The 144,179-nt window shown below is 40.2% G+C and overlaps 2 protein-coding genes and 2 long non-coding RNA genes across 53 annotated transcripts in view; 1 reads left to right on the top strand and 3 right to left on the bottom strand.

Moving 5' to 3' along the window:
- LOC308191503 overlaps window positions 1-2,336 on the top strand; it is an 11,673-nt gene extending 9,337 nt beyond the window's left edge. The window contains exon 2 of the long non-coding RNA XR_013948072.1: window positions 2,245-2,336. This is a non-coding gene — a long non-coding RNA (uncharacterized lncRNA). The remainder of the gene's footprint in view (window positions 1-2,244) is intronic.
- A 10,094-nt stretch (window positions 2,337-12,430) lies between these two features.
- On the bottom strand, window positions 12,431-22,563 carry LOC308191501. Its single transcript, XR_013948070.1, has 2 exons — window positions 18,692-22,563; window positions 12,431-12,854 (listed from the first exon to the last, which is right to left on the bottom strand). It is a non-coding gene; the product is annotated as an uncharacterized lncRNA (long non-coding RNA).
- A 39,259-nt stretch (window positions 22,564-61,822) lies between these two features.
- LOC308191498 (uncharacterized protein) lies at window positions 61,823-133,111 on the bottom strand. 14 transcript variants are annotated; one of them, XR_013948060.1, is made up of 7 exons: window positions 110,190-110,693; window positions 90,774-90,895; window positions 90,247-90,366; window positions 82,719-82,939; window positions 78,223-82,178; window positions 64,374-64,471; window positions 61,823-62,823 (listed from the first exon to the last, which is right to left on the bottom strand). XR_013948060.1 is itself a non-coding variant. In XM_080583952.1 (5 exons), the coding sequence occupies exons 1-4, from the start codon at window positions 117,768-117,770 to the stop codon at window positions 82,733-82,735; spliced, it is 477 nt and encodes a 158-aa protein (XP_080440078.1). In that variant the 5' UTR covers window positions 117,771-117,789; the 3' UTR covers window positions 80,864-82,178; window positions 82,719-82,732. The 14 variants fall into 14 exon arrangements, 1 of the variants encoding a protein (XP_080440078.1); XR_013948056.1 differs by lacking the exon at window positions 110,190-110,693 and adding an exon at window positions 111,370-111,492 and having other exon boundaries at window positions 90,247-90,895; XR_013948057.1 differs by having other exon boundaries at window positions 90,247-90,895.
- A 4,267-nt stretch (window positions 133,112-137,378) lies between these two features.
- The window catches only part of NRXN1 (neurexin 1), a 725,132-nt gene continuing 718,331 nt past the window's right edge, over window positions 137,379-144,179 (bottom strand). For all 37 annotated transcript variants that reach the window (XM_080583915.1, XM_080583904.1, XM_080583905.1 and 34 more), the window contains one exon: window positions 137,379-140,733. In XM_080583915.1, coding sequence (XP_080440041.1) covers window positions 140,426-140,733 — 308 coding nt within the window. In that variant the 3' untranslated portion in view covers window positions 137,379-140,425. The remainder of the gene's footprint in view (window positions 140,734-144,179) is intronic.

Genomic DNA, 144,179 nt, shown 5'->3' with positions numbered 1-144,179 from the left:
CATAAGTTCTGTAGACCAATATTGGAATCTAAATTGAAAACCAAACACTGAAATTAAAACTAAAAAGGCAAGTTTTTCCAAGAGCTTATTCTATCACGAATGATAAAGTCCTTCCTGATTATTTTTTGTTGTTAATGTTCTGTGACAAAACCAGACCAGTTTTCTACAGATAGCCACTGCTGGCAGAATTTATTTGACATTGCTCAACATAAAGGCAGTCTCCTACTCAGCCTACAGAAGAACTGCACTTCTGTGTAAGAAAAAAAATCCTGTCTAACTTAATACCTTGTGTACAGCTGCAGACATAAATGGATGTTTAAGAAAGAGTAAGAGCAAGACTTCAATATATCAATATATGATGCTCCCCTGTAATACTCTCTCAGCCTTCCACTTGGGGGACTTCATAACTGGATGATGCTCTCTAATATTTAGCAGCTCCACGACTGGGTCCAATTTCACTGAAAACTTCCTATTGTTGTTCTAGTACTGCAAAGGTAACAGGAGGAAGGCCAGTATAAACTGTGTTTCATCATAGGAAACTGACAGATAGAATTAAGTGCCAAAAGTGCCATAGCTGTCTTTTTTTCTTTAACATAGTTGCTTTTAAAAACAGGACCATAAAATAATTAAAAGTGGAAAAAATGAACAACGAATACCTTCTTCAGTACTTTTGGGGGAGAAAGATTGGCGTTCTTGTTTTCTTTTTAACACTTTACAAAAAAAAATATTGAAATGGTGATGAGAAAAAAACCAAAACAAACGAAAACACCAACACACTAGAATAAACTGAATTATAGAATCAGATGACTATTGAAGACAACCTATAATGTGGAACAATAGCTGTTAAAAATACCCTATTTTTTCAGTTCTCCTACTTGTCCAGCTTAACCAATAATCTGACATATAGCATCCAACTCTTCACCAGAGTTTAAATAAATCTGCTAGATGAAAATTCTGTTAATTTTATAAAATGCTAGCTCAAGCAGCAGTAGTCACATCTTTTGCCCTGGGTGTAAATATTGCACTCTGGGCATGGCTTTGCAGTTGAACTACATTTGGCCTATTCTAGTCTGGAGAGATTCTTCTTTCCTCAAAAGCCTTACTATTCAGAGTTGTGTGACCATGTCTGCCTTGCTAGATGAGAGAGAAAGAACCTGTTAATGTAGTTTGTTCAGTGATCTAGTTAAATGCCTGTCAGTGGTACTTCAGTATGCATTCAACTAGATCACTGAGCAAACTAGGTAAGAAGAGGCTGTCTCTCTCCTGAAAGGTATTGCTGATCCAAGAGTGACAAGAGAACAATACCTTACGTAAAGTGAGTATAAATATCTGATTAGTGCCGACATTGTGAAGGCAAGAGGACATCAAAATTTGGCAAGAAGAGCTTTGTCATTAAGTAATTCAACCACTGAATCACAAAATGATATCTGCATGGACTTCCTGCCTTTACTTCTCACACTTCAATACACTACAAACAACAGTGTAATTTAGAATCCTTTTCCCTGAACTATACTTTCTGATCTCACATCACAAGCGTACCAGAAGTCTTCTGTCATCTTGTAGGAAACAGTAAGAGGTTTGAGTACCACCCTTATTTAAACATTGTGAAATGTAACAGAAAAAGAGCAGTTAATCATAGAGTTAAATCACAATGAGGAGTAAGGAGAAATGAAACGTAAACACATAGCTCAGATGGAAGTCTGGAAATCATCTAAAGGAGACAGGTAGAAAGGGACAAATTCCTACTCTCTCCTTGGCTGTGATTAACATGTCTGCTTTGAAAAACAAGCTGCTCTATGCCAGCAAGACTCTGAAGACATACTTTAAACACATGTGGACGGATAGAGCCTCGGTCTTCAGTATAATCAGGACTTCACAAAAGCTGTGCCAGCATATTTTGCCACACCAGTCTGACAGTGAGTCCATGGGCCCATGTGGATCTTTATGTCTCTATTGCCATTACACGTGCCCTGCTTCCTTCTCCAAAGAGAAGGCACTTCTGCCCCTATCCTTTGATTCAGCCAGCTCTGGAAATAGACATAAGAATCAACATAAGCAGCCTGATTTTTAGATGTGTTAACAAGACACAGCTCTCAGGGTTACCATATGGAAAAATCAGGACTCTTTCTAGGTGCCTAAGTACCCAAATATAAATACTTTTTTCTTAATTACCTGACAGAAAATCACTGTTTTCAATATTATTGTTCCAACTATATTCTAAGGGATCTCTTTCCTATCTTTCAGAGAATCGACTCAATTCTGCAGTTCCAACCGCATGCTGAAGTCCCTGAAGAGCCACTTCTATATCAGATGATTCATTTTCTGCGGATGATAAGGTACAATAAATGCAGCCACCAATAAACCACACCCACTCACAATTTGGCTTATGTAATTGCTACGTTTAAGGGTTTTTCACATGAAAACATACTGGTTGTTTTCCACACAGGTGCAGACTCAGTTTCTCTGCAGGCAGAGGACTCAGAAAAATATTGTTCATTTTAGGGAATCAAATACTGTCAAGGAAAGTATTCTTCTATACTAATTGATGGTGTGGGACTTCAGTCAGAACAAAATTCTCTTCATGGTCTGTATTTAGAAGGTAGTGAAAAAATCACTGGCAGCAAGCTTAGCTTGAGGTTAAGGATAAATGCAAAATGAGTGGAAATTCCAGCATTGCCTCTCATAACTATTTTGTCACTATTTGGATTTTTACTATGACTGTAATCTCCTACAAATAAAACTGTTTACCAGAAATACATCAAGAAGACGTTATCAGAAAATCAGTCAGATGGACAGCTTCAGCTGTAGCAGTGCCTACCTATCTTAAAGGCTCAGATTTATAAGGCAGAAACATTGCTTCTGGCAGTTTTCAAGAATAGGTACAGGAGGCGGAGATTACAGAGATGAGGGTGTTGTGTTGTGGTTAAAGGTTATAAAGCTACATTTACACAGCACTGTTCAATAGCTACAAAATTAACTTGGATATTTCAGGAAAGGACAACTACAAAATCATCAGTGCAGCAGAGACAAGGGGAAAATAACTTTTCAGCAAAACTCCTGTCAAAATGGAAAATAGGCAATTTATGCAGAGGTAGCAGGAAAAAAAAGTTTCAGCTACAGAAGCTTCAGCTTAGAAGCAGGATGTGGGAGACGGGGAGAGGATGAGGGGTATGAAATTTAGCATGCTTCCCAGGCACCTGCTGCCACAGTACAATTCTTGCCTCCTAAAGCCCATGAATCAAAGGTATTGAAGATTCAAGCATTTTTCTCCTGGCAGTGGGTGGCCTAGTCCCTAAATGCAGTTGCCTTTCTGCATGAGAAACAGCTGAAACTGTCTTTATGCACACTAGATGCATGTTATTATGCAGATCATATCAGACGTGTGCTTTGGTGAGTTTTCTCCTGATGTTGTCTCCAAGCTAAGCACGTCCCATCACAAACCACCACAGGCATACCCCAAAATCAAGCGAATTTGGAGATGACTATAAATAGCCAATTTTGATTTCTTTTTTCCTCTTCCTGCTCTCCAGTTTCCATCTGCTTCAGATTTTTTCAGTACTGACCTGGAGCTCAGCTCTTTTCAGAGCAGCAGGAGAAGAGAGCTCAGCTGAAGAGATGTCAGTCCAAGTACCTACCTGATTATTCAATGTAAATAGGTTGAACCTATCAAGGTATTTTCACATATTTTAAATCAAAATCAAATGCTTGCAACGATGGACAAACTGCACAGGTCCTCGAGATCCCTTCTGAAGAGGTTCCTCAGCAGTTGCCTGTCCAGTCAGACATCCCATCCTTAGCACTGACCAAAACATCTCTAGAGGAAAAATCCCCTTATGAGGTGGGTACACAAGAACATGCAGTCACTTAAAATCTCCCTGTATGTGCCAGGGCCATGCAAGGGCCCTAAGTCAAGAGGATCATCAAGAGGCCCCAAACTGGAGGATTTATATCCTTGTGTAACTCTTCTTACTGCTAGTGGTTTTGATTTCACAGGTTTTCCCCTCGCTTCTGTAGCAGAGAAGAGGGTTTACACAAGTCCTCATCTGCATTTTTTATATTATTATATGTACTATTCTAATGCCTTCTCATTTTCATTTCTTTCTCTTCAGTAAACAGTCCAATTATACACGAGAGACTTTCTGTAACACTAAATATCCATATTGTCTGTTTTGACAGACCCTCGGTTGCTGATACAACCCTTAATCTCTAGCTCTTTTGCTAGCCTGGATTTAATCACCAGTTATACCTTTACTACTGAAAAGAGAAGACCCTCCTGAGTAAAGAGAACAGTCTTTTCACCAAAAAGCTATTGCACAAGTGTTCAGTTTTTCAGATGATTTCTTTATCATTTACTTAATAACATGAGAGAGTCAGCACGCAGGCTCCCTGTGCTCCTCCTAATGTCCACCTCTCAGCACAACAGTTCTGCAGCAAATAAGTGGAAATAGCTCATTATTTAGTAATAGCTTATTTTAGTCACGTTAGCTTTTATGCACTGATGATCTAAAATGGGTACCTATGAGTGTTGTGTCTTCATCTATATCTATACACACATGATATAAAGAAGGGTGCCTAAATCAAGATTTAGGGGACTAATTGGGGATACTTACTTTGTAAAACAGCAGTGCTAAAAAGCTGCCATTTCAATTTGTAATATGCACCAGGTTTTTTTTAGCAGCTCTCCAAGTGCAATTTACCATTATTCGTTCAAATACCTTATAACTTTGAATGAGCTCAGCACCTAAAGATACCAATTTAGACACGAAGGGGAAAAAAATAAAATGTTTTAATTTGTTGCATCTAGTCCTTGGGAACAGCAGCTGGTAGCCAAGTATTACAAGAGCTTGATTTAGATGCTGAAATAGGATCTGAGTTTTTTTGAAAATTACATATTTAGTGGTAAAATCTATCAGCATTCAGTTCAGAAGGAATTATCATCTCTGTTGGGAAGGACACATTTGTTTTACTAGATAAAGTAACAATCATTTCACTTTCTTTCTCAGCAATAAATCCCACGTTCTGTGAATTTATTTCCCCTGAAGCTCCCCTGTGCAACATATACAATGCTCAAGGGCTGAAAAATGGAGGATGTGTGGGTAATGGGCAAGACCCAGGAAAGGACAACTGTACAAAAGTTGGACCAACCAACCAGCTATATTACAAGCTGGGCCAGCAAAAAGATGCAGAGGGTGTTAGTAATTGGAGATCCCTCACGGAGGGGCACTGAAGCACCCATTTGCTATCCAGACAACCTCTCTAGAGAGGTTTTCTGCCTGCTGTGGGTCCACATTTGCGGTATCACAAAGAGGCTACCAGAAAACCCTATATAAGTCCCATGCTATTTTGTAAAATTGTTTGTACTCAACTGATGCTATCGGGATTGTATTTTAGTCATTGCTACTAAGATCTTAAGTGTATTGAGCAGTTTCCTTACTTAAGTGTATTGAGCAGTTAGGGAAACCTCATCTGTGAATGGGTCATGTATATATTGCATATACAGCAAGTAAATATTGATTTATTGGCATACTAGGTTCTTAAATAGAGTAGTTCAATTATGTGTATATTTGACTCTGATTTATCTACTACATTGTGGGAGGATTAAGGTGGCATATAGCTCATGCAATTGAAGAAAAATAACATTTGTTCCATGCTACTTCTGAAAAAAAAAAAAGCTTGTATTTTATAACCTTTGCAAATAATCAACACAATTCACTGCTGAAAATTTCTTGTCACACATTTTCTAGCAGAAAACTTTAATTATACTGAACACTAGGTTGACAATGTTCTGCCCATGCCTAATACCTGCCAGTCTCATTTTTGAGGAAATACTGTCTATCCTATTAAGTAACAGTTTCACTTCTTTAGGCTAGTGCATGATCCTTGAGGAACAAAACCACCGACGGTTACCATTTTATGGAGTTTCATATGCTATTTACTATTTCCTCTTAAAGCCATAAGCCTGAGAATATTACACGCCCACCCACACATACAAGCACATTTTTCCTTTTAATTATGTCTCTATCCCTAGAGATTATAGTTAGGCCTGAAACTGTAAACTACATGCATCCTAAAATACAAAAATCCACAACACAAGATGTGTGTAATCTTAGGATCTTTTCACATGTTTTCCATGATTTTTGAGGACAGGAGCAGGAGAAGACTTCTGGTTTGGGAACATTTCTGGTAGGCAAGGTTTACCACCTTGCAGCTTATGCAACAACTCTGACTCACTTGTTACAGCCCATCTGTCAGGTTTGTGGTGCTCTGCCTGGAGCTGCATCAACCACTGCCACCAGCAATATGGGCACATCCTGCCTCTTGGCAGCCAAGGGTGACACAGTCAGGAGAGGAAGACACCACCACAGAGGCAGAGAATGCAAGAATAATACAACGTGCAAAAAGCCACTCACTCCTGGTGACCTTGGAGTAGCATCTACATGTAGAGGAACTGGAAGAAGCCTAGAAAGGACAAGTATGTCACACAAATGCATCACAACAAGCCTTTCGAGAGTATCAATTAACATACCACCAGCGTTTCCTTAATGTATTTGCAGGCAGCATGAGCTCAGATGAATTCAAAGCTCCAAGGCTGGAAACATGGCCCACTAAAGCCACGATGTGCCACAGTGCAGACACCATTATAGCCAACATCTCAGCGTGCTTAAGTTGACATTTATTTCCTTATTTCCTAGCATAGTAAACTTCTGGTAGAATTGGCCTTTATTTTGCATTTATTGAAATGTAAAAGATATTTTTTTTCACACTTTTTTTTTTTTTTTTGGCAGCAGAACATATTTTGGAGTTGTTTTTTTTTAATTCTTTTTTTTTTTTTTTTTTTTAAACCAGAGACTTTAACAAGTTAGCAATTTTAATGAGGAGAGGAATGTTAACTACTTGAATAAATACAGACCATGAAAGAAATGAAAAATTAAACTTTTTTTTCCCCTCTTGGAAGCTGGAGATAATTTCATATCTGTGGGAGGTGCTGACTGCCCAACTGTTTGTTTAAATATGCTATTTAAAGGGTTCTTACAAATACGGTTCTCTCATAACATTCAGCATTTCCATTACCCTAGCCATCAAAGTTATTTGCATGCTGAACACAGGGCAGCTCATGCATCTTCACTCAATTCATTACAAGAGACAAGGAAAATACAAAGCAGACAAAATCATGAATGGCTCTGCAGTGTTCCTATGATGCAGAGCATGAATGGCCCGGAAGGCTGAGCTAATCATTTCTGTATTGCCACCATTTTGGACTGTCATACTCACAGTTACTGTGCAAATCCAAGGTTTTTCATTTGTTTTTCCCAGAAAAATAAACACCAACAGACTCAGCATATGATTATTGAACCTCAAGTTCTAAGCCAAAAGAAGGCTCAAAATATAAGAAAGAAGGTAAGAATACATCTGCCTTTGTAAACAAATCACAAAGGTGAATAAATGGCATCTATACTCATACTGTCAAACAAAAATTTGGACCTAAGAAAACCAATTCTTCTTCTATGCTGCTATGTTCTCACTGTATTTATTAGTATCTGGATTTTTCCTATAGATCATTTACTACCTTCATATTTTTCCCTCCCTAAAAGGTCAAAATTTAGCATGTGGAGATTTATCATTGGGGAAAAAAAAAAAAAAGAAAAAAGATCTGTTTCCCTGCCAGCCCAAAGTCACAGTCAACACAAAAGACAGACCTACATGCACACTTAGACATCAGAAAAAGACCTTCAGATTGGAAGAACAGGGATCCTAACAGAGCCATACAGAAAGGTCAAAGTTTAGAAAACAAACAAACCACACACAAAAACAAACAACAACAATACAAAAAGCAAAACCAAACACCAAAAAACAGTCCCTTGGAAACCTAATCGGTGCATTCTTTGACATCCATGTATGTTAGGGGACAGCTACAGCTTGGGGAGATATTGCACATTGGATAGGTGTGCCACACTGCATCTCCTGGCCTCAGTGGCACCTTCTGGTTCTGGTTTTAATCTTTTTATTTTAAGAATACTAGATGATACTTCCCTTCGGAAAAAAAAACACTTCCTTCGGCTGCTGCTCCAAGCCCTGGTGGCAGCGACATATTATGCATACAGAGGAGGTGCTGCCACCTACTAATGGGCTTCATCCTACTGAACAAATCAAAAGCATCAAAAGGCAACAACAAGCAACTGGGGGATGATGAAATAATAGCATCTAATTCATCCTGGTGAATTCAGGAAGTGCTAAAAGGTCACCTTGCTGCTGCTTAGCCTTGTCTGCAGTATTTCCAAGTGCAAACTCGTCAAATTAGGTCACAACCATGGCTCATGTTGTACAAGACTTTGTTATTACTAGAGCTGTGCCAGTGGCAGCCATTCTGGTTCACAAGTGTTTAGATGAGCAAGGATTTGTTTCTCACACATTCGCAACCCTAACTTTCTTTTTGAATTTGCATATGTGAGCAGACTGAGACCATTAGGTCTAACAAATTCAGCCAAAGACATCAACAAAGATTTATTCAAAACTTTACAGAACAGAACTAATTTTAGGATTTTAACAAGGTTCAGGAAGGATGAATTGTGTTTGTTTCAAGATGTGACAAGAAAATTTAAATACTCATAACTGTTTGTAAATTTAGGAAAGAGCTATAAATCTCCCTCTCATTTGTCAGTTCAGATGAGTTCCAGTTCTGGTGCTCTACTCAAATATTTGGCAGGATTATACTTCTGTGCTTTATTTCCTAATTTGACCATTATGGCAACTAATTTATTTGTATGCAATTTAATTATGTTTAGCTGTTCTGCATCCTTGGTGCTCTCCAAATATTCAATTTCCAGCTATTTAATTTTCTTTTCACTCTTCTCCTGCATTTGGATGATTGCTCTTTACATAGATTGCTGGCATGGAAATGTTGCTTAAGTTGTATCATCTGCATTCAGAGTTGTTATTTTATTTTAATGCAAGGGGGCAAATCCCAGGAGTTTGACCTTTGGTCTTCAGGTGCTACAGGCTCACATACATAAGCTGTCCCCTTTTTTAACTTCCTTCTTATATTGATTCCTGTTCCACCACCAGGTACTATTCATAGAGTGGAGACCTCCCCTGATCCTTGCAAATGAATCTTTCCTTCACTTCCTCCCAGTGGGATGGGGGGGAGGGGAAATAAATAAATAAATAAAAATAAAACTAGTGGATTGAGATAAAGACATTTTAGTAGGAAAGAAAAGGAAGTGGAAAACTATATATATATATATATATATATACAAAAAAAGTGATGTACAACACAATTGCTTACCACTAGCGAACTGATACCCTACCAGTCCCTGAGTAACGGTACCCTCATGTCCAATTCTCTCCGGTGTTATCAACATGATGCCATATGGTAAGAAATACAGCTTTGGTGAGTTTGGTTCAGCTGTTCTGGATGTGTTCCTTCCCAGCTTCTTGCATACCCCTAGCCTCCTTGATGGCAGGATGGTATGAGAAGCTGAAAGGCCTCTGACTTAGTGTAAGCACTGGTCAGCAATAACTAAAACATCAGTGTGTTATCAACATTATTTTCATCCTAGATCTGATACACAGCACCACACCAGCTACTATGAAGAAAATGAACTCTATCCCAACCAAATCCAGGACACCATGGAGAAATGCAATCTGCAAACAGGAAGCTCATTCTGCAAAAGATTTCATTTGGCAGTAAAAGGAGAGTTGTATTTCAAATACATTCACAAGATTCCCAAATAGATTTTTAGCTTTATTTGAAGCATTAAAAAGCAAACAAACATACTTTTATCTCATTTACATATCACTTAATGTGTTGTTATAATGACAAACTACAATTGCCAGATGACATATTAAAATAAAAAAGAAGAATCAACAACAAAATCTAATCATCTGCTCACCTTTGAGAAACTCTGCACATCTCTCCTCACTTTTTAATGCTTTTACCATTTTTTTTTCCCATTTGGATTCATCCTAACAGACCATGTAGTTCCCCTTACCTGTTTTCCTTCAAAACTAGGCTCTGACTCTCTCAGGTTACGTATCATTTCCCAATTTGAAAAAGCATTCAAACCCAAAAGAAAGATGAACTAAAAGTGTAGGGAGGTGTTGGGACATAGGATTCAAATTGATTCCTCAGCATGAGTTTATAGAAAGTGTTACCCTCAGAAAGAAAAACAAAGTTTATTTAATTCATTCACTGAGAAACTGCTAGGCTGCTGGTACCTGTAGTCGATTGTGGACAGAGAGAGAGAACAAGAATAAGCAGGAAGCCTTTTCTGCTGTCACCTAGAACTGCAAAGTGCAATAGGAACCTGAAATTACAAGAGGGACTGTTATTTTTTGGCAACAGAAAGATAGCGAAGTTGATGTTTCATCCTGATCCAGGGCCTCACTGGCATCTATGACATCCTGCCCTGGGTGCCTTCCACTTTGGTAGCTCACACAGCAATTTTGTGCCATAGATCTTTTACACTGATGATCTTTTACACCGATGATCTTTTACACAGGAAGCAGAACAGCTTCCATGAAATGTATTGCGTTTGTTTTCAGAAACCTCACAGAAAAACAAAGCAAGCAAACAAACAAAAAAGTAAACAGAGGAAAAGCAAAGAAAACTAACAACAACAACAAAATCAACCAAAACAAGGCCCCCAACATACAGATAGGCAAGGTCTCAAAATCAAGAAAATACCAGAACTGATTCTATCAATGCAACCTCAATTTGATCTCTTTTTATCATGATGTATATGCCATCTTTAAATGCAGGAGAAAACATTATGTATTTGTGACAGAGAATACCTAAATTTAAAACTTTTTATTTTTTTTTTAAACACTATACAAATTTTACATCTATATCCCAGAAGATGCTTGTTTTGGAACCTTGTATTTCAGCTATATGAGCAAGAAAACTAGTTACACCGACTTGAGAGTACATCCCTGAAAGGATACTCTGATTTGTTTGGTGCTGCCCTGCCCTGATATTGGCTGCGACAGAGTTTCATTTTCCTCCTAGAAAGTGGAATGGTGCTTTTCTGAATTTAGGATGAGAATAACATTGATAACACTCTGGTGTTTTAGCTGCACAGCTGTGCTTACACTAAGTCAAAGACTCTTCGTCTTCTCATGCTCCCCTGCCAGCGAGGAGGCTGGGGGTGCCCGAGGAGATGGGAAGGGACAGAACCAGGACAGCTGGCCCAAAGCAGCCAGAGGGAAATTCCATGAACAATTAATATGGGGTGGTTTGCTGAGGTGGGGGGGACTACCGCTCGGGGACAGTGTAGGCATCACTCAGTGGGTGGTGAGCAATTGCATTGTGCATCACTTGCTTTGTACTTTCTATTATTATAATTATCATCATAATTTCCCTTCCTTTTCTGTTCTATTAAACTGTCTTTTTCTCAGCCCATGAGCTTTTACTTCTCCCCACCCACCTCGATTCTCTCCCGCATCCCACTTGGGGGGGAAAGAAGGAAGGGGGAGGTCAGCAAATGGCTGTGTGGTGCTTAGCTGCCTGCCAGGTTAAATCACAACATGCTCCTCACTCCAGGTTCTGTAAACAGACCCCCAGCCAACTAAAACACCCAAATGTCAGCCAAGGACTGATTCTACTGTTCTCTTACTATTTGTTACGTGATACTCACCAACACCAACAGCCCATCCTGAATAACAGAAACATGAAGAGAACCTGCCCTAAAATACAGGCTTTTTGCCTGACACTTGAGCTGGAAAGCTGGGATGCATCAACAGACCTCTGACTTTGAAAAGGTAAATTGTGAGCAATGCAAAATGAAAAAAATTAAGTGCAAGTTACATATAATTTATGACAAAAATAGTTTGCTCCATTATTGCAGTCAGTATAAATTCAGGGCATTGCATTGCTTCCTTGCATGCATCCAGTGCAGGGAGGAATTTCTTAGTGACATCTCTAAAGAATTATTACATCAGTGCTACTGATCTTACTGTAGCTCTTTTTACTTCTCTGTCAAGAGCCCATACCCAGACATGAAACACTAGTTCTTTTATAATTAAAATGAATATATATTTTTTTTTCATCTCAGATGTAGAAGTTTGTTCACATTTACAATTGAAACTTCAGGTCTAAAAGGGACCACAAACTCAACAAAGAAACCCTTCTAAGCAGAGATCTAGATGCTACCACCCTAGGCTGTCAGTACATTTCATCTACCCTGTATGCCCATTTGTTTTTATATACACCAAACAGACACTCCTACATATCACACAATGTGGAAAGCCTGGATTTTGATGCATATACCATCAAGAGTCTGGTGGTAGCATCTGTTTCTGTCAGGAGGAGGCAGGGGCTGCTACACATTCCAAATTCTTAAGCTTACAAAATCAAATTGACACTGGCCTGTACTTAGGTATCTGGGAATAATAAAAACTTCCCGCGGTACATTTAACAGGTAATACTTATGAGTACTAATTCCACATAAAAAATAAAGTGTTTATTAAAGAAAAAACACACAATACAGGATCAATTAGAAGATATTCAGTAACAACAAGCCAGTAATAGGCAAAACAATCACCTTTGGCTCTTCAGCTATCTTTCAGAATGTCTTTGCCTGAGGTACTCAACATTTCTTTGCCTCAGTCTTCACTGCCAGTCAGGCTTCTCCCATCTCTCATTTCTCTGAACCCATAGATGAGGGCTGGGGGAGCAAAGTCCTTCCCTCTGTAAGTGAAGGGCAGGTTCAAGATCACTTGATGACACTGAACAGGTACAAGTCTATGAGGCCTGATGACATGCATCCCAGGGTCCTGAGGGAATTGGCTGATGCAGTTGCCAAGCCTCTCTCCATCATGTTTGAAAAGTCCTGGCAGTCAGGTGAAGTCCCTGGTGACTGGAAAATGGGAAATTCTATATTTCTGTGATTATCAGATCTACAAAGGTACAGCCTAACTACACCTTCCTCTTCTCTTCAGCCTTGTTAGAGACTACCTAATTTTCCAACTCAAGGGGAAACTAGGACATCCAGCATTGATTGTGCCAAAGAGGTGACTTGCCACCTCTTGATCACCACCTATGCACTGAGTTGTGGCTGTTACCCCACAGGACCACCACCACCAATGGTAACATCTTTATCCATTTTCTTGTTTCACCATTTACCATCTGCCCCTGTTCTGCAGTTTGGGCCTGGTTAGCACTACCTTTTGCTTAGACTATGAGGAATTGTATCTTGACATTAGGCAGTAGCCCATCTCTCTTATCTCTGCACCTGAGGTCAGTCTGGTATGTGTGCAGTGTTAGCAATTTGGGCAGTAGTGTTTTGGTTGGGGTATCAGTATCACTACCTTCCTAGTGGTGGATTTTGCAGTAAAAGAGTCTCTATATCAGCTCTTAGAGCAGACACTGGTAAAATGTTGAAATTTCTATGAGAAACTCTTAACAGCATCTCTTCGGTTGCCTTCTTATGCTCAGCAAGCACCTACCCAGAGGGAGGTTTCAGATGGTTATAGGACCTTTAAGCAAGATCTTACCACTCCAGGAGGAACATCCTCTGTGCCCTTGCTGTCTCTCTATCACATTTCAGCTCATTATCCACTCCTTCAACAATGAGGACCTGGAGAATCAACCTTCCTTCGAGGCATATTTAGTTGAAATTTGCCATCATTTACTCACACCATGGAAGCAACACTATTTCACTACTGCTGCTTTCAAAAATTAAGTGAATTATAAGTAATGCTAATGTAACTGAGATCAGTTCTTTTTTCTACCTCCCCCACTCCTCCATTACCCCTAATACATAATACCGAGAGCTCCTTTTCTTTAGAGTCCTTCCCACAGGCTTGCATGATTATCAGACAATGCAGAATTGTGAGAAAGAGAATTGTCTGAGACCAACGTTGGCAGGAAACAGTGTCAAATTAACCAAGTTAACGTGATAGATTGTGATAAATTGAATGATTGGGGTATTACGTGCTTGAACTATGTGGTGCTGTGTATCACAGCAAATCTATTTCCTGAAACCTCTAACTTGGCAATTTCATCCATATAAAAATGCTACTAAATATGCCTCTACTTGTCAGGCAGTTTCCTCTCCTTTTCAACAGCTATAAAACATATGGGGTTTATGCTGCTAAGAGCCTTTGTAAATCATGCTTTAATACCTATAGGTTATACTTAGCTATAGACATGCCTTCAGCTGATGTCAATTGTTGCAGCTGTCTTGGCATCAGAGCCAAGATTATTTACAGCTGCTGAGCACCTCTTCTGCCATTCTCAGCACTCACAAAGGTAGGCAAATAAGACATGGTTTTGCTTTAGCTTTAAGAGGGCTTTTAATCAGAACTCTGTCTCAAGAAAGTAAAGCCAGACAGTCGCTCAAATCTTCGTCCTTGTCTGTTTCAACTTTAGAAGAGCAGATCCTTAGCTATCGAACTGTTAACCTTGACGCTCTCCTGTTACCACTTTTGCTATGCTTTCCCATACACAAACCTAAAGAAATATCTTTGACAATAATATACATACGTATATATAAATATTTTCGAAGGTATTTACCACTTGTCTTGCCCTCTGAAAAGAGGAGAAGGCAATCACCTTTACTGGAAGCAGTTAGTACAACATCAAATCATCTCACCAGCCTCCCTGTGCAGTCCACAGAGAGCATCAAAGCACCTCTGCATTCTGATTTACCGCACCTGATGGGAGAAAGTTCAGACACCTCCTATCTCCTAAGGATGGAGGGGAATGCCTCCTGGACTGTAACCAAAACAGGACTGCAAGCCTCTTTTCTCTTCCCTCCTGTTGGGAAGAGTTCAGTATGAAGAGAGTTGCTGCAGCCAAGCATGACACTTGCAGCACAGAGCCAACCTCCTGAGCTAGGTAGCAGGCACAGGTGCAAGATTCAAGTGCTGTGGTTCACATTCCCAGCTGAAGCTAATGCTCCTTCTGGACTACAGATATGCTACAGGTGCCTTGGACTATTAGTACTTCAAAAGGTTAATCTGGACACAGGGGAGTGGATCCTTTCCTTATCATTCCCTATACACCAATTAGCAAATCATTGCCAAAAATGAATTACACAGATTCAAGATTTTTTTTTCCCATTTGTTTAATTTTATTAACAGAAAAATTGATCTTTCAAAAATATTGCTTCTACATTTTTCAGTTTTCTTGTAAGGTTTATAATTACAGCTGAGCTTGTTTCCAGAACTACTTCTTAATGCAAAGCTCTAGACAGCCCTCACAGTATCACAAGCTTTGTATTGCTGCACTGCGCAAAAACCTCTATTGTGAGGTTTATACAACTTCCACACTATAGTTTTATAAAAAGTCAACCCAATAAAATGACAGGTAAAAGAGTAAATTACATCAGAACTGCTGGTATTAAAATAACCCCAACCTTTCCTACCTGCAGGAAGCATGTAGACATCACAGTGTTAAAAATTATTTTTTAGTCAATCTAGTTATGCATCCCACACACCAGAACTTATCTGACATGAAAGAGGATAGATACAAATATAGCACATAAAGTACAGTATTAATTTTAGTACAGACAAATTATGTTAGAGACTGTCAACATCCAGTCTGGCACGACTGCTATACAGCTACAACATTTGGGGGAAAAAAAAAAAGAAGGAGGGAGTTAGCATGGTCTCATTTGTCTCCTGCAAATGGGTCATTTAAAATTAAATTGTGCTAACCCCACCCTAGGCTTTGGGGAGCCTCAGTCAAAAGATGTTATTTCTGAAGCTGCTTATGCAATATTTCAAAGTGACTTATTGTGACATTGTGTGCTCCACCTCAAGAAGTGCCACCACCTTGTGGAGCTCCTTGTGGGAGTGTAATGGGTTGTTTGGGAGATGCCTGCACCACAGCACCCACGGAGAACATCATCTCCTCCCACACAGCGCTGCTTTCAGGACGTATTTGCAGTTTAGGTGCTTCTTGGTTTTCTTTCTGTTTTAATGATTTTAAGATCTTAATAATTTCTTTCATTTAAAGAAGGAAAACAAATCAACAACAACAACAAAAGGCCAGAAAGCCCTATTTCCTATTTATTTTTAGTGCCACTTAATGTGCATCCTGCTAAGCCAACAATCATCCCAGCATGAGCTGACTAGAAGCAGCAGCAGGTAGCTGCCTGGCTAGCTAGCAGGGAACAGATTGGATAAAAACAACAAAAATATAACCAAGACTAGGCTCACAGTGTAGAGTAAACCCAAGCAGGGGATTTATTTTCACTCACTAAAATTTTAAAGACTCTAAGCTCATTTGACAGGGACCCTTGGCTCAGGTCATAAAAGCCCAGTAGACCCCCAGAGCTATTCTGGGTTCTACTACAAAGGTTGGACAAGAGTATATAACTCTGCTTCTAAATCACCCCTGCTACAAGTGCCTGACTTCTTTGCTAACATCTCCACTTGTAGCGGGTACGTTTTGGTATCACCTGGAAAGTGCAACCCACCACTGCACTAGGCTCTTGCAGGAGAAGCTTCTCCTGAACAAGGACAGGAGGGGGATTTGGCATCAAAGCCCTGTATCCTACAGAGATGCTTCCAGATGCAACTCACATATGCATGCTTGCTCAACAGCAAGTTTGCCAAGTCAACACTCAGGGCTGACATTTGGGCTTAATATCCAAAGCTCAAATGCTGCCATAAAGCCTTTTATTTTACAGATACCTGCCCAATGGGAGAGTGTACCCACAGAGGAGTCAGCTACTACCTGCACCTCATGCATCACCTTTGAAACTGAGGTCAGCTTTCTAATTCAAAGATGGGCAAATATTTATGTACTTAAAAAAAAAAGTAATATAACTTGAATGTGACATTTATTTTTACAACAGCATTTCCAAGTTTTCCCAGCAAAAGGGATCTTGTTTCAGTACACGCTTTGTCTGCTGTGTGACGGTTTGCTAGAAAACCTATACTGACAGGCCTCTGTAGTACAAACGAGGCTTCTAGTTCATTGGTACCTGCCAGCCAAAATAATATACATGCAAATGCCTTAGCACCCAAATCAAGCTGCACAGCTGTGTTTTGGATGAAGGACAGGAGAAATCTAGATTTCAGAGTCAAATTCCACTCTTAGTTTTGCTTAAAGTTTTCAGCAAGAAATCCCACCATAAAAATAATCTTTCATAAGAAAATTGTCTTCTCAGTATAATTCTCAGTATAATTAATAGACAAATTTACTGATCCTTTTCTCCCCTCCCCCCACCCCCCCCCAACTATCCTACTGAAGGCAGTTTGCAAATTTTGTAATAAATGGCAAAAAAAGTTTCAGGGGAAGGGGGAGGAAAAATAGTTTTCTTATGGTTGACAGCATCGTTTCTTTCAAAAGTATGTACTAGCAAATATTTTAAAAGTTACCATTGTACAAAGTCAAAGTTCAGAACTTAAACACAGTCGAGACAGGTCAGCAGAAGCTAATATTAACTTTTCCTTGGAACCGTTATTCCAAAAGTTATATATGTTAATGTTAAGTTGTGCAAATCCCAAATAATACCAGCTTTCTTAATTTCATTAATGAAGAAGATTATTTATTAGCAGAAAAAAAGTTAAGTAGTACTGACCCACTATGCAACCTCTTTGAGTTCAACAGGACTCCTGAACTCCTCCTGTAGGTTTACATAAGAAATCCTGTTACTGTAGTCAACCTTTCTGCACTGTGAACAATGTAGCATTTAACTGCAGTACATATATTATACTGCAACTTTATTAGAGTGCCTGGGCTGTTTTCTAGCAAAAGACTAAAAGCATCTTCTGCTATTGCAGAAAGTCTCAGCTCAGTATATTACTTCCACCTTGATAAGTTGCTCATGGTTTAGTGTGACTTCATCTCTTCCCTAGCAGCAGGGGCAGTTTAAGGCATCCCTGCTTTTTCACCCCCTCCCGCCTCTGCTTTTTATGATTCCTACATCTATGCCACTGCAGCAGGGTTGGAAGTGAACCCAGCTGTCCAGCCAGCAAGCATCATGGACTTGGCAGAAAAAAAAAATATAGAAAAAAATCAACAATTACAGCTTTTTAATCTATGGTACTGATATCACACACAGGATATCCCCTTCACCATTCAGTTATCTGTGTTGGCTGGAAATTGGGTACAGCCACAAGCCCAGGGATAAAGGAGGAGAAAAGGGGATGGTGGTAGATGACCTCTTGATGACAGATTGCTAACAAGCTGTTATTTAGACAATAACCCCACCCAAGAAAAGCACACATTTGTTCTTAATGTTACTGAAAAATGTAACTACTTTAGCTGGGGCTTTGGGGTGCACAGCTGAGGCTCCGTGCTAATAGTCTTGAAAGAGACAATGATTTCCCTACAGAGTTTATGGTCTCTACTATACAACGATGCAGTACAGACACAGAACAACTATAAAAGTGCAGACAAAGCATGAAGAAATGCTAGGACAAGTGCAGTGGCATCTCACAAATCTGAACTCCTTAACATAGGACCAGTAGAAAGCCATAAACTTGCATTTTTGTTAGAGCAAGCACACAGTCTCCAGACACACAATTAAGTATTTTCACTGTAAATTAGCACCTTGGGACAAAATGCAACAAAAGAAACCACAATTTAAAAGTGGTCTTACAAGTCACAGTAATACTTCTAGTAGCATGCAGTGGGCTTGCATTCTGCTAAGCAAATTGCTAGACACCAAATCCCAGGAAACTAAATAAGAACTTTGCATTTTAGTAAGTGGAAAATAAGGCTTGACTTTGCACCTACCTCAGAGCTGTTACAACAAACTGCAGGCACCAGGAAGTACTTGCACTGAGAAAACAGCAGCTGAGACACCTCAAAGAATTTGAAGAGCCCTGAGGTGCCTCCTGAGCAGGCCAGCAGGCAGGTGGTGGCAACCAAAACACTTCTAATTCTGGTGATACTTTCTGTAGTAAGTGGGATTAGGCTCATTACCACCTCCCACTTCTATTTGTCTTTTTAAATATCCTCCCCCTTGGGGAAAATCTATCACCTGCCTTGGCACAAGGCATGCAGTTTTCCAGGCAGGACATCCACCTTTTGGTGAAGGGACTGCTCACCTCAGTGCATCAGGAGGAAAAGGCCGAGTGAAAGGCAGATATGAGAAACCATCTCAAATCATGCACTTTCTATCTTGTCAGCAGCATAACACTCAGAATTTACACTAAAGGCAAAATATAGGAGCAAGGTAATCCACAGAGCCCTTTCAGCTTTATGCCTCAACTTTGTGCTAAAATTAGGTGACATGGTGGTAAATCTCCAGCCTCTCTTTGTCCACTCAGCAGGCAGTCTGCCCCTCAAAAACCTCAGGTTAACCACTTGGTCACCAGGAAGCTGAATAACAGCACGGATGGTACCAACCCCCATGCGTTGCAAATCTGATGACAGGATTAATAAGAGCAAGGGACACTTCTCAGTGCCAAGGCCTATGCTAGAACACAGCACACAGCCCAGCAAACTGACAGCAGGATTCACTGCAGCTGACAAACTACTGCAGCAGGACCTATTTTGCACAGCTCCAGTCACAGCATGACACCTAATGTCAAAAAGCATCTGACAACCTTCGTCAGTCAAACGAGCCAGCCTGTCTGAGAAACACGTGCCAGGCTATAGGCAAGAAAAAGGAAGACAGCTAGCTGAGTCTCTTGGATGAAGAAGCCAGAGTGCATCCCAGGATACCTGGTTCAGCACTGGCTTGGTGGAAGCCATATTTATATATTTACAACTTTACATATTAATTGGCTTGCTTGTAAAATGGAATAAATACATCACTATTGTTTTTTGAGGCCATGAACATGAGCACATTCACTTCAAAGTTTGTCAGGGCAGGCAGTTACAATAGAGGCTCTGGCTTTCTGCTGAGTCTATACAGAGATGGCACTGTACTGCTCCTAGGTTTACCCTGTATGAGGGCAACAGCAGGGGGCAATAGTTCTCTCCTTTGGCTTGGAGTAGTTGGTCAAATGGCCGTTTGATAGATATGTTGCTTGCAGGCAAAAAATTGGTCTCCAATATGCACCACATGGCTTTATTTAAGGTAGGTTGTGAGGGTAATCCATTAGAGACAAAAATCACAACATAATTAAAGTGCTCTGTTAATTTTAATTAAGCTCATCATACCAGCAAACCTGATGACTCTAAGGAAGTATTTATTGCTGGCATTCCTATGTTTTTTATTTTGGTTTTAAACAAACACAAACAACATACAAACAACAACAAAAAACAACACTCAAATTGCAAACCAACAAGCAGCTAGGTGATCCTGATGAGCTTCCCCTCAAGTTGCTGCAGTCTGCAGTGAGCTCAGTGGGAGCCTATCCCTGTAATGAATATTGGATATCATATCCAGGTGGTCATACAAGTCACCGGGGCAGCAAATTACCAGTACAGGAGCCCTACCCATCAGCACTGTCCTCTACCACAGAACCAGCTTTCACAGAAGTACGACATTTGAATTACAAACAAGGGACACAAAAGATGTGAGAGAAACTCAGAACAGGATCTGTTTTCCATTGACTAACTGCAATGCTATCCTTCAAAAAAAAAAAAAAAGTTTCCATCTTTGTACACATGCAGTTATAGGAATTACCAAAATAAGGAATATTTTCTCATGCATACACTTGTAACATAAAACAAGGAGGTGGCACCAGGTACAGAAACTTACAAAAAACGTAGATGCCATTCAAAAATATTATCAAGAGTAAGCTGAGTATATTACACTTCTGCAATAAGCTTTGCTTTCATGAAAATAAATTAGACCCAGAATTAAATTATTAGTGTTCATTTCTATTGTCTCAGATCTTTGGGAGCACATCTGAGGCAGCTTGGTTCTGATAGTCATAAGCACTGATCACCTCCAGCATGACCACAAACATTGGAAACTGCCCACTGAAATGAAGACTGATATCTCAAGGCAGTGCCAAATTGAGCAGACCAGCTACTGTTGAAAACTTAACTACTCTGATGAAAAAAAAAAAAAAAAACAAAAAAGGAAAGAAGGAAAAAAGAAACTCTGTAGTTAATCTGTTTTGCAATCAGTGAAGGATTTAGGCAGATAAGGGTGATAAAAAGGCCTCTTCCTCCTCCACTACCGTCCTCAAGAGGGATGAAATGGGCCAGTAGCAAAACCAAGAGCAGCCTTTAGGTTTTGCTATGCAGTGTGAGGAGATGTGGCTTGCTGGAATGTGGCAGCCTGCCCAGGAGCACTGCCCAGCTTGTGAGAGGCATGCAGTGGTGCTGCACCCAAAGACTCGACTTCATTCAATTACCTCTGAGCTCTGTCCCTGCCAGTTTTGGCTCAGGTTAGCTGGCTGGCCTCTGAGAGTGACTGTCCACAGACGCAGGTATGGAAAGTCCTTGTCTGGGGGAGGGTAGAGGTGCAGTGAGTTTAGCAGTGTGAGTACAAGGTGATATTCTGCCTCTTGTCTTCAGGGACAGAAAAATTGGGGCCAGCTGCAGGTATAGCCACAATCTGCAGTGAAAGGACAGTAAAGACACAACAATAATTCTCATTCAGTGATAGTAATAAAGGCCAATCATAAAAAGAGTCAAATAAAACCACTGCAAGCAGATCTCTCTGTCTCTTTTTTTTTTTCTTCTTTCTAATTTACATGCTAAGTGGGATTTGACATAAGGAAACAATTTCACACATTAGTTTCAGAGCAAAAGTTTCATTTCATCCCCTGAAGTAGAAAACTGATTGCTTAAACCACATATTTTCCGATACATGCCCCAGCTTCAGGCCAACTAAATTTTCACAGGCATCACTCCAATGTCTCAATTTTCTTTCTCACTTCTCTCACTCTCTCCTATTTTTGCCTTCAGGAATCTGCTAGTATTGCTTCTGGAATTTATCATCTGTATTTGAAGATGTATTTGTACAACTAAGGAGCCTGTTTAGATCAAGGAATTCTCAAAAGGTGATTATGGAAGATAACATTCTAACAGATATGACAGTCAATTTAGAATATATTTTATAGTCACCCCAATCCCAAGTTATGAAATGGTGTAAAGAGAAGACAAGCCCCTTTTGCTTGGCCTTTCAGATGCTCTTTGGGTTATTCCACTTCTGCATATTCTTTAGGCCAAGAACTGGGGAAGATTATAATGACTAGAATACCACCAATATCCCCAAGTCCTTCTCATCAGGGCTTCTCATCAATCCACTCACCACTCAGCCTACATTCACATTTGGGATTGCCCCAGCCCATGTACAGGACCTTGCTCTTGGCCTTGTTCAACTCTGTGAGGTTTGCATGGGCCCACCTCTCAAGCCTGTCCAGGTCCCTCTGGACGGCATCCCTTCCCTCCAGCATGTCAACCACACCACCCAGCTTGGTGTCCTCTGCAAACCCACCAAGTTACTCAGCATACCTTCTGTCCTGCAATAACGACACGATCTCCCAGCTTCAGGCCAAGCGATAAGAGCATGGCCTTGCCTGTGACATGATTATGGTTTGGAATCACGGCTTTTGAGACATCACATGACAGAGACACTGCATCCAGCAATATCTGCTTGATTTCTTTTGCACTGGCTGCTGCATCTGCCATTTCCAGTGGCATATCTACTGGATCAGGAACCACATCCACTGGGATCTGCCCTTTGTCATTCCTAAAGGCAGGATAGGATAAAGTGTAACAGTTTTAAACTAAAAGAGGGTAGATTTAGATTAGATATAAGAAAAATTCTTTATTATGAGGGTGGTGAGACCCTAGAACAGGCTGCCCAGAGAAGTTGTGGATGCCCCATCCCCGGAAATGTTCAAGGCCAGGCTGGATGGGGCTTTGGGCAAACTGTTCTAGTGGAAGGTGTCCCTGCCCATGGCAGGGAGCTTGGGGCTAGATGATCTTTAGGGTTCCTTCCAACCCAAACCATTCTATGATTCTAAGAAGTCAAATCACAAATTTCCTAAACCATTTTTTTGCACTTAGAAGAAACAGCAATTACTCTGAACTCCTGAGAGCAGGGTCAGGGGAACCCTGCTTCATGTGCTGCACCTGCAGAACATGGGGGCCTTCATAAAACAGTAGTTTTCTTTCAGCAATATATTCTCTAAAAATATACGGTATATAATCATAAATGAAGTCCTGCTACATCTCACTATGCCAAGTGAAACAAAAGCCCCAAGGCTCTCATCAAAGTTAAAGCAAGACAAACTGTGCTCCAAATCCCCAGAAAACAAGAAAAATGTTTGAACTGAGAAACATAATCCATTTGGATCCTATTGTTGCTGCAGTGCCAGGTATTCATGTTCTGATGGAAAATGATGGCGCATAATGTCAGCACGTGATGTATACAACTCACCAGCAACGTGAACAGTAGCCTGGAGTAACTGCACTACTGTCTGTTACTGCATGACGTTTACTAAATTTCATCACGTTGATATGCTTGGAGGTCTGACACATAATAGGTTAAGTGCAGTGGACATGGTTTAACTTAGCATATTCTTTCCCCACTTGAAACTACACCTTCCACTTGCCTGTGCGTCTTCACCTGACTTAAAAATACAAATGTGTTTTTAACAAGATACTATCTTAACATTCAGCTAAAATAGCTTGTTCAGAACAGAAAAGCTTTTTTTTTTTCTTTTTTTTTTTTTTTTGATGGGACTGTCCTGATTTGCATTTTGTGTGCTCTTGAATGTAAACATAACCTACTATCATGCAAGCATCATTTCAAAGCACTCTCAACATATCTGTTGTACCAGGCTTTTCTATGCTATAAGAAGAAACAGTTCCTGTTACTTTTTTCTTGCTTTTCCTTCTGTAGTGTTTGGGGAAATATAGTTATTGTTTCTAGAAGGAAGCGCACAAAACTGCAGCATGTAAGTTACTTCAAGCAACTGATAATACACCACTGCTCATACTACACTACCACATATAAATGGAATTGTGCGTTCTGTAAACTAGTGGGTATTTTATAACTGCTGACTCCTTTGCCCCTTCACAGCTCTTCCAGAGAACTAAATTTAAAGACTTTTCACACTGAAAGGATTACACAGGAAAAGACACAGATAATAACAAAGCTGCTCAGCTGTTAATGCTACAGCAGTAGTCATAGGCCAGTGTTAGTTGTTTAAAAAATATCACACTGTTAATTACTTAGGCATTAAGATTGGTTTAGCACCTCTACATTATCGAGCATGAAAGCCATTAGCAGCTGGGCACTTGCTGTTGCTGCTTTGCAGCTGTGGCATGGCATTTATTAAGAAGCTTTGTCTTAATGCTTGTGGTAAGCTGCTCCTTTGAACTCTGTTACTTATCCCTTTTAGCCAACTGATGTCAAACTTCACATTAGTTGTATTTTTAAATACATAAGTCACTGGACCATGGCTCATCCTCTCTCACATCATAGCTGATGACAGTTTGCAAGCAAAAAGTTTCCTTGGATAGTGCTTTCTCTTGGTATGAACAAAGCCAGTGGACTTGCATGTGGGATAACATCCTTGACTGTTAACAAAGGTTTGCACTTAGCACAGCATCAGAGTGGAAAGACCTTGAGCCAAGGGCGTGCTTTAGGGAGGATCCTAGCTCTGGATGCAGCCTAATTAGATGGCATGATCCTGAATATGGCAGGGCTATGTGTGTGGTCCTCATTGCCACATGTAACATCACTAATGTTAACACATATGGAGAGAGGGGACCATTATTATCCATTTTACAAGTGATGCACTAAGGAAGAGAGATTGCTGCTTGTCCAAAATTGACCTGGGAGGCTCTTGGCAAGCGGAGGGTTGCAGCCAGGCGGCCCAGCTGTGAACACAGCAGCATTACCTGGCAGCAGCAGTACCAAAGGAGAAATGTGCACGAACTGCTTAGGTTCATGTTCTCAGTTTTGAGCATATTCACGGAAAGCAACATAATCCTGTCAAAAATGACATTTTTCCAATAGGCTTGACATACCTATACATACACTGGGACGGCTATTAACTACAGATGTTATGTCTTGAATTATGAAATTATCATCACTTCTTTGGGTTTTCATTACTCATTATTGCAAAGAGTTCTGCAACGAGCCACATAAATGCTGTTACACTGTTTTTGATGAGATTGCACGTATGAAGAAGAAACGTTCTCTGCTGGACCAGAAATGTAGTACATGAAGACAGCAGAACTTTTGCCTTGGCTTTGCAAATACCGGTTGTTTAATGAAGTTACCCCCAGAAATTCATGACAAGAAATTTTCTGGCAATTCTAAGGTGGTATGTAAATACACTCATGAATCACAAAATTGAATTTAAACTTCTTTGCTTACCAGTTGCTCAAAGGAAAACAATTCTAATGATCCTTATGCAGCACAGATTATACTAGACAGCCTAGTACACTTGCCTTCCTAGTACACAGTGTTTTTATTTAATATGGTTGCCATTATTTTTTTATTTTTATTTTTCCTATAGATTTCAACTAGAATTTACTTGCAAAAATTCACAGCAATTCTTCATAGAGGGCTGAAATCTCAGCCCTAGTTCTTCACATTCCCCTCCCTCCCTTTAATTTTGGGTGAGCTACAGTCCCTCTCCATAAAGTGGGAGTAATTACATTTACTTACATTGCTCTAGAAGCACCACAATAAGAAAATGGTCATGTTTGTGAAAGCCAGCCAGAGAAGAAAATGGGATAAGACCTCATTCCTTGTTTCTTCCTTCCACCACCTGCTGGTGAGCAGAATGAACACCCTTTGCTGCTGCCTTCACATCTTTAGTGGGGCTTATCTGATGGGAGAGTATGATCCACCCTAACAAATAATAAACAGAAAATGTAAAGTGTTAAAATCTTTTACCAGTTATAAATGTTTGAGCAAGCTGCAGCTTAGTTAAAAACCCTACCCTCAAGGCTTTAATGACCAGTCTCTGTTAAACTGTAAATGCCAGACAAGCCTGATGGGAAAAAATAAAAGATCCTGCAAGAGGGAACCCCATACCAAAGAAATGTGTTTTCCTGTGGAAAGGATCTCCCTAGGAGTTGTATGGCTGCTAGCTAGGTAACAGCAATAGTTCTTGCAATTTCCTGTCAATGTATAGGATCTTGGAAAAAGCCCAGGTATTTTAAACCATTAAGTCAAACAACTCAATCCCCTGTGTATATGGGGGATGGGAGGGGGTAGACGTTGAGAGAGAGAGAGGTGTAAGTCTGGAAAAATATGTGTTGTTTTAGCATGGCATGGCAAGCAACTTATTTCAAAATTGCGCTTTTTTTTTTTTAAGTTCTATTTGTAAATCTTGCAAAGATTTACAAAACAAGGCAGTTTAAATGACTCAGCTCACCCATTTTTATGTTACTACAAGGATAAACAACAACACGCTGTGTTTTGGGGGGAATATATGGCATCAAAGCACAAACAATTCAAAGATTGCTGAATACATTTTACTTCCAGCAACCAGAAGCTCTGCCTATGGACTGAGTCCAAGCATGCAACATTTCAGCTTAGATGCATTTGCCAAAATTACAAGCACCTAAACAATACGGGCTTTGTTGTGATAAGGATGCAACACGCACCTATTTATGCTATAAACAAACTAAACTGAATTAGGATTATTCATAAACTCTCCTCTCAGATATAAGTGCATTGACAAAATAAAGATATTTACAATCTCAGATTGAAAATGGCACATGAAATTTGAATACTTTGATGGACCTGGCTAATCATAACTATGATTTCTATGCAGACACACAACTCAGATCTACCACATTTTGTTCTGCTTTGCTGTCTGATGCTTACAAGTGCAATGAATGAGTAGGTCTCAGTTCAGTTCCAAAAGCACAATGATGCCCACCACGGAGCTGGCAGTGCCAACATCAAGAGCTCCATTCCAAGCCCACCAAGTCCATCTGAATGCCAAGTACACTACTGCCATGCATACCTACTGCTTTTGACGCCAGTCCCCTACAAACACACTAGTCTGCAGCTGGAGGCATCCTGCTGAGACAAAACTGCACGCAGGAAAAGCGCAGTGCAGGTCAGGAAGCAAAGCTTGTCCCCCAGGGCTTCCCCCTTGCCTTTCAGTCTGGCAGCAGTTGACCTTGCTTGCTCCCTTCCCAGTCACGCCTTCATGCCTCACTCTCAGGCTACACCAAGTCTCACGCTTACTGGACTGTGAAATAGCTCTATTTTTTTTTTTTTTTTCATTTGTGTCTCCTTGAGGAGCTGTGAAACTGGCACAGAGAGGAGGCAAGGGGCTGTGCCAGCCTTGGCAAGAGCTGTGCTTGCTCTCCCAGCCTTGCTGATGGAAATGCTTCCCTGCAGCAATGCAGGGGCACAGAAGTAGCAGCCGTGGCCAGCCCCCCATGAACCTTGGCATAATACACGGGCTTTCCATGGCTTTCTCCATGAAAGGAGAAGAAAGTTTTGCCCATCCAGGCAGCTAATGGCAAGGCAAATGACTTCACCATTTCAAGATTCACCACAGACTGCACCATGAAAGCCAGTCCCAGCCTGTGTGATCCCAGCATGTCCCTACTCTGGTGTTCTGGTTTATGGGTACTGCTACAGGCTGGTAGCTACTTACCACCCTATCACCACGTCCCCCGTTCACTGGTTGGAACACCACATCCATGTCTGAGCTGTGGAGCACGCAGGAAACTCCAGGACAAAGTGGGAGATCCTGCTGTCATCAGACCTGTCCCAAGAGGTTGGCATCCCGTGGTTACCCGGGCAGAGGCACAGCCACTTGTCCCCACTGCTGCCGGTCGCAGGCTGAGTTACATGGCTGGGGAGAGACGATTACTCCAGGTGGCTGTCACTGGTGTCCTGGGGGGCAGGGAGCACCCAGCCACAGACAGCAGAAGAGAGAATTAATAACCTTTCCCTGCCTAATTAGTCGATGGTTTAGGCATCTGGTTTTGACAGGGTAGAAAAACACTTGAAGCTTCTGTTCAGTATCTGATGCTTTATATCTACAGGGATTTTAGTCTAGCATTTTTGATGAGTCTTACACTCACCCCCAATAAACATATATCTTTGCTCTTGTAGAAAACATCCTAAAAGGAACTTTGAGGAAACCTTTGATAACTCTTCCGTTGCTTAATAACATCCCCTTTGGTTGACAGGGTGATATCAAGACTTCAGATTGGAAGCTGGTGAAATGTTCAGATCAAAAAGGATGAATTTATCTTAACAGTAATCTATATCCGCTATGTCAGACACTGTGCTGCGGCACGTCCTGCTGTGTGCAGTATGCCACTTATAGAGCAATGATAAACCTTTCTAGATGGTGCCTAGCACAAAGTGTTTACCAGAATATAGATTGCTGTGAGATATAGTTAAAAGTTGCTCAGAAATAAGAGATCAGGGAGGCTGACCATTTGTGAGGAGGTCAGTGATGATTTTTTTTTTCTTTTCCCAGCAGCATCTGAGTGCAATAAAATATCAGAGTGAGAAAGAATTGCTATAGCAACAAAAGTATGTTCTCCTAATGGAGGCTGTGTAACAGCCGACTGCCACTAGAACTTGAAGGGGAAGGAATAAAATCCATCACTAAAGTAGGAAAAGGAAAAACATTAAAAATTAAGACTTTATTGTTCCATGATTTATGTTGATTTATTTCACATCTCCCTCCAGATGATCTTCCAGTAATTCACTGCTCTTATTTACTTTTTCACACATAAAATTTTGGGAACTCAGAAAAAAAGTGGTGCGAATGATGCATTAGTAGCTATATAATGATAAAGATTTGCATTCCACTGTAGTTTTATTGCTAGAAATACTAGGAATTGGGAGATTATATGCTAATGCCAATACACAGCAAGAGGCCGTCCTTCCTGTCGGGAAGAGATTCACAATGACCAAACTCAAAAGGAATTGCCACTGAGAGATGAAGAGATGAAGAGACAAACTCAGGGTCGTCACTCAGCAAGCCAGTGGCATTGTCCGGACCGGAGCGTAGCTCTCTGGTTCTCCATCCCCTACCCAGCAGCCATTAAAGCTTTCTAGAAACTCAGTCACAATGCTTCAGGGTGAGCTGTAGATACAGGGAAGGTGGTTTGTGTCACTGTTTAACAGTTCACTGTTAAACTGTCCCAGATAACTATTGTTTCCATGCTATGCCAATGAGCCCTCATACTCACAGAGGCATTAAAACCATCGTCCTCTTTCTTCCTTTCTTCTCTGTGACTGAGGCTGTGGTACCAGTAGCAGCAGGGAATACGAAAACTGCAAGATCAGGGGAAGCTTTTGCTTTCCATAGTCATTACACAGGATATCTGGAGACAAAAAGAGAGAAGACAGGTTAAGGAATCTAACTCTGAGTTACAACTAGTTTTCTCCTCTGCTTCTGACTTGAACAAAGATTCAATCACCTTCAAAGGTATTTTACACTGTCAGAGGCAGCCCTTGTCCTGTGTGGTAATGCTATTTTATGCTGGTCCTCAAATTATAATCTAAGTTAAAAGAAATTCCTTATTCTGTGGATGATCAAACCGAAACACCATATTAGGGCCTGTGGCAAAGAGGAGGAAAGCAGTAGCACATTCTGAATAGCAAAGTCCTACTGACCTGGTTGAGTCTTGACATACTCAGGACAGAGAACAGAAGAAGGAAGTACTGGAGAAGAAAAACCAAAAGTCTCTTTGAAAAGATTCTCTCCCCACAGAGAAAATATTTCCAGGCACATTTTGCAGTGGAGCTCATTTTATGTTGTCCTATTTATAACTCACAAGTCTCCATAACAAGCAAGCTCCTTAGAGGAAAGCAAGTGTGATTTGAACAGCATTGTACATCACAGTTCGATGTTCCCACTCTGGCTATGATTTATAACAAACGCATAGCACCGTGGGTCAGTCAGTGAGGGACATTCTGCAGCAAAGAAAATTGAATAAGTTAAAGTTTTCTTATGTGTGTGAAGGGCATTTTTATTTAAAGTTAAAGAGAAAAAGGTTTCAGGCCCACATTTCCCATTTTTCAATAGCTTCTGCTAATGAGAAACTATTAATCTCCTCTTTAAAATAAGGCATTGTATCAATTGAAAAGCTGAAAAAAGGAAAATATGATTGACCAATGAATGACCAAGGATTCAAGTTATTTTGAAATTACAGAATGAACCAATTTGCTACTCACTGTCGGTGAAACAAACTGTTTCATTGATAGTTTCCCACAGGCAGCAGAAGGTCAGCTCAGGTTAAAGTCATGCTGATGAGAATGAGTCCTGAGCCACACCAGTCAGCAGCTCCTTTGGTGGGAAGGGGCAGAGAGGAGGCAGATGTGCATTCTTCCCACAACTGCTCTCCTAAACCTAAGGCACAAACTGTGGCATATTAATTAATAAATTATTTATTTATTTTTATGGTGAACTCAGAAGAAACAAGTGCCTATTTACAAAGATCAAAGACAACTGAAATTCAGTGGGTCCTTCACTTACACTGTAGTCAGCTTTACAGGTCATGGTGAGGATCATGATACACCCAAATGATAACGGAGCCTATTTTCTTCAACACAAGCAGTGGAAAGAGCAGGCTTCAGATAATCAAGGGTTGCCATCTCCCATCAGTGTTGCCTAGTGATCAGTCATGCTTTGTTTTCATTTCTCCCTGGTCCCATGAAACTTTTAGTGTTTTCTTGTCCATGGCCTGGCTACTATCATTTTCTGGGTAGTCATCTTCTTAGAAAGAGAATTGTACCCCTGAGATGCTTATATCAGAGTGTTTTTGTAAATGCTGATTCTCTGGGAGGGAATTCAAGGGCCCTGACTGGACAGAGGCCTTCCCCAGATCCCTGCTACAGACAGTGATGGGACTTGTGATTCTGTCCCAATTTCCTGCTAGTCCTCAGCATCCTCACTGTTTTGGGTGTCACCGTGAAACACCTATTTTTCCTTAAGGGAAAAGCTTAATGCTGGATAGTGACCTCCGGTCAGGGGTCAGACAGGTAAACCACAGGCTATCTAGCAATAACATTTGAGGTTCAAGCTACCACACAGTAAAAGTTTTGAAAGAATCTCTTGCTTGTGTTCATTTTCTCTAATGTGATGAAACTAGCTTTGTTAAGAAGCACATGTTAGTTTCCAGTTAATGGCTTTGCAAGTTTGTACCCAGCTGGAAACTTTTCCCACTCCCAGAAGATCCAGTTTACACGATTACAAATGAGGTTATTTACATTCTTGGGTATGGGAAAAAAAGGGGAAAGTGTAAGGGGCTTGAAGAGGTGAATATTCCCACAAAGATGATCAGAGAGCTGGAGCACCTCGCCTATGAAGAAAGGCTGAGAGAGCTGGGGATGTTTAGTCTGATGGACAAGAAGGCTCCAGGCAGACGTCATTGCATCCCTTCTGTTCTTTAAAGGGTGCTTATGAAAAAGATGAAGAGCAACTTTTTGCTCAGTCAAATAATGACAGGAGAAGTGGGAATGGTTTTAAACAAAAAGAGGGGCTACTTAGATTAGATGTTAGGAGAGAATTCTTCACTCAGAGGGTGGTGAGGCACTGGACCACGTTGCCCAGAGAAGCTGTGGATGCCCCATCCCTGGAGGTGTTCAAGGCCAGGCTGGATGGGGCCCAGGGCAACCTGATCTAGCAGGTGACATCCTTGACCATGGCAGGGGGGGTGGAATTGGATTATCTTTAATATCCCTTCCAACCCAAGCCATTCTGTGATATGGTTCTAAGAAATTTTCCCATGTGCTTTCTACCATTCTTTTCAAGTTGCCACTGCCTGCAAAGCTGCTGTCTAGGCATCACCAGCACCTCGGGAAGAGAGAAAGAGCTCTAATAGCATTCAATACCTCTTGTTACGGCTTCTTAATTCCCAGAAGCAGCTCCTGTCATTGCTAACACCAGAGCTAAAAGGACAATCACAGGCACTGTTTGAACCTGCGCAATATGGCTCTTCTTAAGAGACTACTGACCCAGCTCAGTTGGGTGCATGGGTAACCAATGCCCCTTGAGACTTCCCATACAAGACTCTAGCAGCTACGACTGCAGGATGCAGATATCCTCCCAAAGCAGCTGTGGGGGACCAGTAGGATCCCCTGGGGTGCGTTAAATGCATATGTATATCCGGACTACTGACTTTTGCCTCATCTTTCAGTGACTTATTGTTCAAGTACATCACAATCTAGCATGGCCCCTTCCCAAATAAATATTCTTGGTTTTGACATATTGTTTATTCACTCATGGATTCACTGTCTGAGCATGGACCTGCTCTCTCCCAGCTAAGATCTTCCCTCACTGAGGAACATACTGATTGAAAGGACCAGCTCTTTGAAAGGGATGTTCTTCAGGTGTTGTAAAGGTACTGGGATTTTCTGGAAATAACTTTTTTGCCCTAATATGACATGATATTAAAGAAACTGCAGGCACTCCTTATGCTATTGTTGATATAATAGGCATAGTTGGAATTAGAACACCCTTTGCTGTTTTCCCTATCTGCAGATTATACAAATCTACTACCATGATAGTGCTCAATCAAGCTTTGCTATCTTATTTTGCTCCTCAGACAAAAACTGCTTTTATTTAAGAGTTATTATACAGTGTGTTTACTTTAACATGAAGGCATATGACAAAAACATAAAATAAAGATTAGTTCCTCAAAATGAGTGTTATAAAACAAAACAATACAAAATGTCCCTTTCACTTACTTTGTTTGCAGATGATCACATTTGTTTTGTGGGCACAGATTTACCCTGTTCTGATCAAATTTCTATTAATAGAAATAAATTAAAAAAAACACACATGTGGCTGTGATAAACACCCACAATTATAGCACTTGATTTTCTCTTCCATAATTTAGCACAGCTTCAGCTGGTAAACTCTCTCTTCTCAGGAGAGAAAATTGTAATCCCTGAATTTCTGCACAACAGTTTGCAGGGTATATGGTGTGCTCCTCTAACTCATTTCATGTTGTCAATGGTGCCCAAAGCAGACATTGCCAGTCATACAGTGAAATGCCATGCTGTCACACTGGGCTGTAATGCAAAATTCATAATAATTTCAGGTCATTGGAGAACAGATTGTGAATCTTCTCTTACTCTTGAGCAGGTTATATCTGAAGTCCGTTGCTGGTTTTGCTCACTGCTAAAGGTTTTTATTCCCCAAATAAATAATACACTGCACAAAGATAAATTATATGTATATGCATATAAGTGTAGTAAACACTCAAAGGTACCCAGAAATTATAAGTTGGAGAAATGCACAAAACAGCTACCCTTTTACTTAATGCTTCATGTAGCTTACCATTTCCAGGTGGGAGACAGTGTTAGGAGGAGAAAAACTGTAGACACCCCCTCTGCAATCTTTCTCATCCTTAGAGGAGCTGGGCAAATTCTCCTGGTGAGAACAGGGGGAAGCACTCACTGCATCAATCCTGACCTGGTGTGCTCAGTGCAGGCTTAGCTCCTGGTGGCAGTGACGGGCTGTGCTGTGGGTAGGACAGCATTCTGCTTCTCCTGCAGAAGAAAGAGAAAACACAGAAGGGAAATGAAGAGCAACAAATGGGAAGAATGAGAACAGTGGAGGGCAGGGAAACCAGGACTGTGTTAGGAAGGATAAGTCCTGGAAAGGTAGAGGAAAAGAATAATCTTAGTGGTAGAGGGATGGGTTGGGTAGAATAGTGCTGAAAAAGAATAAAAATTGAAAATAAATGAGTGAGCAATGGTCACAAGGGCAGAAAGCAGAAAACATGCACTGAGCAAGCCCCATGAATATCAACAGGCAGAAAAAAAAAAAAAAAAGGTTTACCAGTCCTACCCGTCCTACTTAGATTCTTGAGTATCATTTACTAGCATTTCTCTAAAAGCAATGAGAACATGTAGTGAATGAAACCTATTTTTTTTCTTTCTTTTTTTTTTTTCTCTTTTTGTATCTACATGATAAAGTAAATAAAGCTTCATAAAGATGAGGTGCATGTTTGTGGGGGTTGTATTACAATGAGATAAATGAACACTCTGTAATGCTCTGAAAACCCTCATAACAATTCTTGTTTTCCCGATGAGCCATACACTAGGATTCTGCCCCTCATCAGTTCATTGTGACAGAAAGTCTGGACATTTTAATTAAAACTCAGAAGCCAAATTTAGAATCTTGTCTGGGGCTACACTCATATGAAAATTGTGGTCATTCAGTCCACAGTAGAATTCAATACTTTTTCCTTTTTATGTGAAATTTGAATAAGTGAATTTAAACAATTTGCATTTTTCATAATGATCAGGAAGTTGAAATAATGAAAATGATCATTAATATTTTAATTGAAGAACAAAAATACTTTAAAGCAGTCTTCAGATTTCTCTTATGTTTTGTTAAAAGACACCGATACTATAATGGCATTGTAATTTACAGAAATACATTATAGATTCACAGATTTGCTATTCATAAAATTCATTGATGCCTTTTCTCAAAAGTGCTTTACAAAGGATTTAGAAACATCTTTAATCTTGGAAAATAACATTGTACTTTGTGATTAAATATCTCCATAGCAGAGCTGTAAAGATACTAATACACATCATAAAATCAAAATCAGGATATAGAACAGTACAAAGGTTTTTCCTAAATTGACCATTTCTGTCATTACTAATGCTTTATTCAGTTATTATTGTTAATTTTTTTACAGCATCACAGAGCTTCTCAGAGCAGCACACTTCACAACAGCCAGTGGTGGTGCTGGAACCTATCTTGCATCAAAATTTCATAGTTTAAGTTTCAATCCAAGTGTTTCTGTGTCCTTTTAGTCAAAACCTTGAAACTCAGAATAAAATGAGTTTGCCTTAGGGGGCAAGCTGAATATTAGCGCAGAACAATACTGTCATAATTTTTTTGTTTTGTTTGTTTTTGTTGTTGTTGTTTTCTGTTATCTGTTTTCGAGGCATCTAAGTATTAAAACAAAACATGATTGCATTTTACTGATGTTCATGCAGTCTAAAATAGTCGACAGACTTTAAAACTTTATCCAGGACAGTATCCAGAAAGCAGTATTTATAAATGCATACCCATGCTGTTACACAGTCACCGCCCAGCTCCCACTGCCTAATATCCTGTAAGGACTGCAGGAAGATCGAAGAATTCCTAAATTATTTCAAACCCTTTTACTTTTAGTGCTCTTTAACATTATATAATCAGTCATAATATTTTAAAACCAAACTATTTAGATATTCAAAAAATGGAAGGATAGAAGGTTGGCCTAATTCTTTAAATGTACATTTTTCTCCAATGCTATACTGACGAGTCTTTAACTTTTGATTATTGTTATAGTTTAATTGGATCTTTATGTTTCTGCTTTATTGTTATCTGAGAACACCCGATGACACACTTCCTTTGACCATTAAATATAGAGAGCAGACCAGGAAGTATTGTCAGCGAAGCAATTTTCACAACATTTAGAGATGACAAATGTATACAATATAGAAGCCACATACATTAATGCATATTATCTACAGAACTGACTGTAGACTGTATCTGACTACCAGAGGTGCAGGCCTAATAAACGCAGAACCCTTTAAATCCAAACTAATTTATTTGCAGAGAAATGGGGCATTGACATATGCTGATTATAATTTTTAATAATGCAGCAGGGTTTCCACAATTATATTCCTTTCAAAACCTATAATTGCAGAAGAAATACTGGCCTCAGTAGGACTGATGTGCACATAACTGGGGGCTAAATGCTGGTGTATCTATCTCCGAATGCAACACCCAGGGCTTGCTGCAGCCTTGATCTGAAAGGAAGGACCACAACCATCTCTCATATGAATGCATGTTTGCCACTGGCAACCCATCCCAAGGGAAGCATGGTGGCACACCCTGATCCTTGCTGTTGTATGAGCTGTTTGGGACTCACACCAGCCCTTTTGCCTGCCCCTGTTCACCCAGTGTAGATGATGCCCAACACTGGTGAGCACGACAGTGGCTCTCAAGGTACCAGCACTGCTTCAGCTGAGCTCTGCTCTCACATACCATGGAACAACACTGACAATCTGAGCAACCTCTGCTTTTGCAAAGTGAATTAATATCTGCTGCTGAGTGGTAAGCAATGAATTTGATGTTTGGGTTGGTCGTATTGTGCTGATCAAAGAGACGGGTGTGCAGCATCCCTGAAAACAGGCCACTTGCAAGAAAGAAGTATAATTATATGTCAAGAGGTGCATGAGTTTTCTCTGGAAGTGAAGAGCTTTTTATCTGAAAGGCAAAATGTGCAACGTGGAAGGGATTTTTGAGAATCCGTTTTCACCTTCCCACAATGACCAAAAAGCTCCTCCTGAAAGAATAATCATATCTAAACTCCTAGCCTATATGCCTAAAAAGACACTTCTTATCACTGTTAGTGGAGTCCCCTTTTGCTCTGTTCCTCACCTCAATAAAGGAAAGAGTTTGGCTGTTAATCAGTTTGCAAACATGGGGAATCATCTGAGAAGCAGGTGCTTGTGCTCATCTCCCTTGATTTGTACCTGCTGCCTCATTCCTGTGTCTCAATTCCCCTGCCCTTGCTCCACATCCTCCACGATGCAACCTTATCTTCACAAAACAGAAACAACTACCTCCAGATGCCCCGCCAGTGCCAATAAACTGGCAAGTGGGGAAGGAACAAAGGTACAGTTAAGGTACAAAGATGTAAATACTCCTTTTTTGGAAACTGAACACATTACCTTCACCACCCTAAGGTCAAAAAATATCAAGTTGTTTCTGAACTTCCCTCTCTCTGAAAATGCAGTCATGCTGATTAATCTTAAAATACCTTTGGAAGCTATCATCTCATTTTTTTATGTTACCCTTAAAACTTTTCTAATGGTAAGTACACATGAGTGAAAAATAACAGTTTGTTACATTTGTGTAACAAGCAATACTCATGCTTTGACCAATTAATTTTTACACTGTTTTTTTTTTCTCTTTCTGAAGTTATCAGAGGTGAGATTGAAAGCCCAGGCATCACACCACAGCTTAAATGTTCCAGCAAAACATCACTTTTTTTTCTATCCTTCCCCCTTCTCCTTCACTTTTTTCTTCTTTTTTAAACCAAAGGTGTACAGGATGGTGACCACGTATGTTGTCCTTCAAGAGACTCAGCCTTATCCCAGCACACCATTTACTCTGTTCTCAGGACTTAGTCTGTGCAGCCCTGATCACAGCAGTCACTCCCTGACATTGACTTCTGCTGATTCTGCAATTTAATTAAGACGGGATAGAGTTAGACCCCACATAGACACCAGTTAGACACCCTGGTCTCATATAGAGAGTGAGAAGCGAATCACTGAATGCAAAAAATGCATCAGAGATATGAGTGCTAAATTCAGGGAGTGTCTGATCATGTGTAGTGTTTTTTGTTTGGTTGGTTTTTTCCCCTTTCATCCCTCTTCTAAAAAACATTTAATAAAGCCTGATTGATGAAAAATATGAATAACTGTTGCAGGTACAATTCTGGATCTGTTGCCTATTCCACAGCCTGCTCTGGCATGGTGACGGGTAGCCCTGCCTTCCTCTGCTTGAACATCCTTCCTCCCCAGTAAAAGGCAATCTGTTTCCAGAGAGAAACGTTATTTCCAATTCAGCAAGTGCTGCTTAAACCAAAGGTCACCATTAGTTTTGGATGTTCTAATGCACTTTATGTATAATAGTTCTATATCAACATTATATTTCAGAGAATGAGGCCATTATATTTATTCCACCTAGGTTTCTTAGCATGCATTTAAAATACATTTTCATTAACTTGTGGTAGCCACTATATATTTTAACAAAAGGCTCAAAGGATTTCATCCTAGAGTTTCCAAGGTGGTTTTAGTTTATGATTTTGCCTTTAGCCTATATATATTATTTGAAATTTAAAGTTTTGAGCCCCGGTGGTATATGTGTTTCAGTGACAGAAAGAAATTAAAAATATGAGTCTCAGCATATGCTGCTGGAAAGAAAAATTGAAGGTCAGATAATGTTGGACAGACAGAACTCCCAAATGATTTAAGAGAGGTAGGTAACTTAGCTCCAGACTCTGGCATGTGACTGCAGACTGCTGCTTGAATAGAAATCTCTCTGCAATGTACAAAGGCAAGTAACTACTCGTTGAATATTAGGGCTAGGGTAATTTGGATATGTGTATATCACTCGCAGTTGACTGACAGTCATAATACAATATTTAGCAGCTGGGAATTTTTGTTGTAATCTTAAAGCAGTTAAGCTATTTAAAAGATATTCCTTTTGCTGAACATGTTTTCATTGAAAAAGTAGATAACAGGACTAATTTGAAACAGAAATGGAGCTTAATATTTCAAAGCCCTTGAGACCCGATTAGACCATTGCACTCCGTACATAATCTCTCACTAAACTAAACTTGTTGGTGTTTTGGTCATATATAAAAGCACAGAGATTTTATATCTGCAATAAAGCTGGATTCTTTGAGTTCCTTGGTGTGCAAGCAAGAAAAAAAAAACTTATTTATCTAACAAAAGAATGAGATAGGGATGAAATGTGAATGTTAAAACAGACTAAAAATTGATTGGCACGAAATTTTTACTCTAGCTGTAAATTTTCCAAGTAGACTGCACTTACTGGGCAGATGAATAATTACATGCTTCTCACTCTGGAGTCTTTAGGCCAAATGCTGCTCTCAGTTACCCAAATATAAATCTCAAGTAAATCTATTGATGTTATTGATGTTACCGTAGAGTTTTGCCAGCTTCGCTGAGAGCAGAATATGATGCCTTGTTTACAAAATTAAGCTCTGAAAGGTACATCTGTGTGTGCATTTTGATTTGCCAATAAAATAATTTTATGGAGCTAAATTTATGCAAATATTTCAAATTTAAATCTAAAGGAGACCTTCTAGTCTTGTGTTCATTAAAGATTATGCACCATTTTACAAGGAGGTACTCAAAAATACAATATGGAATACAATTAAAAGGAATAAATTCACAGAGGTTTCATATTTTACAAAGTCTTTGTGCCCCACGTGTCTTTAGTTGACTGTTCCCCTAGGAGCTAGGAATATATGTGCTCCCTGTCATCTTATTTGATTACCTTACAAACATTAATAAATTTCTCCTCCCAACTGCTGAGGGAAGAAGAGAGATGCCATTACCACTAGTTCACTAATCACACACGGAGTCAAAAGAACTCAGAAGACTGTCTGAAGGCCAAGTGTAGGATGCAGACAGGGAGAGAAATGCAATTTTGCAGTAGCCCCTTAGTGGCATACAAGCCCTTCTTAGGGGCTTTGTCATCATACAAGGATAAGGGGAGCAGGAGAAGATCTGTGCTAAGTCCCACATCAACACAAAGTGACTGCTGTTTTAAGCACGTAGGCATTAATTTACATCTTTGGGTACACTTATACCTGAGAGTACTCAGCTTCTTGTAGTTTGCTCTGAGCCTCTGAAGGCAGAACAGTATACAAAGTAACACTGCTTCTTTCCCCTGCATGGAAATATTCAGCACTGCAGGTGGGGTGTTTGGGGAGCGCATCCCAGAAAATAAAAGTCACACCAGTTTCCCTATGTGAGGATCACCTGCAGGCTCTCACACAATTTTTATGCTTAAACCCACCCTGATTAAAACAAACCTTAAGGGACATCTGGAGATTAAGGAATTCATTTCTTAAATAGGCATTTGAGAAAAATGGTGAAGGAAGAAACATATTTCATTTTTTCTCAAAGAAACAAGACATCAATTCCACAATGAATATAGCTATAAATTATCATTTATTACCTTTAAAAAAAGTATCTTTAGCTTGCCTTTACAACCTTGCAGTACTTCTGTAGAGGGAGAACCAAATTCTTGCTAATTGCAGGAACTAGCCAGCTGTTGATAAGATGGCTTTGCTAACATGTTGTTGGGGCACTAAAAATAACAAATTATGTGTATCTGCTGGTGCTGCCAACCCTCATCCTACTTACCTTTGAAAAATGTTCCTGTTTGGATTAAATTAAATAATATCTGTGTAAAGAGATCTAGCGAAGTCGATGAGTCTACTGACTCACACCCAACTCCTACTAAAGTATCAGCTTCCCTGATACTGGTCAGTACAAGGAGACAACTGCCAAAATCACTTCAAATCAGCTGGTGGGGAGACATGACTACCTCAACTAGAACAAACCTCAAACAAAGCACTCCAAGCCAAATAGATTTTGATAGGGCAGAGAATAGAGTAACTGTTTAGGTAGGCCAGAGGTAGCAGGCAAGTCCTAAATTCACCAGCAGCAACATGCCCAGATCAGCCACTGAAACAATGGTACACAGAGCGTGACTTGTGAGGGTAGCTGGCACCATCACAAAGCACCTTCCACAGCACTACCAGACACGACCAGGTGAAAGTTGGTGTCATCATTTGAAAAGCTTTGAATTTTTCTGAGTTATTTTATCCTCCTTCCCCCCAAAATACTGAGACGGCCTAAAAAAATCCATGGAGTTGAATGTTGCTGCCGGTGGTGTAGTCAATAACAATCTCCTTATACTGTTCCAAACTAGCTTTGAAGATTGACATTTGTGTACTTGAGGGATGTATGTGCTGATACTCTATATTCTTCAGGTGTTTCCAGCTACTCCTGAATTTACTAACAAAAATGTTTTCAAGCTGCACTGTTCATACAGCCCATCACTGTAGACCCCATAAGTAACTCTTGAATTTTACACACCAAATTTCCATATGTCTAGGTGTCTACTGTATTTTTCTTTAATTTGAAACATGAGTTTTCATGAGCTGAATTTCTAATTTATATTAATATCAGTTAGATTGGAAGTTCATACATCAAAAAACAAATCCTTCCACACCTCCTCGCAATGTTCTCTCCATTCCCACCTAACATCTTTCCTCACAACGCCATTCTGCACAGAAGACGACTAAGTGGGACGCTTTTAAGGAAAGCCAGTATTTTATCTTTGCCTGAGAAAAAATGAACCCATGAACCATAAAGAATATAAATAAAAGAATAAACAGATGCCCACTTAAACTGGAAGACAAATTGGATACATGATTTCATAGTTTTACAGTGGCTTTCAGTCCAGTGAATCTCTGATCTCTCTATTTCTACAATGCAAGCCATCGTCCCCATGTATCAGCGCATTGCTAAGGCTAACAGCAAACAGTGCTTCTAAAATGCTAGGCTGTCACCATTCCAGGCAAATTCTTCAGCAAGACTGTTTCTAACAGGAGTGAAAATTTAAAATCTGGAAGAACAATAAAACACATATACAAACAAAAACAAAAAAACAGGGAGCCAAAGTTCTTCAAATGAGAGCAAAAACCTTTTCTAATTTTGAACATGATAGAATTTTCCATTTCAAATTACTATGCAAGAAGTAATTAAGTCATCTGTACAGAACATTTTTGAAGAAAAATGAGATAAATTCTCAATCCTGTTTCTCAGATGAGTAACCACACAGAGTATCCAGGCAAAAAGGAGATTTTCCAGCTTCAATTCAGTGCTTCTCCCTCGGCATAGTACTGTCTTTACAGAAACCTTTGTCTTTACAAAAATCAGCTGAAAACAAATAGGATGCAATACTCCTGATATTTATACAGTACAAAGGTTTGAAAAACCTAGATGAAAAAACCTAGAAAAACCTAGACTATGAAACTCGCTCCTTTCAAATGTCCCAGATAGCAGAAGATACTTTTGTCACGTCACTGCACTGTGAGACAACCTGACATGCTTTTATGACAAGTGGTTTATATGGATATCAGTCTCCCAGGTGCTTCATGGTATTTATATATCTTACATCACCAAACTGTAGCACAAAAAGCTTGTTTTGTTGAGTTTTAGAAGCATCTGCTCAGCCTCCCATGCTGTTGTGCTTGGAGTCAGCTAGATGGTGCTCACGGGGTAGCAGCCAGTGTCCACAGACAGCACCGGGATTTTGCTCTGGGCCTCTTCCCTGCCTCAGACATCCTACGCAATCTAAGCAAATTGTCACAGCTGAAAAATCAGGAGTGGGAGGAAGGGGACAAATGAGTGAAAGGAAGCTATGCATCTCAGATATGGTACGAGCACAGAGCCTTACACAATCACTCTGGATCTCAAAGGTTGGGATGCTCGTACAAAGCCGGGACTGATTTTGTTGTATTCCCACCTGACAGCCTAAGAAGAGCACATTATGACAACCTGGGAAGAACCATGTTGTTGGAGAGACCTGGCACTGTGGAAGTTGTTTTTCTTGTGATAGATACCAACCTTAGCTGTAAGTTTCACCATGATCTGATGCAGTATGCCTTTACGGGTGTTTGAAGTTAGAAATAATTAGTAGTCTGTGAAGTTGCCTAGTTTTACTGGATGAATTGCATATTGCAGGTAGCAGCATGTAAAAACACATTGCACTAACTCACAGTAAATATGAAAAAAACTCAAAGCACTCAGGGAGTGTAGACAGATTTTTGTGTGGACAGAGTGCTCAGGGATCCATTGAGTGGCAGAATACTTATTAATTCTTAAATCTGAAGATTCCACTTGGTCCCTTGGGCTGAAAGCTTGTATGAAAATTTCATTTCAGAATGACAAGCCCATATATGCACAGGAATGGTTTTCTAAATAAAACTCTAGACCATTTTTTATTCATCTTCTGTCTAAAATGCCCAGAGGCATAGCTCCATAAAAGTTTTAAACTTTAAACAAAAGCTTCTTTTGAGTTGCAGGAAAACAAAACATTGTGAAAGCAACAGTTTATATTATTTATTGTGATGTTTACTTAACAAGAGAAGCTGATGAGTTAATTCTCAGTGGAAGTGCTGAATTACTTTAGGAACAGAAGCCCAATTAATTAAGGATCATTTCCTATTGATTTCACTGTGCTATAGACCAGACTCAAAGTACCTGTTATACTTTTGGCACTATGTAAGATATAAATAATAAATAATAATATACTTAGGCCAGTTACTGCTGTCCTGATGACCTGTAATTCTCACTAAGGAAACACTTCTAAGGCTTTGCAGTGAACACAATAGAAGCCACAATGCCTCTTGAAAGAATGAGCATAGGAAAAGCACAGAAGTGCACAGAGGCACCATGCACACTCCAGGTTGAAGATGATAGTGTAATGAACAGATTTGAAAAATGGACAAAACTGGAAATAAATACATTTTTTTCCAATTCGAATGGGAAAATACCCAATTTCTTGTCTAAAGATGGGTGACATCTACTCACCAGAGCACAAAAAGGGGGTACATTCAGGATATGTGCTAGAATTCAAGTGCAGATGCACCTCACAACTTCATTTTGAGCAAAAATCAGGTCCTGGAAACATCCCTGTTTGACAGCTTTGATCAGCACACTGCATGGTCATAAAGCACCAGGGCATGTGCTCTCTCTCTAGAGGTGCTTATCCATCCTGGGTAGTACTTGGAGCTCCACACTACAGCATTCAGCACTTTGTGGCCCCACTGCTGTCAGCCGCTCCATATTAAGCAGCAAAGCAATCTGTTCAGTTGTCCAAGCTCTGTTAAGGTTGTGATGAGATTTGGAGTGATGTTCTGGCTCACTTCAAAGTTGAACTAATAAAGATTATTGCAGAATGACAGATGTGTTTGGCTCAGTCTGGAAAATGTATCCAATATTCCATGCATTGCCAGAATACTCCATTAAGAAAATCAGAAAGTTCAGCATTCCTTCAGTACAACTGTGTTTACTTACAAAGAATGTATTCAACATTGTGTTCCTGAGAGAGAAAATGCAGAAACAAGCTGTCTGACTACAATTTTCAAATCTGTTTCTAGTGAACCTAGTGCCTGAAGGTATGCTCCCTCTGTATCTTCCCAAAGCTACTCTCCCCAGACTTCTCTCGGTTGGTCGCCTCTCTGCCTCTCCTAGCTGACTGTTTTCTGCCCCTGAAGTCCACACAGAAGTATCAAATATGACACAGCTTTTGTGTTTGTACCAAGTCACTAAAAAAATACTGGCCTATAAAGATTTTTTTTCTCTCAAGTTTGCCAGGCTATTAATTACTGTCTTGTACAGCAACTCCTGTTTCAGATCTCAATTCTACACTGAATTACATTTTCTTTGAACTTAGCCTAAAGAAATGACAGATAATACACCCATGAACTTCAGCCATGTTCACGGTGGCCACTGATATCCCACAGAATGGCAATAACAACATGAACAATAAAATACTCTGCTTCACTCAGACAGTAAGAAGTTTGGGCAAGTGACTCAAGCTGAGTCCCCAGATATGGCTGCCAGTAATGAAAAACAATTTATATCAAGGCATCTACTTTAAAAAGATGTGCAAGTAAGTACATTCATTATCTGAAGAAGAGGGTAAAATCCTACCCTGTTGACAGAGGAAGAAGAAAAGGAAGCTGGGAGCTGCACTTGGTATGCCAACACCCACCCTGAGGATACAATGACCACGATCAGTCTGAGACTCACCAGGAGAGCATCCCTCTAAGGTACAGGGTCAGGCTCATTCTAAAGAAGCTACAGACACATTAGCAAAGCTCCTAGCTCTTTATGGCCAGGTAGCCATCCTTTTGGGCAGGGCTGCATGCAGCAGAGCTAGCAGCAGCAGTTTGGCCTGAAAGTCTGGAGGAAAGTGGAAAAGAAGGGGAGAAGAGAGAAGCTCTCAGAGGCTTTGACTTCTGCTCATTAACCACCTCTTCTTTGAGCTTAGACTCAGCAGGAGGACATGGAAAAATCACAGAAGATGGCCTTTGCATTTCTTCTGCTGGTCAAAGTTCAGGTTTGCTTATAGACAGCCACGAGGAAAGGGTGACTTGGTGAGGCTATTCTTTGGCCTCAGGAATGAAAGAGCTTGAGAAAGTGATCTAATCCAGTCAAACAAACAAACAACCAAACCAAACAAACACAACAACAACCAAAACATTTTAAATGGTCATCAGTTATTTGAAGTAGGACATTATGTGAGAAGAGTTATTAGTTATCTGAAATCACGCATACTAAATGTGCATGTGACATAGCTGGGGTTCTTGCAGCTTGGAGAAGCAAAGGCTGGGGGAGCTAGCTGCTGTCTTCAGCTGCCTTAGAGGGGCTACAGATAAGACAGAGCCAGCCTTCTCAGTAACACAGCAACAGGATGAGAGGCAATGACTGCATTGAAACAAGGGCAATTATGAATGATGTAAACAGCTTTGTGAAGGTGGTCTACCAATGGAGTAAGCACCCAGGAAAGCTGAGGATCTCTGTCCTTGGAGATTTTAACTCCAGCTTGAATTTAACTCCAAAACTGGTCTTACAGAAAGTCAAACTAAAAGTTCAAATTGAAGTTGAGATAATTTATAGTGGAAGGCTGTAGATGTGTATCCCATTTCTGCTGCCACTGACAATTCTGTCCTTTGTCCTTCCCTGCTGCTTGTCACCACCCTTCAGGGTGCTGCAGATGTGTCAGTCTCACTGCAAGCACAGCCAGTCCTCAACACCACTAAATGAGTTAAATGTTTATGCCTATTTCAGGTTTCAGTGTATGCTGAAAGGTTGACACAAAGAAGTTAAGCAAAGTACATTTTGAACCATATGGTTAGGAATCTATCATATGTCTGACTACCTGACTTCCAGGGCAGAAAAACAGGTCTTGGAACAACTAGATTCAGTGGGACAGATGTTGCTGCAGTTCATATTTCATTATTGTTCTTTCCAATCAGTAATAAACAAACCAAAGCAAAACAAACAAACAAAGGTATAGTATTGAATAGACACAGCAGGAGCTCACTTCACTGAAAGCAAGACAGGAACCTCACCTACTGACTTGCAATTACTTAACTCCCTCCATACCACGTGCACCAGTTAGCTCAGAGAGAGCACAGCATAAACACGAAAACGTTCTGAGATGCAGTTGCCTACACCTGGAACACAGAAAAGGGTCGTGAAATAAGGTTTGGTGTGCATGGGCTCCTTTTGCACTCACAATGTATACTAGTGCATTAATTTCTGTTCAGTGAGCACTGCCTACCTGCAGTAGTCGTTTGCCTGCATGATTCCAGGTGAGGTCAGCTAGGTGACGGACAGACAGCAATATCACTTCAGTCCAGCTCATTCTTCAGGGGCTGCAAACAAGAATAGCATAGGGATAAAGACCACGTCAGATGCAGCTAAAAGAGGGTGTGGGAAATAATTTTCTGCTGAGTGTAAATTCATAAACAGAACTATTTTTATTAGCTTATTAACTATTATTAGTTTATTAACTATGCTAATAAGCAATGCAAATAAATATAATGATTAAAATAGTGTTTAAATTCAGTGCATAAGTGGCCATGCTCAAGGTTTTGCTTACTAATTCATTCCACTCAGAGGTTCAGAACAACTTGCAACAGAAAAAATAACAAGAGACCACAAATAAATAAATAAGTAAAATTAAAAATAATCCCCAAACCCAGAACACCCCCATGTGTGCTGTGAAGTGCCATTCCTGTGGAGTCTTTTACTGTTTTGGAACATGATAAATAGCAGACACAGTATTATATGAGGTTTCTTCAAACTTATGTTTTATTTAACATGTGTCTTTCACCTGTCTTTTTGTCAAAGTGAGCTTCAAATATTTGTGAAACAAATAAAACCTCATGGTAGCAAAAGAGGACAACATGACCAAGGAGCAGGGCAGTTGGCATGGACAGAGTATGCACTTCACAGGTCACATCCAGTCCACTGTTCATTTGCACCCACTGAGGCTGGGCACTAAAAACGTGGATTTCACACCTCAGGTGTAAGAAATGCTTCTGCAAATTCCAATTGAGGTTGAAAAAACTATGGGCAAAAATGGCGCCTTCAATAATAGTCATATGGGAGCTTGCTCTGCAGAGACTACTGTGATGCCACTGGCTATATGTACGCACTCACCTTTTTCCTTTTCAGATTTGTACAACTGTCCATCTGCTGGAAAATAAACTAAGACACAAGTAGAGGAAGTTGGAGGTATTTTTCTTAAACCTCACCACAACTATTTTCTTCGCAGCAAATCATGTTACAACCCATCTTCTTTTTTTCCATGAAAGATGTAAATTTCAGATCACTTGAAAATTGTTTCAACTTTCTAACAGTATTATCTGAGCACAAAGTAGCTGTACAACATCGCTCTATTTATGTGATAGTGTTTTATATCCACTGGTGCTCACTTGCAGCAAGTGTAGATTAAAACAAAAACAGCAGAATAAATAAGAAATGAAAGGAAAAAATAGTGTGAGGGTTTTTTTTGTTGTTGTTGTTTATTTGTTTGTTTTTACCCCTCAGAGTTCAGTTTAGACACAGTGGTTATTGATTTAATTTCACAGCACAGGTCCATGTTGATAAGAGATAGCACAGAATAATATATAAGCAACAAGGGAAATAATGGAAAAATAGAGAAGTAGGTTAACTAGTTTCATTTTGTTCTTATGTTGCTGCAAACATTAATCTTTTTTATTCATTAACAAATGGTAAAGCAGGTTTTTAAGTGGGTGGAAAAGAAAGAATTTTTTTTTGAAATGTTAATGCTGTTGGTAGTTGAAAAGTTTCACAACAAATTCCTCACAAGTAAATTAACTTCTTCTTTTTTTTTTTTTTTTTTTTTTTTTTTACTGACCTTTACTCTTAGAAGTGTTTGCTTTTCCTGGAAAAGCAAAAAAAAGCAAAAAAAAAAGTTTGATTTATTATTTTTTAACTACTTAGTATAAAAGAATGGAAAATGAGAAAGGATAAGCCAAAAACAGAGGACATTTTCTTTAAGTTACTGCAACACATCACAAAAATTGCATTTCAAATAGAGCATAATCCTTTTCCACCTATATAGTGGTAGTGAGCTTCCCAGCTGAACCTTGTCCAGTGACACACAAGATCCATGCTGCATGAATATCCACACACCAAAACTGTAACTCTGAGGTGCTGTGGAAACCTTTTTAATTGGAATGGCTGATTTTCAAGCTCAAGTCTGATTTTCAAGCTCAAGTTTTGATTAATTCTACCTATTTAGGAAAAAAAACAATAGCAGCAACAACAACAACAGAAACTCCACAGAAAACAATATGAGATCAATGGCAAGAAGAAGAATTTTCTCACTTCAAGTCAGCCCTTGGTTGTTTTTTTTTTTTTCCATTTATCACTTCTTTGATGTAGCATTGTGACTTGCACTACAGGTAGGGAGACAAGACCTGTATCTGGAAAAGACGTACAAAAATTTATATACTTAAGATCTGCCACAGAACAGTCCTGCATTCAGTCAGTTATGGTTCAACAGTTTCTCAGTGCTCACCCATTCCTGTAATATCTGCTTCCAGGAGAAAGATGAAGCACTGAGGAACATTACAGCAACACGAGTGCCTTCATGGAACAGAGGCACAGGTTTGGATCACAGCCTAAAGGTTTATATCAACATCCATTCCCACATTTTGGAAGATGGGCTTTTTCAAAAATAGGTGCAAAAAGACTTTTTTAAAAATTCGCCTCACTGCAGCAAATCTTATGAACCACCAAATTTAATTTAGGGTACGTTCAGTGTTTTTCTCTTTTTATTTAAATTGCCCCAAACCCTTACCACAGAAGAAGATGGGCAATTTGTCCCATTGCCTTTTATACAGACTATATTAAGCATGATTTGGAAAGTGTGGCAACCCTGACGTTCAGTGTAACAGCACCAAATTTTTGGAGGCTTGGATCCAAATCCAGATTCAGCAACGTGGCATGAATTTACCTCTACATAGCAATACAGAGCTGCTCCTAGAGGGTGTAGTTAAAATGCTTTATCACCAGTCTCTGCCTATTCAAGTTAACACTTTTTAACAGCAGATGTAATCTTTCCTGAGTGAAACCAAGCTTTTACAAATTGCTGTTAATGTGAATGATGCTTAACTTGTCTAACTGTCTCTTCTAAACAGCTTATGTTTTCCCTAAAGCTATTTAAATTCAGCTTTCTTAACCACAAACTGAACTTGGATAACTGAGCAGGTCGTCATCACTTCAGAGATGGAGGCTGGAGGACTTTGCTATCTTGACGAAGCGAGGTGAACATGCCTGATTTATGTTGTATACAAAATTTGTGGCATGGTAGAGGTTTGAGGGGCACTGCTTCAGCAGCTCTCGGGGGTGGGGGTTGTCAGATGATGCTTCCAGACCTCTCTCAACAGCTCGAGGTGGCATGCCACGGCCACAAAATGAGTTGGGTTGTTGCATTAATTTTAACTGCTCAGGCACGTGGCACTACGTGATGACAAATTAGGAAGGACTTCATTTCAAGAACTTTTCTTTTCTTTTTTTTTTTCCAAATGTACCAAGTGTATGCTGTAGTCAAACAACTTTAAGACAGTAAAACAATCTGACAAATGAAAGGGATTTATAAATTGCCTGTTATACAAGTTTTCAGAAAAGAGAACAGCAGGCTCATTGGTTTTAGGTCACCAAATCATTGTTGCATGCCAGTGCCAGTATTGAATTTGGTCTAATATTTTAGATGTTCTCCAAAGCAACGGAGCTTTCCATCTCCTAAGAATTTTGCAGACAGTTCAAACCTGTACTTCATTTTTTTACCCAATGTTAATGGTTCAAAAAGTCATTTTGCACTGCTAATTGAATTTCATTTTGGCACAGTAAATTTAGAAATCCACATACTTAACCAGCCATAATGCTACCAGAAAACCACTTAATCGGCAGATGAATATACCTTGAAACATAACCTGTGAGTACATTTATCCACCTAGGTATAAATATTGTCATAGTGACTCTAATGGAGGATGGGGAAATGGGGCAGTAAGGAAGAGAAATCACACAAAGCAACCACTCCCATAAATGGGGAAAAAAATGCAACAAACATGATATTAACTTAAAACTCCTAATTTTCTGTTGTAGATGTTAACTGACAGTTTTGCAGCAAAAGCAACTGTCTCTTCTTTGAACTTGGGGAAAACTGTGCGGGCATGCTGGGGTACGCTGAGGCTATGCTTTCAGTTGGAGGGAGGCACTACTACCACCAGTTTTCCATGCTACAGAAGGTTGATTTATTGCAGATACATCAATATATTTCAGTTTTGCTTAAGGGGTGGAAGATTGCATGCATGCTAACCATGGGATTGCTTCACAAACCCTTCCCAATAGGTGACTTACTGGCCCCTGAAGTGGAAGATGCAGCAGGGAGAGGACAGCCCAAACAAGGCTTGCTATGTTTTAACCCTAGCACCACAACATCAGCCAAAGTGCTGATGTTCCTGCAAAGGCAAGCTGTCAGGTGAAAAAGGGTACCTTTTTGTAAGAGTTTGCATGGCCTGTGCCAGGTCACAGAGGCTTTCCAATTTGCTCTCTGTTAAACCAATTTAATAATACAAGACTGACAAAAAGGACTCACAATGCAAAAAGTGAAGTAAAAAGCAAGAAGAAAAGGCAAAGTAAAAGGAGGTCTATTCTCAAAGGTAGTATCTTTACTTTTAAGGTTGCTTTGTACTTCTTTAGGCTTGCATAAAACAACACCTGAGAAACACAAATACTTCCAGCGTGCTTCCTTGAAGCGAAAGTACTTCGGCTGTCCAGGACTGCCCAGGACTGCCCCAGCTCAGAATCTCATCCTTCTGGCACATGAGACTTCCTGTCTTAGTCAGGAGTAAGAGCTGGGCAGCTCCAGGAGAAATTGCTTTGGGAAAAAGGAAAAAACAGCCTCTTGTTAGAAAGATTGACCTGTTTGTGTCCCCAGATTTGATGCAAGATATACAAACTCATGAGTATGTATATATATATATATATACACGCAGAGCATATATTCATCTCCAGAGGATGGATAAGAGCTTAATACTACATGGTACAAGCCTTCCCTGTTTCCTCTGCTCTGTGATCCTGACCCAGGAGCCTCAGTCAGGAGAATTCTCCTTTTTGGCTCCCTTCAACAATCCCTCCAGATTTTGCTCATCTGCCTTCCTCCACTGCATGGTTCTCCTCTTCTCTTTCTGCAGATGCTTGTTCTTGCTACCAAGACTCTGAAGTAGGATGATCTCCTTGCTTGATTTTTATTGTCCTCAAGCCATGCAGCAGCATGGGGAAAGACTAGCCTGCTGTATTAGTCTCTGCTTCCCCTGAGGAGCACTATTCAAAGGAGTGCTGGAGGATGGCAGCAAGGTGCCCAGCTGCTGTCTGAAAACTTGACAATTTCTGACATTTATCCTTCCCCAAGACATCAGGGAAGTCCTTTGTACATCCTCAGTTTTCATGTTCTGTAAACATAATCTCAAACCACAAGCCTTCAGAGTCCTGCAATTCTTCATAACTTTTTCATCAAAGTCAAGAAGGGGAGCACATATGTGCAACAGCTGTGCAAAAGTGTACAAAAATGATGGAGGAAAAAAAATCTATTTTCCCTCATCTTCTAATGTGAATAATTTTCTTCTTCATGTTCCCAGTGGCTGAGTTGAGAGTCTACATTTTTGTTTTGTTTTGTTTTCCTGGTGCACCACAGAGATTCCCATGATGCAACTTCTTCTCCTTACTGTCATGGGAGCAGTTTGTATTTTATAGATTTATACTTAACTGAGAGATGAGGAGACACTGTGCCAGATTTTTTTTTTAATCCAAATGTAATTGCAAACAAAAATTACACTTCGTGTTACTCATTTCCCGCTCTCACACTGACAAATAAAACTCATGAATTTTCTAGAAATGGGAGAGACGTGGAAATGGTCAAACTTTCTTGTATGAAGGAAATCCACCTTCATATCACTTGTAATTAAAATAGCAGAGCATAATTCCCCCCAGATTTGTTAACCTTGAGGACACACAGAACTGTGAAAAGGTAGTGATCTTCAGCGAGTGACAAGTTTTCTGGACCCACAGTCACGCATCTTCTTGAATGCTGTTTCCAGCCACTCTGTGTGCCAACAAACTGCTTACTATAGGTATGACTGTTATTACTATACAATAGTAAGGTTGCCCAACACTTTCCATATTAAACATGCTTTCAGAAGCTAATGTTCAGAAGCCAAATGTTCATCATTTGGGCAGAAATGTTCTATGCCACTGTCTGCCTCAAGTCAATTAGCTCCGTAGAGTGCAGAATATAAATATAACATCATGCTCACACAGATTTGCACAAATTAGAAGTTGTGATGGAAAAAAAAGAGAAAAAGAGATGCCTTGCAAAAATTCCAGTTATCTATGTCATGCTTTGATGAGGAGATTTGAAATATAGCAGGATGTCATGTTCATGTTAAACATTGCTGTTGCTGCAAAAATCTGTACCAAGTTGACCATCTTAAAAGCTTTTGTATGTTTTTTGTTTACCCCCATCCTCTGTGCTTGCTCTTAGGAAAAACTGCTTATAATTTTGCACTTTAAGGCCCAGCAATGGGCTACTGTGACTTGGAGGGTTGGATCTCATCTATTGCTCTGCTTAGATTTTGGCTGGACTGGGGCAATGGAGAGGAGGACAACAGGGAGATTGTCAGCAATAACAAAACAGATGGGTGGGGCTGTTATAGAGGACATGGGGATCAGTTTGAGAAATGAAGCCTGAGGTTGACAGCTGGGAAGAGAAAGAAACAAGGAGAGTGAAGGAGAAGGGGTGAGACAAGTTATTAAGTGACCATCAAGGAGACAGAGATTGGGAAAGAGATAGAAAACAGGAATAAGCAGGATTGCTGGAAGCAAATTCATGGTATGGTTTCCATAAACGGAAATGAAGGAAGAGACGGAGCCCAGGAGAGAGGGCTCCTTTCAGTAGGACTGTGAAAAAAGGGCACTTGTGCTCTTGCAGCAAGTCTTGCTTGGGTGCCCACAGCACAAAGATCCACTAATGAGCAGTGTGCAAGTTATGAATTGGTAGACAACAAACTAGAAAAGAAATAGGACCAAATTCTGTCTTGAAATTATACTACAGCTGCTAGTTACACAGATAAGGTGGCAGAAGCAGCAGGCTGGAGTTTCTGTGCAATGCACAGAACTCCATGGTGTTGGCTGCTTCCTGATCCCGGTGTCTGGGCTGGAAGGCAGAAACTTACTTCTCCCTCCTAACTCTCCCCACATCTTCCCTCTCTGGCCAGCTGCTTTTGTTGGATGGTTTCTTATGGAAGTCATTTGCATTATGGAAACTTCAGTGTTGCTCAAATACTGGAGGTGGATCACAAAGAAGGAAGGACTGGTGAGAATGTTTTGAGGTGTGGGAAGAAGAAAGTTGCTAAGAGAAGAGACTAATTTGAGCTCCTAAATGTCTCAGTACTTGCTCATGCATATTCCTAGAACAGGGATGAGATAGAAATCACTGCATATCCAGCCCTGACAGCAGCTTAAAACCTGGATGCCATGTTATTTTTCCTTCTCAGTGGTGAGGCAGAAGAACATACAAGATTTTTAGGTTGGGACTCTACTGCTTCAGTTAGGATCTGAGCTATGCATGCCTGCACTGAGAAAGATGCTCCTTCCTGTGCTCACATTTTTGGTTATGGATACATAGGAATAAGCAGGTTCTTAAACTCTATATAATCTCAGAACAAATGAGCACAGCTGAAACTGTCAGAGCCTTGAGCGCAATCATTTAGTACCTAGACAACATAGAATCACAGAATCACTTATGTTGGAAAAGACCTCCAAGATCATTGCGTCCAGCTGTTAACCTACCATTGCCAAGTCTACCACTGAACCATGTCCCTAAGCACCACATCTAAACATCTTGTGAATACCTCCAGGGCTGGTGACTCGGCCACTTCCTTGGGCAGCCTGTTCCAATGCATCACAACCCTTTGGTGAAGAATTTTTTCCTAATATCCAACCTAAACCTTGCCGGCACAATTTGAGGCCATTTTCTCTGGTCCTACCACTTGTTCCTTGGGAGAAGAGACTGACCCTACCATGCTACAACCTCTTTTGAGGTAGCTGTACAGTGTGATAAGGTCTCCCCTGAGCCTCCTTTTCTCTAGGCTAAACAACCCCAGTTCCCTCAGCCGCTCCTCATAAAACTTATTCTCTAGACCCTTCACCGGCTTCATTGCTGTTCTTTGGACATGCTCTAGTCTGCCTGTAGTGAACATATCTGAGAAAACATGGTAAACAAGTAAAGAGAAGATACAACTTGCTCCAACAAAATAATATCCTTTACCTCCCCCATCTACTCCTCAGCCATCCGCTTCATGAAGCAACTGAATAAAAAAGTCATGATCCAGAGGGTAATAGCTCACTAAGAACATCTCCTAGGTCCACTGCATGCATGTTACAGTTCAAACCATAGCTTTTGCTCACTGCTGACAGCCAAAACCTCATCTTTGTAATCTATGTTTTGGGTGTAGAGTTCTCTGCTCTAATTATTCTGCAAGTATCTCTCCTCACAGCCTGGAACAGACTTTCTACGGGCTGAGACCACTGGCATAGGGAAGATTTATGGAGCCAGTCAATCCTGGTTTCTTCCAATGGAACCTTGATTAAGAACCAAAAGACTCTTCCAAATCTTAGGAGGGAAGTTTCCTTCTGCTTTGAGGATTACTCATTCTTCCTGGTGCACTGAAGTTGAAGGATTAAGTAACTTTTCCCAAATATAGAATATATCACCCCTAGTCACACACACATACTCTGCTGCCTTCTTAAGTGAAGCATCTGAGGAGGAAAATGAGATTAAAAATTTAGGAGTATAATGAGATCAAGTTAAATTCACACTATTTCCCTGCCTATGCGCAATCTATGTCATTAGAAAGGATTTTTGGTTTTTGTGTTGCAATTTCTAATCTCATTATACCTTTTGTCACAAGAGTGATTTATCAGAATTTCAATACTTAATGCAACACTTTCTGTGAAATATTATATTATGCTCTAACATAGTACCTTCGTTTCATTTTTCCAGTATTCTGTATTTTCATTAGCTGGTATCCACTCACTCGTGCCACCCCACTCACCAAGGCCATAAATAGAAAGATCAGCCAACCAAATCACACAATATTGAAAAGGTCAAAGTAGTATACTACATTACTGTAATTTAGAGAACACAGTTCACAAAGTATTAAAATTTTGACACCTTATTTATGTGACAACTAAAGTAATGAAAATAGAAGGCACTGCAAAATGGTCACATTACTACCAGCAATCATTGGGTGATTGAGGGACTACAAACCCCTCAACGTTATTATCTTTATAGCCTAATATAAATTCAAGTTATTCTTTAGATATTGTACCTTTTACACTGAAGACAATAGTCTGTTCACTACTTCTGATTTTTTTAAATACAAATGTATAAGTAGCTCTTATGGAATACGCATAAGCATTTTTGAATCACAGCCCTTCCTTTTCAGCTAACCTCCAAGAAATATATACAGGGGGGAAAAAATAAAATAAAAAGGAAAGTCAAGTCAAGCTAAAGAATGTTATTACTGACTCCCTCTCACCAAGAGAATAGGAGAACTGTGGTCTTGCTCTCAAAGTCTATGAACGAACATTTGAACAAAGTTGTTGTGCCCCCATACCTGACAACGCAAAAGTACTTTTAGATAGGCTGTGAGCACAGACTGTTCTGCAACACATCCATCATCCTGCTGCCCCTACACAGACTTAATAGAATAGTTCAGCTGGAAGGGATCTTAACAGACCGTCTAGGCCAACTGCCTCATTACTTTGGGGCTAACCGAAAGTTAAAGAATATGGGATTCACTGTAGGGTGCTGAAGGAGCCGGCAGAAGTGCTAGCCAAGTCACTTTCAATAATTTACCGGTAGTCTTGGCTAACTGCGAAGGTCCCAGTTGACTGGAGGTTGGTGAATATGACACCCATCTACAAGAAGGGCAGGAGGGAGGATATGGGGAATTACAGGCCTGTCAGTCTGACCTTGGGGTCAGGGAAGGTCCTGGAATAGATCAGCTTGAGTGCCATCACACAGCATGTACAGGAGAACCAGGTGATCAGACCCAGGCAACATGGGTTTGTGAAAGGCATAGTCCTGCCTGACTAACTTGATCCCTTTCTATGATAAGATGATCTGCTCTGTGGATGAGGGAAAGGCTATGGATGTTGTTTAGTTGCATTTTAGCAAGGCATTCAATACTGTTTCCCACAGCCTTCTCCTAGAGAAACTGGTTGTTCATGGCTTGGATAGATGTACTGTCCGCTGTATAAAAAAAATGGCTGGATGTTCAGGCCCAAAGGGCCATTGTGAACGGAGTTAAATCCAGCTGGTGGCCAACCATAAGTGGCATTCCCCAGGGCTCAGTACTGGGGCCAGTTCTTCTTAATATCTTTATCAACAATCTGGATGAAGGGATTTAGCGTATCCTCAGTAAGTTTATAGTCAACATCACGTTGGGTGGAAGTGTTGATCTGCTTGAGGGTAGGAAGGCTTTGCAGACCGATCTGGCTAGTCTGGCCACATGCAACCACAACATTGAACAAGGTTAAATGCTGGGTACTGCACTTAGGTCACAACAACCCCATGCAATGACACAGGCTTGGGGAAGAGCAGCTGGAATGTTGTCTGGCAGAAAAGGCCCCGGGGTATTGGTCAACATCTGGCTCAACATGATCCAGCAGTATGCTCTGGTGGCCGAGGAGGCCTTCTCCATGTCTGTCATTGCCAATTACTCAGATACAGAAACTCACTCCTAATATAAGAAATTAGTCACCTATAATTGCTTACACACTACTGTTTTCACCCCTCAGTCTACTTTCACAAATATTAAAGGTGCACAGTAGCCCTCGGGGACTCCTCCTGTCACCCCATTGCAGCAGCCCGAAGGAAGCTGGGTCTTCTCTTGTGCACTTCCTCGAGGCTCTGTGCAGAAGGGATGCCACCTCTCGCACAAGGGCTGGGGGATAGGAAAGAAGCACTCACACAACTCCTGAGAATCAGCAACAGAGTTCTTTATTGCCGGGACATCTTGCAGGTAAGCCTGCGGGATGTCCATGGTGTTTGGTGGCTCCCAGCTAATGCTTGGGATGGAGCCTGCACAACGAGTAGGGAGCTCACCGGGCACTGCTGCGATGCTGTTTGTGCGCTCTGATGGCAGAAAGCAAAGACATGCCAGGGTAGTTGCAGGTGTGATCTGGCCGAGGTAGATCCATTTCCATTGGTTACTCCACATCTAGTGGATCCAGCTCCATAGGCTCCATGGTGTTTGGCAGGAGGATAAGCCACTCCCTGCCCGGGACTGCCCAGACAGGATGCCTTCCATCCGGCATGTTTTCAGGCCAGGGTGCAGAACCAGGGGGTCATCTACTTCCACCTCTAGGTCCCATGCCACTGTCCAGTTGATTTCTGTGCATGGGTTCGATATTGCCGTCTGTTTTATGGCCATGCCTGGGTCCCATGCTGCGTTCCGGACTACAGGCACACCTGTGCTCCACAGGGCTGTCTGCCTGACTCTCCTGCCTTCGCCTCATGTCACCATTGCGCCAATGGTTAGGCCCAGGCCTCCTGTTGCTGTATGGCTGAGGGGGCGGCCTGTTCCCTGCGTCACTGCAGTGCCAATGATATTGCTTATACGTGTCTGTGGGCTGTGCGCCAGAGGCCCCTCGAGCACTGGTGTCTCTTGTGCTGCAGGCGCTTTCCCTCTGCCCACGGCACTTCTCATCAGGTGCGTTCCTTCTTGGTGCTTCCTTGGACTGCATCGCTGTCCTCACACCGAGGAGGCCTGCCACTCACCTTGCTGCTTCTGCTCTTCTTCCTGCCACGCAAGGTGGCTGTCAGAGTGCCTTGAAGCTCAGCGAATGGTGGGCCAGCTGCAGGAGTCCTGTTTTATAGGGCCTGGAGCAAAGGTGGGGCAGTGGTGGCCACTGTGACCTCAGCAAGGCTCTGTGATGGAGTGGCCCATGCGTGGCCAAAGGCAGCTGTGTTGGGAGCGGCCTGGAAGATGCTCTCATGTGGAGGAAGGAGGAGGGTTGGGGGGGCTAAGGACCCCTTTTCTGGGGCTGGCTCTGCTAGGCCATTTGGCTTGTCAGAAAGAAAGGCTGCCCCTCAGCCACAGGGACTGCTCTGTACCTCCCGTCCTGCAGCCCTGGGCTTATTCTTAACACTGTTTTTTAGGTAATTTCATTCTATTCTGTATGGAAAACAATAGAAGCAAAGTGTATCTTCAGCCCTAATTCCCATGTGCGCTTTGTGCTCTGAGTGAAGAATTTCTTCCTCACATCACATCTAATCTAAATCTCCCCTCCTTTTGTTCAAAGCTATTATTCCTTGTTCCATCACTACACTCCCTGATAGAGTCCCTCTCCAGCTTTTTTTTAGGCCACTTTTATGGGTTAGGTTAGGTGGGAAAACTGCAGGACCTTGCAAACTGCAGCCTTATCTACCTTGTTTCACATAACCTTTTCCAGCTCAGGCTCTAGCCTCTCAGTGTAACATAGAATCATAGAAATATTAAGGTTGGAAAAGATGTCCAGGATCATCTGGTCCAACCATCACCCTACTACCAATGTCACCTACTAAACCATGTCCCTACACACCAGGTCCAACCTTTCCTTGGGTACTAAGATGGCGAAGGGCCTAGAGAGGAAGACATATGAGGAGCGGCTAAGGTCACTTGGCCTGTTGAGCCTGAAAAAGAGGAGGCTGAGGGGAGACCTCATTGTGGCCTACAGCTTCCTCACGAGGGGGAGTGGAGGGGCAGGCGCCGACCTATTCAGTGACCAGTAATAGGACCCATGGGAATGGTGTCAAGCTGCAACAGGGGAGGTTCAGGCTGGATATCAGGAAGAGGTTCTTCACTGAGAGGGTTGTCGCACACTGGAACAGGCTCCCCAGGGATGTAGTCATGGCACCAAGCCTGTCGGAGTTTAAGAAGTGTTTGGACTGTGCTCTCAGTCATATGGTCTGAATTTTTGGGTAGAGCTGTGTGGAGCCAGGAGCTGGACTCGATGATCCTTATGGGTCCCTTCCAACTTGGCATATTCTATGATTCTATGATCCTGTCAGTGGTTGCCAAGGGGAAAAAATTGGCACATCTCTTTCCACTTCCTCTCCTCAGGAAGTTGTAGGGAGCAACCATGTCACCTCCTAGCCTTCTCTTCTCCAGACTAGACAATCCAAATGTCTTCAGCCTTTCCTCATGGGACATTCCTACCAGTCCTTTTACCAGCTTTATTGACTTAACTCCTGTTGAGCCTGCTGTTGACCAGCACTCCCAGATCCCTTTCTGCAGAGCTGTTCTCTAGCCACTTGTATCCCAGTCTGTACTTGTGCCCAGTATCACTCCATCCCAGCTGCAGAACTTGGCATTTACCTTTGAACTTCATGCCATTATTGGTTGTCCAATGCCCCAATCTATTTAGATCCCCCTGCAAGGGTTCTCGTCCCTCCAGGGAGTCAACAGCACTCCCAAGTTTAGTGTCAGCAGGAAACTTGCTGAGGATGTATTCTACTTCTTTATCATTGATAAAAAAATTGAACAGGATTTGCAAGTACCCATGGAAAAGGTTACATGTCCTGATGACTGCATGGTCCCCCATGTCTTTTATCACACCCTAGGGTTCTTGAGACACCAGGGACACACTGCAGAAACACCTGCAAAGCAGCAATTACTTCCCCAGGCTTGGACAGCCCATATCATTGATTCTGGTACCCAGTGCTCCAAAAGCCTCGAAATGATGTTCCAAAAGCCTCTGGCTAATCTGTGCCAACTCGTCTCCAGACATGCAATTTTACCCAAATAGCCTGAAAGTACAGCTGTGATTCTGGAGACTAGAAGTCTTATCACAGAAAGCACATCAGTTAATAATCATGGTTTTACAGGTTCAGAGAGCAGAAGTGGATGTTTTTATGGTCGTGTGCAGAAAAAAAAAAAGGAACAACATACAAGGTGTTCTAGCCAAAGTGAGAAAGTGTCAGCTAAGCTTTTTGAGATAGCTGCAGGAGAACTGGTCTTAGTGCACACTCCAGTATACTTGGAACCCTGCTGAATGCCTGGGCAAGTTCCGACATCCACAACCCAACAAGATGGGGAAGAAGTCATGCTGAGAGCTGCCCTACTTGCTCCTAGTAGGGACAGTAGGCTAATGTAAGGCAATCTGTACCTAGTCAACATATGTTTGATTAGATCCTGGCATAACAGTGTTCCGAGGGTTTGGGCAGTCAATTAAGTTTCAGATAACTTAATTTAAGGAACTAATTAGGCTAACAGATAACTGAGAACTGGGCTCAACTATATTAAAAAAGAGTAATCAGTGACCTAATTTATATCTTATCACTTTCATTGTCTTCCATGGTGGGATACCCATTTGCTAGGGAGCAAGGCAGGAAGACCAGAATTAGACATTTATTCTGAGGACTATTCATTAACCCCAGCTTGAAAAAATCCTGTTACAATAACACACTGCAAAATTTCCTAGCACAGGGCTAAGAAACTGATCTGGCATCTCTCTACCACTGAGTCCCTGTTAAGAGAATAGAGACTACAGCAAAGCTGCAGTGACCGCAGGCAGTATAGCTGAATAGCCACATGGAACCCACGAATTCTAGTGAGATGTGTATATGGAAGATTGTAGTTTCCATTTTTCATAAATGAGACTTGAAAATTTTTTGTTGTTGTTTTGGGGTTGGGGGAGAAGGGGTGGGGACTGTCAGACCCTATTTAAGGTCTTGTCTACATTAAAAAAAATGTCCTGCTAGAAGCAATGAAGCCTCCTCCCCAGGTGGTCACACTTCCAATATAAATGTTATTATTCCAATACTGTGGTTGTGCACACTGCTGACTGGTTTAACTGAGGAAGTGTTTGTACCCTACCTACGTTATACAACTAGCAGCCTACCTAGTAAACCAAGACTGTATGCTTGCAATTGACTATAAGTCAATAGGCAAGACAAAGTCATTTTTCAGGAAGATGACTTTAAAAAAATAAATAAATACAGATGGGGCTGTATCTTTGTCAGCAAAGGTTACCCAGGAGCAAGGGAGAAGTGAAGTAGTGCATCTACCAGTTGATCCATGCCTCCTGCAGACTCCCACCCTGAGCCAGTGCCTTGGCACCGTGCTGGCGAGGCTCTGGGCCCTCTGGCAGAGCAGGTGGCTGTGGGCGGCATGCTCCACTGTCCTCCTACTCTGAACAGATTTGCTGGCACTGGGGGCGTAAAAAGCGAGCTCCACCTGAACAAACTGAACCCCTTCACTTTTGGGATGATGGCTGGAGGGATGGGGAGAGCGCCTTATGGAATTTTGATTTGAATTTTGTAACATATGGAAATTTGTCTGCAAGAAAAGTGAGAAATATTTAGAAACAGTTGGAAAGGCTGTCATTGAAATTTATCCTGGCTATGTCTAAACATGGAAAAGGACAACAGAAACCAATGTTAACTTAAGAAAAATGTAAAGAGAACTGACTATGCAACAAGCAGAAGGCTTATTTCTTTTTAAGTATAAACAATCTGGTGAGGAGGAAGAAAGGCAGAACTATAAAAATAAGCCAAGACAAGTAAAAAATAATGAGGGTAAAAAAGCATATCATAATACTGTGCATCAGCTTGCAGAGATCTTTTTTCCTGTTCAGCAGTCTCCAAATATAACTTTCTTAAGGGAGAAACCAGACAAAATATTTCTGTTCCAAAATGTCATAGTGGAGAAAAGTACAAAAGGAAGGTGTGCTGGGGGAAGGGGATAACCTTTAGCTTTGGACAATCTTTTTAGACTCCTTCCTTGGGAGGCTAATCTTTCTAGCTGTCTTACAGTCAATGGAGAGAAACACTAGCCTCCACAGAGCAATTCAAAACCCATGCTTGCAGGTGGATATCTTATTTGCAGTAATGATAAAAACTACGACAAATCACAAAACATGGACCATTTTCTTGCTTTGACTGAAACCATTTAACTGTCTGGAGCGTGTGAGGACACAGCACCCTTGTCTGCTTGTTTGATCTCAATTTTTTTCTGTTCATTAAGGGCACCATGTGGATTAAAACACCTTCTCATGAATTCGTTCCCCCCCCCCCCCAGTTCTGTAATGTTTGTCATTTCACCAATGGCATGGGCAGTAACAGGCAGTGGGAACTAGCAAGCTCCTAGCTTTGCCTATGGGTGTCCTTCCCCATTGCTGCTGTCTTCTACTGGTGGAGAGGTCCTAACAACCAGGAGCAACCCTTTACCCAGAACAAGATCTCATTTACGCTTGCAACTGGAATGTCCTTTGCGCAGCAAGGCAGAATTTATTTGTTCTATGTAACTTGTGAAAAGGCCAAATTACAGAGACAGTGGAAACACTAGTGTGGAGGCAGCCTAAAAAAATATTTGAAATCCCAGGACTGGCAATGACTATAATCAAGGGTAAAGACAGAAATAGAGAATGTAATTGCTTCTAATTTGAACATAGCATTTACTCACTTCTCATAGATGCCAAACAGACAAGATTATCCAGATTTCTTTTGAAAGAAGTTTATCTTTGAACAACTGGCTTAGTGGATTGACAGAACAAGTAACATAAGTAATAGACAGAACAAGTAATATAATGCTTGGATGTGTAGCATACTTCTGAAATACAATGACAGGGAAAGTTGTTATTACTGCATAAAATTGCTGAATCTAACACAGCATAAATCCAGTGCAAAGCCTAAGTTACTTTTCACAATAGTACTTTGGAGAGGCAGAACAACCCAAATTGCCCTATATTTCCTTTAAAAACAACTTCTATAAAAAAAAGTGTGAGTATACATATATTCCAGAAAAATCATATGATTCTTCCATTTTCCTTTCTTTCCACTTTATGTCTGAGAAAACCAATTTCTCCTTTCTTTTCATTTACTTGTAGGACTCTGATTGAGATGCGGTTTAGCTTAGTAGACCAACTCATTGCACTTACTCATGCTCGTCTTATTACTTAAACTTTCATTGTGCAATTGTTTAGAAAAAATACTTAGAAGAACCATTATGTTAATACTCATATTACCAAACATAAGTAATCCTTTACCTAACTTACACCTATGAATTTCAGATTATAGCTTTTATCTTCAAATCTAAACTTTCACATTTGCTGGCTACTCATAATCCATTCTGAGAGAAGATGAGAACCATATCACATGCTGTGTTTTGCCACCTGCTGCAATACAAACTTTCAGTAAATGATCACAAGCAGCGTGCAAACCACAGTTTATTTCTGGTAGAAATTTCCTCAATAAAGCTTCAGTGTTGCTTAGAAATTTCTGCAAAAATAAGTTGAAGAATTTGAATCAATAACATTGATTCACTGATAATTTTGGACATATTTTATGGATCTCTGAAAAGGCACAAACATGAAAAGCAGAAATATTGGCTGAATAATACATGCTTTGTAGTATATTATCTCAATTTCTCAAATATCCATGACTCCTAATAAAATAAGTATATCCAATATTGAAGAAATGTGGTATTCCCTGTATGTCATTGCACATATGCTGAAGTGCCATCCTGAGTTGGGCAACCATGACGTACAAGCAAAATGTACCTGACAGGAGTCCTAGAAGGAAGGCACCAAATTTGGACTGATAACATTGTACGTTTGGATAGCAGAGTATGTACCATGAGTAAAACTATGCCAGGCTAAAGCTGGAAGGAGAAAGGAAAAAAAGGAAACTAAAAGTAAATCAGGTTAGATGAGGCCCTGAGCAATCTGATCTAGGCGGTGGCATCCCTGCCTATTGCAGGGGGGTTGGAACTAGATGTCTTTGAGGTCTCTTCCAATACAAGCCATTCTGTGCTTCTATGATAAGGAACAGAGTTAAAATACGAGTGCAGCCCCTCATGGCTGAAGCAAATGCATGCTGTGATCAATACTGTCACATTTCATTTTGTTCATACAGGAGATACTTGAACAGTCTCATGCTGTTTCTCTCCCATCCTTCCTATATCCTCTTTCTACCTCTCTCTCTCATTGTACCTTTTCGCCTTTTTTTTTGTTTTGTTTTGGTAAGGTCAGTTGAGAGACATCTTCCCACATGCATGAATACGGCCACAGTGCATACTGCACCCTAAAACATGAAACAATCTCTTTCCTATAAAGATGTCAGCCATCTGGCACAGGATAGAGAAGGGCAACAGTTCTACTTTGCAAGTAAGGGTTCCTTGCGAGGTGACTTTTTTTTCCTGTTTCCTTAGGTTATATATACTTTTTATTTACACGAAACCAACCAGCTACAACATCCAACATGCTCAATAGCACCACACAGTTGAAACGTCAAAACCACATTAATGTATCTTTCCATACTGTGACATGTTAATAGTGCAAAAAGCTATTAGGACTGCGCTGTCAGGCACACACAATAGATGAATAGCTGGGTCAGCATGAACATACATTGCACTGTAATTCGTAAGAGAATACCATTAATATACGGCAATGCAAGTAGAAAAAAATGAGATCAACATTTAACCCTAATTTTGAGCCCTTCCTCCAACTTTTTTTGCCCTTTCAACTACTACATTCGCTATAACTAGCAATAGCAAGCTAGGCTGAAAACGTGTCTGTGAATTAGTGGCCCATTTTTCAAGTGCCTGGAAGGGGGAGAGTACTTATAGGAGCAGACACACGTAATGCACAACTAAAAATGGTTTTGCCTATAAAAATTAGGCAGTTGTCTAATTAGCACGAACATCTATTTGAGCATGTGCGTGTAAGGTTTGAGTGCAAGACTGGTATGCACTCTCAGTATGAATACATAAGTATTTCAATATTTATTTACTCTATTAGGAGAAAAGAAAAGAAAAAATCTAGACTTACCTGTTCTACCTCAAACAGATCTTTCATTCACTGAGATTTTATGCTGATTATTTGGCCTTTGCTCCAGCGAGATTAACATTTAGGGAAGGAGAATGACACTATCCATGTAGAAAAATAAAGAATAAGGTGCACTGTTAGGAACTTGGCAACAATATGCACATATATATATTTTTAATGGTATATACATACTGACTATACAGTCACACAGACACTATATAGACACACATATCCTAGGAGGTATGACTATATTTTCCTCTTGACTCTGCTATCAAAATGTTACTTACCACATTTATCTGCTTCTCAAAAACAGGCACAGGGAAGAGAAAGGTCTTTTTTAATCAGACAAGCAGTTCTTTTGCAAGTTATCTTTGTCAAGTTGCCTAAAATCCATACAGGAACTACCTTGGAATTTGCTTCAATCTCTTTCATATTTGATTTATTGAATCCCTGTTACTTCATGTTTAACTGCACTTCTATCCGTTATCATTTACACACTCTCCAAATTACAGGATGCTGCAGGACATCAGGCTTGCTGACATACTTTTTGCAAAGGAAATCCTTACAATCAACTTGCCAATGTGTGACATTACATTTGACCACATGGCATGGAATGAGGGAACTATTCTTATGAGAAAATAGATCTCAACATGTCCTCAACCCAGCTCCTTGGAAAGAGGTGGACAAAAAAAAAAAAAAAAGACGACCCCTAAGAAAATCCATGTTACTATTGAAACCTAACAGAAAGAAAAATAGATACTTCCTAAAGACCTATGATTAAAAACCACTGAGCTGAAATGTCACAGAGGTCTATGGAAGCTGAAGGCCTTTAGCATCCAACAGGACTGATTCCATCACTTCAACACACTAATGAAAACACCATTTCACCCTTACCAGTTTCAGCATATACTTTTTAAAAACCCAAAGGAAATCAGTGCAGTTAACATAATAGTATGTGGGAATAGCATTAATAACTGTTACTAATAGCTGAACTCAGTTCAGAGACAACCTTCAGAGTCTATTCAAAATCCATTTCCATGTGCAGCGTGATAAAGATGGAAAAGAAACCAGGCTGTTGCAACTTAACTCCACAAGGACTACAGAAGTAAATCAGACAATAACAGGTGAACAGATGATCCAGGAGACACTCAACTTCAGATATGTAATATTGAGGTCAGCATTCAGACCTTCTCTGTTCTGTTTTCTGAGCTCAGGATCTGGCTCTGTTAATTACCAGGCTTTGTCTTCCACTGTGAAAGGTGAACATCTCTAAAGTCAATAGAGATATCATCTAAAGCTGCTAAGATCCTTATCCAAAGAAAAAGTCGGAGTTACAAATTCACACTGAGATCCACAAATATATTTTGTGTATTTCAAAGCTGTTTGGGGTCCTTTGTTTATATATATGTAAAATAGAGCTAAAACATCTGCCTCCTCTACAGAGAGGATCAATGATACCTGCTACAGAAATGGTGGTGATTCACAAATAAGTTGTGTATATATTGTAATCAAGTATTACCAACAGAAAAGAATATCTCTGATGTTAAAAGTATGTTAGCACCTATTAAAGAACAAATCCTTTCAGAAAACAGAAGTGATCTACTAGCACAGGCTCAGATTATGGTTTTGTGAAGCAGCCAATTCAGACCATACCCAGCCACCTCTTTCCAAAACACTCTGCTAGGTACCCTACCCCTAAGCTTTATGGAAACGTGTCCAGAACTCTCCAGGCTTTTCTTAGGCACCGCCTTACTCTTCAACGGGTAGGATTCATAAATCATCTCATAACAATATCCCACCATCTTTTGTAGTACATCCATTCTGAATACCACCTCCTGAAGTTCCCTGTCTGTCATATTATCAACAGTTTTCATACATGTTTCTCAAAGAGAACAGTAATGAATGATTTTAATGAACAAGACTGTGCATCTATTTCTCATTATATAACATTTTTTACCAATGTATCCTCAGGGCACTGTAACGAAGAGGCTGAAGACTAAAGTCATGAATGTTAATGTATTTGGGCAGCAGAAAGACTAATCTGGGATCTTCAGAGGGGAAAGAAGAACCTTCCACATCACATGTGGTGGCTTTGTGTGCAATCATAGGAAATGAGCACTGGGAGAAAAGAAGAGGCAATTTTTTTCATGGTCTTTCCACCTAAGCTAGAGAAAAAGCATGTCAAAATAGATAGACACTTCAGCCCTAAGATTGGGGAATATGGCACTATGAACTTGCCAAACTGTGCTATTTTGGGCAAGTTGTGGCCACAGCTGGAGACAGAAACAGGGAAGGGTATTCATTATTGTTATGTACAGCCATGACAACGCAAAGGTGTTAAATCTCTGTGCAAATCTTTCCCATACATTATTGCAAGCATGGTTTTGTGTATAGTTCAGCAAAACAAAACCAGACACTCGCTTTTGAGTGCAGTTAATAAAAATCAAGAAGCTGGACCACTGCACTGGTGTCCACCACAGAACATAGTTAAGAAATTAATAAAAGATATTGTGTTGCTCCAGGACAAAAGAGTACCTCTCTCCTAACCTTTACAGGAGAATTGCAACTGACAAAGAAACCAGCTTGTGTGGAAGAAGCATCTCCCATTGACTGAGCCATTTCTGGCTTGGGCAGGCAACCAGACAGTGGCAAGAGGGTCTGAAAAATCCAGGATGTTTCTATTCCAAGCATTACTACTAGTGCAAGAATTTAAACCCTTCCCTATTTATGCACTTTGCGCTTCTAACTGACACTTTAAACTGAGCTATGACACTGCTGAAGAGTTCCCCTGACATCCCAGCCCCACTCGTGCTTGCCATGGCAGCTCTCATCTCTTTATTGCTGACTACAGTTGGTCTCCCAGCACTGCCACTCCTCACAGATGTCTTTGTTTAACTTGAATATTCCTTCACATCTGCCAGCATTTTCTCCCAGCTAAATTCCCACTAAATACAGTTTACTTCTCTAAGCTTCATCAGCTATTGTTGTAAATATATCCCTTTGGAAGAAGAAAAAAATAAATCTCTACCTGCTTTTAATAAAATGTATATCAATAAAAGGAGGATTAGAAAACAGTACTCTTATACTGTTGAACAAATTTCTTTCTGCCTCAGTTTATTCAACCATAAAATGGCAGTAATATTTACTACAAAATCTCAAAGAACAGTTAAGAGGCTTAATGTTATTAATTCAATAGTACCAATTCTGACTCACTACAGGGAATATATAATCATTCCAAGTCGATATATATTTCTAAGATTTATAGTTCATGTTTTTTAGTCATTAGAATAACATTATTTGCTGGGTTGATATCCCAGTCCTACAGAGCAGAAAGCTTTACCTGTGTTTTAGTCAAGATTATATTTTTCATAAGAAAATGTTTCCGTGCATATCTGTAGCATTTAGTTTTCCTATAGGGCTGTATTATTAATAAATACTTACTGCTGGTAAGCTTACATAAAGCTGTTTATAAACACATCGTTTTACAGAATTTCTTTGGAGCAAAATTAATCCTCCTTTTTTAATAGTGTTTTTGTTAGTTTGTTTTAAAAATACACATAGGGCAGAATCTTCTTTCTTTAGCCAGGTTTTTCCCCCCTAAGTCTATAAAGTATAAAAATATTTTCAAAAGAGTAAAAAAAACAAGGGGAAGACTCCAGAAATTAGTAACCTCCATTAGAACAGAGTGTCATTGTAATTTAAAGCAGAGATACTGTTTCTAAAATTAAAAACCTGAAGTTGTTCTTTCAGAAAATTGTAACTAACTCCAAGGTTTGATTCTGTAGGCTTTATTTACTCTAATATTAACAAGCAAGGATTTCTGCTGTCTCTCTAAAGAAAAGAGGGCTGCATTCAGCCGTACATTAAAGCCTCTGTAAGAATTATTCTGATCTGTACAAAGGATGTTTGTCAGCCATTTCCAGAGCTAATTGGACTAAAGTATGTTATGACCTAATTTTTCAGCACATGCCACCGTTTTCACATTCCTAAATGCTTCAGTCTTGAGAGTTTTGTTGTTTTCCACTAGTTACAACTTCATTGTATCCAGTTGCCAGCAGAGGGAGAAAACGTGATATGAAGTCTAGAAATGTAATACAAAACACCATCTCTCATCCGCACTACTGAAATAAATATGATGCGGCTTCAACCATTTCTTTTCTAGGACAGGGTACACTCAATGTCAGTTCCCCAGCCCACGTGTAATCATATTAATTCTCTTCTCCCCCCAGTGTTTCCTCCACCCTCCCCTTTTGCCTTTTGTTCCATGTAGGCTGAATCTTTATGAGATGTATAAATAGTGGAAGAATTATGCAAAGGGATTTATTACGAAACTGGAAATCATTTCATTGACATTAATGGGAAAGTCTGTCTTTTGGAGAGCTCCACATTTCTAGATGCCATTTCCTCTTCTCAAGGTCCCCTAATGCAATGAACCAGGGCAAGATGGGAATTGCTTTACCTCTCTTATGCTTCAGAGACACGTGTATGAGATGGGCTGCCTAAGGGCTACGCTTTTTTTTTTTTTTTTTAATACAAGCAGTGAGTCTTCTACAGACTTGCTTCTGTTTTACTTAATTTGCTAAGCTTGTTGGCACACATGCAGTTATTTTAATCAGAGATGACCATGTTCCCTGTAATAAAAGCCCAAGATGCCTGCCCTCTCCACATATGTGCAAGCATACACAAAGCCATATAATGCTCTATTTAAATAAAACGTGTTCTCATTCCTTCCTTACTCATAAAACCTGACAGCTGTAACAGAGACAAAGGGCAGGTAGTTCTTGCTGCTGCCTCATTGTCTCACGGCTTCCAGCACCAGGAGGCTTGGCTGGCGGGGTCAGGTGTATGGTCCCCTTTGTGACCATCCTCACGCTCCAGGGGACGATGCAATTGAGACTGACAAGTTAAATGCTCTCTGTGCAGGATCCCCATCACCATCAACAGCCTCAAGCACGATATCACGCACCACCTGCTTTAACTAAGTGACTGGGGATGCATTGGCACAGCCAAAGGGCAGAGCTCCCAGGCATAAATTACTTTTTTATTGCTCTCATCTTCCTTAAGCTCTCTGCCCCTTCAGGTCACTCTACTTCGTTCCAGGTGTTGCATGTTACACACAGATGATCATGGGTATAATAGCAAGTTATAGCACTGCTAAATCATCCAACACTTCCAACTGTCTACAAGTGCCCATGAATCATCTGGAGTTTTGAGAATTTTTGTTCCAAGGCTAAATTAAACCAGGCTGGGGGTAGTGGTGAGGGAGTGGCAATCCAGAAACACTGCATCAAGCTCCCCGATCATTAAGATACTCAGCAGAAATGGGAAAATCCTGAACAAGGCCCTTGCAATCAGAGGTTCAAATCTGAGTCTCCTGTATAACAGATGAAAGTTCCTGCTGCTGCAGTATCGACTCCTCCGAAATAGAAATTTTCTCCCTTCCCACTTATCTCTCCCCAGGTTAGAAGGAACTTCAGACACTTCGAGGAGAGCAGTTTCAGAAAGAGAGGGGTGGTCTTGAATAGGGCTGAGAGGAGGAACAAGGTGCACCAGTTCAAATAACAGAAGCAGTACAGGGCAGAAAAGATCAACAGTGGTATGCAGAGACGCAGAGGAGTCCAAGGTTTAATATTTATATCACATGAGGGATATTACAATAGCTAAACTCTGTTGCCTACAAAAGCAGCAAGTGCCACTTCCACCAGGGAGGCACCAAGGAGACTAGAAGAGGGAAAAGTTATCTGTATATAACAATGTGCTGAGGTTTCTGTCCATTCTAGCCTGGCAGTGTTGGACACTATGAGGCTGTTCTGCACCTCCACTTGTGAAGTCACGATACATCTCTCATGGCTGTGAACTGAGGGCTAGAGCATGGTGTGCTGTTCTGAGCAAAGGCTGGTGTGTTTGCTGTAGGGCACCTGCAGAGCCAGGTGCCTGCCATGAGGAGCTAAGGGTACAGGCTGTGTGTTCCACCAGACTGCTGCCTGCAGTCTTCCAAGGCAGGAGGTAACAGCCAAAATACCTTCATCCATGTGGTATATGGCAGCACACCTGGGATTGACCTCAGGAGCATGCTTAAGCTAGCACTTGGTCTAGTACCAGTCTGAGCTTTGCTCCTCACTGTGCTGCTGAGCTTATACAACCCTATACAGGAATATGAGGTGATATATAAACTGTGCAAAGGACCGATAAAAGCTAATCGGTACGTACATATATCGCCCCTTCAGAAAACAGCAGCGGAAGCAAAAACACCACCTGTCTTTGTAGGAAGAATGCAGGAGCTCCTGTATCAAAGCTACATTAACCCAGCAATTACAACTCAATGCAGAGCAATGGGCAATAAACTTTAAGGACCAGGTGGATGTTATAAGAAGAACAGTGCAGCTGTGAATGGTACAGCTGGCTAAGCCATTTTCCCCTGCATGTAAATTCTGCCAATTTATCCACAACTTTCTCCACAGATTCCTCTAGAACTTAGAATTCTCTCATGGGCTTTCAGTGAGAATTCTCTCATTGAAGTTCTCTCAGGAGGGCTTTCATACCTGATACACAGATTACCCCAAAAACTCTCTTCATGCACAGTGAGGAAGAGAAGTGATGCCTACACAGCTTCTGCAGTTCAAACACCTGCCATGCAGATGTGTATGTAGAATACTGATTGTCTCCTAAAAGGAGGTTCTTTACTGTGAGGGTGACAGAGCACTGGAACAGGTTGCCCAGAGAAATTGTGGAGTCTCCTTCTCTGCAGATATTCAAAACCTGCGTGGATGCCATCCTGTGCAATGTGCTCTAGGTGATCCTGCTTGGCAGGGGGTTGGACTAGATGATCCTCAGAGGTCCCTTCCAACCTCAGCCATTCTGTGGCTCATTTTCCCTGAAAAAATCATGTTTCTTACACTCATTTGTAACCTGCCAGGGACAAGTAAAACATAGCAAATACAAAGAAAGAAAAGGCCTAGCAGGATAGCTCATTTTAGACTTACACTGCTAGTGGCATTTGCTGCTTGTATTAACTTCTACAAATGGGGCAGATATAGAATTTTTTTTCCTCAAGTAGTGAATCAGTCATATGGAATATTTAGAAAGTACTGATTCACTTCCAGAGAAACATGCAGACGGTAAATAAAAGTGTTATGTATGGGAATCAGCATATTTTGTAGCATTAATGTACTGCAGAGAAGGCTACAGACAGTGCTAATATGCTTATTGTCACCCATCCCTGGGAAGAAAACACAAGAATCAAAGATTGATCTCCTAGAAACAATAATAACAACATAATTCCATATTTTTAAACATTCTTCTCCAGTTAATTTTGCCCAAGTTGTTTGTAAGCATAGACATTTTCATGAAGTGTGTTAGTACAGCATGAGCACAGCTATCTTTGGTAGGGACTATACTTGCTTTAGTTAATGCTAAGAATGGAAAAGACCATTCCATTATACAGTCTGATCTCCTGGACAGCGCAGTCCATTCACTGAACCAAAAACTCTTAATTAAAACAGATTGGAATTTGACCCCGAGCATTCACAAGTGCCAGACAGGTAGCTAAGAACGATGAAGCAAAGAATGGACTGAGAACAGCATCCATACATAACTGTCCAGACTTCAGTTCTGGTCTCCTTTTGGCTCTGATTGCATCTCTCCCTTTGTGGTTTAAGGAGGGATGAAACAAATAAAGTATTAAGAAACTTTAAGGCCTTCAGGCAATTGACTGAAGCACAGGATTCAGTAGCTAACTGAATTTACTAAAGACTTGAATTCAAAACTAAAATGTTATGAATACACCAAGAATGAAGGAGAAAAAAAATGTTTTATTATTCATCCACAGAGACAGCACAGACTGAAATATACTGCATAATGATTCTGAAAGATTCCTAGTGCTCACTCATCAGGTAAACTACCTCAGCTTTTAATTATCCCACTTCTAAGGACTTTCTTTTTTGTTCTTTCTCCATCCTTGTGGCTGGATATCTCCCTTTTATTCAGAAATTGAATTATTCAACTTCATCTTCCAGCTACTGAACTGCAATATACCTCGTAGCAGTTGCTATTGTACCACTTCCCAGGTTTCAGGACTGACTTACAGCAGTGAATTCTTCTGTGAATATTTTCACTGAACAGACATGTGCAAGCAAAAAGCCTGTGATAAACCCTCTTATTTAGCTAGTGGTTCAGTTCCAGTTTCTGTCTCATATTTCATAAATCACTTCGAGTAAGAAATAGTTAAATCTCTCTACATGCTAAACTAGTATGTATGGAACATTTCCTTCTATCATTGTATCCTTCCACTGATTTCTCTCCAGAAGTTTCACATCCTCTTCCAATCTTTCTTGGACATAACTTGCTCTATTACCAGTCCTCTTTTCTGATAGTCTGCAGATCACAAGATTAAATCACTGTCTAGCATGCCAATAGAAACACTGAATAGCATCAGGCTCCACTTTTTAGGGAAAGCTACTAGAAACCATATCTCTTGCACTGCTAGATCTCCATTTGTTGTGTTATCTGTTGACAACGTAGATTTTAATTCAATTTACCTAATAAATATCAGAAAGCAAGTTTGCTTGTTTGTTTTTTTAACCATAGTACATTTTTTGTACTAAATCAGTGTAATTTCAAGGATGGTACATCAACCAGACTTCTAAGATCTACTAAAAAAACCTGCCAAACCATCCCTGAGAAATAGAACAGCCTCCCACCACCACTTGTCTCCATTATGTAATGCCAGCCTAGGATATAATTCCTGCACATTTATAAATCTTAGCTCCTAACAGCCCATAGTGCTGGCTCAAGTTTTTGAGGGAACAACGAAGGAAAGAAGGGAGCAAACTGTCATTTGACTGTGCTGATCACTATGACTGTCCTCTCTGCAGAGTTCACCTAAGCTTTCCACATAGGAACTGAACTTTCTCATCCTCCATTGCATGGACTGGATTTACCCTCAGGATGTGCTCTAGTATCAAACATCTCCTGGCTACTGCTTCCCTAGCTAGATTTTATTTTATTTATTTTTTTTTTTTTTTTACAGTTTTACCTCTTGTACCTATCAGTCACCCAACTGCCCATTCACCAGTTTCTTTCCCAGAAGGGATCAGCACTCGAATTGCATGCTTTTGGGCACTGAAGTTGCTTAGAGACACTTCACACCCAGTGCAAACAGCCATTTTCACATCATCTAAACCAGGTTCTTCAAAATGGGTAAATAACTGTTTGCTTCACTCTTCACCAGAAGTGTATCATTTATAGCTAGAAAAATAGAATGATATGGTCTAAAAATTTTCTCTCTTCCGCTTGAAGACTGCCAGTTCTCTGATGGCAGCTTTGGCTGGAGAGAGCTCTCAGCAAAGCAGGAGCATTAAATATAAATGCAAGATGTTTCACGCACGTTATAACATACTGAACCTTCAGAATAAATTATTTATAACAAAGGTTGGATGTGCCATAACAGCATCTACCCAGCAGCTAAAAAAACATATAGGAAATGGGACACCAAGCCACAGAGACTAAGAGAAAGAAGCCTGACAGCTACAGCTGTGAGACTGATAGAAAAAAATAAAAATAACTATTCTTAAATAAAATTATTCAAAGAAGGAAGAAAAAGGATGACCAATTCATTCTGATTTTTTCCCCCCACTTGATAATCAATCTCCAGCAAGAACACAAGGACCAGAAGACTTAGCAGAATTACAAATCTGGCATATTTGTTCATGTTATGCATCTATATTTCTATGCAAATAAAAAAGTCACAGTTGCCAAGCCTTCACTTAAAAAATCTATAGTAACAGAGTAAAACCTCAGATTTCCCATGCAATAGTAATATATAAACTTTTCATTTAGTATCTTAGTTCTTACGCTGCTTTCATCATTGTATTAACCAGCAGCTTCCAGCAGTACCTTATTAACAAATGCAAGATTAATTTTGGCCAGGATACTTTCTAGATGTAGTTGCAGATAGAACAAAAAATACACATTTCTTATTTTACAAGAAAAAAAAAACAACATTTTTATCTCCATCTACCTATTATTATTGTGTGAGGTGGAAGCGTTGGAGTAAAAATTCATGATGGTGATCTGGGGATGCAGGTCCTCTCACACCATAGCGTGGAAGCAGTATGTAGAGACCAGTCAGGTAAAAATACTAGGGGGAACTTAATTCAAGTCTCTTTAATAAATCCATACTTCTCATTCCTTAGTCTGTTTTACATCACTGGAGATCAGCTATCTCCATATTCAGTGTTTTGAATCAGTTCAAAAAGATGATGCAAAATAATCAATGTTTCAATATGATTTCTAATATTACCTTTATATTCTGAAAGCTCCCCTCCACCACCAGGTAGCTGTCAGGATAAAATACAAATACACTGACAAGCAAAAACCTTTTGGTCTGAAATTTTTCCTACAATAAGGCTGTCAGAACATTACATTAAGTATATTGCATTTCTGTGAAATATTTTCAGCTGATACCATGCTGGCACTGTAAAGGGTTTGGACTGAGGCTTGCTAAGCAAGGGAAGTCTACTAGACTACACACAGTAGTTTGCAACAACTTTGGGGGTACAATACTCAAGTCTGTAAAACTCCTCAATAAAGCAGGGCAACACGGTATAAATACTATGCACTGTAAGTGAAATTTCACATACAAAAATGCTTATCAGATCCTGAAATCTGGAACCCCTTTGCTTTGGAGAGGACCATGCTGAGGTTATGGAGGGCATGCATCAGGCTGCACAGACGTCCTAAGTCCATGCTGCATCTACAAATGTCATGTTTCCCATAATGGCTAACAGTATTGCTCCACAGCTGTATGTTACACAGGTACAACGAGCAGGGCCAGGTACACTCTTACATTTGGGTTTCAGTCTAAGCATTCTGCAGAATGAAGTTGTCTATGCACCATCTTCAGGGACACCTGCAGGCTATTCATCACGTTTGGTGAAAGCCCCTAAACTCAGTAACACCCTGCTTATTGTCCGAGACTGTCACCTAAATATAACAGAGCACAAACTAATCATTTTTTACTGCTGCCACGAGGCTGAGCATGGGAGGGGAGGATGAAGCTGAGTGCATACTAACTTTCAGTAAAGAATCCAAACTGCTACTTCTGAGTTTTTCAGCACGGGCAACAAAGAGGCTGCTCTTGCACCGTGGGCGGCTTTGCAGGCTTCAAAGGCACACACGGCTATTTTTGATTTTTCATGGACCACTTTGGAAATGTGCATACACCCCAGACAAAGGGACTGATATCCTCATTTTAGAATTTTGCTGAGGACAACACTGTCTGTTCTCACTGTAAATGAGAGCCCGATGGTATGGGAGAAGTTATGCATATAGCAACTGTTAATAGTTTCAGCTGAAATCAGAAGCACATTTAACAAAGCATGAAGCATAGAAACAGATTTATGAATATAGTTTTACAGGGAAACAAACTACTCAAACCTACATTGCACTTCTTGTCAAATACATCTGCATACCAAAGTCGGGGTGGGGGGGGAGGAAGTTTTCTTAAATTTGTCATTGGAAAGAAAATCCCATCATGGTATTTTTAGATGCAATTCTCTTATTAACCCCGCTGTGAATTCTGAGTAATTCCACTGACGTCAGGGCTATAATAGTGTAAAAAGCATGAAAAATGTAAGGACAATTGCATCCAATATCACAACCAGAATAACAGAATGAATAATGGACAAATTGACGCAGAACTTCAGTGCCACTTATGCATTCCAGTGTTGCAAGGCTATTTTATACCTGCTGTGGATGTTGGTCCATAGTCAACAATATTTTCTCACACTTACATTAACACACCTGTTAGGAACAATGTCAAAATTTTTGAAAGTGCCATTAAAATCACAGGGACTGTCGAGTAAATTAAGGACTTGAACAGCAATTCATCATTTCATTATAATTAAAAGGTAATTGTGTGCGTAAAGAAACAATGTCAGACTTATTCACGACAGTGGGAAAGTAGGGTTGGACAGCTTAAGTTAGAGAAAGACTTTTGTCCTTTCACTAATGGAGAGGATTAAATTCCACAATAATTTTTAACCAACACCACCATTTATAATGCAGCATTAAATGCAAAGTTCAAAACGATCGGCTGCAGCAAAGAAATTGGAACAATGACATTAATAAAAGCACAGAGGCCAGCCATCTTGTGCACAACAGGGAAATCCAGTTTTGCACAGTTGGTGTTTTGAGACATGTGACAATTAGCATAGCAAAATAAATTCCTCCTTGCTGAAGCATTTACTGCAAAGTGATTCATTAATCTTATTTATAAAACATGCACAATAGCTAGCACACCTTGATTGGCTGAGGCAATTTCTTCTCATTAGTGTGTGAATAGCTCAATCTCACTCACTTTAAATGTGGGTCATTTAAGCTAACTATAAATACCACATCCTTGAGACCCTGCAACAACTGTTACTAAATTTATATGAGCAATTTAAAATTCCAACATGTTGGTGATGCCCTAGGCTAGTACATGCCCAGACCATGCTACAGCCATGGCAGAAGGAATATTACAATCATCGTTTGAAGATGAAGGCTAGAAGTTCCAAGGGAACTGATTGAAACTCCTAAATTCAAATGGCAACTTAGAAAATCCCTGCTGAGTTACCATCAAAGTCTGAAGCTGCCTGTCCTCACAAAAGGCCTGCCTACTTGGCCATTTCCAGTGTTTCTGCCTACTCATGACTGCCCAGACTGAGCCACTTGTCATGTTCCTCTTACCTTGTTCTGGTAACATTCACAGAATAGGTCTTTTTTGGCATAAGGTCTCTGTGGTATTGGATACACGCTCTTTTGCCACATATATAATCTTGTAGATGTTTTACAGGGTCAAGACCAGCCCATCAAAAGTGGAGGACTGCTGCCAGTAAAGCCAGGCCCTGAATGAATAGCCTGTGCTTTTGACAGCAAATGCAACTCAATCACTTTTTGTGTTAGCAGGCTGGAGCCTCTGGCTTCAGTAGGTAATCCAACCTGACTGCATTCAGGGCTTGCCCCTCCATCTTTAAGGCATTTTCTTATTTTGGTAGAACAAGTATTAGGTGAATAGAATCATAATTTTGTAGTCCCAAAGCACATATGGACAACAATTCCAACTGCCATGGGCAGGGACACCTCCCACCAGACCAGGTAGCTCAAAGCCTCACACAACCTGGCCTTGAGCACCTGGAGGGATGGGGCATCCACAGCTTCTCTGGATGCAGCAACCTGTGCACTGCCTCACCACCCTTCTAGTAAAGAATTTCTTCCTTATGCCTAATCTAAACCTGCCCTCTTTTAGTTTAAAGCCATTAAGTCTTGTCTTATTACTACACTCTCTGATAAAGAGTCCCTCTCCCACTTTCTTGTGGGCCCCCTTTACATACTGGAAGGCCTCTATGAGGTCTCCCTGGAGCCTTCTCTTCTCCAGGCTGAACAACCCCAGCTTCCTCAGCCTATCTTCATAGGAGAGGTGTTGATTGATGTACTTCTTATGCTGAACCCATAGAACAGAGAGGAACTGAAGCTGTGACTTGCCCAGGGTCACCAAAAGGGTCTTAAGGGACTGCTAGCGAAACCTGCCTTTCATTGGGGAAGTTTCTCACATAGAGCTTTGTATAAACAAAAGCAACATATGGAGTCACCTGCATTCCTCATGCATCTTTTCATTCAAGTAGTTAATAGTAAAGCCTTACTCCTCTGCCTACATAACCAGTTGGATGTGCTATGCTTATTTTCATTATATCACCTAATGTAGTAAAATGCCGCTAATTATATCAGACAGAAAACAGCCAACTAAAGCAGCAATATATGTTATATATGTTTTATATATATATATATACACACAAAAAACAAACAAACCTACCTGTGGCCCACAAGAAGAACCCATAACAGAAAGAAGATAACATACTGCTACACCCACCTGCTACCCACTTCCTCTCCAGCACAGACTGTTCTGAGTGCTTTTAACTTAAAGCACATCTTCCTGCCACCTGTTAGGAGTTTCAGGCCCCACCAAAGAATCACCGTAGGGTCACTTGTGGTGCAGCGCAGTGCAGACATGCTTCACCTGGAACACACAGCAACCTCCAACATGTAATGGCTCTGAGGCTTCCTTCCCTTTTCTTTCCAATGACAGCATCATTTAAGCCAGGTAACAAACTGCTAAGCAGTGAATGGATTAAAATTTGGTCCTTGCTAGTTATCACAGGCAACTCTTCTTTGTTTTCAAATGAAATTCTAAGGCCAACCACCAAATCACATTAGTCAATGGGATCATCAGGCTTCCAGTCCTCGCAAAGAACCTGGTTTGCAGGGAGGCTTGAAAAGCTGCTGCAAAGAAAATGCATGAGGAGACCCTTCAAAGTATTAGGAGCAACTTTTGTATGTAGAAACACAAAAACAAATAAAAAAAACACTTCCCTCTCTATTCAAAGGTCCAGCTACTCAAGAAACATGTTCAAGGAGAGGGGTAGCAATGTGGCTAGAGGAGGTGTTTCTGGTAGACTGTGAAGTTGCTGTTTGGGCAGTATAAGAGGGTGGACTATATGTACCAACTGTCTGTAGGCTCTGCTGAGAGAACTTTCTGCACTACTGTGCTGAATGATCTTTATACAATGTATAGATGTATAAAAATTCATATATAGGCTTACGTTGTCTTGTTCTAGATTGACTTATTTATTTTCATAAATGAAAATAAAAGTTCAGGAATTTTTGCCACATCAAATATTTGGTCTCTGACCTGAAACAGATTTATGGTAGCAGACCAAACTGAGGGAGCCTGCTTCTTACACAGATGTCACTTTGGCTAAGCTGTGAGACTTTGGGGCTAGATGTGGTCAGATATAAGGTGTTTCCGAAGTCACGGTATAGTGGGATCATCTGGCTTTATGAAACTCCTAGACATTTCTTCATTTAGCTAGTCATAGTAAACAATAAAATAGTGCATGTTCTTTCTGAGAGTTTAAAAACAAACATTTTAAACACTGCTATGAATTTTCATTTCTCACTGCACTTCCTTGATCCCACTGAAATGGAAAGTGCTGCTATATCACAAGTTTTTTTTTTTTTCCAATTCCACCCTAGGAGGAAGCAAAAAAGGTGAATGAATCTCAGGGAAAATGATCATTTTTCACCAACTTTCTCAGACTAGTAAACCCCAGAAGACTTGGCTAAAGCTCTGAATTCAGAACTTTTGAAAATATTCCTATGATACTACAAGCAATTGTGGCATCTGAAAGCAGGATTACATTTCTTTACAATGTTCTTTTTTTGTGTGTGTGTTACTGAAATTAGGGCTTTCTCATCTGCTCCTTTCACCTGGCACTGCTTAACCCTCTTCTGACAATCCTCTCCCAGTCATAAAAAAAGGTGTGAGTAACATTAATCCACTGCTAAATGTACCAGCAGGGGTTAAGGTATGACACTCACTTGATGCCATGAATATTTATAATTGTAACCCACTATGACTTGTGTTTTCTGCTTGTGCCTTCATCACATTTCTAAGTGATATACTTTTTTTCTCTGTTTTTTTTTTTTTTTTTTTTCTGAGGGTAAATACAGGAACTCTGAACTATTAACAATTGGAGAGCTTGCTGCTGTTCACGAAATATTAGCTGACCTACTTTATCACAGTTTTAATTAGGTATTATTCCCATGCTGATCTTGCCCCTGTGGGTATTATATAGTTGGCACTGATATAATTGTTTCTAAGGCAGAGCAATTCACCAGGAAAGAGGTTGTTTAGAAATGCATCACTCAAAATTAAGGAGCACCACAGCACACTGACATCTGGTCCCCATGAGCCTCCCTGCTCCAGTATTGGGACCAAAAAGAGAGACACAATCCATGTATCCACCTGGGATCAATCCTGAATCCCCATGAATACTGTCTAGCCCCAAAAAATCCCTACTGTACTGAAATTGCTGAAAGCCTGGGACTGTGTCCAGGGATTTGTCACCTGCAAACTCAGGTGTAGCAGCATATTGATGACCTACAAGACTCCTGCAAGTCATTTATTTTAACTGCCATCAAAGCTGTTCTTTAATTTCCCAAAATAGGTCTTGCTGCTTCATGCCTCAATAACTGAAATCATTTTAAATGAATTATTTTTAAAGAAGTCTTCTCAGGAGCAGTGAGGAGCAGATCTTCGTTTATCTTCTTCTTATATCTATTAGCAGAACCATGATAGTAGAGTTATTTTGTTGTTTCATGATGGTAATTCAGCTCTACGCTTCTAACATCAAAAATGTATTCCCTAGGAATTTTTACACATTTTTTTTGCAAGATGAATAACTCTGTATGCAACATTTCAGTGCTCTATGTCCAAAAATAAACAGCAATATATTGAGAAAGAATATGATTCCATGACACATTAAGCAGATAAAGTTGTACACATCAAAGTAATTTCAGAAGCAATTAAGGATGAAACAGAAATCAGGGGAGCCTTTTTGCCCATTGAAGTCATAGAAGACAAAAAAAAAACCTTAATGGCCACTTTCCTCCAATTATACCTAATGCCACCATATAGGATGCAAAGAAATTGATACCTATGGCTGCCTTGGTAGGCATTTGGAAACAAAAGTTAAAAGCTTCCACAGAGGTGAGGTTTTGTGCCTCACATAACAGGTGTGGTTTTATTTTTTTTTTCCCCTCACAGGGACAGTTTTTAGGGTTGTTTTCCTTATACCTGTGCCTCAGGCTGATTTCCAATTTTTGTAAATTCTCACAAATTTTCACTGATCTACAGCAGGAACCATCCCCCCCCTCCCCCCCCAGCGTTTAGGAGTTTTAGAGTGATTAAAATCCTCTAAATCTGCTTTTCCTATTACAAATGAAAGTCAAAGTGGCCACAACCAAATCGAATTAAACTGATGTCACAGTCTGACCTTTCATCTTTAAAATCAAGTCATTTTTCATTAAAGCAATTCAGAAACCTTGAAATGAAAGGTGAGTGGCCGAAACTCTAAAGCTTCCAAATTCAGGCACAGACGAAATGAAACACCGTCAAGACCAGTGAGGAGGCCTCATGCACAGTGTGCTTCTCCACTTGTTACAAAAGGTAATATATGGTAAAGTTTCAATATACGGTAAAGTTTCCCTTCTACCTCTTACACAAGATATGAGGCAAAAGAAAATGATGGTCTGGGGAAATAACGTATGATCTGGGAATTATCTCTTATAAATGAGCAGACAACAAATTCTGACTGAGTAGCTGGATGACTAAACCCAGTCCTGGGCAATATGAAGGAGGTTATCTAGCCACTTCTTTGTATGGTTTTGCAGACTCCTCAGCTCTTCAAAGGCAAAACGTTCCCTCACATCCACATCACAGATTGGATGTGTGGTACTCAAAACATGTACAATCCTCCGCCTGGCTCTGCACGTCTCACCTCTCTTGCCAAGCAGCACATCCTTTTCTCTCACCTCCCTGTTGCATGCTTGCCTTGAGCAAAGTTAGAGTGCCTCTGTATTTGATTACTGGGACAAAACTGTAGCTCAGCTCCCAACAAAACTGCTGTGCCTCTTACACAATGTCATAGTCTTGATAGGAATGGCAGAAGTGAAGGAAAGTAAGAGTGCAACGTCACACAAAGCATATTTGCATCCAGGTCAGGACAGCTCTCTTGAGGTTCACTCACACCACAATTCATTCTGCACGGGGCAGCTCTCACAGTCTGACCTCTGCAGCCATCTGGGGAGGGAAAGCCATCAGAGGACAAGTTCAGCTTACTGTCTGTGCCATCTGGGTAAAGCACTCATAACAAAGCCCACGCTGCCAGCAGGTTAGGTATTAATGTCACTGTTCAAGTGCAGTGTTATCTAAAAGGAAATGGAAAAAATGACATTTGAACCACAGCTATGGAAAAGAGTGGCAGAGCACTCCTAACTACTGTATGAGCTGGACAGCTGAAGTAATGAATTACCCTAGTTTGGGACACACCTGTAATACTTTAGTTCACTCATTAGGCTTTGATTTTTCACAGCAAGCTTGTGACTGCTCTGCTTGTGTTATGACAGTTCAGAAAGGTTGGGTAACTTAATGAAGCAGTCTTTCTCCCATCATCTATAAGCACCCTGTTAAACCACAGCTGGCTTCATTAAGATGAGTTAAAATGAGTAAGTTTTCAAGGCTTTCCAGGAGGATTTAGTCACAAAACTTCACGACGACTTTTATGGGACTCTTGTGACAGGAATCTTACATGAAAAATAGCACTGAAACACCCTGCTTACCCAACAGCAGTCCACAGCTTTTCTTCCCTGTTCTGGAAGGGGGTATTGGGTGTTGTCATGATCCAGGAGACCTATGGGGCCATACCTGTAAGATGAAATGGGGCTCCTCTGAAATTAGTAGAAACTCACCAATTTATCAGAGTTCACTGACGGCTTCTGGGCTGAGCCCAAATAGACAGATGTGGAGTAGAAGTGCTTCTAAAACCTTTGGTAGGGCAGGATGCACCACTTGGGCTATGGATCCACTTCAGAGGATTCAAAGGTGTCGCCAGCTCTGTCATTACTTCTCCCCATTCCCTTTTAACTTTTGCAGGGCCATGGGACTGACCTCTGGAACCACACAGACAAGTCTGATGAAAAGGAAATACAGGAATGGAGGCACTATTTTAAGTGAGCAAAACAAGGTGTTTATTTTGTATCTGTACAGGCTATGACTTGAACAAAGGCCCTCAAATTCTCTTCTGTATATTGTGTGAAAAAGTTGTGTTTTTGCAGTAGAAGGTGTTTTTGCAGTGGAAAATTCCACTAACCTTGCATATTCAAAAGTGATTGTTCAGGCATGACAGTGGCATAGCAGTGGGGAGTATGTCAAGCAGATAAGGGGAAGGTCCCACTGTCCCAAAATACAGAGGATAGCTAAGAAAAACAGGACAAGCAGTGCAAAATCAGTAAAACAAAATATCACGGGCCCTCTAGTTATGAGAGAAGAAGGGAAAAAAAAAGGAAAAGGAGAAATTAATGGTTGGTCGAATAAAATTGTACATATGTTATAGTAATTAGTATCAAATTGTTTATGAACACGTAGTACTCAGCCAATGAGGAAATGGAGGGGGGAATCAAGTGTTGGATAATAGGGAATATAAGGTTATGATATACTTTTGCTGGGTGCTCTTGCTTGCAGGATGCCTGTCACTGCAATTGTGAATAAAATAGATTCACAGAAGACCCTGTTTGAGAAAACTTTTGAGGTATTTCTCACATATCTATGTGCTTAAGTTTTACAGTGAACACTGAAGGATGTGGAATTTTCTATCATAAACACAGACATTTCAGTGAAGGTACATACTTCAGGAAAGCTCCTTTTTCACCATGTTGTTCTTCAATTCTTTTTTGAAGTACTAATTGGACATACCAGGAGGTGAAATACTAACTTGAGGGACATTATGTCAACGAACATTTTGCCTTGTCAAAATCACAGGGCCAGGTTTAAGCCTAACCAATACAGTGTTTGAAGAAGTGAGGTAGACCTCATAAAATTAAAGGTGGTACAGTTTGGTTTTGTTGCATAGGTTGGTATAAGCCTACTGCACATCCAGATAGTTTAAGTTATGCAGCAGTCAAGCCACAGCATTCTCAGAAAGTGAGGAGTTTTATCTCTGACTCCTGATCATCTTGACATCTTAAACAAAATGACAACTGTGCGTATCTAATCTATCCATAACCCACTATGACACAGCATTCAGTCTTATTCTGATGAAATGGAACTGATTAGGAATAATAAATCTGAGTCACAATTACAAGAGCAGAAAAAAGACATTTGAAATTCTGTACGGCTTTTGTTCTCCTCCCCACCCCCCCCCCCCCCCCCCCCCCCCCGGTTTAAAAATCACCGTATATAAATTCAATTGTAGCTTGCTGTTCCTGAACTATAAACTAAGAGCCATGTCTTGGAGGAAATGGAGGAGAAAGAGAGTGGAGGTTCCCATAGAAATGTCACCCACTAAAGATATCTGAAAATTTATTGTAAATGTTATGCTTGGTCATTAATCTATGTGCAGGGCAATAGCAGCCCTCTCTGTGGTTACTCCTGTTTTAATGGCTCACAAAAATCAAATTGTATTCTCTCTGTGAGGTGGGTTATCCTTTTTGACTGGACATGTAATAAAAAGTTATCATGCACACCCTAATGCCAGCACCTACCCCCTTCCATACAGTGAAATTAATCCTCACATGTCATTTTTATTGGTTTTTATGACTCCAGTGTCGCATGTGCTGGAATTCTGACCTAGTTGAACACGTAACAAAAGACAGTTGTGCAACACTTTGGATAGGCTTCAAAAGAAATATTCATGAAAACACGTCTTCAGGGAGTCAGCAGCAAGCTACTGAGAGCATAATATGCTTATGCACTGGGCAAAATCTGAGTCTAAACAGGAATACTTTTATACGGTCAGAAAAAATATATGCTTGTAATGAGTGAAAGGCAAATATATTTTGGTTTTCTGGAAATATGTTTAGTGAATCATGCAAGTGGGCAGTTGATTTCATTTCTATGGTTGTAGTGTCTGGATTTATAAATTTCTAGGTAACATTCAAAGAAGTCTTTAACAAATTGTCTCATTTCTGTTTATATTATAAATTGGTACTTATATTAATTTTCAAGCTACAAACAAATAACCAAAGATGACAGTCAGGAAACAGAATTTGGGCTTCTGTTGTATAGGGTGGGTAGCATATGCAGCTGCATGTTTTCATATAGTAGAACTGTCCATATGAGGATACAGTATGAGGAGAGATATTCACGTGCATTAATATATCAGGAAGCTCCTCGGGTGTATCACACATTTTCTTAATGAAACATAGGATTATTTTACCTTCCATCCTATTCAAAGTACACTGAAATCAATGTATGCCTTCCTTTGAATGCACTGAGGCTTGAATCAAACTCACAACTGTAATTATGGAGGGTAAAGAGTGATCATAATGATTTGTGATCACTTTGGTGATTATAAACTTAAGTGTTGACTTACCATGTTCATAGCCCATTTCCTTTTACTTGTGTGAATTGGAATTAATTAATGTACATCAGTAGAAAATTAATTTGATGCTTTTTTTTTTTTAAGCTATTTCCTTACTAGAGGCCACCAGCATCTGCTATTAACATTTGTGCCAGGTCAGGACACTAAGCTGTCAGTGATGCCTTTTTTATGACTGCCACTAACAGTTGCCTACAACTTGAGGGCACACGTTGGTGGGAAATCCCATGATGTTGCAGCATATGCTACCTGGCACCATACAGAGCACTGGGCGAGAAGAGGGGTGGACACGCTCACAATCTTGCCAGCTGGTCAAGCTTACATATAGCAGTAACTTGAAGTGATGCTAACCACCACAGGTTTGACTATGCTGAGTGCTCTGCCAAGTTTATTGTAGTTCTGGTTAATAGTTTTAATTACATTTTCAAACACAGGCAGTCCATAAAGTTCCCTTTTGTCTGGTTTCCTACCACCATCTTTTTAGTGCTGCTTCTAACATGTGCTTCTAGCTAATAAGGACAATTACAGATATGCTGAAAGTTAATTAGCCCAACACAAGGACAGGTTTTCTGGCAAGTTTCCCAGCTCCTTGACTGACATCTTGGCATGGGTTCATCATAAGTGCTTCATTGGTCTGTGAATACGCATACATATTGCAAGAAGGGCAGGGGTGGGAGAGGAGGGGTGTGTTCCCCTAGTTGCTATGAGGAATAGAAACAGATGACCCAAAACTAGGTAACACACCTTTGCCATTCTATTTATGAGACATACTTAAGAATTAGAATTTTACCAGCATTCATGGAAGCACAGGACACAGAATGAATGGCCACCAGTTAGGCTGTAGGGAACATAGTGAACATCCTATATACATGTTTCCTTGCAACATTTCTTAAATAATTCTAAGCAATGGCCATGTCTATAGAAATACAATTTTCAGAACCATTAAGAAACAAAAATGAGAAATGGAATGGTATCCTGCCATGAAAAGGTATGATAAACATCTCTGCTCTGTCTGTTGGTATGCATCCATCTCTCTTCTGTTCATGCTCATTTTCTAATATGATCTATCCACAGCTGTTTAAATCCAGTGAATAGCTTTAGCAGATGTAGCTTGTTTCTTGCTTTTCTGATATTATTTTAATTTGTTTACATATATATCCTTTCATCTATCTGAGAGACCAAACCAGACCTCTTGTTTATATATTTGTAAATGATATAGATTAGAGACTTTGTTTTCAGAAAGCTCTTTGATGGTATCTGGCTATTCCAATGGATTAAATGCCACATTCTGTTCTCATTACAGGCGAAGGAAAGACTTGCACTAGTTTTAACGCCTAAAACTCTGAACTTCTTCAGAGTTTTTTCATAGCATTATAAAATGTCTGGTAGCAACTAATGTGAAAAACATAATCTCAGGAAATAGAAAGAGATGGACCTGGCTTCTCTAAGTTCCTTCTCTTAATAGAACAAGCTGACAAAACAAGTTAAATATTTGTCAGGACACCTGGTGTCAGAGAAGTTACTGACCATATGATAGTGTTTTTGGTTTGGTTTTTAGCAGTAATATTTGCATTCCCAGCAAACCCATTCTCAGCTCTTGTACTCTACAATTTTAATGTGCTGTCTCCATAAGCAAAAAAGAACTTGAAGAACTCTGTAAACCACACAGTGAACAATCAGAAGTGTTGTACTGTTTCAAATACTGAGTGATGTTGCACTGGGATATATAAAGCTTATACACTTACATAACATAAGTTGGAGTTGAGAGTCCAATCTAGGGGGCAACATTTCAAGAAAGATAACTACAGTGAATTTGGAGGCAAAAAAAAAAATTGAATAGAAGTTTAAAGAAAGGAAAATTGCAAATAAAATTTATGGAATTTGATCTATGTTCACCTTCTCTAGGCTTCACAAACTTGAAGTTCATCTGTTGCTGGTAAGAGAGAAAGAATACCGTGTTTCTATGTCATGGTGGGATGGATTGCAGCAAGAAGGGATCTTTCTGGATGTGAAGAAAGCTTGAGTAACAAGCCTGGCAGATTGTGCAATATGATACTGAAAAACAGATGAAGCAGACATCTGTTGGGAATGGCTTTGGACAGTCTTTCCTTTGTTGAGAAGAAAAATGCCTCTTCCAGCCTTATGCAAAGATTTTATGGTGTATATCTGTTTAGGAGGAGTGAGTTTCTTTTCCTATATGCAAATAATAAGACTCAAGACTGAATTATGATACCTACTATGAGATCTGTGCCTTCCCTTTACTCAGACTGGGGTCTGCATTGTGAACATTATCTGAAAAAATTCAAACCCCCCTCTTATCCCCAATAAAGACTTGTCCTAAGCTTATTTGAATTTGCAGTAAGAGTGCCCACCTTCTTTGCTGCTACAGCACCATGGCAGTACTCTACTTTCTATTGTATTAATTTATTTAACTGTAAAGGGTGACAAGCACCTTATTAGCAAAAATATCAAGCAAAACTGAATTTCTTTCAAGCTTTTCTCAGAGCACAAAATTTAAGAATTGCTGATCTGTATGTTAAATCCCACAAGTAATGAATACTCCAGTTGTAGTCAAGAAAAATTACAGAAGGCTCTAAGGTCAGGAAGAGGTGTTTTTTTGTTGTTGTTTTGTGTTTTTTTTTGTTTGTTGCTGTTTGTTTGGTTTTTGGTTTTGTTCGTTCTTTTTTTGTCTTTCTAGTCTCTAGTAAAAATTACCTGCATACTTGAAGCTGAACATCTGCCTGAGCGCTCTATTGGATCAAAACCAAAATGCTTTGCACTTCACCAGGCAGTGCTCCGACAGTCTCAAGGCCAACAATTTTTACAGCAGAAAGCCAAGTTATCAGAGGATTAAACAACAGTAAAATAATGTTGGAAATATAAACTTATCGCTTTGCTTCCTCTAGAGGATGACAAGGTATACCCTTATCACAAATTAAAAAAAGGTTGTAATGTTGTAATGGTAATGACCGTGAAAGTCAGGCACGCTAGGCACGCTAGGCACAGGATTTAACATCTTTCTTTCATCACAGGCTGCATTCATTTACTGAGAAACCTTATCATCAAGAACAAAAGAAAACAAATTTCTTTGAATGCTCTGAGTGTGCTCACTGCCTAATGCTTTGAGTGCCACTTCACAAGCTAAGCTGACAGGAAATAATAATATAATTTGCCAATAAGGACCTTCAGGTTGGGCATTTCCTGGCAGTTAACCCAGTCTTTAACCCAATGGCTCCACTGCTCCTGGAAAGTTCCCAATCCCAAGCCTATCATAGCAATGACAACTGTGGGAGTGCTTAAAACAAATAAATTAACATTTTTATGTGTTGGAAAGTTTAAAACTGAACCACACATTGCCATGGAGACAGTGTGCTATTTAGAGCACAGAATAGTGAGAATGCAGCTTAATATCCAAAAGGAAAGGAGGCTTCAGTCTTTACATTTTCTTAGGTTTACAATCATTGTAGTTTGCAAGTAGGAAGTACAGATATCATATTAATTAATTCTCTGAAGTTATTTGTACATTCTGAAGACAAATCAGGAATATCATACTGGAACTGTCTCCCCCTGCTCTGGTCTGCTCCAGATCTTATAGCACAGTCTTTCTGTAATATCTTAGGACATTACTTGAGCCATCAGAAGGAATAATATTAAGCATTGCTTAAACATCAGTCAAAACATATTGAAATACACCTCCTTGAGCTTGCAGGCTCTGTATAATGCATTGAGGGCCATAAATTACAGCCAACAAAATCTGGTTGAAATTCTTTTTTCATTTTTATTTTTTAAGGTATTTTGGGGGAATAGAAATGTTCTTCAAATTTGCTGGTAAACACAAGTGGAGTTACACTATTTGGATGTCAGACAAATGCTTGGTATTTGTAAAAATAGAGTGTGTCCCAAAGCATTAATGCATTTTACCAAGAAACATTATTGATTGAAAAAGTCATCCTGACACTTCACATTTCTTATCGTTCTATTTTAAATGTTTTTGTCATCTTGTCAAGGACTAGAAAACAGCATGAATGAGCTTTTATTGTAAATATTGATTCTAAAGCAAGCTATTAGAGATTCAATATATAACAAATGTATGAGAAGAAAATAAAAATGTGTGTTTAGTGTGTTTACAGTTTGACCAGTGCTTCAGTTTTATAATATTGGATACACCCTCTGATTGGCAAAGCTGGTTTTTGTTTGTTTTTTAATAACTTTTTAAAATAAATGATGATTTGTGAGGTGACTTACAAATGATTCAGTGTAGCGTGAAACAGAGTGTGATTTCACCTGTTGCCAGCATACCTCAGAGTGACATATGCTTTCCTTGAGGACACTTGTGGAAAAGTCATAATACAAAGTTATCGAGCAGTCTGGCTGAATATCTAAAAATGGGTCTAAATGGTGGAAGGGATCTAGGATCAGAATATTCTGATTAATATACAAGTTGTAGAGGAAAGCATATGTAATGTCATGTGTAGTAACATATTGCAAACAGGGCTATACAAGCTACAGCAATAGCAAATAAATAAGCATTCGTCTTATTGAAAATGCACTAGACTAGACAGTGAATTTCATTTCTTGATGTGTGAAAATTCTTGCAAGGCCTTCCTTATTCTCCCCTGCCCCCCAAAGTGTGGAACAATAAGGTGCTATCCAACAATATATTACAACTGTCAAGTCTCAGGTGAAATTTATTTTACTGGTGAGTGAGAAGTCACTACATATTAGTTATTAAGGTTATTCCTTCAAAAAATTCTAATTCTATAAAATATGCACTGCAATGCCTGGTATACAAACGAAGATTAATTTGCTCAGTTGTGCAATATACTATTAAAAACAGCTACCCAAAACTAATAAGACAAGTCATTATAAACAATGAGTTAAGAAAAACAAATTACTCTCACAGTGCCTCCATGACCTCCTGTATTTGAGAGCGTTGGGCTGCATTCAAGAGCACCTCAGGCCAAGGCCGTCCTCTAACTGATGGGGAAGATCTCTTTCCAGGAGGCGCTGCCATTTGAGGACTGACAGCTCGCCAGGTTGGAGAGGGAACAAGACGAAGGTGGAGATTATCCATCGTCACTTCCTCACAAAGTGACTCGATGATAATCAAGGATCTGGCTTTGTACATTTAAGGGTATGTCTATGCAGCAGGTGAGTTAATCTGCTCTGTACATCACACCAAGATAAACCTTGTAGCCACAGTTAAGATGGCACCAACCTGAGCTAATAAAATCTTCTCCTACAATAGCAGACCAACATAAGCTCCTGTTGGCTTGGAGCACAGGTAGAATGATCTTATGTTTGCCCAAAGACCTCTTAAAAAATATGTAATATTGGTATCCAAATACAGGCATAACCCCAGTTAGAAAACCCAACTCTTAGAATTATCAGTGCTGGCCAGCCTAGCATGTGAAAAATCACTGAATACCTGTGAGATAAATGAGATGCTCAAGCTGAGTGTAGTCCCAGAACTTGCTTGGGACTCTGCCAAGCTTCGTTTTATCAGAATCCAGAGCTGTTGTCTTCTTTGTGGAGAGGAAACAAACACCACTGAAAAACAAGAGAGAAAGTGAGAACAGTGATAAGAAGGACTTCCTTAGTTGCTCATGTTCTGAACTTTCACTCTAGCAGTGTATTTTCAGACTCACCTTAGGGCAAGTAACTGGCAACATTTGCATGTACCCCAAGAGGAAGCAGGAAAGACTCCACATATCTTTCCGAAAGATGCTGTCATTTACCTACCCTTTATAACAACTTCATTTCCTACTAACACATCAATAAGCAATTGCTCTCTCTTACACAAGTGATCTTTGTCCCTGCGGAGCAGTAGATCATACAAGACCACACAGGAAAGAACACAGTTGTCTTCTTGTATTTTAGAGGGAAAAAAGAAATAAAAAACATGTTAACTCTTCAGTAGAGATTATACATGGTATTTAAATATTTTTCTTGAACTCAAGGGAATGGGAAGTGAATGCTCTAGGAATAGCATCAGATTATCTCAGGTGGAATCCTACAATGAGTTGTTTTGTGGTAGGGATGAGGGACAAACTAACATCTTTCCTTTACCCTCTTCTGAAAATGAAGATGATGCCAAAATAAGTGAAGGGAAAAATCACCATTTTTTTTTAAAAAAGAAAAATGACTTTCTTAAAAGATTTTCTTCCTTTCTTCAGCAAGATACAAGCAAAATCCTTCTCCAGGCATCCTGGTGGAACACATTCCTTGAGGAACGGAACAAAGTCGCCACCAGCAGAGACAATGGAGGTGTCATGGTCTAGCTGTAAACTACCCTCCGATCCCACCTACCTGCATGTTTGCCTCATGCAGTGATTTTGCTACTGCTTCAGGTTGAAGCATCTGTCTGAGCAGAAGATAAGAGCTCTTACACAGCTTCTTAAGAAAAATTATTCTAGTTATAATTGATGGCATGTTTTTCTGCCTTCCGTTTTTCTAGGCTCACAGGTACCCTTCGTAGATTCACACAGTTCATAGATTCCATTAAAAGAAAGACAATTTATTTTAGTTGAAGTTTGCTCTTGCAGTTTGCTCAAACGTAAAGTTTCACTACTTCATTATTAAATTTTCACAGTACAAAGAGTATCAGTTACTGAATCCTGGACCTTATACCTGGTTCATAACTTTACAGTAACCATTAAGTTTATTATTGTCTAAAACAACATTACTGATCTATTTTTTTCCTGAGGGAGGCATCGAAAAATCAGAAACTGTAAAGTCAACTGTTGTTTTCATTCACTGCACTTATGACATGATTCGTCGAAGTACTAAGTTTATGCCTAACTTTAAGTGTTTAAATAGATTGCTCAATCTTAATAGGACAAGCCAGATAAACAGAGTGGATACAGAAATATGCACCTTGCAGAATCAGGTTATAAAAAGCTCACACACTGACAGTAGTGTAAATCCCACTAATTTTAATGGGCATGCTCCAGGTCATACCAGAGTGGTAGAACCACCTGCCCCACCAGAAACATCTGGCTCCTGGGTGAGTGTCCATGGTAAGACGGAAGAAAGTCTATGAAATCCATGGTGAAATCTTCACTAGGCGGCCTAGAAAGACAGTTTCTAGGCTCACTTTTTTTCCAGCCATTTCTAGCTCACTTTTTCAGTCTCTTCCTTTTCTCTTCCTGAGGCAGGGATCATCAGGGAATACAGGTTTTGTGTACCACCTCCCACTCCATTATTCCACAATTTCTTTATTTACATTATAAATTTTTGAGTTACAACCATTACTGCACAACCTTATCTACTGGTAATAGTAGAATTCCACCCTGCATACAGTTGCCTAAGGACACAAAGTGACACCAGTTGTATCTCCCAGCATACTGGGACACACAGTAATCCAGAAACTAAAATTTCACAGCATGAAATTTAGTCCCCACAAGCATCAATAATTTTTGGAGTCATCAAATCTCCATATATCAGCAACAACAAAAAATCATATTCTTGGTGCACACAAGGTCACTCAATGGAGACAATTAATTCTCAATATTTTCCAGCAAAAGGAAGTGTGGTTTGAAAACTGCATTTCAACGTTCAACAAAAGAGAAAGACCAAGTGCATGACGGAAGGCATGAGAAGTTGTCCTAGGAAGATGTACCTTGTATTCACTTATGCCTGGTCCTGTCTGTCATGCCATATGGTGCTATGAAATACAAACTGATTTCTGAAAGAGTGAGGATCTGGCTTGCTAGTAGCATATGATCCATTTGAGACACCACAGAGAAAACTTCATATGTAGCCTGGAAAGAGCCAGAATTCAGCTGGACCACAAGGCCCCCTTCTTCCCTCCACTTCCCCCCCCCCCCCCCCCTTTAATTTTTCTTTTAATAAAAATAATCTAAGTTCTAAGAAAAAGTACTGCATTCACATTCTGACATTTTCAGGATTTTAAAAGTAGGTGTGATAAATAAAGAAATCCAAAGCCCAAAGGGTGATAAATTCTCAATTCTCAGTAAAGTCAGTGGGTGCAAGATGTTGATTTGTTCAGGATTTGCGTCTCAGTTAAGCTCTTTCACACACTCATCCAGCAGTGCATGACCAGTTGAGGCAAAAAAATAAGTTCATATTTTAGCAGTTGTTACCAGCAGAATCAAGCAGTAATTCTACAAAAGTGCCATCCACTCCCTCACCTATGCCTTATATCTCTTTCTGTCTAGTAATATCCTTTCTAATGTCATGTCTACTGTTACTAGTAGCTTGGTAGACCACAGAAAGAACATTCTAATTCCAGAGAACACGTGAAATAAAAGTTGAAGCTAATGAGGTGATTCTTGCCCACTGAAAAACAAAGAAGACTCTTTGTGCATGTCCTTAGACTATGTAAATGATATTCAGTGTTACTTCTTAATTTTCAGCAGTGAAAAACCTATTGCACGTACCCTAGGGCTACAATAAGTCAATCAGAAATGTAAAATATTGACAGTAATGAACTCAATCTGCAAAGAATCAAGAAACATTATTTTTCTTTTATGATTTTAGGTTATTTTCTACAGTGAAAAATTCTGAGTCTTGAGAGCATGCTGGGTCTGTAAAGCCCAGCGTAATAACAACACTGAGTCCTATTGACCCAGGATGCTGGTTCACAAAGGAACCCATTTCCTAAGGTTGATCTTATGTGCTTGGAGAGCCCAACTCACTGCATCCTGCAAGTTTCCTCTGACTGCACATCTTGCTCCCAAGCCTAAATCTATTTTCCTTTTCTCTTAATAAAATCATATGGAATAAGAAATTAAAAACAAAACAAAACATGAAAAAGCCTGACAGCATCAAAGATTGCAGAGCATTTTAGAAAATCTTATCTTATTAACAGATGACTCCTACTGGTTTATGGGAAAAATTAGACGATACAACCACTAATGTTCAGGCATATGTTCATACTTCCAGAAGACTGATAGAGTATTCTCACCGTTCTGCTTGACCTCTTCATTTGTTCATTCTGTAATGTTTTCTCATATGATATCGCAGTCAGTAATTTTTTCTCTCTGCACTTGGCAAGGCTCCAAATGTTTTTTAAAGTCACTTGTTCAGAAAGAAGAATGGGGCATTTGGGATGAAATTATCATGGAGGGCATTGTTGCAGTTAGGGTGATGAATTGCCATCAGCTTTAATTGGAACAGGAGGTACACATTTCATACCCTTATTTGGATCCAGCTCACTCAGCTAGGTAGTGTGGGGCTACTAAGTCAATACCTGTAGAACTGCAAAAACTACTTCTAAATGAGAGGCCATTTCAACTCCATGTTTACTTACAAACAAAATACAACTCAGTAGGAAAAAGTATCTTGACTGTCAGGAACGCTCTTAAATTCATAATAGAATAGCGTGCTAGAGAAGGTCATATGGGGATGAAAAGTGAGATTAGGACATTCATATTACAATTACAAGTATACGCATACCAAATAACATACAACTACATAAGTCAATTCTCTTTCTAACAGTGGAATTGTTTTTGTGCTACTTGAACAGGAAAGCTGTTCTTCAAAACATCTTTCTTTCCTATGCTTTTCATGAGATAACATTTTGTGCTACATACCTACACAAACACAAAAGCACTAAGAGAACATTATTAAGGTCATAAAGACAAACTCTCTTAGAGTTAGGAAAGAATTATGATTGCAAGTGCTGCCTCATCTTGGATTCCCTTTTCTATGTGACTTATGATATAAACTTTGATGTTACATCCATATTTTTCTGCCTCCTTTAGTGTAGAGAATGGAGTATGCTCACTTAATGAGCAGCAATTCAATATTTTGTTTTCTGCTTGTTGTTCAATGTATCGCCCCAGACCTTATTTACTGCACATTTACAAATGCACTTCCAAAGACAGAACTATTAATTTCCTCCTGGGTGTTTCTGCAGTGCTCATCATTAGCGTATGTGAGTGCTTCACAAACATTTTGCCATTTATCTTCCCAACATGTTTGTGAGGTGAGGGGTCAGAACCTTCCCCAGTTTACAAAAGGGAAACCGATACAAAGAAATTAGAATAAGGGAAAAATACACTAATTCTGGATGTCCTATTTGTGACAACCAAAATTAGTGACTTAATATATGACAGGACTTTTATTAGTCCATTTTCTCTCTCATTCATTGTTTATGCCATTTCTCAAATTGCTTTGGTTTCTACTCAGTTAGCTCTTCACCTAGTGTATTTCCCTTCCTCAAACTTCACCTTCCCTTCTCACACCTGTTCCCAGTCTCATATGGTCTTGCCACTTCCTCTGTGTGTCTCAGTACCACCTCTGTCTTCCTCTTTCAGATACTGCTAGAAACACCACCCTTAACTGCTTTCCAACATTTTTCCTTATCCCTCCTTCATTAAATATTTTTTAAGTCCAGCCAGTCTTGCTATGCCTTCTATTTCATCACACAAACTTTATCCCTTCTCTCACCCATTCTCTTGGTGCTCATCTTACCCTGCACTTCCAACCTCCTTTCCTCACAGCTTTCAGGCTTCTTTTACCACTCCTCCTCCACAACCTCTCCATTTCTATCTTTTCCCTTCTACCTCATATCACATTGGCACCAGCATACACCTATCTCTTCAGTGAATTCCAGCTCTCACCCTCGTGAAAGGGACATATTTCTGGTATTGATGCCCAGCCAGGACTTCTCCTCTTGGGAGGAGAAACTAAATTCTTTGTTGTTGGTGGTGCTCAGGCCTAACACTATGTCTAATTACCAGACAGGCTATTTCAATCCTATAGAAATCATGCCCCACACAAGAAGAAACTTTGGAAGAATTAGTTGTCAAACTTATGAACTTTGATGAACTCCAGCAAATCAGATATTTTCAAAGGCTAACAGTTTGACTGATGGGAATTTTTTATTGGTGGTGGGTTTTTTGTTTGTTTTTCTTTTTAATAGATATGATAATGGGAGCATCCCTGACAAACTACCTGGTACATTCAAATTAATGTTTTAGAGAGCTATTACACCCTATTTTCAGTTTCTTGTAATGAGAAGCATTTGGCAATTTTAATTACAGAAAATGTCATCAGCCTTACCTGTAATACACGACCACACAGACATGAGATGTTTATCTTCATAAAAGAAAAAATAAATCTATATATCTACACTCATAGAAATATGAACATAAGCAAATGCCAATAAGTTTTCATTTATTTAAATTAAAACACCGACAGGAATGTTTTAAGGGAGAATATTTAAAGCTGAAAAAAAAAGTTATAGGCAATTTATCACATCCCTTCTCAAATGTATATTCCAACCATACAGTTCCCTCACAGCTCTTGCAAAAAATTAACTAGCTCTTGTTAGAAATGAATGAAATATCAGTACCATAATAGAGCTGTGTTTCTAAATGAATCCATTACCAAAAGCATTAGGTGCTGGTACTCTTGTGCTAGTTACTAACTGCACCTTGAAATCTGTCTGCACCCTGTTGTCGCTGCAACTTCAAATTCCTCTGCCCCAGCCTATTAAAAGTACAAGTATCACAATGTTTAATAATGTCATGACGCTTGACTTTGTATCAGTATTGTGAAAGACCCAAATGGTAGCGACGACACCGCAAGCTGGAGGACACTGTCACTTACACCCAGGTCAACACAGAAGAGTCTGTAGCCAACATTTATTTTTTTAAACAGATGAGATCAAACCCAATATCTATCAGTGTCAGACTCCCTCGGGCTTCCGGCTCTCTCTCTGTTATCTCTCTATACACCAGGATACTTATTTGGGTCACATGTGTGGCCATCAGACGTTTCTTTCATCCACTCCCTGCATCCCAAGTGGTCCTAGAGCCTAGAGCTGTTACTGTTTGGTCACCTTGCAGAAATAAATAAATATATAGAGATGTGTGTGTGTATATATATATATTTTTTTTTTGGGGGGGGGGTGGTGGAAGCAAACTACCCCAAAGATACTAAAGATTGTCCTCTGACAGAAATGGCATACCTTGATGTTAACAAACTTGAAACCCTTGAGAACTCAATCCAGGTCAAAGAAACTTCAAATGCAAGTATTAATTTATAAAAGTCCAAAGCAAACAATTCAAAGCATGTGCACATCTTATTTACAAAAGATTTTCTCATGCTTTCAGTTCCAGGTGACAGGTCAGCATATAGTCTCAGATTTCTGGCAAAGGATCCACTTCTTTAGTGACCTTCTACCTCTGAGGTACATTCATGGAACAGACTCTTGGCCTGGGGAAACAGACTGGATTTTGCACCCCCCTGTGAAGAGGTTTGCTTGGGGATTCAATTTCTGTGGCAGTTTAACACTGACAGGCAACCAAGAGCTGCAGCACTCCCCACCCCACTACCCAAACCTTGCCACGTAAGCCAAATACACTCTCTTATTCCCCTATCCTTCTTCATATAAGCATTTGATATTTCTAATTAGACTATTAATTACCCCCAGAACAGCTGCCAATCAATGAGAAAGGTACCACCCTTATTTTATAATATCTTATCCACCCGTGAAGCAGAAGGAATGTCATTATCCAGTGGGTTTTTCTCTAGCAAGGATCAGGCTCCTGTATACCTGAAAGTATACCTGTTGCTGAGACCACAAACTGGTCAAAAGCAAATAACTGAAAACAGTTTGTTCTGCATATTTCTTCAGCACAAGCAGCTGGCTGTAGTATTTTATTGATTGTATTGTTGGTTTCTACGGAAACAGATGTAGAAGAGTTAATTAAGATCAAGGGTTAGAACTGATAAAAATTGGAGTTTTCAATGTAGTTCATCTATCATGCACATTCCAATTAGTTTCCACAACAAAATATCTATTGTGGAAAAGCAGTGATGGCTGAATCATTTTAACAGAAGTAAATTAAAGTTGTTAAGAAGAGCTTAAAGCTGATAAATTTGTGTTGTTTATCCTGCTGAAAATATTTTTTGCTTTGATAAATAAAAACAATTTTAAAAATTTGCAGATTTTGGACTCAGCCACCAAAAGATCTTTGTGTTCTAAAGCAATTCTCAATACAATCTGTTTGGCAATGTTCATTTATATTAATTCATTCATCCAAGGACTGTTTTGCACAGCTGTTAAAACATTTGTCTAGGTGAAAAGGAACCAGTTCTTTGCCTCGTACCTTGTTGCTCCTGTTCATTCGGTCTCCTTCATGCAACAATGAGCTGGCTGCCCTCAGATGCTCTCTGTGAGGTGGTGTGTGTGCGCACCCCATCTTCAGGTAACTGAGGTTCTTAGCAAAAGCCAAGCGTGCCCTCAATTGTAAAAGAAGTACCAGGAAGAGGCCATTCCAAAGCCCAGGTTATAACAGATCATGTATGTTTTGTCAAAGCTGTCCCCAAATTGTGATTAACATATTGATGATTCTGAATTTCACTTGCAGCTCCACATCCAAATACCAGTGCATCTACCCACTTGTATCTCATACGCAACTGACCTGGATGGATTCTTAGTGCCTCACACACGGAAAGATGAGCCCTCTCTTCAGCTCCATCAAAAAGCAGAAGTGGGAAAGGACTCCCTGACCCATGTGCTGTATGCTAGCTACCACTTAGTCATCTTGTCCGCATACAAAGTATTTTCTGCAATGGTGCAAAAGAGGGAAATTCTTGGTGATTGCAGGACATTACCCTTGACTCACGCTTTCATATTTCAGATCTGCAGGGATGATCCTCTCCAAATGAGCTGACAATCAATAAAATGTATTAAATTACTGTGGCCCTTCAAAATGGCATTAAAGACACAGCCAGAGACTGCTTTGTATCAGATACAGTAGGAATTGTAAGCTAGATTTGAATTCAGTGTTTCGCTGCCTTTCCCCAGAAGGGGTTTAGGAATGTGCCAGCATCAGCTGAATCTCCCAGAGGAGATACACATGCTGCCAAGAAGGGATGCTTTGTGTCAAAGATGGTTTACCCATTCCCTCATCTCTTCCCTGAGCTACCCTTCGGTTCCACCAGTGCATCTGTCTGTGGGGTTACTCTGTGAGCCAGGAGTATGCACGATCGTGATTAAAAATACAGGCAGCCTCTACAAGCTGGCTTTGACACAAAGAAAAATGTTCAGCTTCAGCAGAAAAGAGTATGGGACATTCTAACATAGGAAGAGTGGGGAGGGAAAAAAAGTGCTAATCCAACTCATCTGTCTTGCCGATGTCTTTCTAACCACTGCCTATCTGTGTATATTGCGGCCATCACTTTAACATGCCAGGCCTGGTGTCTGCTGCATCCACAAATCCTACTAATGTGTTAAATACAACTAAACAGTCACCCCTTACTTCCACTGAAATGCAATCACCTCCGTACTTCTTACCAGATAGAACTTACCAGATGCTGACGTGGTACACAGCCGTTCATAACGGGCCCAACACATGCACACGTGATGTAAGCTGTAACTTACCCAGCAGAAACTGCAGAGGGAAAGCAGGTAGCCAGAATGTAATTACCTGAGCTGGAATTTAGCCAGAACAATGGGGCTAAAACCCTTATTTGTTTGGATTAATTTAATTGCTAGATATATTGTTCCACTAGTTGTTGCAGAAACAACCTTTTTGTATTAGCCAGCAGGTTAAATAGCATTTTTATTGCAGTACTTCTGTTCCTGCCAGTCACTTCTCTTTTTTTTTTTTTATTTGACTTCCAGGTCTTCTGCATTATTTGTGTCAGCTCCCTGGAGCTGCCTCTCCTAAGGATAGGTACAAGAAGCCACAACATTAGGGAAAAGAATGGGCAAGACAGACAGTGAAAATTCATCTGGCACACACTACTTCAGTCAAAGAAAGTTGACAGCAAATGTGAAAACATCCTTGTAGTGGCTGTACTCTCTTTAATAACATCATGGAGAAAAATCCTTCAGCTGTTGAAATAAAATTAGCTTTTATTACAGTCTAAAAAAGTAAATATCACAGTACAAACAGTATTGCAGCAGCATACCCAAAGGCATGTACTGGCTATCTGCTGTATTGTAATTTAACATTGCTACTATTTCTCATGGGATTAACACTGCCAAAATCAAGTATTAACAGATTCCCACCACCACCACCGCCGCCTCACCCAAACATGGCACAGTGCATAATGCCACAACGCATAGCACAAGCACTTGCTCGAGAGTAGCCTCATATATTCCCACTGAGGTTTTCCATCCTGCCCTCTCATGCTCCTTACACTTTGCCCAAAATGACTTTGGAAACTAGAGCAAAAAAAAAAAAAAGAAAAAAAGACAATGTTCTACAGATTAAAAAAGAATAAATAATAAAACGTGAGTTTCTTCTCCTCCTCATTCACAGGCCTGTTCTACATTTGCAGGACGAGCTAACCTGGTGAGAACAGACCACACAGACACAGTGGGGGAGATATTTTAAGATGTCATAGCCAAAGAAACACCACTCTCTCACTTGTACTAGTCTGCAATACTAGTAGGAGACGAGGAGGGCATATACAGAAAAGGCAGCCCTCTCGACAATAGCAAGTATGCACACAGCCATGTAAATAAGACCTTATTCAAAACTACCCCCCTTCTGGCCTGCCGTTTTTCTCCACGGATATACCAAATCCTGCTGTCTACAAATACGTTTCACATTTCCCTAGGAGATGAGGAGCACAATGCCTCTCATGAATGCATGCAACCCCACAGTTTGAGAGAAAAAATGGGGATGCCTAGAGGTAGATTTTGTGGGTTACCTAAACAAAATGCCAAAAATATGTATTGGAGTTCTTTCATATTCTTACTGCCTGCAAACTAAGGCATGCAATTGCTAGTTACAGAGAGCTCGGAGGGAATCATTAAAAACCTTTAAAGCTGACCAAAAATCTCTCTTTTCTACTAAAAAACAAAAAAAAAACCCACCCTCACCCTCCAGAAAAACAACCAACCAACAGAACCTCATGAATTTGAAGTAGTACATAAAGTCCTTCCAGGGCTTGAAGGAAATGCCAGCTCACAGAGAAGCTAGATCTCAGCCTGGAAAGCACTTGCTTTTGGTGATAGGAATCCCATTTCTCCCTGGCTGAGGGTGTATTTTGAACTGCAGAAGCAATGAAAGCCCTGGGACAGGACAGTCCCCTGTGCAGCTCAAACTCAACTGGCTGACCTACATGGTGGGCACCTTCCCTTCTGCTGGAGGAGAACACCCATAGAATAGAAAAAAACTACAACAACAAACTATCAGAAGAGGAGGGTGCTGGAAGTTTTGCAATAATGGGCTCAAAGAAATAGAAGAAGGATCGAAAATCAGAAATGCCCAGTAAAGACACACACCCTCCAGAGAAGCATTTCTCTAGAAAATCTCTCTAACAATGAAGATCATGAGATTTACAGAAACAGAACTAGAGGAAACCTCTTCAGATTCAGCCCCTCACTATCACATCATCATATCATATAAACTTTTTAAAAAATTTCCATAAATCATCCCTTAGAACTAGGTATGTTTTGGAACAGATTGGTAGAGAACCTTATTCCTCTAAACATTACAAACTTCTAATGTCTATTCTAAATTCACCTGCAGCTGTAACACCCAGATATGTTTATGTATCTCGTGCACAAGAGAATGAAAAGGAGAGGGAAACACAGGTTTTGAAGTTTTTGAACTGCCTATGGCTTTCTGAAGTAGATATCTAAGAGTATCTGCTCGTTAACTCATGGTAGAAATGCAGCTTTACATGCTGGCACGAAAAACAAAGTCAAAGAGCAGGCTGTTCTGAGGGTGACTGAGTTGGGAGCCACAGATACCCCAGCTCAGGGCAGCAACTTCACCACCCAGGGCACCATCCCACAGCACCCAGACTGGCAACTGCTCAGCTGTCCCAGGAACATTAGTTGTGTTGATAATGTGATGTGGAGAGTCAGGGCTGGGATCAGATGGTAGTCCTGACCTCTGGGTGATGGATAAGTGGGGTGGAGGTAGCCTGTGGGCAGGATGATTAAGGCCTAGAAGCGTCCTTAGGGCTCTCTTAGTCTCTGGTAGAAACCAGGTCTACCCCTTCCACAAGCACTGGTAGAAATGCTGCCTCCAAACATAGCACGGTGAGCAAAGCATTCTCCCTCAAAGCAGCTCACCCCAGCAGTTCCAAGAGAGTACTTGGCTTTCTGAGTCAGACCTCGTAAATCCTGTGTTTATGCCACTCCAAAGCTTGGGGGACTTTCAAAGTAGAACGTATAGTTAAATATGTTTTTCGTCTAGCTTAACTCCTGAGCAACAATGAACTCCTCTGGTTTGGATAATTCCTCACAAGTATCACGCACAGCCATTCTGCATGCAGTGTCTATCACATTACCCTACTGAAATGAGCAGTACAACTCCTGCCCATTTGTCCTAAACAATACTTCTTCTGTACTTTTCCCTTCATACTGCTGGTAAGTCTTGATAAAGTAAATTAGGACACTCTTTCTCACATCCTCAGCACTGGACTTCAGGTTCCACAGTAAGATTAAAAAATATTTCTTTTTATTTCTCTTTTTATCACGCCAGGATTGACCCAGCTACAGCTGGGATGTCACGGTTTAGCTGCTGGCCATAGCTACCTGCTGTCTGAGATGCTTCTCTTACGATAATACCAGAAGATGGCAGAGTGTCAGGCAACAGGTGTCTATATTCTTTTGACTGGGGCTTCCTTTGTTCCTTGTTCCAGTTTTGTTCCTCCTGCAGCAACATGTCTAAGGGCATTCTTAAATATCGTTTTGATCCAAAAATCTTTTAACCATATCTTGCTAACCTTTCAGTTGTCAGAACTGTAATATGTGGGGCATAATCACTTCAAACTTTAAAAGTATAGAATAGCTTAAAATAGATATAGAATGATTATTTTATGCAAAGTACTTTCACTAATTTCATGACTATTTTGTTTCAGAACTCAAAACTCCTTATGACATGCAGTGAATCTGAAATATTCAATCAAATTAAATTTCAGGTCAATATAAACTTGAAAAAATGAAGTACAATACAATCTAAAGAGAATACTTTCTGAGGGAAGGTTGTGCAAAGTTTTAGAACGCATTACTTTTTCTTTTTTTTTTTTTTTTTTTTTCCCCAAAGATTAAACTGTCTTACAATTAATACTTTCCCCGAGTCTGGGCTTGTTGCCTGAGTATCAACAGCTAAGAGAAGGCTTGTTGCCTGAGCTCAGCTAGGAGAAGATTGACAGGATTAAGGAATCACAAAACCACAGTTTTTATCATCCTGAATTTCTGTGTATTTGCAGGCCAGCTCTGTAGCTAAACTGCATGTGGTTTTCATTTAAATTCAAGGGATTCAAGTAGTAATTAAAATAAATTATAATTAATGACTGACCAAGTCCAGAACACTTTATGCATCTTAATAAAAACAGAAAACAGCTGATAATGTTAAAATAAACAAAACAGTAGGCTTATTCATTAAACTAACTAGCCAACAACATAAAAAGAGTAACAAAATTTAAAAAGATATCTTTTTAGAAAATATTGATATGAAGTATCTTGAACTGTGCTAGGAGAAAATTCCTTCAAGGTTTCTAATAAGTTGGCATCCCTGACTTGGTGGTCCTCTGTCTTCTGGCTATCCCCAGTCCCTACCAAACAGATGTGATTTCTCTCTTCCCACAGCAAAGCAGGATTTGTAGAGTCTCTGCAGCAGAGGTGAGTATTTACAGCGTAGAATACTTACAGCTCTGGAGAGGGGTGAGGTTACTGCTCAGGATTTAACAAGGAATTTAATAAAGCTGGGAAGCCATACAACTGATTAGCAAAACCACCTAAACTGAGCCTAGTGCAGCTATGCAGTTCATTAGCTCCCTGTCATCCAAGGAAGGCTTTGTTTTCCCCAAAGTCCCCAGGAACTGCTAGGATTATTGGCCCAAACTATCTCCCCCAGCAAGCTTCCCACCTTCTAATTCAATGTGCTGGTAGCACCGAGCTGCACATGCACAGGCTACTTGCTCTTCCTGGGCCAGAAAGTCACAAGATCCATATCTGTGTGTTTAGTCCCTCAAATATTGCTTGTTTCAAGAAACCAGAGCTGTACTTCCTAATGGACTTTCCTCCACTTGTTCACACTAGGGCCTTAAATCTTTTAGATTAAGCACAGAAGAGACAAAGAAAACAGTAAATTGCTTATTTAGTTACTGGAGAGAAAGAAAAACCCACAGACCGCATGCCATTTTAATTTTTCCCCCTCATGTCCACAGCTAAGTTTCTGTAGACTTCTGCATTCAAGATTCCCCACAGCAAACTCAACATAACATGTCTCTGCACATCAACCTGGCTATAGCATAGAAATCCTGGAAAGAGGTGAAGGATAGAATATGAGGACAAACAGACCATGCAAAAAGCTAACAGGATAGCCTGGAGTTCTCACCACTAATTATCATCTACTACTTGCATGAGATAATTACACACCATTCTGCAGCAGCATAAGACAGGAGGTGAAAAATCGTGCCTCATATAAGACTTTACCACCAGATCTCCAAGAAGAAATTTGACTCATCCATCCAGAAGCAGGGACACAACTCGGCAAACTGGATAGCACCAAGGTCAAAGGAATTTCAACAGGCACACAGCTGCTACCAGGGAACTTGGAACTCGTTTCTTCCCTGATAGAGATGTGCATCAAAGCAACGCCAGAGAAACCAGGTTGTCACATGGGTGCAGACCCAACATGGAAGTTGCACCAGTGGTTCCTTCATGTCTGATTCTAGCAATTCCTGAAGAATTATCAAAGCCCTGTATCCACTGTGTCACAGCTGACCACATCCACCTATCCCAAAGTCCCTTTCTCTGTAAATTGCCACTTAGATGTGCTTCAAAACCTGCCTTTGAGGTCACTGCTGTAGTCGCTCAGGTTGTGGTGGCTAATGCAGACCTGGTCTCTGGACACAGCTGGGGGCTTCTGCAGGAAGGACCTGGGCTGCAGGTATCTTACTCGGATATCACGCTGTTGGGACACCTAGCAAGGTGGTGGTGTGGGGAGTCACCATGCCTGGGTAGAGACAGAGCTGCTTTTCTCTTGATTCACACCAGCCCTGCAAGCATATGGCAATGCCAGCTTTTAACGCATTAGGGCTGCAAGCTAGTGTAAAACAGGTCAGGGTAGAGCCTGCGCTGCCTCACATCAATGAGTTTCCCCCCAATTTACATTCTTGATAGAGGTGTTGCCTTCCAACTTCACATATATTATATTGTAATTTGATAGTTGCATTATTTTGCTCTCACTTAGAGAGAAGCAAAATGCACACAATTTACCTTCCCTTTAACACTGATTATTTATTATTGCCAGAGCATGGCCTTGTGTCTCTACATTAAGGGATATTAATCTTAGAGAATTCTTTTCCATACCTGTAATCATTTTAGCTCACCAGACACCTCTGTTTCTGCTGTATGCTTCAGATAAGAAAAAACCGTGATAAGCTACATTTATGTACTCTACAGAGAGGCTACGTGCAGCAAAGAAAAAGCTGATAGGGAAGGACTACTGAAACATCACCTACTTAAAGCAATGCCATACATAGCCAGTGAAGGTTTATAAAATAATGAGACTTGTAGCAATGACTCAAAGTGGGTATTATACACTAACTAGAGAGGTGTTGCAGTCGCCTGTCCAAGAAAAAGAGATTTAGCAGTTATTTCAGAAACACTCCTGAAGCATTCAGCCTGATACGCAGCTACCTTAACAAAGGAGGCAAATAGAATGCTACGATGTCTTGCTGGAGGCATATAATGTACATCAAAAGACTGATGATTAAATTACTAAACAAAGCACTCCATGTGGACCAAAAATAGATTCTTCTTCCTTGCAATAAGTTGTAGATAGCAAGTAAATACCAGCAGGTTACTACCTTTATTCCTTCCTATTACGTTAGTCTTTTTCTTCCCCATAGAATATCTGTCCAGTGTACATATTCATAGCAATTCCTGTCTGCATTCACAGCAACTTTTATTGGCTGTAATTTGACAAAATACACTTCAAGCCATTTTTTTCTGGACAACGCTGGGTTTATTTCTAAGCTGCTCATTGGGCAAAACTACAGAAGGAATGAAGCACGGGCTTGTCCTTTCTTCTTTCTGAATTTCTCAATTAGGCAGATCACTGATGTTAATAATCACAGACACATCCTGATAAGGGTGTAGCTGAGCATGTCTTCTGTACTGCTGCAAGCAGCTGTGACTTCTCTCCAAAAGTGCTTTGGAAACAAGCCCAGGTTGTTCCTTGGCTGAGAAAGAAATATGTATTGTTTTGTTCAAGGGAGCAATAAATAATATAAAGGGGTGGATGAAAATAAACACCTCAAATTGAACTGAATATAAAGCAAAGTGAGATGGTGGAGATCACTTTTAAATTCTGCCAGGGTCTGAGAAAATGAAGTCCATTTGAAAGGAGAATTTTCCTCTCAGTTATATTGCTCTAGATCAAAAGCCAGTGTAACAGATTGCTGTGTATAGGACAGATGTAATTGGAAACAATATGCAGCCTAAGTATTTCCAACCCTGAATGTTAACAAGGCATACAACTGATCTAAAAAAATAAAAATAATAATCATGAGATATATCTAAAATAAATCCTTCCGTTTGAAAAAGATAAATACAATTGTGTTGTTTGCCTTCTCCTTTCTAAAACTGTAGAAAGCAATCAAATTATTTTCATACTTTTCTCTACCAGTATGGAAAAGCAAGCAGATATATACATACACACATGTTCAGAAAAAGTGTTTTAAAGTCACCCGACTCTAGGAGCTGAAAAATATAGAGAAAACACTAATGTTGCAGGGCTTACAATACAACACAATTGTTTTCACAATGAAAACACAATGGTTTTCAGCACAGCAGTTCATTTGTTCTCAACAGGCTTTCAGTTACACTGATGCAACTCATCAGCAGGAGTTTTAAATAAGTAGACAACAAGTTTTGCAATACTTCTTCAGTAATCATGTACCTTTTTTTAGTACAGGACAACGCAAAAGTCATCAATGGTCCCTTGCAAGGATCCGATTTTAATCTGTTATACTTACAAGACTTGCTACTGAGGTGGAGAGTGTTACGTACACCATGAGAACAGGAGCAGATCCCAGCATGCAAGAAAGGTAGAAAAAATGATAAAAAACATGAGTGAAATTTCTTTGTTGAATGTGGCATATTGGACTCGTGTTGAGCCAAGATACTTGTTTCCCTGGTTTTCACAGAAATATTTTATTGAACTGCCTGGGAGGATGGAAATTGTATAATTGCACTTACTGCTTCTATTAACATCTTACAGCCTATGTTTCTTCTATGCTGATGAAAGCCAATGCTAGCTGGCAAAGAAAGGACCTAGAACAATAAATAAATAAATTTGAGGGCTCAGAAATTCCTTTTTTGACCTCTCCCTGACATTGCCCATGAAAATACTTTGCCCTCTCTCCACCTTGAAAGCCTCCAAACCTGCCTAAAGTACCTAGTCTTCCTGTTCTGGATCTTCTAAAATGACAAGCTGATGAACCAGCAGATTGAAAAGCCACAGCCATTCAGTGGATTTATGAAGCACATTAAAGAATTGTATAGCACCTCAGGAAAAATAAATAAAAAAAAATCTCTATATGCATTTGCACTGTGGGTTGATAGCCTTGTATAGGGTCCCCTAGAAAATAAGTCCAGGTAGTGGCCTACCACTAAGGTAGGAAAGAAAAGATAGGAACTGAGGATTTGGAGAATACTCAAAGTTTTGTAGAATATAAAAGACTAGGATAAGTTTTAATTCCAGAAGTAGAATCTCTGTGCTATTATGGAAAAGAGACTAGAGTATTTATAAATGCAGCAAGATGCTTCCTAAGTGCAAATTGAATAGGAATGTTTAGCTTTCTGGAGGGATTCATGAAATTAGGTTCAAATAGAAGAAAACAGGCACGTGAGTGCTGTTATTTCTTATAATAAATGAACAGTGAAACAAGCACATTTTTATAAGACAGGGTATATCTCACACAGCATACAGATGAACAAGACACTTAGCTCTCCCGTGAACAACAAGACCAAACAAAAAAAAACAGACAAAAAAATCCCTATTTATTTTATGAATAAAACTTGATAACTAGAAAAGGTTTATCAGCTCAGGAGGCATGTTTCTTTCTGAACTGCAGAGTGAGCCCAAAAACCAGATGTGCAAGTAGCAGGGGTTGCACCAGCGTAACTGAGAGCTGAATTTGCCCCACTTGCTAGGCTGGCTGTCACTATGGAAACCTGAAAAACAGAGTAGTCCCTTTCCCTACCTCTACAGTAAATTATGCTGGTGCTGCAGAAGAAAGGCTAGTCGACAATGCCCATAGAAAATTCTGAGGCGAAAAAAAGTCCCATTAAACTAGAGTTAAGTTTGCAAACAGCTGTTTATCAGAGAAGGGAAAAAGTCAAGACAATACTAGATTTTTCTAAAAACAAACAAACAAACAAACGCATTTCAAAAGCCTGGGAACTGAAAGTTCAGATTACAGCAGAAGAGGAAACAAAACAGAATGCCATACCATGACCATACAGAATGCCTACGTGCATGGAAATATATAGTTAATTCACTCAATTTTCTCCTCTCCTGTGTGAGCCATTCAGCAGCATCTATGTCTTCTGTGGACAAGACACAATTTGATGAAAGAGCTCTCACTAAAGCCACGAAGCAGTTCACAGGCTGTAACTGGAGGAAGCTTAACCCTCTTCCTTTGAATTAGTTTACCCAAGATGAGGAGAAAGATCTGGTACACATAACATTACAAGTAGACAGAAGGAAGTTAATAGACGTTAAAACCAAAAGGCCATTACAATTGTTCCGTCTGATTTTCAGCATAACACAGTGTGGAGAGTTTCATGCATAATCTTTGCCTAAACCTCTGCTTGAGCTGAGCCACACCTTTTAAAAGATCACCTCTGATACAAAGATTTAAAGTGACAGATGTCCTCCATCCCCACACCATTCTGTGTCTGTTTTGTGACCCATATCATTAAAAAATGTGAATCTAATTTGTGGAAAAACATCATTTTCTTCAGTGCTGTGCTCCCTTCTTTGCAAACTGTGGTACTTTGCATCTCATTCTGTCCTCAAGGTTGTTTGTGTTTGTGTTTTTTTTTTTTTCCAAAACCTTGATCCATCAGTATTCTTATCTTCATCTAAATGCTTAAGAAGGACGTTTTTCCTTCACAAACTGTTTATTTTCAGACTACCTCTAAAATATTTTTATCTTTCCTGCTTTCTTCAAGTTTCCTAGCTAAGAGCCTAGGTGAAAAAAAAAAATGCTTAAATTGAATAAGTGACCTTTGTAGCTTTTATATGCTCTTAAAAAATCATATTTCTCTTTCAAGTCCGAAGTTGTAACCTGATGATTTTACTGTTAGGCCCTCACTACTTGATGTTTTTAAGCCCCAACTCCTAGAATCAAAGAACAAAAATCTCCTCCTCCAGAAGAGCTCTAACGCTCAGGATAAGCACTAAAACTTGAACACATGACCCAACCACCACAAAAATACAGCATCGGGTATAACATTGCCTCATGATTTTAGGCAGCTGAACCACATATTTGAATGCATGAGAAGGGTCCCATTTCTAACTGGAAGAGCAGGAATGTCTTCCAGCCATAGGCTTACCATCATCTCCTGCAGCAGAGCAGCAGGAACACGCAGCAGACCCTGAAAATAGGCACCCAGTAGCCTAGTTCTGAACTGGAAACTCTTCTTGACCTTATTCTATAAGGAGTAGAAACACTAAAGGAGAAGCTGCAGAACCTCTCTGGTTTGCACAGAATGCATTTCAAGAGCCTGGCCTAGGGTATCTCCAGTTCTAACAATCTAATTTTCCAAAAGAAAATATTTCCTCAAGGAGAAGAAAACATGAGAAAAAAATAAAAACAACAAAAGACAACAAAACTTAGACAAAAAAAACCTTAAAGATGAAAGGTCTGGTTTTACCTTCCTAAGAGTCCTTCACCACCTGTAAGAGACAGAAGCAATTCTCAGGGAACAAAGCAACTAACAAACTCCTCTGAACTGCCCTCCTAGCCCAGAAATAAAGCAGGCACATTTGAAAACAATCAGGTGTTCACCGACACGTTGCCCTGCTCAGAACTGGGTGGATTATAAACACCTGCCAGCTGCAGCTCAGAGCTGAGACTATTGAAGCAATTAGAGTGCTATGCTCAGTGAAAGAAGGATATTGGCTGACAGTGTTATCAGGTAGACAGACAGGCCTTACACCAAGCTTATGGCAGAGCTTGGAACATGCTTCTGCTTTCTAAGTTGCCAGATAATGTCTCGTTACCCCCCAAAAGGGGCGCACAAACCAATTCACTGATGATTTTTCTTTCAAATGCTGCCTGAAGGCTGACAGTTGAGTCAATAGTTTAAAATATATATATATATATATGAGAAAAATCCCAACCATTTACACAGCAACAAATATAATTGAAAGCAGGCAAACAAACCTTGATTCTGTCCCCTCTACTTCGCTCTCACAAAGCAAATTCTTGCTCCTGGTAGTAGTAAAAAGCTGTGCCAGGCATGGGGGACTGCTGAGCATCTGGGCAAGTAAGAGGTTTTGCTATTTACCAATCTCACGTAAGCTCAACATAACGGCACTATTAGGGTTATATGATGGATCAGTAAAAGTACTTATTACAGAGGCCCAGGCTTGAAACAGTTTCTCAGAACAACACCCCTACAGCTAGCTCGCAGAACGAGCACGCTTTACAGGGATATACATTGCCTACTAAACAGAAGCAAACACACACAGTTATTATCATTTAGAAAAGACAAAAGCTGCCAAAGCTGAGGAAATGCCATCAGTGCTCAGGATAGAGGCCTTTATTGTTTGCTACTAATTGCAAGGAAAAAGAATTCACAGACATTTCAAAGCAGCTGCTGTCTTGTCCTTAAAACTCCTTTCCACTTAGGAGGGAAGATTTTCGTTTTAACAACCTCAGAAAGCTTTTATGGCTTGCTACCATCCAAGGCCATTCAGATGTGTTATTTCTGTATTGATTGTGTTGTGAGGTTCAGCAAAAAAAGATCTAAGGAGCTAAGAGAAAAGCCTGTAACTAGAGAAATTGCTGTTTAAGTCTCAGCAATTTCTGTTAAATCAAATATTACTCACCTCCCCCCCAAACGGGCCTTATTAATTTTACTGGTAAAAATCTATGTAGACTTGGTTGCACAGGAGACTTCAGCTCGATCCTTTGAAGCTACAGGTTCCAGCTGCTGTAAATCATCTGTGGAGTGAAGCTGATTTACATTACCTGAGAATCTGGCCTGCTGTGGCTAAATACTCCCCATCTGGCTCAATCACTCTCCCTTCTGGAAAGCCCTAAGGATCGTCTTTTCAAGCTGTATTTGTCTCTAAGACCTTTGTAATGTTGATATTATGCATATGGCCAGGAATATCCTACCCACTGCTATGCTGGGCACTGTCCCGGGGATGGGTGAACTTGCTAGATGAGACTCCAGGTGTTCACCTGTTTAACAACATCCCGCAGAAAATTTTATTTTAGCTAAATGTCTTTGTTTTAAGGCGTGGATCCTGCTTTTATCAGCCTGAAAAACTGGCAGCCATTATCCTGTGTGCCTGATTGGTGTATTTATGGCATTAGAAGAGAAAAAAACACCAACAAAAGCATCTAACTTCTTTTGTGGAAATATTTCACTTAAATCGGCTTTTCTTGTAAGGAATAGTGGCTGTTTTTCTGTCTCCAGATCTCCAATTAGTATATGGCCATGAGTTTAAACATCAAGAGAAGCTTCAGTCAAGTAAGAAGTGAGCAAAGACAAGGCTAAATCAGCAGAAGGGAAAGACATCCAAAGATACATCAAGACTTGGGAGACTGGGTTCAGTTCTTTGCTCTGTCACAGGCTCTATTTGTGTACCTAAATAAACTGTACAAGGTCAGATTCAAAGTAGGATGTAAGCAACAACAAAGCAAGGGAGGCAGAAGTGTAACCCTGAAAAAGCTTACACACACACAGTGCTTTCAGCTCCTCGTTAGCAAACTTGGACAGGCACCAGGACAGCCCAGTCCCCCTGCTGGCCCTCTCCCCTTCCCTGGGGTTTTCTTGTTAGGCTTTATGGAATAAGACCAAACAATGGATCAGATCTGTTCTAAAGAAGGTCTGTCTCCCAGATTTTTAAAATATCAATGAAGTTATTGGCCTATTTTTAGACAGCCATTAAAGGACCCAACTAATGACAGCCAGGCTTAGTTCCTGCACCCATGAAAGGACATCCAAATGTGTCTGCCATCCTGCAGAAGCAGCTAAACTATCTCTGGGTGGTCTGAAAAGGGGGATGCCCACAGCTCTATTACAATTGTGTCACTGTGCAGAAGCAATTTCAGAAATTGTGTGCAAGGAGACCGTGTCCACATTGCTGCAGTTAAGAAGCACTGAAGTGGGTCCCGTTCATACCCAGCGTGCATTGATATTCCCCTCACACTACTGCCAGGCAGCACATTGCAGGGCTGAAGTCCTTCTTACTGATTTTCCTGCTCTCAAGTTATTTCTGATGCAGGGGAACAGCTTCAGTGTGGGAAGGAAGGCGAAGGGAGATTAAACTGGTATCTTCCTGAATACAGTCAGGCCACTAAAGTGTTGTTAAGAGGGAACAAAGGCCTTCTCTACCTCTGATATTTCAAAAGATCTGGGGGGCCCAACCAAGAACTGGGAATGTGGTGGGACACCCAGGTAGAGAAGTGCATGGCTGATGATCTGAAGCTGAATATCCTCTTTGACAGCCTGAGTCAGATGGCCAAGGTGTACAGTCTCGCATGTGTCCTTGCTCATAGTGTTAGGCAGATAGCTCAAATCAGAGACATCCAAATGTACTGATTTTAGGCAGTTTCTCTCTCAGGAAGCTGGCTATTTTGGCTCCTGTTTTGAGAGGATCAGCCTGTCCTATATATGTAGGCTCCTCTACATGGTGACTAGGTGTCTAACAGTGTTCTGAATCCCATATGGGCACCAGATGACTGCAAGGTAGGTGCTGCAGTACTGTAATTCTTTATTAGATTTGGCCTTTAGTGTTTCATCTCCCCCTCTGCATTTTCAAACTCATTTGTAATTACTACAGAAAGATATCCAACACTGCACTGCTTTCCCAGGGCAGCTACCAACATACTTAAGCAGGAACAAAGCACAAAGTGGATGCTTTTAATCTGATTTTATAAACTCAACACATTAACTTTTGGCATAATTCCATAAGAAATTGGTTAGAACTTAAATAGCTTTTCCATTTCGCATCTATGTGTTTTTGACATTTCTCACAGCAATGGCCAGGTACACATGCATGCAGCCCTGTGCTGGCAGCCGCAGGCTCACAGCTTCGCTGTCGCTAGTGCCCAAGAGCGCCAGCTTAAGGGAATTAATCTGTGATTAACCTCACTGGATTCCGTTTAGCTCTTCCAGCCAGGTGATCTATCAGAAACCATCAGTGACTTTGATTTTCTTGAAACATCACTGTGACCTGTGGTAGCTCAGGAGTTACTACTTAGATGTTTAAACATCTCTCTCTCTCAGGGGACTAAACCACATGTAGAAATCTTATCATCTGTCCCTAAAGGAGTCACTTCTGTTGGTCCGTCTGAGTTGCCATGTTGTGTGGCTGATGCGGATCAGACACCTGAAATGGTTACTGCTCTTACCTCTCCCTCCTAGAAGGCTTTTCCTACAAGGCAGGGACAGCTGCATAGGATGCTGCTCCTCTTAAGCCATCCACATTAAACTTAGACAACACAGCTGCCATCAGTGCAGGAGCTCCCGTGCAGATTCAGTAACTGATTTTCGTCCAGGCACAGGGGCACCCAAGAGGTCTCGCCAGCTTATAAACAGCACCACAGAGAGGCTGAGTTCAAAGGAATGGACACGGTCACACACTAAATGGATTAGACAGCAAACAGTGGTTGTCTGCAATGGATCGTGGACATGACCCCTGAAGTACCTGAGCCATCCAAGCCTGTTTTGAAAATCAAAGTGGTGTTTCTGACTGTGGAGGAAATTATTGAAATATTATCCATTGAGTTTATCAAGGATTCGTGAGATATGTGAGCTCTGCTATTTTTAAAGGCTCTCTTGACACATAGCAAAGCAGGGGGTTAAAAGTAATAATAATTTAAGCAACCCAATAATCCCATCGGTGTCCTTGCTGTTCTGACTAAGCAGCAATTTATGTGTACATCCCAGGGTGGAGGAGCCCCTTCCCTTTGACTCAGAGCGCCGTGGCAGAGTCAGGGTGTGCTCGTGGCACAATTCCACCCCGCTTCTCTCCCCAAGCCCTGTACATCACCTTCATTGGCAGCGTAAGGTAATATGTCAAACTCTGAGCAGCACCAGCTGAGGTTCAGGAACCTCTTTTATTCAGCTACAAGGATGACAAGTCTCACGGACAGAGGGAGCAAGTGGCAGGAGGCTGTAAGGGCTGAAACCACCTCTGCGAGATTCACCGGAGTTCCTTCTGTCAGGGAGCCTTGTGTGCTGCGAATGAAAATTTCATGAAATGCTCAGGAAGCCTTATGAACATTTCCCTAGGAAAATGACAGTGCTGGGTAGTGAGCAGTGCCTCCATTCAGCTTCTCCCACTGGCCCAAGCGCTGTTCATCCCTCTGTACGCTCATGCCACAGGACAGTCTGTTCCCAGTGAGCACAAGGCAAATCCCACCTGGTGGACTGATACGTCAGGAATTGTAGTTGTTAGAGAAACATTAGTTCTGACCAAAAATACAAAATGCAGAGATATTTCAAGGGTCTGGAGTAAGTTATTTGGACACTAAGATTGCATGGGCAAACAGTAAGAAGGTCTTCATCCGACGGGGATGTGTAGGGGATGTGTAACAAAGTAGGCAGTACTAACAACTGACATTAAATACTCACTGCTAGCAAAAAAAAAAAAAAGTGTTCACAGGTGTAAAATTCTTTCTTTCTTTCTTTTTTTTTTTCTTTCCTTGTTATCACTACAGAAATGAAGGATAGCTTTTACAGCTGGAAGATGGTTTTGCACGTTAATAGCTGCAGTGAAGGTCACTAAGTATGACTTGCTCAGGTAACAGCTGAGTACATTGGATCTCATTTCATTTTATTACAATGGCAGAAGCAATGCTGATCAACAGTGTCACATTTCCTTTTCTTCAGCATAAAAGATGAAGGGATTGTTCCGTGAGACAGCAGTGGGGGAAGGAAACTAGGAGAGGAGTAATGTACACACCAACGCACTCACTACACCTGTACCTGTGTTCTGTCCTTCCTTAGCTTTTCCTCTCTTGGTGCTGACACTGGGGGCTCTGCCTAACTCCTCTGGGGTTTCACAGTGCTGCCCCAGGCTCTTTCAGGGTACTTTTTATACTCAGAAAATGCAGACACCTGATCATGTGTGCCTTATGCATGAGAATACTGGGGAAATAGAATGGTACTTAATATTTTTGTCCTGAGTGCACTTGCAGAAGGTCTCTACAATTCAACAAAATGATGCTGTGGCTTGTCTGTCCTGTACAACAGGTCTATCTTGTGAAACACAGCATTGGACACGTTGTAGACTGAATCTCCAGGGATAAAGCAGGAGGAATTCTTCCTCGTAGAGGCCACAGAGTCTTTCTGTATCTCCCATATTAAAATCAGGTGAGGGAGCCCCTATGTGAGCGAGACCAAAGGAACTGGGATGGTGGAGAGAGAAACAACATCCTCTAACATGCTCGCTTGGCTTGTAGCCCTTAAAATCTTACAGTTTCTGTGTTGCTGAGGACTAGTATCCACACTTAACAGCATGGAAGCAGAAGTGAAATGGCTGGACCAAGAGACTTAGAGGAAGTTTGCAATGCAGAAAGTTTTAAAAGATTTCTGAAATGTGAAGTTAATTCTCTTCCCACTGGGACCTTTTTCCTCATTGATTTTCTAATAATTCTCTTAAAGACCTTCAGTTCTTTATTTCTGCATTGCAATGCTGCTCCTGAGATAAACATTGCATGGCCCGTGCTGCTGGAGCATTGGCATTTTGCCTGCAAATAATTACGGAAGAGGCAAAGGGCTCAGGCAGTGACACTTATTGGCTCGGTCTTGGTGAGGACAAACAAAGAGCTGGGATCCCTGGAGGAGAGCAATTATTGTTGAGTAAGTCTGGATGGGCCTCAAAGCATAGTTCACTGACTTCTATCTGTATGCTCCTTTACTTTTCCTAGCATTGATTTCCTGCATGTTAACAAGACTATTAGAGACATGATAGGGATGCCACTAATAACCCCCTGCCGAAGCTCACTCAAAAGCAATGGGACAGAAGCAAACCTGCCCCTGAACACCAGTGCAGGGCTCACAAGCTGCTCCACAGCACCAGGCACTACTTTGGCCCAGAAGCTGCTTTTTCTCCTACTGCTGCAAGAGGTTTCATATCAGTCAAAAAAGTAGCTACATAAAATCTGTATTTCCTCCCTTCAGCTTACTGAAGAAGTAGATTTATACACACCCCACCCTGTCCTACCCTCCCTGGCACATGCTCACGTTAATGCTACAGGAGAGTGATAAAAGCCAAGGGTTGGATTTCCTACTGGTGTAAATCAGCCTACATGATAAAGATTTTAACCAAATATTCCACTTGCCTCTGAGTCCTAAGAAGCACTACGTGCTTTCCAGTGCCGCTTCTTGGAGCTTTCTGCTCCAAGCTCCAATTCACAATTTTTCACCTCCTGTTTTACCAAAGGCTTTAGAACAGTTCCTCGGGGAGTATCTGCATGGTGCAATGAAGTGTTTTTCAAGGATAACATAGTTAGCCCCGGACTAATGGAGTCATCAGGAACAAAGCAGCTACATCAAAAAGCCGTTCTGCCAGTGTGGTTGTGCTGACTGCAGAGCAGGGTGCATGGACCCACCTGGTGTGTTATGGCACTACAGCCTGGCACCAGCTTTTTCAGAGGTAGCTCTCACCTTCCTTTGCTGCCCTGCCCTGTCCCATCAATGCCCCTTGAGTAGCTGCATGCCTTCAGGCTGTTGGGGTCTTTCACCTGGTTGCCCTCTATTTGCCTTTCCAGGAGAGCATGCGTCTGTTGCAGGACAGCCAGAGATGACACAGGCAGGTCAGGGTGCCACGGACATTTAAAATGGTGTTAGACAGCCAAGTTCAAGCACCTACCTGCTGCCCACAGATGGGGGTTTTAAGATGTGTGGTGTACTCAACAGTGGGAATCCAAACTTTAAATTCTACCCATCTCTGCCAACTTGCTTGAGAGTCTTACAGCAAAAGATCATAACTTAAAAGGAAAAAAATATATAGAATACCTAAATACCACTCCCTTATCTATAAGGAAGCTCAAGGGGAAGGCAAAGAGGAAACTATTTAGCTCATTTATAAGTGAGGCTTAAAAAAGATGCAGATGGCAAGCACAGGAAGGAGTGTGCACATTGCTACAAGTCAGCAGTAATTCTTACTTGGAGCGAGCATCCCCTGAGAAGTGAGATCTCTTACCTCTCTGTGGCTGCTGCCTCTGCTGCAGGGGTCAGTTGGTGACCTGTTTTGGTGACTTTGTTCATCAGGAACAGCAGAGGGACACAGCTGTTTGGTATACATTACTACCCCCTGAACCATAATTAGCACTTTTAAGTTATTAGTCACCTGGAAAGGAATTGAACTGTGGTCTGAAAAGGAATATTTCTATGCAAAATACCAGAGTCTGCAGGCTTCCGTTCACCTTCCCTGCTTCTGCAAAGAGTTTTGCTGCAGAGCATGCATACCAGGGCAGCTGTAATGGCAGGAAAGTGAGGTTTTATATCACCAGTGGGAATTATTCTGTTGTATCACCCCTTCACAATGTGCTTCTCCTTTCGTTAAAGGAGTGAGAAACATTGATTATACATTTATGCTGAGTTTTGCCACAGCTAAAATGCTAACCGCAATTTTGTCACAAAATGCAGTATTTCTAAATTATTGCTCTGCGAAGCCCCAAAGGAGCCCCAGAGGAGCACTTCTGAGTATTCTTTCTAGTTTAGATTGTTTGCATTTTTCCCCAAGACTAGTCAGATAGATCTAATACATTCCTGATGTAGCGACTTGATGCTTTTTATTTTTTTCTCAAATGACCCATATACCCCCAGCAAACACCTTTCAAATTTCTCATCAGCTTTTATTAAGCTACTCCTAATTCAAAGAATTAACTAGTTCTGCTTTTTGTTTGTTTGTTTGCTTTTTTGTTGTTGTTGTTGTCATCATTGCTTGTTGTTGCTTTGTTTTGTTTTTTTTTTTTGCCAGAAGGTTAGATGAGCAGACCAGACTCCAGCTAGCTATGTGTATCTACAGCACGGAATGGAGAAGTTTCACTGCCCAGGTATTCAGCAACAGCAACTGCTGCTGAGAGCAGCCCTAGGCAGCGGCTTCAGTCAGAGTGGGGAGGCAGAAAGCAATAGTTCCTCCCTGGTTATTTTCCCTGAGTTTCCTTCCTACCCCAGTGAGGACAGTGACGGAGCCAGGGAAGAAATGCTGGAAGAGGTCCTGTCCTGCCTCCAGGAAGCCACGGATACTCCCCATTTACTGGCAGATCATCCCTGCTCCCTGTAAGCCAGGGATTTCCCCACAGCTGTGCTGCACTGCTGGGCTTCTGTTCACACTGACCCTGATCCAAAGCTCTCACTAAAGCCAAGAGTATTTTTTCCAGTGACTTCACAGGGTTTTGGATGTGGCCCATTACAGGCAGTAGCACTGGCTGCAGGCAAGCTCTTGGCTTGTGTTTTGCAGGCAATGGGAATAGACTATCATAGTTATTTTTTCTGCCCATAAAATCAATGCAATATCTTTTCCTGATATTCCTTGCCTCACTCTAACATAGAGTTCTTGTTGTGTTTTAATCCTGACCAAGTTTCCTGGGAAATATTAGATTTCATATCAGTTTTTCTCGCTGAAATGTTCTCTCTGGGATGCTTAGACATCAACACATTTATATCCAAGGGATCCTGAAGAGGTTAGCCAGAGGTGATTACGTCTCAAATGATGTTGTACTATAATTGCTCAGGATATCAGCTTAAATGAAATAATCTGTGCAGGAGAGAAGAAACAGTAAAGCTAAGGAAGGAAATTGCTGCTATAATTACTAGAGTATTTCTCTTTGAGGTATTAAAAAGAAATGTTTATAACATAAAAAGCTTGGAGAGGATGGCATGTGGCAACTGCAGACTGGATGGCAGAGCCTCTCTTACCTTCCATCAGCTGTAAGAAGCTTCCTGAACACTATTTATATATAAATGGAGGGTAAGAGTAGAAGGTAGGAGGGTAGATAGGAAATGGACCACAGTGATCTTCCAGGTCAAACACATTATAATTAGTTATAAAAATATAGGAGACAGGTACTCTTTTAGGGTCTTTTCTCACTGAAGTCATTCAAGCTTTGCTATCAACTTCAATACTGGCATGATCAGACCCACAGCCCACATGGGCAAATCGTTTGTGGATGTTGTCTACCTAGACTTTAGTAAAGCAGTTGACACTGTTTCCCACAGCATTCCCCTGGAGAAACTGACTCCTCATGGCTTTGGCGGGCGTACGCTTCGCTGGGTAGAAAACTGTCTGAGTGGCAGAGCCCAAAGAGTTGTGGTGAATGGAGTTAAATCCAGTTGGCAGCTGGTCACAAGCCATGTCTCCCAGGGATCAGTACTGGGGACAGTTCTCTTTAATATCTTTGTCAATCATCTGGAGGAGGGGATCGAGTGACTCCTCATTAAGCCTGCAGACAACACCAAGTTAGGTGCCTGTGTCGATCTGCTTGAGGGTAGGAAGGCTCTGCAGAGGGATCTGGATAGGCTGCACCGATGGGCTGAGGTCAACTGTGTGAGATTGAACAAGGCTAAGTGCTGGGTCCTGCACCTGGGGCACAACAACCCCATGCAATGCTACAGGCTGGGGGAAGAGTGGCTGGGAAGCTGCCTGGTGGAAAAGGACCTGAGGATATTGGTTGATAGTCGGCTGAATATGAGCCAGCAGTGTGCTCAGGTGGCCAAGAAGGCCAACGGCATCCTGGCTTGTATCAGGGATAGCATGGTCAGCAGGAGCAGGGAAATGATTGGCCCTTTGGTGCTTGAGCATGTCCAGAGAAGGGTCTAGAGAACAAGTCTTATGGGGAGTGGTTGAGGGAACTGGGGTTATTTAGCCTAGAGAAAACTAGGCTCAGGGGAAATCTTATTGCTCCGTACAACTACCTCAAAGGAAGTTATATTGGGCTAGGGGTTGGTCTCAAGAAATGCATCATAAAAATAAGAGAAATCTAAGAACACAAAGGAACATGTCCTGTACTAAACCCACTGGACCTGTTAGTGGCCAGATACTGGATTTTTTCAAGCATTAAGAAGATTTTCTGTTTCACAGTTTCCCTTGTTACAGTGGATTACAGGATTGCATTTTAATCCTGGGGCGCGTCAGCATGGCAGGATCCTGAAGAGGGATGGTATACAGGACACTTTCTAATGAAAGTTTTGGTGCCATTGATGCTCTTAAGACTTGAGCTCCTCAGGGACCTGCCAGAGAACTGCAAGGAGGCTGCAAGGCAGACCCATTTTAACCTATTGGTTTAGATTTTGTACAACTTCCAGCAGGGTGACCAGTGACAGCAAACAGAATGGAATTCCTCAGCTTCGACATTATTCAACGTTTATGCTCAAGCTACCCTAGCTATGAAACATCATATTTCTGTGGAAAAGTGTGGTTTACAATGCAGAACAAGAGAAAAGGCACTAGAAATTGATGAGTGGCCCAGGTGAGCACCATTTGCCTCTTAAGAGCAGAGTGACTAATGATTGCTGCCCAGCAGGGAGGTCACTCAGCCCTACTAGATGGTGTCAGGACTAGACGGGGATGCAGGTGTATCTAACATGGCAATCACAGCTAATGAACCAGGGACACTTTCACAAACAAAGCTCCCAGTTGTGCCCTCTGCTGTTCTCTCTGTGGACACAGAGGAGCAGTATAAACTTGTTATTGCAGTACGCATTAAAACAGCCTAGCTTTGTTTTCCCTGTTTGTGAATGACCCCCATGTATGGCTGTGATCCCTGAAGGACTTCTGAGATCACAGCAGCATCTCTGGACATGATGAGCATAGACTGTCTTGAACTGAAGAAGCTGGGTACACACACCAGGCGAGGAACAGAAGTGCTTTGTTAGCAGCCCCCAATGTCCTGGGTCTGATAGGTGCTGGTGATTCATGATTTAAAATCCTATTTCATTATAGTAATTCGATTTGGCCAGGGTGAGGGCCAGTGTTTGGTTTCTTTCAGATATTTTCCTTTCATTTCAACAGAAATACCAGGCACAGTTTAGCAGGAAGGAAGGAGAAATCCTTACAGCCATTCCCATGCAAAGCCATATGTTTAGGTTCAGTGCAGGAAGCATTGCAGACACTGCCCTGCAGGAGGGCAGGTACCCTCCTGAAAAACAGCCACATAAGCCTGCACTCCTTTACAAGTACATGATCAACTACAGCTTCTCCCCCCACTACGTTTCCACTGCATGTGTTCCTCTCTGTCCTCTGTTGCTATACATCTAGAATTTCTCCCCTCTCTCTTGCAGTGCTTCCAAAGCCTGCAGAGAGCCTAGAACAGACACAAAAGATGGATTAATTCCTCTCTGCCAGCTGTATTTAATGCACAGACCCCATCCTGCTCTCAACATGGAATCTTGCTTTTCTGCCCAACAGAACAGGAGCTTTCTCTATAAATACATGTTCTTCAACATATTTGTTTAAAGTTATTATCTTGCATTTGAGCACCACGGATATAAATTCATAAGTATTTTCCTTTCTAGTACTTGATTTATCTTTGAAAATAAATAAATTTCTGAATATGTTCAAAGGCATGGTATGGCTAGGCACTATATAAGCACACTCAAAGAGAACCTGTACCTGAGAGCTTACAGCCAAATAGATGAGACGAAGAAGAAAAGAGGAAACAGTTACCCCGCATTACAGAAACTCAGAAAGATTGATGTGACTTGCTCAAACCTGTATAAAAGCTCTGGGGAATTGAACTGAGACCACTGGAGTCCCAGCACAAAATCTTAATTACCAAATCCAATTTTCCACTCCTCTTTTCATATGGCTTTTTCATACATTAAAACACTTCACATAAGCTTCACTTCTTTTTTCCCGGGAGGAATAGCAAAGGCTGCAAGTTGCCCTTGTTAAACTAGGTTGCACAGCCAAACAAATTTAAAATGATATCTCAGCAAGATTTTGCAACCTGCCTGTGACAAATAAAAGGACTTTCACCCTGAAAACATTCAAGCACTTCAGAGGACTGGATGAGAGAATTTAGCAAGGCTCTTAATGAAAGAGCTGAGCTCCGATATGTATATGCATGAGCTCATGTATTATTTAAACTGTTCTGATCAGAATAAGTATCAGGAGCACAGTACTGAAAGTGTCACTGGCATTCATATATCGAATAACTTGCCCTCATAAAGATATAATAATGTGTTCATCAGTTCTGTTTGTACTCCCAAAGCAGTAATAGCATAAACAGAAAATAACCCTATGTGTTGCAAAAAGAACATAAATATAAATCTAATTATATCTTTCCTTGATATTATGACCAAGGAATGATGATGCTCACTGAAGAATAATGTTTGAGACTAAGTACATTCCCAAGAGCCTCTGTAAAAGTATGCCGCTATGTTCAAGCCTGGCCTGGGATTTTAGGGGTTTAAAACAAATGTACCTTGCTACAGCTGGTCAGACTGCCTCAGTAACCTAGTGGTAGGTCCTTTTTCTGACAGGTGGGAGATTCAGATTATATTTTGAGTGATTCTGTAATAGCTCACCCAGTGCTTGCTGCCACATACCACGCATCTCTCCACAGATACCCCGCGGACTGACAATTAAATTGCAGCACTGATGATGGCTCCCTAGGAAGATGTCCTATCCCCGGTGGTCCCAAGGACGAGTGTGCTACATGAGATGGTGGGGAGGCTGAGAGAGGAGAGAGATGACAGGAGGGAAAGACGTAGAGATGCAGCAGCTCTCAAGGTAGACATAAAGCATCCTGCTTACATCCACACACACCTTGTCAACCAAAAAAATGAAGTCAGGCAAACTGAAATCAGGATGTAAAAATAAATATAAAAGCCATCCACAGATTGCTGATTGTACTTAAACAGTTGCCTCAGTACAAGATTTTTGTACTACATTGACTTATGATCTGTGATCTCATTCTTTTGGACTTTTTTTTTTACCCTTTTATATGTTAGTGGATTGTACTTTCATGTGGGAAACTTATGCAGCAGCCTGTTCTTGCTGGTAAAATGGCAAGACTCCCACGGGTTTCATTCAAAGGTTTAGGCTGTTAATGATGAATCAATCAATCAGTCAGTCAAGATATGAGAAGCTGCAGAGAGAACCGGAGACAAAATTGGTTTCAAAATTCAGTGAGCTCATGTGTTGTTATGCTATTTCATCAGCTGAATCAGATCCGCTCTCTGGAGTAGTGAAGAAAAATGTCTGTCTAGGACTCTGGGTAGGTGTGTTTGGTAAATGCTGCCACTTGGTTATCTCACTACAGTTACTGTATGTGAAAAGATTCAGAAGAGCACATTGCAATGTGGTGGTGGTGGCTGGGCACTAAGATGAGAGTGGATATGGCATGGGGACGCCAGGACAGGAGAGAACGAGGTGGTTAGGCCATCAGAGGAGATACTCAGGTTTTGGGGTGATCCTGGAAAGGCAAACAAGCTTGAAATGCTATGGGTGTTGAAAGGGACAGGAATGATCTACCTTGAAAAGATCTACGTGAGTGAACTTGGCAGGTATTTCTGAAAAAGTGGAATTGCCTTTTTTTTTTTTTATATATATATATATATCCATCCCTTCTTTTCCTCCTACCCATTTTAACAGTGTAGAGCTGCCAGGCAGTTCCCCATGCTGCCATCTTCCCGTTTACTTCCTATGCAGATGGCAGCACCTGGTAAGGCAGCAAGGTCAGGGGAAAAGAGACAGGCAGGGTTCTCGGAGACATGCCCCTTGGGCTGGGTGGAGACTGATGGAGGAACCGTGTCACATCCCAGCTGGGAGATGCACAATTTCTGAATGGTGGTGGAGGCAGAAGAAGCCCAGGCACTGCTAGCACAAGGCAGAGAACATTCAGTGAATATTCAGGCCTGTGCTTGCAGTTGTCTGCACCAGTCTTTTGCCCTCAATCATCTTCCTGGTCATTTACACAAGAGTGAGAACAAAAATCACAGCTGTGTGGTCTAACATAAGACCTTTCTTCTCCCTTTTCCAGGAAGCATGGTGGAAATCCACTTATCCCATTCACTTTTTATGGCAGGACATTTAAAGGATATTGCAAATCATATTATGCTACCAATAAATGCTGTAGGCATTTACCCCCACAGTCTATGTCATTATGGGTAGGGGTGGTGGAGAAATGGTGAGTCCCATCCTTCTCTGAGAAGATCTATTGCTAATTGTCATGTAGATTTTTTGTTTTGTGTTGTTTTTTTTTTTTTAAAAAAAACAAATACCTTGAAAATTATCTCGTGTACTAATTACATTGAAGCAGTCCATAAAGTTTGATGAAGAAATACACAATAAATATTTACTTATTTTACTGTAATTTTCACAAGATCTGTTCCGTTTTCCCTCTTTACGAGCTAAATAGGTTAATAGGGCAAAGAAGTGAATAAGGTATTTATAACAGAAAAACAGAAGGTTGCTCTGTAATGCAGAAATGCTTAAAACTAAATGAAAACAACCTAAACACTGAAAAGGTTTATTAGAAGTACACTTGAAATGGGTGTACTTAAAACAGCAGTTTATGGAATTAAGCAAGTTATAACTGACTAAGATTATCTAAATTGTTTTCTGTCTGCATGTTTATGGTTATACAAAAAAGCTTGTAGCCTTTAATATCTAAAGTTCAGAAACGGAGAAGCATTTAAAAATGGGAGAAAAAAAGACTGCAGAAAGCCATACAGCATTCGGTATCCTAGTAAGTGGTGGTGTCTCTGCCTTTTTCCCCATCTCTGGCATCCTATATGTCCGAGGCCAGAATGTTTAATCAGAAGCTGACATAATCAGATAAACGGCAGTTCAGTGCATTCTACTGATGCTGCTTGATGAATGAAATATTGCTTGTTTTGATCAAGGCCTCATGAACTTCTCAGTTTAAATCAGTCTTGGGATTTGAGGCTGTATGTGTTCACATTTATAGTACGCAAGAAATAGATTTACTTTTTTTATTGCTTTGCTACTGTCCAGAAGAGAAGAGTGGACTTCGTTGTGTACATACCAGTATTTTGCCAGGTATTCAGACTACATAGGAAGGGGAAGATTTATGGGAATTAGGATCAAGGCTTAGGAAACTTGGATGTGGTGACCAGCTCTGCAGTAGCCTTCCTATGAGATCCCAAATAATGATTCTTCAGCCAAAACATGATGACAAGTGCAGGCACTTTTTCTGGGTGTAAGCACTCTTTACATTGCTATCAAATGATTTCCCTCTGCACCAGCAGCAGCTCTTACCTCAGTCACCACCAAGAGCTTGCTGATGAAGAACTAAGAGCAAGGAAGGAGAGCTGGGGAGCAGGAGCATCAGAAAGGGGCTAAGGACTAAGACCAGGGAAAATCAGGGAACTGGAGGAAGCCACTAGAACTGGTGCAAAGAGGGCCCTTGGGCTTCCTTTTGGGAAGCCAGTAGCCTGTGGTGAAACACATTCTGAGTGGCAAGAGAGTTGGGGAGAATCATAAGGTTAGCATTTTTTGGTTTAAGGTTTGTTGAGTGCATGTACAAGAATGGATGACATAACCAGTGTCTCAGATAAAGTAAGAGAAAAATAATTTTCTTGCTGCAGATTGGGTTATGTATTAAGCTTGGAAGACTTTCCAGGTAGAAGGTGCTGGATATATGCAAAGTCTTGTTGCAATTAAGTAGGAATTTTTACTGAAAAAAGTAAAAAAAACCCTGTAATGTGAGGCATCTATACTCTCTCAAGAAGCAGTGGAAAACAGAGTTCAGGTTTTACCAAAGTGAGTATCTAAAATGGTTTCTATGTACTCTGAAAGGACTTGGTTCTATTAGATGATTATAAAATAATCTAGATTAGACTTTTATAATGTAGATTTTTAATCATAGAGTAAATTTAGGTCACATAAATACTATCCTACTTTTGAAGAAATGGTATGTTTTTTTCCCATGCTTTTACAGACCCTATTGACCTTAAAACAGTTAAAGTTGTCAGTACTAAGAAAACTTATGGAAAGCTGGAGGCATTCAAGACCTGAACATTCATAACACACCAAAGTTTGGAAGTACAAAGAAAACATGGCTGAACTGTATGACTGAGATGATAAAGAAATAAGCCTCTTTCTGTTTTCTGTTATTCCTGAAGAACATAAAGAATTTATATTTGTTTCAGTTTGGTGAGAATCAGTAATTCAATAATATGCCATATAATGATTAATATGCAAGTCAGAAATAAATGACAATGTAAAACTTGAAAAAGCTAATGAATTATTTAGCACTCTATTAATTTAGCATTTTTTTCATGCATGTTTTTGAACAGCTAAGTGCGTTTGGAGACCTAGCTATTTTTCTCATACAGTCTCTGCTGTTATTTTTTCATCCGCCTAAAAGTCTAGTTAGCTGCAACTAAGGGTGCAGGCAGAGGATTAACACAGTTGAGTCACAATGGCTTAACAAGTTACCACCTGTCTACTCTGCTGACATCATTCTCCATCACTGTCTTTTTTTCCCCTGAAGTCAAGGCAAAATGCATGAGACTCAACCTCATTCATTAGTGCTTAAGCTAAAGCACACAACTCTTGGGGCAATCTCAGAGTATGCACACACTGCACAGTGGCTTGGTAAATACATAATAGCTTTAATGAGCTTCTGTAACTCAATCCGGTCCAGTGGCCTTAGTCCAGTACAGACTGGCATTCTACTTCAGTAATTTAGTTCTTCATATCTCCTCTGTTAGCTTTCATCCTGCTTTTCTTTAAGCAAAGCCAACACAAAGCTGCCCTTGATAGAGCAGTATTGTTCTAGGGATACGCTTATTTCTCACTCTTTACAGGAAGAGAAATAAGAAGGGAAGAAACCCCAATATCAGCAATTGCAGCTAAAACAGATACAGCTACCCTTACATAATGCTTCGTACTTGTTATTTTATCCTCCATTTCTTTTTAGCTTCTCTTGCCACAAGCACATTTTGCCCAGTATAAGCAGCTTCTCTGGTAGGAAATGTATGGGCATAATTTATGAAAGTATTTCTGCATCATAAATGCTAGCGTAGACTGGGGCTTGGTAAATAAAATAGAACTTACAGTCAGCTTTTCTAAAGAGCTCAGCACATAATAGCTCACATCACTGCGTGCTTCTGAAAGCTGGACTGCATTAAGGTGTCTTTATGGGATCAAGGTTTGAAATAACTCAAATCCAGTATTTACTCTGGGGGTGTCTTAGCTCAAGAATAGAGATCTTGGCTCTTCCATGGAGGGCGGAGGAGGAATGAAGGGCAAGGAGGAAAGAGAGAGGTGAGATTGCCCTTTTTCCCCTATATATTTTGTCTTTTACAGATATCCCTTAAGAATGTAGAGAAAAGAGCAGAGCAGGTCTGCTTTGTCAGGAAGCAGCTGATTCAAGGTAAGGCAGTTTACATTATCCTTTTCACATCAAGGCTCTCAAGGCTCATGGGAAAGTCCTGTCTTTTCCTTAGACACTGCCTTTTCCACTATTGTGAAAATAAGTTACCTGCTGCACCTTGCTTAGAGATCTGCCACAGTCCTCAGACAAGAGATAGGTCAACCCTTTGCGGAACAGGGTAAAACAAATCACAAGGGCTGATTTAATTGCTGAAGATTTGGTACGTATTCCCACCTCTTCTGACTTGAGGGGTTGTGAAGCACCACAGAAGCTTTTTTTGTAAGGTACTTTTCCATATTGTATTTGCCCTGTTTACTTTATAATCCTACCCATTTTAAATGATCTGGTCTTGCAAAAGGACCCAGTTCACCTGTAACTTGGCACTGTCAGTGCTGCCTGTTGCTGTAGTAACAAAGCAGCGTATACACCTTCAAGAATCAGGGCTGCAGAACTGCTGATTTCTCTAATATGGTTATATATATATTAAAACAAACAAAAAACAAACAACAACAAAAAAAACATTACAAGACCCATTTTATGACATCTATCACTTTGTGTTGCAATGCTGTAATAAATAAATAAATAAATAAAAGAGAAAAAAAGGAACCTTAATGTTCCCTCTGAAATAAAAATATGAGAAAATACAGCTTTCTTCATTGTACCAGATGGAATGAAGGTCTGAACTGTAAATCCCAGTGATACGGACATATACAGCTGGGCTCAGTTTCATGTTGGCACAATCATGAATAATTGCAATGAAGTCTACAGCATTATACTGCCATAATATGTTTCTGAGCAAGGAACCAACTAACTTCTGTGAAGTTGCACCAGCTGTATCTCCCCCTGGGCTAACCTGATGAAGCATATCCTGGCCCACCCTGACACAGTATTGCCAACATCGATGATGCGTCTGATGTTTGGAAATGGTTCAGTAGCAAATACAAACTTCTGCTTGTAACTGGAGCATTGTTAATTAAGACCATCTTCCTTTCACTTCTACTGCAAAGCTGTACAATCAAGAAATTCATGTTCTTGAAATTTACAAGCTCAAACTTATGCCAAAGTACTTACTGTAATGTGGTTGTCTGCTTACTTTCTTCCACTGAACATGCCAGCATACCTACACTTACACCTGTATGCACAGGGGTTGTGAATGTGTTTAGGTGGTACAGAAAGCAAGATCAGTTTTAGCTGTAAATCTTTTAGAAATTATAATTTCTTTCTATATTGGACTTACATGGGTATAAATAGACTATATAAAAACATTCTCTAAATGGCAAAATCAAACTCAATAATCACAAAATTAACCTAGACAATGATTTAAATTTTAACCAGGAGAAGAGGCTTGAAACAAGAGACTTTCTCTCCCCCTATTCTCACTAATATTTCATATGCTGTAAATATTCCTATTTTAATTAAGTCTTAGGCTTTGTAGTCTGGCTCATTTGAGATCTTTGAGTACATACTTTGAGTGTTTCAAATGGATCTCAGTGTAACAGCAGAGATTGACTGAACACTAGTAGTACTTTTAATACTTTTTTTTTTTAAACAGGCCTTTTGTGTGAATTTTCATAAATGACTTCAAAACTCCAATTAAAATGATCTACGGTTCTTTTGCTTAATTATTTGAAACCTAAACGTTGGCATCATTAAGAATCTGAAAGATCACTTTAACTGAACTCGGAACTGATGTCATTTGATTGTTCTTTTTCAAGCCTGTAAAAACTCCCCAAAAAAGGGGAAAGAATATGAAGTGGAAAAAGCACTTTGCATTTCAAAAATCCTGGTGGATGACAGTGGGAGCAGTAAAGATGTGTACAATGTGGCTGTTTAGCAAAGAAGTTTCAGATGAGTGTTCAATAAGCATTTGAAGGAAAATGAGATTTCATGAATCAAATTCCAGTAGAGCTCTGAGACCACACCAGCGCAGAGACTGAATATGCTTGAGCGAGGAATGAACTTGCACTAGCTTTTCCATTGCTTCCAAAGGAGTTCTGCCTTTCTCCTGTTGGCAGATCCTGCCAACAGACCTCACTGCATCAGGTCAGGTAAGCAGAGTGCACTGCCCGCCTGTACTGCAAATCTTCTCTCTGGGGACTGTGGCAATCAGGCCTGAGTGTCTGCACTGCAGTTTGCACAGGGGTATTGAGCGATATTAAACTTGCCAGCTCAAGCACAGATGACTGCATGTCTGCAGCACTGCAGAGCTGTGTGAGGATCTGGGTAGCAGCTGAAGCAGCAAACCTACACTGAGGCTCACATCTACCAGAATCACCCCACTACAACTCCTAGGCTGCCTTAGCTCTGTATCCAGCAGTTGTGATTCAGAACACTGCAAACACCCTCAAAATGTTTTTTACAGAACTGAGAACCGTACAAGCTTATAACAGAAGGAAGTTTTTTTGTTGATGAGGAATATTTGGAGCTGTTTGGCTCCTTTCCTTCTCTTCCTTTCGTCTTTTTCCCATACAGTTGCAACTACTCTATGGCTGGTGAGCTTCACCACTTTTTGCTGTTCCACCCTATTATCACAAAGTCCCACTGTTAGATTTTTATTCCACTTTTATAACATAGCATCTGTACAATATTTGAAAACAATTTTGAAAATTGAACTGTCCTGTTTGTGCAGCCCCCGTTTTGTTAGGCTGCATTATCTATTGCTATATCAGGCCTTGCACATCTCACCCATTTGCTGAACTAAAAATGAGTTATGAAAGGCCATTAAGGACTTCACAGAAACTATGTACCCACACCAGCCTATTGTCCATTTCATGAGATCAGATTGGTTTTAGGTTGTTTGGATTGGCTTTTCTACATTCCATGTTCAGGTTGTTTTTGCAGGGCTATATTTTTTCTCTCAATGTGCTTTTGGAGCACTTTTTAATATGCTGACATATCTGGTGTGTTACGTCCTTGGGATGAAATCCCTGCTTGCGCTGAAGTTAATGGGAGTTTTGCCTCAAACAGCATATATATTAATGTCAAGTACTGCTTTTGAGGCAGGGACTTCTCTATTTTGCAGCAGTGTCTGTGTAATGGTTCCCATGGATGAGTAATCACTGAAAGTTTTCACAGGGAGTGCAGAACAGCATAGCAGGCACAGCCTGTGCTCATAGGCAAGTCTGGCAGAGCTGCCTTCCAGAAAGGCAGCTTGTGAGATTAGGAACCAGACTGTTGCTGCAACTTTATTCATACAAACCTTCACCCATCACGTGTGGTAACTCTGATCAGGATTCAGAAAGATTGAGAATAATTCTAAGTTTATTTTTGAATTTGAAGCCTCAAAAATTTCTAAATCAGTTTGGATGATATCAAAAGCTCACTTACTATGTTTAAAAAATCTCAAAAGTCATATTCTTGTTGCTGAATTGAACTGTTCTCAACTGAAATGGAACTGTATCTGAAAAAGCTTATGTTAACAAAAAATGTTTCTTTCTATATTTATCAAATCAACTTTCACTAAAATGTAATAATATAGACATATCTCAAGATGATTTTTGAAACTTAGGCAAAGCAACCACTGAAACAGAAATATGTTCATTTACAAAATTCTGATATAGAAATCTTTTATCATCAGTCTGTATCATCAGTCTTTGACGCCTAACACTTGCAAATCAAAAAGAATTACTGATGACTATACAGAATACTTGTATGAAATGTTCAAAATAACATGAAGTATGCTAGAGGGAAGTGTAATCGCTCCATAGTTAGAAAGCAGCAGTGAAGTTTCAATCGTAATAGAAATAGCAGTTTTCCTGTCTGCTGATGATACAAGTGAAGATCTCCAAGTTTAGCTCAATCTCTCGTGGTTTCTCTTGATATTTTTAATACTGACTAAATCCAGAACTGGTTAAGATTAATTCCCTTACAGGAAACAATGATTTTAGTGAGAATTGGAATAGAGAAGACTGTCAAAACTTTTGTTAAAAGTAAATCACTGTCGCAAAATCTGCATGTAAGGTTTTCTAAAGGGTGGGCTTGTTGAGTGCCATTCTGTTTCTTTGAGGGCTGGCCAAATCCAGCTCTGCCCCAGCCATTTCTTCCAGATCAACACAAAGAGCTTTCATCTAGAGCTCCAGAAGTCCCTGCTTTGCCTACGGCATATTTCTACAAATGATTGCACTGTTGGTGATCTCAGTATTGGTAACGTGGATTTCTCATACAGTATGTATCTAGAAAATACTTCCATATTAATCTCAACCTATTTGAAGGAAACAGGTCTTTCAACTACAATTTCTCTAGGTTTAAAGAAGGTTGGGGGGGCGGGACAAGGGCGAGCTGGGAAAGGAAGGTGGGGCAGGGGGGAATGTCAGGGTTCTGAAGACACTGAATCCTGAAGAAGTATCTACCTGATCAAACTAGACACTTTCCAGATGGAACAAAATGAGCTCCATGAATTCACCTAATGTAGCCTAACTGCTTATTGGCACTCAGCCATAGGACCAAACTGCAGCCAATTCAAAGAAAATCCTGAAATGCAACATGGAGGTCAGGTCCTCAGCACCAATTGCTTTGCCTTGTAAATTTACTCCTACTGATTGACACTTGTTGATGTAAGCATATCCTTAACTTTAAGCCAAATCCTGCAGTCCTTACTCTGAGAAAGCTATTAAAATAAATGAGAAACTGGTCTAAATCATGACTTGCATATTTGTGCTATCTGTGCTTTAAAAGATTTCCCTGAAAAGAGCCTGCAGAACAGTATAAGCGAGCTCCCAAACAAACTTAGCTTTTAGGGAAGTTGGGCATAAATTCTCCTTTCCCAGGCACCATCTGTCAACAAAACGATATTTAAATGAATTAATTACCTGAAGTCCTTTAGCTTACTATACGGAGACTTGCTAGACAACATGAGTCAAAGTCTGCTTTTATTTTTGGAGTATGTTCATCTTGTCCTATGCCTTGAATCTCACCTGTAAATTAAATGGAAGTCAGTAAAAACCCAGAAAGCATAGGAGAATGCATTTCTGGCCTTTAAACTCCACAGTGATTTGCCTTTGCATTGTTTACCAGCAATGCCTAAATCTAAAGAAAAAAATCTCTACAATTACCTGATATTTCACTGTAACTTCAACCAGCTCAGTATTCTCTAGCAGGAGAACCCTTCTACTAGGTGGGACTGACAGACAGTGATAACAAGCCTGCTACCTCTCCAGGTGTACTCAGCAAGGAATTAAACCCACCTGTGAGCCCAAAAAGCAGAGTAGCAAACTGTGGCAGGCAGGGTGAGACTTTTATTTTTTTTTTGGGGGGGGGGGGGGGAGTGCTAGGTTCTGTGTTAATTTTTTTTCCTAAGGTTTTACATCTTGTGCTGAAGCTTGTCTCTTTCCCTATAGTTTATCAGAGATAGTTGATGGATCTTGCCCTCAGACAATGTTCTGGTCCAAATCTTTGAGACACAATGTTCCAGAAAATTAGGGATATTGGAATTGCTGTGGGGGGTTAGTTTAATGCCTGTGGGATGCAGCTGCCTGGGTAGCTTTGAGGCCTGGCCTCCCTCCTCAAGCACATGCATAGAAGTAAGCTTTCCTCTCTGGTGTGAGACACAGGAAGCTAAAGTCATAAAGAAACAATAAGCTGGCTCCTAATTAAATTCCTAGGCCCTCCCACTGCAAGCGGAGGAGTACCAGTGGAGATGGGAAAGCAGAAAATGACAGAAAAAACAGTATTGTTTTCACCTGAGAACTGGACTTCAGGTATCTTGGCTGCATACTGCACAGACTATAGGGCCTATATGGGCTCACATATGTGGTGTTGAATTGACAAATCTGAAACTTGATTGGGCTGAATGTTTTCCCCAGAGTTTACCTCAGGTGGCTATTCATTTTCATTTTCTTGATATTTTAAACTAAGGCTGTGCCAGTGAGGCAACATACATATTGATGCCACCACTTTTTTTGAGAACTCGTTTGTGTTTTTTTTTAACGTATCTAACATCCAGGGAAAACCTGGACGTGGTACCACCAAAACCCACGCCAGCTTGGCCAATCAACAAGGACTGGAAGTTCCTCATCCAGTCATGGTTGTGAGACACTTGCGGCAAAATTACTCCTATTTCTGTACTCACACCGGGCTGGGGCTGCATCCCTCATGTCTTCTTTTGTCACAACTGCCAATCCTCAGGGCACCTGCTCCCTGCATGTGCCACGGAGGTGTGGCTTGGAGGGCCTCAGCCATGCCATAGCTGCAGGAACTCCAAAAAAAAAAAAAAAAAAAAAAAAAAGGAAGACACTCATAACTCAACAGTCCTGTCATGATTGTTGGCTGGGGAGGACAATGCATGTCTCTGTGCTGGCTGGACATTGCCTGTTGTTGTCTGCTTGCTTCCTTGAGGATTCAAAACCGGCCCTGGGTCCTGTGAACCACCATTTTGTCAGATTGCTAAACTCAGGGCCTAGCAGGAGGGCAGTCCTTTAGGGACATCATAAGGGTCCAAAAGTCCTTCCCCGTGTCTTGGCCCTTGCTGTCTCTCCCTGAAGCCCAAACCCAGCCCAACCAGACACACAGGGTCTGCTTGCCTCACTCTGCGCCCTGCCCTCAGCCACCATGCTTATGCACGAAGGGCACGCAACTGCCACCAAGTTCAGGGGGCTGCTCCACCCAGGGACTGCTGCCAACATTAAAGCAGTACCTTTCTTTTGGACCTCATTCAGCCTCTGTGCTCAAGGCCAGGGCCCTCCTGAGCAGGACGGATGTTTCTCCCCCAGACCTGAGGCCATGTTGTCAGCTCGTAGCAAAGTCAGGTTTCTGTTTCTTAAAGCACTCGCTGTGCTGTGACACATTTTGGGAACCACTTAAATTGTCTAATGAAAGCAATCTGCTGTGCTTTCCCCAGAAAATGTATTTTAATTTCAAATGGAAAATGAAAGTTTATCAGAAAATGCCAGATAAATGGGTATGCAGCAGCTGTTTGTGTAAAATCTACCCATTTCCCCAGACTGGCAGGCACCTCAACAGCACCTGAGTCCCAGTGGCCTCAAAAGGCTGATGCAGCCATGCAAGACCATGCCTGTATTTTCTCAACCTGCTCCATCCCAGACTGTGACTTATAAAAGTATTTTGCTATTTATCATGTAATAAATGCCTACTTGCTTGTAAACAGACTCACTTGTAAGTCTGGCGAAGGCGGCAGCAGTTATTTTGGGCTGCCCAAATTCCATTTCCTTGTATTATTTGCTGTAACTAGACCAATGTGTTCACATTTGTTGTCAGTTCCTGAGCACTCTGACAAATGAAGTAATGTCTTTATTATTTCCAGAAAGGATGCTGTTGAGGATTACTGTCCTGGATTTTTAAACCTTTTGAGTATATGCTGGAATGAAATTACTGCACTTAAAGGCAATTTACTTATTAAAAATGCCACATTCTTTGAAGTAAATCTAAGCCTTATGTCATTAGTATGTTCTTTTCTTTAAAAAAATAAAATGAAAAGCGTGGTCTACCACAATTCAACCCCATTGGCAGGAAGAACATTGTCATAGGGAAATTACTCATTCTAAAAATAAAGCAAAGATAATTGTGTGGTTGTGAGTACCAATGCATCCTATTGGCCTCTGCCCATCAACCCATCCTGCCCAGGTCCTTCCTGCAGGGCCTTCCTACCCCCTGGCAGATCGACGCTTCCCCACAACTTGGTGTAATCTGCAAATTTACTGAGGGTGCACTCAATTCCCTCATCCAAGTCATCAATGAAGATATTACAGAGGATGGGCCCCAAAGACCTTAAGAAGCCTCCAAAACAAGCAGGTGAAAGATTGCAAAAATTCTGGCTCTGCATCTCAGAAAACAGCACACCCATAGCAATGATTTTTTTTGTTGTTGTTTTGTGGAATTTCTAGTTCAAAGCTTAACACGCTTGGTTTCATGGAGAGTGATGACCAACCAAAGGAGGAATAGACTATTCAGACTAATAAGAGGGTGGCAGGCAAGTAATTTTATCAAGCCACAGAATTCATAACTTGTAAATTGATTTAAACGCATTGTGGATTTCTCTTTCTCCCCACTTCCATGAGGGCCAGAAACATTTTAACACTGAAATACATTGGAATACTTACAGACTGCAACAGACAGGGCCTTTAAAAGAAAGCAAATAGCCTTGATTCCAAATAAAATCGTACTGACATATCTGTTTTACCAGAGCATAATGTTAACAGACACCTCTAGACAGGACTGGAGTGAATTTAGAAGCAAATTTCCATAGTAAATATGAAAAATCATATTTAGATACCCAAATAAAAATTATCTTGTTAAACTATGAAGTAGTCATATTGGAGGAATTAACAAACACAGCCGTAATTTACAGTCTTCATAAGTGAGCTGATTCCTTATTCTAACTTGTATTTATTTTTTTACAATGTTTTTTTTTTTTCTTTTTTTCTTTTCTCTTTTTTCCTCATCATGTGAAGGTTTTTTAGCTACTTGGCTGCAGTGATGATTGATTGTGGGGGCCACCACTTAAAGCAGTTAACTGATGATGGATGATGCAGGTACTGAGGCCATTAGTTTTTTGGTTAAAGGGAGAGCACAGTATAGATGTAAAAGAAATGAACAAATAAAGTGTAGAGTTAAACTGTATAATAAATTGTTAAATTGTATAATAAAAATAAAGTGTATAATTAAATATGCTTTTGTTGTTTTGTTGTTGTAGTAGAACAAAAATCACTATTGTTATAACTCAACTATGCATAAAGCAGTTTATAAGTTTATAGTTAACTATTTTATACCAATGGAAGACAGAATGTTTTCTCCAGATAACCCCAAACTTAAATTTTCTAATTTACTTCAGTCTATACCTAATTAAGCAGATGAATAAATCAAAGAAACTATTGATGTGAGTAAAGAAGATATATGTTTAAGTTCTTGTTGGAATTTAGATCTAAAAGCCTAACTCATCCACATTCAGCAATGCATTTAGGCAACTTTAGACGCTTCCTTAAATCAGTAGGATTAGATGTTTGCTTGAAGTTAGCCATGAATTGAAGAGCCACACTAAACAGGAAAATACTCATTTAAAGGATTAGCTATGGTTGAAATTTTGCAATTACTATGTAGGAATGTTTTTGAAGAATTGAAATATGTTAATTTTTCTATTTTAAACCAACTTCTAGACAAGTGAAAATATTTTCAGTTCTATCTCTGTATCCCATTACCTTAACTTCTATCATCTTTCAATGGAAAAAAAAAAGAAGTGGTGGAAAAGGAAAAAAACTGTTTTCCCAGTCCAGGAGTGGCAGGGGAGGGGAATATCAAGTTCTACATTCCTGATTTAAATAAAATAAAAAATTTCAAATGAAGTAATTCTGTGCAATAATGCATTAATGTTTTCAAGCTTTAACTGAGCAAGTTGAACACAGGACTTGTAGAGTGTTTTCATTTAAGTGTACAAAGAGCTCTGAGGTCACTTTTTGCTGACATGAACGTCTATGCCACTTTCAACTTTTTTTCGCTGCTTTAAGATGAATGTACAGGTACCCCAGATATAAGGGAAGAAGAAAAAACAAAAACAAAAAAAAACAAGCCATCATTTGTATTAAGAAACATTTTTATTAACAAAACAGTAAATTCCACTTGCTTAGCATTTCCAATAATGAATAAATTGGCCTTGCAACAAATAAAAAAATCGTAAATATCTATCACAGAAAGCACTATAAGGTTAGGGGCATTGGGCCTCTCTTCGATATTTTAGGGTTGAAAGTTTCACACATTATTTAGTGTTTTGTTAAAAAAGGCAACACAATACAGTCATAGAAATGAAGCCATCTCAGTCAAACAAATTAGGTTATTATTGAGAAAGGATCCAATTTTATGTTAGGTAGTTGGTTTATGTCTGTTTGTTTGTTGTTGCTGCTGCTGTTTTTAAACACAAAGGAATATTAAATTCACTTGCTGGCACTTCTGATACATCCATATATGTTTTTTTATTAAATTACAAAATTAAAGAGGAAAAGGAGAACCTTCAGAAACAGTGTTAAAATTGTGTTTGCTTATTAGAGTAGTAGCAGATATTTTTTTTCCTTGATGTATGTATTTAGTTAAAGATTATTCTACCAAACTGTCTGGAAGTTGACCTAACTGTGCTATTTCATTAATGCAATCAATACCACGCAGAAAAGACAATTTCATCTCACCCAAACCATGTTTTTTCATGTCCGATCTCCTGTCATCTGATTATTCTTGTTCTTCCACGTATCTTTAAGCCCTGAAATCTCTCGAAAGTGACAACCACCTGGCTTTCAAATTCTTTCCTGCCTCCAATTCAAGTCTCTTGCTTCCAGCAACGACCTTCAGAATACCAACCCTGCCTTTCCCTGAGTACAGCTGTCTTGTAAAGGTGGGAGAAATTATGAATGCCATAGGTGAACAACCATCTAAGAAATGAGTTTTTGATGGATTTTGTGAAGCTGTTCTCATTTCTCCGTAAATGTTAATGAAAAAATAATAATTTTACAAATATAACATAACACACCTTGATGTGGTTGACAACCTTCAAGAGAGGCATTTTCATGTCAGCTACATGTATTTTTCAAGTGCTCTGACTCCCAGATAGATAGCTGTACCAGTCTCCAGCATTTTTCATCAGCTGCAGTGAATAACACACAACAAAATGATTTGTGCCTGATGTTTAAAGCTAATTTTAAATTCCTCGTTCCTGTCTGTAAAGTGTGGACATCTATATTCCCTCCCAGGAGGCCTTCTAATGATTTGGTTGATTTCAGCTGAACTACCCTCTTTCTGTCTAATGTATTCCCTTTGAACTTCTTTGTAAATAAAACGTTACACTATGATTTATTGCTGTGAATCTAATGAAACAATACTAGAAAAAAATAACCTGAACATGTGAATTATAGCATTATATTTACTACATTTAACTAAAATGCTTTAATGTTTTATATATGCAAGAAAAGCTGTTACTTCAAAACATGATGAACTTATATTTGTCTAATTATGATGCCTTGCAATACTACACAATCAACTTAGCTAAAAAATTTTTTATGTGCCAAAATGCCCACCATTGAAAAGTACTATCATGCACCTCAGATTATTTCCATTTTGGAGAAAGGGGTAAATTCTGCAGTAGAATCAGTCTGGATAATTAAAATGGGTCTTTTTAGATCTTTTGCCATCCAACGCTGTAGTAGCTGTTGTTAATATAACTGAATGCCAGATCAACACAGTATGATACTTCCTAAGATTCTCAAGAAACTCATCATTCTCATAATTTTGTAAGAACAGGTTTCTGTAAGGCAAACCATGCTCTCCAATAGTGAAGCTCTGACTGGAAGCCAAAGGCCAGTGTAAGTCACTAAATATTTAGCTAATTAATGAAAGTAAATTTCTAGGAAAATTGGCTGTTCTGATCAACTTCATTGATGCATATCAGGAGCAAGAGATAGGGATAGGAAGGAGAAGATAAATTACAATAGATATATATTTTTGCTTTCTAGTCCACTTCTTTTCATACAAACTACAAGAACTTAATTGCAACAGAATAGAGGCTGTACAGGTAAGAAAAAAACTAGCTGACTCTTATATACATTCATACATGTTCCCCTTAGTATAACCACTACACTGTAAAATAAAGGAAAAAAAAGGAAAAAAGTCTGTGACAATTTATAATGGCTGCAAAAAAACTAAAGTGGGTCTGTTGCTCCAGATGTCGTAAAACTCTCTATACCTAGCAACACTTATAACATTGAGTTTACCAAAAATGGCTGAAGAGCAGATATAGTTTGCATTTTCTATACAACAGGCTATAAAACATCACTTATCACAGTCCAGAAAGCACATATAGATGTGTTTTTATATAAACATATGTAATAACATATTAAGCGTGCATGAAAATTTCCCAATGATTGCATCTATGCCCTCTTGTTTCCTTTTCTTTTTTTTTTTTCTTTTGTGGAAATGTGCCTTATATTCCAGATTATTTTTTTTTTTTTGAAAATAAGGCCTCCATACTATTTTCCTCACAACCAGAAAGGGGCTTTTTGAAAGTATTTCTACATAAGTCTTCAGAAAAGCCAGCACTTTGTTTCAAATGCAAGTTTCCAATCACTGCTTCACTGCACCAGACGGCAAACTGTTTATGTTTGCTTGTTGAGTCACCATATATAATGACAGTCTTCTCTGACAATAAGACTAACTTACTTCTCAAGAAAGCACTAGCACTTTGGCTAAATCCAGAATCATAGGTAGCTTCTTTTTTCTGTTTTTATTTTTTTTCCTTTTTTTTTAAATTTGTTTTGTTTCATATTGTGCCTTGATGTTGTAGTAATACTCCTTGCTTTATGAATGCGTGGTGCCATCATTGTCTTTCAGAACTGTTCCAGCAACATAAAGACAGGCAGAGTAAATGAAAACACTTGTGGATGTTAGGGAATTTATCAGCTCCCGTTTCTGAAAAACAAGAGCATGAAATGCTTGTTTTTAAAAACAGTCTTTCCTTTCTGATTGCATTCCCTGTCTTTTGTTTTTGAATGTGCTTCATAAAAAGTAAAGTAAATAAGTTTGTATTATGTCTCAGATAAAATGAAGACTATTTCTATACAAGCGTTCTTTTAGATGTTGAGATCAGACATAGTACTCCTTATCCTTATTTTTCTTGTTTTTGTTGGAACTTTTAGCACTGTTGGGCTGTTTTTCCTTGATTACAGCCCCATTGGATTGTGCTGAGTTACTGATGTAGTTTCGACTCTCATCTACATGATACGATCCTTCGTCTCGGTTCCTGTACTTGTACATAGCATACAGGAGAATGAGGATGCACAGCGCTGCTGCTGCCACGATCCCAACTACCATGCCTGTTGTGCTGCTGGATTCACGAATCACCTCGGACGAGCCAGGATACTCCCTTCCTCCTCCTGCCCTGGTAGGATTTGCTGTAGGTAGATAATGAAATAAGGGAGAGGTTATTATTGAGTTTGCACATTGAGGAGTTAGTCATATCTACCTGCCACTATCGTGCATAATTCTGCTTGCACTCACTTGGGTCAGGCCAAGTACCCTACTCCTAAAACATTCAGATTCGCAGCCCATTCAGCTTTCATGTCTGTTAATGTGAGTAAACAGGCTTTTAAGCAAGGAAGAGGACAGCATGGACAATCTAATTTTAGCCTTCAAAAGCATCATTTCTCCAAGCGTTGTTACTAAGCAAAGAATGTCTAAATCATCTGGAATAATTAAATTTAAATGCCAGAACACTAACATCTGGGAAGAAAGAATCTCTCCCTTCTCCTTTGGCCATCTTCTGTAAAAAACCAACAGTGACACTATAGTACTTATTGTGAGGACAGTGATAATAAGACACATTAGCAGATGAAATGGGGGGGAAAAATCAAAATTCCCCATAATAATAAATGATAGCAACTAATAAGTTGTCTACAAATAAAGTATCCTCAGCTATTCTTTAGCCTTCCTTCAACCAGCTTCTCAATTTCTCCTTTCCTTCTAATATTTTTTTTCAAATTAATTATATTTATATTTTTCTTTCTTTTAGAGTACCCTCAAGTCTACCTTCTCTTTTGTAATTCATAGTCTTCCTTGAATATGGCTATGCTTTAGAGTACCTTTTCACTCAATTTCTCCTATTCCCTCTTTTCTTCATTGACCAGATGTTCCTCCAAGCAACTGTATGTCCATAAAAAACCTCTCAAATTACACTAGACAAGGACTCAACCTTCTAAAAACCCAACTCTCAGGTCACATTCTGTTCTTTTCAGTTGTGATATGAACTGAACTGACCTGTGTCTTCAGACTGTGAAGTCTTCTTGATAGGAACTATTGTGTTGTCTGGCATATTTTATCCCCGTGCACAGACATATGGAATGAAAGCTAATTCCAGAAGGAATTTGTAGGTTAAATGCCCACAGCACACACAATGCCCATGTATCTCCCATGATCTCCTTTACTGCATTTAGCAGGAGGAGAGGAAGATCCTCATACAGAATATCTTTGAGCGGCAATAGGTGAGACAGATCTTCTATAACTTATGAAGTATTATCGACAAAAAATGAAGAGACTTGGGTCTATGCAGTATTCCTCTAATTATAACAGCATTTCCAAAACCCTGAGAGGCTGTGTACCCTAGCACAACCAGCTTTGGCTGAGCTGAGGAGCAAGAAAAGAGCAGTGAGTGAACCAAAGCTTCCCACTGAGCAGTGCAGAACACTTTCATTAAGCATCCAGGCTGGCTTATAGAAACCACATTTTAAATCATTATACATGGCTGAAAATGCAGTCAATACAATATAAATGTTAACTAAGAGTACAGCTAAACACTAGTTTTACAATGTATTCGTAATTTCAGCTTTGTCAGCCCTTGCTACAACCAGCATTTTAAAGAAGTGTATTAAAGAAATATCTTGTTTAAGGTGCATAAAGGCATATGCCCCATAGTCACTTTTTTTTTGCACTCTAGACATAATAGGAAGATAATTTTAAGGATGCTACATTAAAGGTAATACCACACAAACTGTTATGTCAGAGAACTGCAAAGAGTTTGGGCAACCAGAATTAAAAGCAGCCACTAGCTACAGACATCCACAATTGGTCTATGAATAATAAAACAGTGAAAAAGCCACAGACCCTGAAAAGAATGAAGCTCCCTGCCCATCTTGGTATTACTCATATTGTATTGGTGATTTGTGTTCTTAATGTTAGAAAGCCACTTCCTGACAGTTATCCCACATAGGTTCGAAGAAGGTGACATTTTATTTGGCTGAAATAACAGAGGCACCACAGTAAGATGCAAGAAAACTGTCATTTGTGTCAAATAGTACTTTAATTTTATATATATATATTTTCCTCTGCAAGTTCTTTGTACAAGTTGATACAATTGGTCTATTCTATGACTACACAAGAGATCTTGAAGTTTCGCTTCAGAAGGCTCAAAGATTTTTTTCTCATTTCACGGTAGGTACCATCCTACTAAGAAATAGGGTCTGTCTCAAAGTAGTAAGTAACTCTATTAGATCCTGTTTCTTCATTGTGGTTATTGTAGTAAATGGAAATCCTTTTACACATAAGTTGTCATTTATTGCTTTATAAAAGACAATGCATTGTTTCAGAACAAAGACTCCTGAGTATTTCCAGAGTGAATAAAAAATGAGACAATGTCTTATCTTACTGTACGTGGTTTCAGGAAATGAATAAAAGCAACTGAATGAATTCTGTCAATACCTGATGGACTAACAGCTGCTCTTTCTCTTTAAAGTAACAGACATTTGAGCCAAATGCCATCAACTAACTTTACAAATGATGTCCACTAAATGACGATTAACAGCTTGCTTATAGGAAAATAGTCTTTTAACATTGCAACCTGAAAAAACAAGTAGGATATATTTTTCAACATTACCTAAACTCTTGCCTCTCACCTGATGGCAGCCTTTTATTTTTAAGAATGTTTTCACAATTATCTCATTTATCCCATCTGTCTTAGGAATATTCAACTACACGAATGTTATTTAAACTTAGAACACTTTCAAAGCATCTGTTGCTACATTTGTTCGGACTTTTGTAAAAGGAGCAGTTCAGCAGGGGAAAATTACTTCTTGTAATTTTTCTTCCGTTTACATTAAAATATGCCTTTAACCTAGCAGGGCCTCCTGAGACAAATGAAGAAGAAGAAAATAAGAGGAAAGTTTTACAAAGCACATGGGTTTGTCTGTGTACATTTCAGGTGGGAAAGACTTGTGGAGCACATGCTATAAAGCAAGTGTCCGATCTTCAGACAGGGAGGGAAAGGGCACTAGGAAAAGGGCAGCCTACACTTCCTCTGTAATCTGTGTAAATGAATAAGTCCCCAGACATCAACACTGCTGAAACAGCTACCGTTTATTTAAGCAGGACCTTCAGTTGACTAAGACAGAGGAATACTTAGGGAATTTACCTGGATTTTTTTTTTTCTTCCAAGAGAAGAACAATTGCAGGCAAGCACAACAGTGCTTGTCTATCAGTAGAGAGCAAGTGCTTGTCTATCAGTGGAGAGCAAGCAACAATTACCAGGTTACAGAAATCTTGCTCTTCACTTCCCAACTCTTTGAGAAACGCATGATGCCACCCACCACCTTTGCAGCTGAACCAGCCAGAGTCACTGGCTCCTGGCACAGCAGCAGAGCTGTTTACCTATGGGTAAACCTTGGCTGCTACTTGGTCACAGTCTCTGTAAGTGTCCGTAGTGTTAGAAATCCTAGATGAAGATTCTTATTTTAAATAAGAAGCTAGATACTCTGGAGGTGAATCAAGATTAAATATTAAAAAGATCCCAATATTTAAGACTGAAAAGTCACAAAGATATCCTGAAACAATCTATACTAAATTGAGGATA

This window comes from Anser brachyrhynchus (genome assembly GCF_964034855.1).
Source record: "Anser brachyrhynchus genome assembly, chromosome: 3".
NCBI classification, from domain to species: domain Eukaryota; kingdom Metazoa; phylum Chordata; class Aves; order Anseriformes; family Anatidae; genus Anser; species Anser brachyrhynchus.
The sequence above is the reverse complement of the archived record's forward strand: the minus strand, read 5'-3'. Positions and strand labels throughout refer to the sequence as shown.

Coding starts and splice junctions, on each gene's coding strand:
- LOC308191498 (XM_080583952.1), bottom strand. CDS start 117,770: ATGAACAAAGTCACCAAAACAGGTCACCAACTGACCCCTGCAGCAGAG. Junction 90,896..99,634: donor GTGTACCACGTCAGCATCTG/GTAAGTTCTATC, acceptor CTTGTTTTTCAG/TGGTGTTTGTTTCCTCTCCA. Junction 82,940..90,773: donor GCATCTCATTTATCTCACAG/GTATTCAGTGAT, acceptor CCTTTTCATCAG/ACTTGTCTGTGTGGTTCCAG.